The sequence below is a fragment of the Salmo salar genome, chromosome ssa20 (genome assembly GCF_905237065.1).
Source record: "Salmo salar chromosome ssa20, Ssal_v3.1, whole genome shotgun sequence".
Lineage (NCBI taxonomy): Eukaryota > Metazoa > Chordata > Actinopteri > Salmoniformes > Salmonidae > Salmo > Salmo salar.
The window spans coordinates 56,039,262-56,168,182 of NC_059461.1; the positions used below are offsets into that span (position 1 = coordinate 56,039,262).

Consider the following 128,921-nt stretch of genomic DNA (forward strand, 5'->3'; position numbering starts at 1 on the left):
TGGCTTCAACAGAAGAAAATACACCTTCTGGAGTGGCCCAGTCAGAGTCCTAACCTCAACCCGATTGAGATGCTGTGGCATGACCTCAAGAGAGCAGTTCACACCAGACATCCCAAGAATATTGCTGAACTGAAACAGTTTTGTAAAGAGGAATGGTCCAAAATTCCTCCTGACCGTTGCGCAGGTCTGATCCGCAACTACAGAAAACATTCGTTTGAGGTTAATGCTGCCAATGGAGGGTCAGCCTGTTATTAAAGGGTTCACATACTTTTTCCACCCTGCTCTGTGAATGTTTACACGGTGTGTTCAATAAAGACATGAAAACGTATATTTGTTTGTGTGTTATTAGTTTAAGCAGACTGTGTTTGTCTATTGTTGTGACCTAGATGAAGATCAGATCAATATGACCAATTTATGCAGAAATCCAGGTATTTCCAAAGGGTTCACATAATTTTTCTTGCCACTGTACATCAGTAACTGGATCATCAAGAACACCCAGAAGCTACAGGGTGAACCCACTCACTCAACCGACCCATTTCACAGCCTGCACACTTATTACAGCCCTGTGTAAGCTTTGCATGCTGCCCCAGAAACACATTTCCTCTAGAGATGCTGACAATACCTAGAAGCTTGGCTTCTAGGTATTGGTTTTCTGTGACTTCCTTTTGCAGTTTCTTTCTTGTTTTCAGATGGTTATGTTTATTGCTTTCATGCAACTGTCTATTGCAAATGTACTGTTAAGAATCTAAGATTAAAATACCACAGAATTATGTTTTTAAATGCTTTATTGAAAATTCATGCTTTTATTTCTATTTCATTTCTTGATATGTTACAATATCTGCCATCATTTGGGATCTTGATGTGAATTAGACTCAAAGGAGTGTTGTTCAGAGTTAAACTTCAGGCATTTACTGTATAATGTATGACTAATTGCCCATCCATGGATACAAAACATACATACTCTCTCCAACTTGAGACATGCAGTCACACACTCAGATATACAACTGCTCGTGCTTCTAAATGCCATTAGACATCACTGTGTACCCACTGTGCAGAGTCAAAGATACATTAGCCTACAAGTGCTGAGGGGCATTATTGCTGAGCATTTGTGAGTGAGCCTTGAGTCAACCTTTTGAGGTTGAACGTGATTAACCCTAAACTGAAATAAATTAACGAAACTGTGGAACATGGGGTCAAAGGTCAGGCGGCCTAACAGCAGAACACGAGGTTTGATCCCTCACCTCCTGCACTAGATTCTAGGAGGGGTGCTGCTGAAGAGCAGCTAGGAAGCGCCCCTTAATTTATATGACAAGTTATCTGCTATTATGTGCATGGAGTACGTGAGCGAACCTTGGGGGGGAAAAAAAACAAAGTTCTTTGGTCTTGGTGAGTTTGGTCTAAACATATAAATTCTGCCATGCCCAATGTGACTGACCGGCAGCAAATGTAGACTTGTAATTTTCAGGAATGAGGATTGGAGGGAAGGATGATCATAGATGGGTGCGAGGCAGACCACCATAACCACATATAAATTAATTAATCAATGTAAAGTGTGCAAGAATATTAGGAACATATTTAATTGATTACCCTATGAGGATTTGCATATTTGAAGTGCCCAAGGTAACCTTACATGAATTATGAATATGCAGACAAAACAGATTGCTCAACCACTTCACTGAATCACAGCACATCAACTTCTAATAGTGCGGAAGATAATCATCCTCTGGTCACATGTACACTTCTTTTCAAATCACCTACAGCGTTGCCTTGGCCTATTCATAGATTTTTTTTAACTAGTTTGGCTCGATTCAGGAAACTGTCTCACATCCTCTTGGAAGGGAACAGAGCGTTGCACAGTTCTATCATAGTGACATTGGCTGAGGTATGGCTTGGATTTGGGAACACAATTGCTAGTAATGCATACCTCTAAATGGGAGGCACACCACCAGTCCAGTCAAGAGTCTGCTCATGGAGGAATTCATGCATTGATACAATTGTAATTCATTCATGTGAACTGGATGATCTGCTAGAACAGTGCCAAAAATGGACGGAAATTAGGTTGGTTTTCCTGTTGCGTCTCCTTGTTACATAATATCCATGTGAGTCTTTGTGGAGTTGTGTAAATATATCAGTCACATCTGTGGCACTTTACATAGCGCCATAGAGGGACACCAACCTGCAGGCACCTGATCATTTGAATCCTTAAAAAAAAAAAGCAGCACATTAGCAGCTCTGATGCAATAATCTAATAACCAACGTTTCGACTGCAAGCTGTCTTCAGAGTTTCAGGCTTGTTTCGCTCTACTGACAAGCCACTCCCTTAAATACAATTTTCTTTCTCCCTCAATAACCCTTTAATTTGCTCAATATTATGTTGCAGCTGTTAGAGGAACTATATGCACAGATAGCAAGAACAAGTAATGCTTCTATATATATATATATATATATATCACACACACACAAACAAAGGACTCATTTCAAGAGTTTTATTTACCATTAGCTTACAAATAGGAGACAACAACAGTAATAAAAGGTACACAAGACAAGAAAGGTTACAGATGTATATCCTTCTCAAATAAATGAGGCTCTGCTCCACTAAACAGTTACTGGACCACCAGCCAATCCAAGTCCTTCTACCCAACACAGGCAACTGGTTATTCATTTTTCAAAATCAAAGTTGATTTCTAAAACAAGTCACCTTGAAAATGAAATACTTTGAATAAGGCTGTTTTGACAACCAACGTTATCAGTACACTTCATATGTTAGTATGCCACTCACTGACCTATAAATGCATTTTTAATGCCGAGACAATTGTTCAAACCAAGTGTGGTCCATCGCAATAAGAAGCTATGCCTATTGGTTTTAGATAGAGTAACACTTGTGATCTTTCAGATTCCTCAGGTAGGAAAAACTCTTCCCGCATTTGTCGCACATGTAAAGTTTCTCTCCTGTGTGGATTTGTTTGTGGGCTTTGAGGCTGTTGCCCTGGTTGAAGCTCCTCCCACAGAGGTCACAGGTAAAAGGCTTCTCTCCAGTGTGTATCCGCTGGTGCCTGTTGAGGTTCCCAGCGTTGCTGAAACATTTCCCACACGTTTCACAGCTGAAAGGTTTCTCCCCAGTATGGACTGCCTGGTGGGTTTTCAGGCTGCTGTGTTGAGTGAACATCCTTCCACACACGTCACAGGTGAACGGTCTCTCCCCAGTGTGAGTTTTCATGTGTATGTTCAGATAGCTGAGCGACTTGAAGCTCTTGTCGCATAGGCCACAGCTGTGCGGCTTCTCCATAGTGTGGAGTTGCTGGTGCGATGTGAGGTGAGCGAGAGAACTGAGACTACTACCGCACAATGAGCACATACAAGGCATCTCTGCTGTGTGGGTCGGAAGGTGTGTCTTGAGAGACTTGGCGCAAGCCAGGACTGTCCCGCACACCACACAGAGGAAGGCGCTCTCTCCTGCGTGGGTTCTTTGGTGCATTTTCAGAGCACTTCTTTGAATGAAACATTTCCCGCATGTCTCACAGGTAAATGGCCGCTCTCCTGTGTGGATCCGCTGGTGTCCTTTCAGAGTGTCTGCCTGGTTGAAGCTTTTCCCGCACGTATCGCAACGGAACGGTTTCTCACCAGTGTGTATACGCTGGTGCCTGTGGAGATTTCCTGGTATGCTGAAACTCTTCTTGCAGATCTCACAGCTATATTTCCTCTCTCCCGTGTGGACGATCTGGTGCATCTTGAGACCGTGAGCCCGGTTAAAGCTCTTGCCACAGTCGTCGCAGCGGAACAGTCTCAACCCTGCATGGAGTCTCTGGTGATTCTTGAGCAGCTGCTTTAGGGTGAAAGCTTTACCACAGTCGCCACAAGTGTGCGGTCTCTCTCCTGTGTGAAGCAGCTGGTGTGCATCCAAACTGCGTTTAAAGGAAAAACCTCTGCCGCACTGCTGGCAGATAAAAGGTTTCTCCGCTGCTGCATGGATTGCCAGGTGAACTTTCAGCTGGATCAGTTTGCTGAATGTCTTCCTGCAGTGCTTGCAGCTAAGATTGTTCCCCTTTTTGGGCTTTGCCCAACGAGCCCCTGTGATCTTTGGCTTTCTCAAACGCTTTGGCCCTGTGTCGCCGCCTTCGTCCTTTGGGTCCGCTGCAGGGTTCTCTGGGTCACTCACCCCCTGGGCCTGGCTCTCTAAAAAATGACTTGGGTCTGATGTGCTGCTGTACAGGTACTCTTCCAACCCTTCTTCTTTGATAATAACTGAGTTGATCGTGTCCTCCATGTTGGAGTGCTGAGACGGAGAGGGAAAGCAGTTTTAGAGTCCGATCTATGTATGATGATATCATACAACAGAAATCACCACAAAGGGATGAAATGCTTCTTCTTCTATTCACTTTAAATAATTAAATACAATTGGTACCAAATGGTGCATAATGATACTTGTGTGATACAGATGCAGACAAGTAAATAGGTTATTACTTTCTGTACCCCCTAGTAATTCCAGACAGCTTTCCAAGAACTAAACCTTTAACAGAATATTGTCAGTTACGCAAATAGACCTACCTCATTTACAGTTGAGGGAAGTCTCCCTTTCCACAGGTGGAAGATGGGGGGTGGTTTCACTTCTGCATCACCAGTGCAAAAGCCTGAAAAAGATTGCAGTCAAAAGGTTTGCATCAAACTCAAAAGAACTGGTTTTAGTAACAGTGTGTGAAAGCAATCTAAAACCAGATTGATGGCCTATCTGAAATAATGCCAAGTCTCACCTGGTTGAGTGTCTTTTAACTGGTGGATGACCTTGACTTCACCGCAGCAGCCATTGGCAGATGTGTTCTCTTGTCCTCCGCTCCCTTCTAAGACAGTCCTCAGTTCGGTCTCAACTGCGTCTAGCCTCTTCTTCAAGTCCTCATTCTCAGTTTGACTCTGAGACACTTCCAGAAGCAGAACAGCGGAGCACTCGTTGAATAGATTGTGGATTTTGTCCACAGCCTCCTTAGCCAGTATCTCCATGAAAGAGGTTAACTGGGTCAACTGTAGAAAAGAACAAAAGCAAGTTGAGGGCATACAGGTTATATTATTCACACAACAAACTTCAGTTTACTTAACTAGCTATCATTATAAAACGTAGCTGACAAGTATTTCTGGCAATTATGACTCATTCAGACAAACATTCAAACAGTGTAATTAATACATTTCATATACGCTATCGCAAAAATGATCATTTGGTTGTGTTTATGAAGGTCTTAGGTAACAGAACATGAAGACATTTTGTTTTTCCAAATAACACAAAATAATTTATTGGTTTGTTACTGTAGGATAAATAAACATATCGCAGTAATTCAAGTGTTCAATCAATTGTATTTGTGGAGTGCCTTTTGTTATAACTATGGAACAGAAAGCATGTGTGTTGGAACACGGTAAACGATTTTTTATAACAAAAGAAAAATACCCCAACCACCATAACACACGGTCAGCATCATACACGGTTAAATTATAAAAACATCAGTAGTCATCATTATAAGAAAAATACCCCAACCACCATAACACACGGTCAGCATCATACACGGTTAAATTATAAAAACATCAGTAGTCATCATTATAAGAAAAATACCCCAACCACCATAACACACGGTCAGCATCATACACGGTTAAATTATAAAAACATCAGTAGTCATCATTATAAGAAAAATACCCCAACCACCATAACACACGGTCAGCATCATACACGGTTAAATTATAAAAACATCAGTAGTCATCATTATAAGAAAAATACCCCAACCACCATAACACACGGTCAGCATCATACACGGTTAAATTATAAAAACATCAGTAGTCATCATTATAAGAAAAATACCCCAACCACCATAACACACGGTCAGCATCATACACGGTTAAATTATAAAAACATCAGTAGTCATCATTATAAGAAAAATACCCCAACCACCATAACACACGGTCAGCATCATACACGGTTAAATTATAAAAACATCAGTAGTCATCATTATAAGTGTCAGGTGTGCTTGATAGTGAAAATCATCACAAAAGAAAATTTCATTTTAATGAATATACTTTAAGTGTTGATATGATAACAGGCAAAAATAGTCAGTTATTGTCTGCCTGTGCTTACATGGTGTGCGTCTTCACGCAATGGCATCAGATAGAGCATGTCACATAAACAGCGAAAGCTGGTGAGTTTGTTGCTGATGTCTTAGGGCCTGCTCTCTCTGTGATAACATTTTCTGCTGATAATCGGCCAGTAGCATTGTCACCAGCTCTTTCTATGCAAACGGTGCCGTCCCTTCTCTGAGCATGCACCATTCTCTCTTTTTGACACTTACACCTCCGAGGCCCAAGTTCAGACTGAGGCACAGAATCAGAATAATCAGAGATGTCGTCAGGATTCATTTCTTCCCCATCAGTCGTTTTCATTCAGATTTGGTAGCAAAGCTAACGCAGCATATGCATCCATTTGTCTTGGTCTTCTTGCCATTGTAAATGATGCACGCCCTCACTGACTGTGTACTCCAAGGCCAGAGTTGACTGATAGGACTGCTTGGACTCGGACTGATTATAATTACAATAGATCAATAAAATAGAATGGCCGCCCTGTTCTTAATTCACAAGTGGTGATTACACAATTACGCGTTGTCTGCTTCCCCTCGCTCATCAACTCACGCATTTGCCCCATCCTACTTTACGTCATTTATTTGATCTGTTGTGATGTGTGAATTTAGTTTTGGTATAGTTTAGGTTCAGTTGAGGTAATCATCGGGGTGATTATCAACTGGGCATGGCACATTCAACTATTGGGAGCAGGGGCGCAGGCCCTACTGTCAGGAGGAGGGGCAACGGGGGAAAACCATTTAAAATGATACGCCCTCCTAAAACTGGTTATAATACTACTTCTGTTTGTGATATTAAGATTAACAACAACAGTGTGTTTTATAGACTTAATAAGTCAATGACAGAGGGGCATGACTTTAAAAATTAATGAGCAGTCCAAATGACTGCTTTACCGGTTCTAGTGTGGGTTTTATAGTAAAGACATGTCATTTAAACTGTAAAAATGTATTACCTTTTAATGTGGCATGAACACAACCAGTCATGCTTTCATCTGATTGTCAAACAATACACATCAAGTAAGTTACCTTCGCACGTTCGTCCAAAAATAAATTCCAGCGTCCGAACAGTGTACCCGACAACTTTCCTTCAATTCGTAAGTGGCTGAAACTACCATATCACCGGAGAAAACATCCAAGCGATTGAAAAAGCACCCCTGTCTCAGTATTTGTAGCCCAAGTATCTGATGCTGTCTGGCCAAAAGGATTATGACATGCCATACTCTTTTTGTCCAGACAGCATCACATACATGGGCTACAAATACTGATACAGAGGGGCACCGTTTCACACGCTCGGATGATTTATCTGAGATTGAGTCTTTCTGTAGGGACGTCTCGGTCAAATAAATGATCAATATTTAAATATTTGGATTTGGATTGCTGCACTGTCGGAACTAGAAGCACAAGCATTTCGCTACACCAGCAAAAACATCTGATAATCTATTATTGAGAAGAGAATTGTATTGGATTCAGCGTTTGTGTACCATGTCTCCTAAAGGTCTGAATCAAGAGTTTGAGATCAGACAATTGATTACCTGAATATGTTACTTTACTTTGATTTACTTTTGACTCTTACCGGTTACCCGCTTGGTCATTCTGTAAATATATATAATGTTATGGAACCATTACATGTACCCATCTCATTATTTAATTATTAGAGATATGCAAATGTTTTGGCACCCACCATGCGTCATGTCCGCAATGGTCATGTGAGGTGAAAGGTGTATATTTTGGGATGTGAACACTCAGTGTGTTTGACCTGACGAAGATCCGTTTCGGATAGAAACGCTGTCAAAGCGTTGAATTGGGAGCTTTAACAGTGTGGGGGCCTTCTTGTTCTATACTAGTACTCTTTATTAACCCAGCACCTATGTTTTTTAAGGATGTGTGTATGACCACAAACTTCTCTAAAACACGTATGTGACCAATAAAATGTGATTTGATGTACGATCAGAATGCTGGCCCTGGGCTAAAGGATGGCACAGATTGTATTATATTGACCAGATACTATAGTGGCCGCTGTAACAATGAAATAGGCGGGATTATGACTTTGTGGCTGTGGTAACTAATGACAACCAGGCACTGCGCAAAGTTGCCGGGATGTGACGTGTCCTACTTATATCAGTAAACATCTATTGGATCAAATAAGCCACACAGCAAATAAGCCATTCAATGTGCTTTTAACCAAATTCGATACTCATTGACCTCCATACAACAACGTTAAAAATGCCACCTGCTGAGATAAGATTTTTGTGCCCAGTTACCCCGCTGGCTTCGCCTCTTCTTTGGGGACAGGTAACTCCAGTCCTCGGGGGCCAGTTTGGTGACACACTTTTGCCCCAGCAATAATCAACTAATCATGGTCTTCAGCTTAGAATGTAGCCAGATATTTATCTGGTATTTTATGGTATCATTTTTACCATCCAAACGCATTGTATGCAGCCGGCAATACACTGGTATCCCCGTGGACCGGACCTAAAACAGTTTACATTCAACTGCAAAGGCATGCGTTATAGATCTGTCATGCTCCTTGAAAACAAGACTAAGAAGCAGTAGATCTGTTCTATGTGAGCTATTTGTTTCCAGTGCTTAAGTTTCTGCATCTTTTACTTTTGTACACCAGCTACAAACAATATTTTGGATTATGAAAAATATTTCACAGCGGTTAAGATGGTACAATTCTCTACACTATACTGTGTTGTGTCACAAACTGAAATTAGGCGAAGTATTAGAATTTTAGCAACCAGGAAATGGCGGATCGATTTCTGCATAGTGCATCGTTAAGAATCAAACATAACGAAATGGGGAGGGCTCTTCTTGAATGTATCCAATAGCAACTCTCGTTTGCGTTTTCCGTCTGGAGTAAAGGTTTTGGCGTAATGATTACGCCACAGGGTGGAGGCTGCAACCTATGTGCAATTAACTAGCGGGCTGGTTTACAAAATGCCATACTTCACACAAATCAACAGATATACCTGTTCGTTTGGGGTTTCACTCGCGTTCTCTCCTGTTGGCACTTCAGACGAGGCAGAACCCTCGATAACTTTGCTAATTTCTGTAACAGTCGCGCTGACCATTATCTCCAAAATGTATCCAATCTGTTCTTGCAAAATTGACATTTTTGTCTTACTCACAACGCACTTACAAATCTTTGTGAATATGCTCTATTGACCAAGTTGACCTAACGCTATGTAACGTTAACTACAAAATAAGTGTAGCTAGTGCTGTTAGCAGTGTTGTTGTCCGACTGACCTGAAACAACTCGAACGGCATACGTCACATGTTCTTCCGGGTCGAGGCGTGGATTTTTAGTGGTTACAGTGGCCACAAAGTCAATGTGGCTATATCGTAAAAATTCATAAAAACAAACATTTGCTTCTTGGTCTTGATTTAAGGTTAGGGACAGATCAAAATTTAGGCGGGATGGGCTGGTCCAACTCAAGGTGTCATAAAAAAAAAAGATGCACCCCTCTTCCCAACAATAAAGATAATTCACATGACCCTCCTTTTGTACTGTAAATTAAATGGAACACCCTCCCCCCTCATAATTAACTCATAATAATGTTTACGACCCAAAATAACAACTGTAGTGACCCTGTGTTTATAAACGTGGATATCGAATTTGCCACGTCAACATGCTTTTGTGGCACTGTCAATGCCATACAGAGCTAGGATCAAGAAGGTTGAGGGTTTTCCGACCACCACAGAGGAGCTCACTCCAGTGTTGCCAACTAATGTTCAGGGGAAGTTACTAGAGGCAGGTCGATTTGTTGCTAAAAGTTGCTAAATGACGTTGTGATGTCATTGGGTGAAGATGTCATTACGTAATAACGTAAAACTGCATCATTACGTAACGTTACTCAAATTGACTGGCCATCTCGGCGAAAAATATGATTTGACTTGTTAGTTTAGGTTTGTTTGTTTATTATCATATTTTTATTTGTAAAAGTAATATAAACACAACACATTTTATATGATCAGAATTTTGTTTTTAAACACAACACATTGAATTATTAAACAATTTCACATTATTGAACAATTACATTTTATTTATTTTCTTTTCAACTAGTAAACCTACACATTCTGAACAATTATAGTTTTAAGCAGTGTATTGGTAGTTAACATGCTACCTAACTGATCAACAATTATAGGTACAAGCTAATAACATGGTATATATGCTATCTTATTGAACAAGCAACTTAACTCAAATAATGATGTGTGCGCTAGCATCTCTCCAGCTCTCTCCAGGTTGTTGTGCTGCTTGGCTGGCTAGCTGCTCAATGATTTCCTCCACATATTGCCACTGTTCTCGCACACACTGCAGTACACACTGCCACCACCGCACCAGGAGTATGGAGTTGAGACATTCTATTTCTTAACTTTGACTTGACCACATTCATTTGGCTGAACAGCCGTTCAACCTCCGCATTTGAGTGTGGCAAGGAGAGGGCAGCGAGTGCAGCTTTGCACAGTTCTTCAAATGGATTTTACCCGGAAGAGTCCGTGTAGTTATTGACTTCCCTCCAAAACTCGAATGTATTTTCAGTTGAGTCCCACCTAAACAGATGGATGTTTCTCCATTGGGAAACAATTTTATCAATTGTTTGGGGCTGGTATTCCAGTAGCTCAGCTACTTTAATAATTTCAGTGGTGCCTTTATTATGCTTTAGCGTCTCCTTAACACTGAACAAGGCCATGTTTCGCAAGGCTTCAAGGTTGTCTGGGAGTCTTGCTTGCAGCTCCTTGCTTAAAGCAACAATGTAGTTGATGCACCGTCTCCGAATACCTTTTTGTCCTCTAGCGCAAGACTGAGTCGGTACACCGTGCTCTCGAAAAGGTACCCAAGGTATGGTGATGGACTGAGATGTCCATCAATGGCATCCTTCAGGAAATCAATTTTTGCCATAGAGTTGACTACTCTGCTGCAAATTGATTTTAAGAGTACCAGATTGTCCAAAAGCTTGACAGGATCTATTTGCTCTCCCTCAAATGACTTCACTGCAACTTGTACATCGGACAGCATTGATTTCAAGAATGTCAGGTAGACATAGTTGGTCTTGTCCACGTACATGGCGTGGAGCACATCCGCCATGTAGCAATGCTCACTGGCCTTGGTCACCTCAAAGTGGAGTTTCAGTTCTTCCCACTGGCTCAATATACGAGTTACCGCAGGCTCAATCGATAGCCAACGTGTGGCACACACTTCGGTGATCTGCAGGGGTTTCTGGCCACAATTAATGGTGGCATACACTGCTTTGTACGCCTCGCGCCATTTTGGGGAAATCGAAAACCAGTTGTAGGTTTCCCTGATTAAGTACTCAACACTCCTAGGGATGGTTTCTTTGGATGCTGCACTGTCAGCCAATTGTAAAGAATGGCACACACAGCGGATGAGTACCAAATTGGGCAATGCACATTCTTCCCTTAAAATCTTGTGCACCCCAGTCATCACGGACGCATTATCAGTACCAATACCCTTAAGGTTACACTTCTCAAGAAACTCAACTACCGCCTTTGCTATTGATCTGGCATCGCCCCCCTCCAATTCAACCAGCCCAAGAAATGTGGACACAACGGTTCTTTTTTTAGCACTGAAATACCGAATCACCACACCCAGGTATTTCGAGACACTGACATCAGTGGACTCATCCAAAAGGAGACTGAACTTCTCATCCCCCACATCTGATGTTAACCTTTTGATAAAATAAGGAGCCAGTACTCCATAATTATTTCTGTGCACTTGGTGCGGTGAATTTGGAAGTTTGTTGCTGCCACAGAATCTGAAAAGGCAGGTTTGCAAGCCATACCTAAATGGTCACATGCTAGCAGGGAACAATGCTCCGCAATGGCCATTGCCATAGTAGCTTCTGCGCTTTTGCAGTTATCCACTTTCTTAACCAACTGTGGTAATGTAGACTGCGTTGTGGGGTTGTACGGTTTTGATTTATTTTTATTCTTTGCTGTAGCACAATGTTTTTTGATGTCATACATTTTTGCAAGCATATCTGATTTGCAGTACGCACAGTATGCCTGACAATCTTCCCCAATTACTGGCTTCAGCCACCCTTTAAATTCAGGTACAGACTCCAACTTTCCTGTACTTCTGGCTGTACAATTTTGATTGAGACATGTTGATTGATGTAAGTTCTGTTCAAGATCAACCATTTGTGATTAACTATAGTCATTGGGTTTGTCTTGTCGAATGCATACTACTGCTGCTGTAGTCAGCCAACAATGACTTACAATTTGCGGAAATTGCTGCTGGCCTGCTGCTGCCTGTGCACGAGCTGAGCGCCTGCTGCTGACTTCACTCACAATGCACTTTTGCAGTCAGGCACGTGTGTTGTGACTGTGTGTGACAGAGAAAATCGGTTTTGTGTCATTTAGAGGGAAAATGCATTTTAGCGTTTCAGTCACTTTTCAAAAGTTGCTAAAAGTTCCAAATACATTTTTAAAAGTAGCTAAATTTGTTGCTAGGTGCTGTTTGAAAAAAAGTTACCAGGTTACTCTGAAAAGTTGCTAAGTTGGCATCACTGGCTCACTGTTTCATTACTTCCCAGCCAGAGCTGGCTGCAGACAATGATCAGCTAGGGGGAAATCAGATTTACTTCCTTTTGATGCCATATTTATAATTATATAAAGTCAATGCAACAATTTTCCACCAACAGGATTCTGTGACAATGCACCACACAACCAATAAACAAAGCATACCTGTCACGTCCTGACCAGTAAAGAGGTTATTTGTTATTATAGTTTGGTCAGGACGTGGCAGGGGGTATTTGTTTTATGTGGTTTTGAGTGTGTTTATGTAGAGGGGCGTTTGATTTATGTATTCCGGGGTTTTGATCATTGTATCTTTCTATGTCTGTTCTAGGGTGTTTAATTCTATGTTTAGGTTTTGGAATTGGGGCCTTCAATTGGAGGCAGCTGTGTATCGTTGCCTCTGATTGAAGGTCCTATAATTAGGAGTATGTTTGTTTTGGGGATTGTGGGAGGTTGTTCTATGCACTGCTGTATTAAGCCTGCAAGACTGTTAGTTAGTGGCTTGTTTTGTTTATTAAGTGTTCACAAATAAAGTTAAGATGAGCACTTGACCCGCTGCGCCTTGGTCCACTTACTACAACGAGCGTGACAGAACCTCCCACCTCCAACGGACCAAGCAGCAGAGAAAGGAGCAGCAGGTGGACTATCGGGAGTTTTTGACATGGGAGGAAATTCTGGACGGGGCTGGACCATGGCACCAGGCTGGGGAATACCGTCGCCCACCGGAGGAGATAGAGGCAGCCAAGGCAGAGCGGCGCCGGTATGAGGCTATATATGCGCCGATTAGGAAGTTTGGGGGGGGGCACACGGGTAGTTTGGCTAGGGCAGGCAGTAGACCTGAGCCAACTATCTGTGATTATTATGGGGAACAGAGGATCAGAGGAGCACCGTTCTATGCGGAACTGCGCACGATTTCGCCTATGCGCACGAACAGTCCGGTGAAAATGATTCCAGCCCCTCGCAAGTGCCATGCTCGAGTGAGCACTCAGGCCGTAGGGGTTGTATGCTCCAGACCGCCAGTAATGCTTCACGGCCCAGTGTATCCTGTTCCCGCTCCTCGCACTAGCCCTGAGGTGCGTGTCTCCAGTCTGATACCTCCAGTACCAGCACCACGCACCAGGCTTCAGGTGCGTCAGCCCAGTCCCGAGTGTCCGGCGACAGTGCCTCGGCCAGAGTGTCCGGCGACAGTGCCTCGGCCAGAACTTCCGGCGACAGTGCCCCGTAGAGAGTCGGCCCACAGTCCGGAGCACCCAGAGTACAGTCCAGGGTCTACGGTGACATGCTTCAAGCAAAGGTATTCAGTAGGGGTGGACTGGTCAGGTGGGGGACTAAGGCCTGAGCCACCTCCACTGTAGGAGGTTTGGGGAGGGGGGGGGTGTAGCACGGCAGCCACCCTCCCTTTAGTTTAGGGGTTTATTTTGTAGATATTTTTTGTTAGGTGCATCTGGGGTCTGCACCTTTTGGGGGGGGTACTGTCACGTCCTGACCAGTAAAGGGGTTATTTGTTATTATAGTTTGGTCAGGACGTGGCAGGGGGTATTTGTTTTATATGGTTTTGAGTGTGTGTTTATGTAGAGGGGCATTTGATTTATGTATTCCGGGGTTTTGGTCATTGTTCTATATTGTATCTTTCTATGTCTGTTCTAGGGTGTTTAATTCGATGTTTTGGAATTGGGGCCTTCAATTGGAGGCAGCTGTGTATCGTTGCCTCTGATTGAAGGTCCTATAATTAGGAGTATGTTTGTTTTGGGGATTGTGGGAGGTTGTCCTATGCACCGCAGCATTTAGCCTGCAAGACTGTTAGTTTGTTCGTTTCTTGTTTTGTTTAAGTGTTCACAAATAAAGTTAAGATGGACACTCGACCCGCTGCACCTTGGTCCATTCACTACGACGATCATGACAATACCGACTATTTAGGGCACTTCAATATCATGGTTTTCGTTTTCAACACCACAGTAAAAGACTATGTAAATCTCGACAAACAGAAAATGCATCCCTCCCTACCTTGTAGGCTTACCCAGTATTGAAGACTTGGCAATCTCATTTTTTGGTGTTTTGTAACGGCTGTCTCTTTCCATTCATCAATTGGCTGCTGCACAGTTTGGATTGATTGATTTTATGTCAGCTAAAATACATATACACACAAACATTTTTAAAAGTGACCGGGATTCCACAAAGTCAGGGACTCATACTATTACATAGATAGACAGAGGGGAAGTTTAAGTACAATTCTTAGAAGCTTGTTTGGCTGGTAGCTTATTCTTTAGATGTTTGGTTGCTGCTGGTAAACCATGATATGATGGCATAATCAAAGTGAAACTGGACTACAGCACTTGCCAGAGTCTTGAAGGTGTCTATAGCTAGGTTTCCATCCAATTGGCAACAGATTTTCATGCGAATATTCTAAATCCTCATAAAACCAATATGCCATTTCAGAATTTTCTTTAGGAAAATTTGGCACCGGACAACATGAGGGGGAATATTTTAATTTACCGGACATCCATATGCAGATCCGACCTGTCACAGCCGGCGCCATCAATAAACGAGCGACGTTGGCAAAATTAGCCACATTTACACGTCCTTAAACGGCTATAATAAATTACAAAAACATTTCTTTGTGTTTCGATGTGTAGCATATGCAAACCTTTAGAGCCGGTTAAATTATGAAAACATAAGTAAGTTATGTCTGGTGTGCTTGATAGTGGGCTCCGGGCAGCCGAGCGGAAATGGAGGAAAACTCGCCTCCCTGCGGACCTGGCATCCTTTCACTCCCTCCTCTCTACATTTTCCTCTTCTGTCTCTGCTGCTAAAGCCACTTTCTACCACTCTAAATTCCAAGCATCTGCCTCTAACCCTAGGAAGCTCTTTGCAACCTTCTCCTCCCTCCTGAATCCTCCTCCCCCTCCCCCCCCTCCTCCCTCTCTGCGGATGACTTCGTCAACCATTTTGAAAAGAAGGTTAACGACATCCGATCCTCGTTTGCTAAGTCAAACGACACCGCTGGTCCTGCTCACACTGCCCTACCCTGTGCTTTGACCTCTTTCTCCCCTCTCTCTCCAGATGAAATCTCGCGTCTTGTGACGGCCGGCCGCCCAACAACCTGCCCACTTGACCCTATCCCCTCTCTTCTCCAGACCATTTCCGGAGACCTTCTCCCCTACCTCACCTCGCTCATCAACTCATCCTTGACCGCTGGCTACGTCCCTTCCGTCTTCAAGAGAGCGAGAGTTGCACCCCTTCTGAAAACCTACACTCGATCCCTCCGATGTCAACAACTACAGACCAGTATCCCTTCTTTCTTTTCTCTCAAACTCTTGAACGTGCCGTCCTTGGCCAGCTCTCCTGCTATCTCTCTCAGAATGACTTTCTTGATCCTAATCAGTCAGGTTTCAAGACTGGGCATTCAACTGAGACTGCTCTTCTCTGTGTCACGGAGGCTCTCCGCACTGCTAAAGCTAACTCTCTCTCCTCTGCTCTCATCCTTCTAGACCTATCTGCTGCCATTGATACTGTGAACCATCAGATCCTCCTCTCCACCCTCTCCGAGCTGGGCATCTCCGGCACGGCCCGCACCACGTGCTCTCACCACTGGTGTCCCCCAGGGCTCTGTTCTAGGCCCTCTCCTATTCTCGCTATACACCAAGTCTCTTGGCTCTGTCATATCCTCACGGTCTCTCCTATCATTGCTATGCAGACGACACACAATTAATCTTCTCCTTTCCCCCTTCTGACAACCAGGTGGCGAATCGCATCTCTGCATGTCTGGCAGACATATCAGTGTGGATGACGGATCACCACCTCAAGCTGAACCTCGGCAAGACGGAGCTGCTCTTCCTCCCGGGGAAGGACTGCCCGTTCCATGATCTCGCCATCACGGTTGACAACTCCCTTGTGTCCTCCTCCCAGAGTGCTAAGAACCTTGGAGTGACCCTGGACAACACCCTGTCGTTCTCCACTAACATCAAGGCGGTGACCCGATCCTGTAGGTTCATGCTCTACAACATTCGCAGAGTACGACCCTGCCTCACACAGGAAGCGGCGCAGGTCCTAATCCAGGCACTTGTCATCTCCCGCCTGGATTACTGCAACTCGCTGTTGGCTGGGCTCCCTGCCTGTGCCATTAAACCCCTACAACTCATCCAGAACGCCGCAGCCCGTCTGGTGTTCAACCTTCCCAAGTTCTCTCACGTCACCCCGCTCCTCCGCTCTCTCCACTGGCTTCCAGTTGAAGCTCGCATCCGCTACAAGACCATGGTGCTTGCCTACGGAGCTGTGAGGGGAACGGCACCTCCGTACCTTCAGGCTCTGATCAGGCCCTACACCCAAACAAGGGCACTGCGTTCATCCACCTCTGGCCTGCTCGCCTCCCTACCTCTGAGGAAGCACAGTTCCCGCTCAGCCCAGTCAAAACTGTTCGCTGCTCTTGCACCCCAATGGTGGAACAAGCTCCCTCACGACGCCAGGACAGCGGAGTCAATCACCACCTTCCAGAGACACCTGAAACCCCACCTCTTCAAGGAATACCTGGGATAGGATAAAGGTCTCCTTCTAACCCCCCCCTTAAAAGATTTTGATGCACTATTGTAAGTGGTTGTTCCACTGGATATTATAAGGTGAATGCACCAATTTGTAAGTCGCTCTGGATAAGAGCGTCTGCTAAATGACGTAAATGTAAATAGTGAAAATCATCACAAAAGAAAATGTCATTTTAATGAATATACTGTAAGTGTCGATATGATGGCAGGCAAAAAGTCAGTTATTGTCTGCCTGTGCTTACATGGTGTGCGTCTTCACGCAATGGCATCAGTTAGAGCATGTCACATAAACAGCGAAAGCTGGTGAGTTTGTTGCTGATGTCTTAGGGCCTGCTCTCTCTGTGATAACATTTTGTGCTGATAATCGGACAGTAGCATTGTCACCAGCTCGTTCTATGCAAACGGTGCCGTCCCTTCTCTGAGCATAGACCATTCTCTCATTTTGACACTTACACTGAGGCCTAAGTTCAGACTGAGGCACAGAATCAGAATAATCAGAGATGTCGTCAGGATTAATTTCTTCCCCATCAGTCGTTTTCATTCAGATTTGGTAGCAAAGCTAACACAGCATATGCATCCATTTGTCTTGGTCTTCTTGCCATTGTAAATGATGCACGCCCTCACTGACTGTGTACTCCAAGGCCAGAGTTGACTGATAGGACTGCTTGGACTCGGACTGATTATAATTACAATAGATCAATAAAATAGAATGGCCGCCCTGTTCTTAATTCACAAGTGGTGATTACACAATTACGCGTTGTCTGCTTCCCCTCGCTCATCAACTCACGCATTTGCCCCATCCTACTTTACGTCATTTATTTGATCTGTTGTGATGTGTGAATTTAGTTTTGGTATAGTTTAGGTTCAGTTGAGGTAATCATCGGGGTGATTATCAACTGGGCATGGCACATTCAACTATTGGGAGCAGGGGCGCAGGCCCTACTGTCAGGAGGAGGGGCAACGGGGGAAAACCATTTAAAATGATACGCCCTCCTAAAACTGGTTATAATACTACTTCTGTTTGTGATATTAAGATTAACAACAACAGTGTGTTTTATAGACTTAATAAGTCAATGACAGAGGGGCATGACTTTAAAAATTAATGAGCAGTCCAAATGACTGCTTTACCGGTTCTAGTGTGGGTTTTATAGTAAAGACATGTCATTTAAACTGTAAAAATGTATTACCTTTTAATGTGGCATGAACACAACCAGTCATGCTTTCATCTGATTGTCAAACAATACACATCAAGTAAGTTACCTTCGCACGTTCGTCCAAAAATAAATTCCAGCATCCGAACAGTGTACCCGACAACTTTCCTTCAATTCGTAAGTGGCTGAAACTACCATATCACCGGAGAAAACATCCAAGCGATTGAAAAAGCACCCCTGTCTCAGTATTTGTAGCCCAAGTATCTGATGCTGTCTGGCCAAAAGGATTATGACATGCCATACTCTTTTTGTCCAGACAGCATCACATACATGGGCTACAAATACTGATACAGAGGGGCACCGTTTCACACGCTCGGATGATTTATCTGAGATTGAGTCTTTCTGTAGGGACGTCTCGGTCAAATAAATGATCAATATTTAAATATTTGGATTTGGATTGCTGCACTGTCGGAACTAGAAGCACAAGCATTTCGCTACACCAGCAAAAACATCTGATAATCTATTATTGAGAAGAGAATTGTATTGGATTCAGCGTTTGTGTACCATGTCTCCTAAAGGTCTGAATCAAGAGTTTGAGATCAGACAATTGATTACCTGAATATGTTACTTTACTTTGATTTACTTTTGACTCTTACCGGTTACCCGCTTGGTCATTCTGTAAATATATATAATGTTATGGAACCATTACATGTACCCATCTCATTATTTAATTATTAGAGATATGCAAATGTTTTGGCACCCACCATGCGTCATGTCCGCAATGGTCATGTGAGGTGAAAGGTGTATATTTTGGGATGTGAACACTCAGTGTGTTTGACCTGACGAAGATCCGTTTCGGATAGAAACGCTGTCAAAGCGTTGAATTGGGAGCTTTAACAGTGTGGGGGCCTTCTTGTTCTATACTAGTACTCTTTATTAACCCAGCACCTATGTTTTTTAAGGATGTGTGTATGACCACAAACTTCTCTAAAACACGTATGTGACCAATAAAATGTGATTTGATGTACGATCAGAATGCTGGCCCTGGGCTAAAGGATGGCACAGATTGTATTATATTGACCAGATACTATAGTGGCCGCTGTAACAATGAAATAGGCGGGATTATGACTTTGTGGCTGTGGTAACTAATGACAACCAGGCACTGCGCAAAGTTGCCGGGATGTGACGTGTCCTACTTATATCAGTAAACATCTATTGGATCAAATAAGCCACACAGCAAATAAGCCATTCAATGTGCTTTTAACCAAATTCGATACTCATTGACCTCCATACAACAACGTTAAAAATGCCACCTGCTGAGATAAGATTTTTGTGCCCAGTTACCCGGCTGGCTTCGCCTCTTCTTTGGGGACAGGTAACTCCAGTCCTCGGGGGCCAGTTTGGTGACACACTTTTGCCCCAGCAATAATCAACTAATCATGGTCTTCAGCTTAGAATGTAGCCAGATATTTATCTGGTATTTTATGGTATCATTTTTACCATCCAAACGCATTGTATGCAGCCGGCAATACACTGGTATCCCCGTGGACCGGACCTAAAACAGTTTACATTCAACTGCAAAGGCATGCGTTATAGATCTGTCATGCTCCTTGAAAACAAGACTAAGAAGCAGTAGATCTGTTCTATGTGAGCTATTTGTTTCCAGTGCTTAAGTTTCTGCATCTTTTACTTTTGTACACCAGCTACAAACAATATTTTGGATTATGAAAAATATTTCACAGCGGTTAAGATGGTACAATTCTCTACACTATACTGTGTTGTGTCACAAACTGAAATTAGGCGAAGTATTAGAATTTTAGCAACCAGGAAATGGCGGATCGATTTCTGCATAGTGCATCGTTAAGAATCAAACATAACGAAATGGGGAGGGCTCTTCTTGAATGTATCCAATAGCAACTCTCGTTTGCGTTTTCCGTCTGGAGTAAAGGTTTTGGCGTAATGATTACGCCACAGGGTGGAGGCTGCAACCTATGTGCAATTAACTAGCGGGCTGGTTTACAAAATGCCATACTTCACACAAATCAACAGATATACCTGTTCGTTTGGGGTTTCACTCGCGTTCTCTCCTGTTGGCACTTCAGACGAGGCAGAACCCTCGATAACTTTGCTAATTTCTGTAACAGTCGCGCTGACCATTATCTCCAAAATGTATCCAATCTGTTCTTGCAAAATTGACATTTTTGTCTTACTCACAACGCACTTACAAATCTTTGTGAATATGCTCTATTGACCAAGTTGACCTAACGCTATGTAACGTTAACTACAAAATAAGTGTAGCTAGTGCTGTTAGCAGTGTTGTTGTCCGACTGACCTGAAACAACTCGAACGGCATGTTCTTCCGGGTCGAGGCGTGGATTTTTAGTGGTTACAGTGGCCACAAAGTCAATGTGGCTATATCGTAAAAATTCATAAAAACAAACATTTGCTTCTTGGTCTTGATTTAAGGTTAGGGACAGATCAAAATTTAGGCGGGATGGGCTGGTCCAACTCAAGGTGTCATAAAAAAAAAGATGCACCCCTCTTCCCAACAATAAAGATAATTCACATGACCCTCCTTTTGTACTGTAAATTAAATGGAACACCCTCCCCCCTCATAATTAACTCATAATAATGTTTACGACCCAAAATAACAACTGTAGTGACCCTGTGTTTATAAACGTGGATATCGAATTTGCCACGTCAACATGCTTTTGTGGCACTGTCAATGCCATACAGAGCTAGGATCAAGAAGGTTGAGGGTTTTCCGACCACCACAGAGGAGCTCACTCCAGTGTTGCCAACTAATGTTCAGGGGAAGTTACTAGAGGCAGGTCGATTTGTTGCTAAAAGTTGCTAAATGACGTTGTGATGTCATTGGGTGAAGATGTCATTACGTAATAACGTAAAACTGCATCATTACGTAACGTTACTCAAATTGACTGGCCATCTCGGCGAAAAATATGATTTGACTTGTTAGTTTAGGTTTGTTTGTTTATTATCATATTTTTATTTGTAAAAGTAATATAAACACAACACATTTTATATGATCAGAATTTTGTTTTTAAACACAACACATTGAATTATTAAACAATTTCACATTATTGAACAATTACATTTTATTTATTTTCTTTTCAACTAGTAAACCTACACATTCTGAACAATTATAGTTTTAAGCAGTGTATTGGTAGTTAACATGCTACCTAACTGATCAACAATTATAGGTACAAGCTAATAACATGGTATATATGCTATCTTATTGAACAAGCAACTTAACTCAAATAATGATGTGTGCGCTAGCATCTCTCCAGCTCTCTCCAGGTTGTTGTGCTGCTTGGCTGGCTAGCTGCTCAATGATTTCCTCCACATATTGCCACTGTTCTCGCACACACTGCAGTACACACTGCCACCACCGCACCAGGAGTATGGAGTTGAGACATTCTATTTCTTAACTTTGACTTGACCACATTCATTTGGCTGAACAGCCGTTCAACCTCCGCATTTGAGTGTGGCAAGGAGAGGGCAGCGAGTGCAGCTTTGCACAGTTCTTCAAATGGATTTTACCCGGAAGAGTCCGTGTAGTTATTGACTTCCCTCCAAAACTCGAATGTATTTTCAGTTGAGTCCCACCTAAACAGATGGATGTTTCTCCATTGGGAAACAATTTTATCAATTGTTTGGGGCTGGTATTCCAGTAGCTCAGCTACTTTAATAATTTCAGTGGTGCCTTTATTATGCTTTAGCGTCTCCTTAACACTGAACAAGGCCATGTTTCGCAAGGCTTCAAGGTTGTCTGGGAGTCTTGCTTGCAGCTCCTTGCTTAAAGCAACAATGTAGTTGATGCACCGTCTCCGAATACCTTTTTGTCCTCTAGCGCAAGACTGAGTCGGGTACACCGTGCTCTCGAAAAGGTACCCAAGGTATGGTGATGGACTGAGATGTCCATCAATGGCATCCTTCAGGAAATCAATTTTTGCCATAGAGTTGACTACTCTGCTGCAAATTGATTTTAAGAGTACCAGATTGTCCAAAAGCTTGACAGGATCTATTTGCTCTCCCTCAAATGACTTCACTGCAACTTGTACATCGGACAGCATTGATTTCAAGAATGTCAGGTAGACATAGTTGGTCTTGTCCACGTACATGGCGTGGAGCACATCCGCCATGTAGCAATGCTCACTGGCCTTGGTCACCTCAAAGTGGAGTTTCAGTTCTTCCCACTGGCTCAATATACGAGTTACCGCAGGCTCAATCGATAGCCAACGTGTGGCACACACTTCGGTGATCTGCAGGGGTTTCTGGCCACAATTAATGGTGGCATACACTGCTTTGTACGCCTCGCGCCATTTTGGGGAAATCGAAAACCAGTTGTAGGTTTCCCTGATTAAGTACTCAACACTCCTAGGGATGGTTTCTTTGGATGCTGCACTGTCAGCCAATTGTAAAGAATGGCACACACAGCGGATGAGTACCAAATTGGGCAATGCACATTCTTCCCTTAAAATCTTGTGCACCCCAGTCATCACGGACGCATTATCAGTACCAATACCCTTAAGGTTACACTTCTCAAGAAACTCAACTACCGCCTTTGCTATTGATCTGGCATCGCCCCCTCCAATTCAACCAGCCCAAGAAATGTGGACACAACGGTTCTTTTTTAGCACTGAAATACCGAATCACCACACCCAGGTATTTCGAGACACTGACATCAGTGGACTCATCCAAAAGGAGACTGAACTTCTCATCCCCCACATCTGATGTTAACCTTTTGATAAAATAAGGAGCCAGTACTCCATAATTATTTCTGTGCACTTGGTGCGGTGAATTTGGAAGTTTGTTGCTGCCACAGAATCTGAAAAGGCAGGTTTGCAAGCCATACCTAAATGGTCACATGCTAGCAGGGAACAATGCTCCGCAATGGCCATTGCCATAGTAGCTTCTGCAGTTGTCCACTTTTTTAACCAACTGTGGTAACGTAGACTGCGTTGTGGGGTTGTACGGTTTTGATTTATTTATATGCTTTGCTGTAGCACAATGTTTTTTGATGTCATACATTTTTGCAAGCATATCTACGCACAGTATGCCTGACAATCTTCCCCAATTACTGGCTTCAGCCACCCTTTAAATTCAGGTACAAACTCCAACTCTTTCCTGTACTTCTGGCTGTACAATTTTGAGACATGTTGATTGATGTTGTAAGTTCTGTTCAAGATCAACCATTTTGTGATTAACTATATTCATTGGGTTTGTCTTGTCGAATGCATACTACTGCTGCTGCAGTTAGCCAACAATGATTTGCAATTTGCTGAAATTGCTGCTGGCCTGCTGCTGCCTGTGCACGAGCTGAGCGCCTGCTGCTGACTTCACTCACAATGCACTTTTGCAGTCAGGCACGTGTGTTGTGACTGTGTGTCACAGAGAAAATCGGTTTTGTGTCATTTAGAGGGAAAATGCATTTAAGCGTTTGAGTCACTTTTCAAAAGTTGCTAAAAGTTCAAAATACATTTTTAAAAGTAGCTAAATTTGTTGCTAGGTGCTGTTTGAAAAAAAGTTACCAGGGTACTCTGAAAAGTTGCTAAATCTAGCAACAAAATTGCTAAGTTGGCATCACTGGCTCACTGTTTCATTACTTCACAGCCAGAGCCGGCTGCAGACAATTATCAGCTAGGGGGAAATCAGATTTACTTCATTTTGATGCCATTTTTATAATTATACAAAGTCTATGCAACAATTTTCCACCAACAGGATTCTGTGGCAATGCACCACACAACCAATAAACAAAGCATACCGACTACTTAGGGCACTTCAATATCATGGTTTTCGTTTTCAACACCACAGTAAAAGAGACTATGTAAATCTCGACAAACAGAAAATACATCCCTCCCTACCTTGTAGGCTTACCCAGTATTGAAGACTTGGCAATCTCACTTTTTGGTGTTTTGTAACGGATGTCTCTTTCCATTCATCAATTGGCTGCTGCACAGTTTGGATTGATTGATTTTATGTCAGCTAAAATACATATACACACAAACATTTTTAAAAGTGACCGGGATTCCACAAAGTCATTGACTCATACTATTACATAGATAGACAGAGAGGGGAAGTTTAAGTACAATTCTTAGAAGCTTGTTTGGCTGGTAGCTTATTCTTTAGATGTTTGGTTGCTGCTGGTAAACCATGATATGATGGCATAATCAAAGTGAAACTGGACTACAGCACTTGCCAGAGTCTTTAAGGTGTCTATAGCTAGGTTTCCATCCAATTGGCAACAGATTTTCATGCGAATATTCTAAATCCTCATAAAACCAATATGCCATTTCAGAGTTTTCTTTAGGAAAATTTGGCACCGGACAACATGAGGGGGAATATTTTAATTTACCGGACATCCATATGCAGATCCGACCTGTCACACGCCATCAATAAACAAGCGATGTTGGCCAAATTAGCCACATTTACATGTCCTTAAAACCTCTTACATCTAGACGTTCCGCTAGCGGAACACCTGCTCCAATATCCAATGATAGGCGTGGCGCGAATTACAAATTCCTCAAAAAACCCAAAACTTCCATTTTTCAAACATATGACTATTTTACACCATTTTAAAGACAAGACTCTCCTTTATCTAACCACACTGTCCGATTTCAAAAAGGCTTTACAGCGAAAGCAAAACATTAGATTATGTCAGCAGAGTACCCAGCCAGAAATAATCAGACACCCATTTTTCAAGCTAGCATATAATGTCACATAAACCAAAACCACAGCTAAATGCAGCACTAACCTTTGATGATCTTCATCAGATGACAACCCTAGGACATTATGTTATACAATACATGCATGTTTTGTTCAATCAAGTTCATATTTATTTCCAAAAACCAGCTTTTTACATTAGCATGTGACGTTCAGAACTAGCATACCCCCCGCAAACTTACGGTGAATTTACTAAATTACTCATGATAAACGTTGACAAAATACATAACAATTATTTTAAGAATTATAGATACAGAACTCCTTTGTGCAATCGAGGTGTCCGATTTTAAAATAGCTTTTCGGTGAAAGCACATTTTGCAATATTCTGAGTAGATAGCCCAGCCATCACGGCTAGCTATTTTGACACCCACCAAGTTTAGCCCTGACCAAACTCCGATTTACTATTAGAAAAGTTTGATTACCTTTGGTGTTCTTCATCAGAATGCACTCCCAGGACTGCTACTTCAATAACAAATGTTGGTTTGGTTCAAAATAATCCATAGTTATATCCAAATAGCGGCGTTTTGTTCGTGCGTTCAAGACACTATCCAAGGGTGACGAAGGGTTACGCGCCCGACGCGTTTCGTGACAAAACATTTCTAAATATTCCATTACCGTACTTCGAAGCATGTCAACCACTGTTTAAAATCCATTTTTATGCCATTTTTCTCGTAAAAAAGCGATAATATTCCGACCGGGAAAGCGTGTTTACGTACAAAGAGAGAGAAAATAAAAACATGGGATCCCCTCGTGCACGAGCCTGAGTCTCATAGTACTGTGACCGGCCACTATCCAAACGCGCTAATGTTTTTCAGCCAGGGCCTGCAAAGCCACGATTCAGCTTTTTGCCGCCTTCTGAGAGCCCATGGGAGCCGTAGGAAGTGTCACGTAACAGCAGAGATCCCCTGTATTGGATAGAGATAATCAAGAAGGCCAAGAAATGGTCAGACAGGGTACTTCCTGTACAGAATCTTCTCAGGTTTTGGCCTGCCAAATGAGTTCTGTTATACTCACAGACACCATTCAAACAGTTTTAGAAACTTTGGAGTGTTTTCTATCCAAAGCTAATAATTATATGCATATTCTAGTTTCTGGGCAGGAGTAATAATCAGATTAAATCGGGCACGTTTTTTATCCGGCCGTGAATATACTGCCCCCTAGTCATAACAGGTTAAACAGCTATAATAAATTACAAAAACACAATTCTTTGTGTTTCGATGTGTAGCATATGCAAAACTTTATAGCCTATTTTTTTTTAGGCTACTTTCCTAAAAAACTAAAATTGTCCACTTCACAGTTAAATTGTCAGAGATTTGAGTATTAAATGTATCAGGGCAGAGCGCGCCCAATTTGACTGGAGTGCAGCGCAAGATTACCAAAGGCTGGAGTGTCAGACTTCTTGCCCGCTCCAATTTCGCTCACTTCACTAGCTCAGGGCATACCCGGCTCAGTATGCATTTGTAGTCTACTTGTGTGCTGCTATAACCCCTTACATTTGCTACTGTCATGGAATTCACTAAATATTTTCAAAAAGAAACCGATAAAACACACAGGTGCAAAAATCAAGGTGACTTACAAAGGTGAGGAGCAAGAGAGGGAGTGCGGTGATGTAGTGTCCACATTTAAAGAATCATTGTGGAATCCCGAAAGCATGATGGTGTACTTACTACGTGCACATGCTAAAAGAAAGGAACGAGATGGGTAGCTAATTAAATGTGTCTATCACGCCTGCTCCTGCACTTCCCCCCTAGCGCTCGAGGGCGCCAGGCTCCCCAGCATTACGAACTCCTGCCACCATCATTACGCACACCTGACACCATCATTACGTACACCTGACACCATCCTTACGCACACCTGCCTTCCCCCGTCACGCGCATCAGCGATTATTGGACTCACCTGGACTCAATCACTTCTGTCATTACCTCCCCTATATCTGTCTGTTCCCCCGCTTCAGCATTGATTGTCATATGTCCTTGTATACCCATGTGCTGATGCTGTTCCGATTAAATTTTTGACTCCCTGTACCTGCTTCTCTACTCCAGTGTCCGTTCTTACAGTGTCATTGTAGCAAAGTATTTATAAACTAAAAATCATATATCTTAAGTTTCCTTTATACAATAGCCATAATTGATTTTGGCCCAATAGACCTGGCATATTCCAACTTTCAAGGAGCTTTCTGTTTTGATTGGGTTATTTTGCCTAAAAACCTTTAGGCCTACATACATATATATAAAAACTCTGCATCTCTGCCCAGCCTGGCAAGAGTGGCCAAAAGGGTGTTTAGCATCTCTGCCCAGCCTGGCAAGAGTGGCCAAAAGGGTGTTTAGCATCTCCAGTGGCTCTGCAAGCGGGTATTCTCCGGTGCTGGCCTGCTCTCCAGGCACCATGCATGAGCCTGAAGCCACAGACTCTGGCCAAACTGGTGTTTCTAAAAATGAATTCAAAGTCACTGTAGACTAATAAGGCATTTTTCATTTAATTTCTATTTAACTCTAAGTCACAGCGTATATATGCGCAATTTATAAACTATAATGATTTAATACAACAAAATGTTGATTAAATGCTGAGTGCTTAACCTTTACCAGCCTAGTGTGTCACACTGGCAAATGCTTCACAATGTATTTCTTTATAGGCTATAGCGTCTGCTATACAGATATAGAGGTACAGACAGAGGCTAATTCATACATTTTCGATCAGAATATGTTTTATAAAGATAAGCATTATAATGTTAGATTATAGGAGTAACTCTGGTAGGTCTAAAACAGTCTTCCTCACCTCAACTTCAACTGTCGGAGTCAGTGCCGGTGCATACTACCTTCATATCATAGGCCTGCAGTAGCAAAAGCTTAATAATAGCCACATCATACCAAACCTTCACAAACACCATTGTTTATTTAAGTGATAATGCCAGAGAAGCCGATGTTTGGAGGATATATTGGCATGGGTGTTATTAGGTCCGAGACGAAGTCCAGTGCCAGCAAACCGTATCCTCCAAACATCAGCTTCGAGGGCATTATTACTTTTATACTGGCTGGCAACGTTCTTATCCCTTGCTTGCTAGCTAGCCAACGACAGCTAATTTACACTCACGTCAAACAGTGCAATCAGAATAACAGCAAAGTAGCTTCATTTGCATTTGTTTAAGCTGTTATCTAGTGACATTTATTTGGATGAACAATGAGGCGCGATTTCTACTGGCATAGAAAATGTGCTCACTCGTCACGACACTGTAACACAATCACTTCAAACTGAAGATGGAAAGTCTGCAAATTATCTAAGTTTCATTTTACATTTGTTCAATTGTCATTTTTTTTTTGTATATATCCATCAAAATCATGCCAGCTGATTCATGATTTCGACTGGCTGACAAACCCTGCCTGCCTGCCTGCCTGTCTCGTTTCCGACACGTTCATTACTATTGTCACGCCCTGATCAGTTTCACCTGTCCTCGTTATTGTCTCCACCCCCTCCAGGTGTCGCTTGTTTTCCCCAGTGTATTTATCCCTGTGTCGCCTGTCTCTCTGTGCTAGTTTCATCTTGCATGTTTCCCAGTCAACCAGCGGTTTTCCGTTCGCCTGCGTTTTGCATTCTCCTTTTTCTAGTCCTCCTGGTTTTGACCCTTGCCTGTTTTCTGGACTTTGTACCCGCCTGCCTGACCATTCTTCCTGCCTTGACCACGAGTCTGTCTGCCACTTTGTACCTCCTGGACTCTGATCTGGTTTTGACCTTTTTGCCTGTCCACGACCATTCTCTTGCCTACCCTTTTGGATTAACAAACATTGTAAGACTCCAAACATCTTCCTCCTGTGTCTGCATCTGGGTCTCGCCGTTATAATTATGGGACAGCAGGAGAATGTTTTTTTTAAATATTGAAATTCAATGTTGAAAATGTCAGACAGCAAGGTTTATACAAATATCTGCTGATAAACTAAATGTTAGTCTTAAAGAGATGTCTAGATGCTTTTTATCGTGGAGATCAAGTTTATAAGTTGCCTGGCTGGACTGATGACAGTGTATTGCGCAGTCAGATGGAACACAGTAAATAGGCATCTTAAAGTCATAGATTTAGCCGGCGGCAACTTATGGAATAGACACCGGCTGGAATGCAGTTTTAACCAATCAGCATTCAGAATTAGACCCACCGGTTGTATAAAAACAAAATACGAGCAGAAGAGTGAATGTAAACCAGGGGAGAGAAAAAAAATTGCACTACCCTCCCCAAAGCAAAAAAAGAAGTTTAACAACCCTCCCCTATTTTGGACCACCCCTCCCCCAGTAAATATTGATCTGTCCCTTTAAATAAAAAATAAGCTTATGAGTGCAAAAGAACAAAAGTTTTGCTACAAATAAATCACCTGGAATGATAATACTGAGACCTAGTCATTTTCCTGCTCAACAAATGCCCAGATATCAGTTTTCAGCATCATCAACCCTAAGACTAACATATTTACTTTTTAATGCCCACTCTAATAAAAGTTGATAATTACATGTCAACCATGTAGGTACCCCTAGCTATAAATGTTGTGATGCAATCCTCACAGTGCTGCAAATGGTTATCTATTGACACACTTGTGTTTGACATTATTAGCTTGGCTGAACATTTTCCCACATACTTCACAGCTAAAGGGCCTCTCTCCCGTATAAACACGCATATGCCTTTTAAGGTCATCCCACAAGTTTCACATGTGTAAGGTTTCTCACCAGTGTGAATTTGTTCATGTAGTCTAAGACTGTTTGGCAAACTGAAACCCTTCCCACACGCCGCACATGTGAGACTGCTTCTGATGTATGACACAAGTGGCTCGCTGGGTGAAGGTTTTCCCACATGTAGAGCAAACAAACGGCTTCTCACCTGTGAAGCAGCTGGTGTATTTTAAGCGTCCCAATGGAGCTGTAGCGCTTCCCACATCTCTCACAACTTTGTGGTTTCCTGTGTTTGTCCTTTTCATCATCCATGTGTGTCTGCTGGTGGTTTCTCAGAGCGTAATTCTATACAAATATTCTTCCACAAATGTCACACATAAAGGGCTTCAATTCTTTGTGTACCTGCATGTGTCCTTTGGGAGTGCTGGATTGGTTGAATTGCTTTTCGCACACCTTACAGCTGAACGGTTTAGTCCCTGTGTGAATCAGACTGTGCCTTTTAAGGTTTACCTCGTGACCAAAACTGCTAATGCATATCTCACATTTAAATGCCTTCAGCCCTGTGTGCACTACCTGGTGAGATTTCAATACCCACTCAGTCATGAAACCCTTTTGACACTGAGCACATCTAAATGGCTTGTCGAGGGAGAGTGTTCTCTTATGTGCCGTGAGGTAACTGAATTGTGCAAAACTCTTTCCAAAAAGTTTTTCACCTGTGTGAATTCCCTGGTGCACCATAAGACTGTTTTTTGTTGTGAAACCATGTCCACAAGTCAGACAGTTGAATGGTTTTGCCTCTGAATGAACAAACTTGTGGGACTTTAGTCCTCTCTCCTCACGGAATGTCTTTCTGCAAACTTTTCAGCCGTAAGTCCTCCCTTCTGAGTGACCCAAGACATGATTATTGAGAGAAGTTCAGTATAAAATCTTCTTTCCACACTGGCCACAACAGAAAAGCTTATCTCCCATGTGAACTCACTTGTGCTGTTTCAGCAAGCTGCTCAGAAGAAAACGCCTCCCACACTGGTCACAGTTAAAGGATTTCTTCCTTTTGGGAAATATCTGCTTTGTTCTGAGGCTGCTGAGCTCTGTAGTTTCTGTTAAATCAGTAGATGAAACTTCTTAATTTGTTCCATTGCCCTCTGTTTTGACCAGTGTGTCAGTGAGAGCATCATTGATGTGTTCAACGTCAGTTTCAATGTCTCTTAATGTGGGCTCTGTTTTTACTTCCTCTCTGTTTCCTGCAAGGGGGTCACTGTCTGCGGCTGAACTCTGCATGCATTGTCAACATCTGTAGGACCTAAGGACAAATGCAGTACATTCAGAAATTATTCAGACCCGTTGACTTTTTCCACATTTTGTTAAGTTACAGCCTTATTCTAAAATGGATTAAATAGAACATGTTCCTCATCAATCTACACACAATACCCCATAATGACAAAGCAAAAACAGGTTTTAGACATTTTTGCAAAATGTATTTAAAAAAAATAAAAGTATTCAGATCCTTTGCTATGAGACTCGAAACTGAGCTCAGGTGCATCCTGTTTCCATTGATCATCCTTGAAATGTTTCTACAAGTTGATTGGAGCCCACCTGTGGTAAATTCAATTGATTGGACATGATTTGGAAAGGCACAAACCTGTCTATATAAGGTCCCACCGTTGACAGTGCATGTCAGAGCAAAAAACAAGCCATGATCTTGAAGGAATTGTCCTGAGCAATCGAGGGAGAAGGGCCTTAGTCAGGGAAGTGATCAAGAACCCGATGGTCACTCTGACAGAGCTCCAGAGTTCCTCTGTGGAGATGGGAGAACCTTCCAGAAGGACAAACATCTCTGCAGCACTCCACCAATCAGGTCTTTATGGTAGAGTGGCCAGATGGAAGCCACTCCTCAGTAAAAGGTACATGACAGCCCGCTTGGAGTTTGCCAAAAGGCACCTAAAAGGACTCTGACCATGAGAAACAAGATTGTCTGGTCTGATGAAACCAAGATTGAATTCTTTGGCCTGAATGCCAAGCGTCACGTCTGGAGGAAACCTGGCACCATCCCTACGGTGAAGCATGGTGTGGGGATGTTTTTTCAGCGGCTGGGACTGGGAGACTAGTCAGGATTGAGGAAAGATGAACGGAGCAAAGTACAGAGAGATCCTTGATGAAAACCTGCTCCAGAGCACTCAAGACCTCAGACTGGGGCAAAAGTTGACCTTCCAATAGGACAACAACCCTAAGCACACAGCCAAAACAACACATGAATGGCTTCGGGACAAGTCTCTGAATGTCCTTGAGTGGCCCAGCCAGAGCCCAGACAAGAATGGGAGTAACACCCCAAATACTAGTGTGCCAAGCTTGTAGCATCATACCCATGAAGACTCGAGGGTGTAATTAATGCCAAAGGTGCTTCAACAAAGTACTGAGTAAATGGTCTGAATAATTATGAAATTAGATTTTTTATTATTTATTTATTTTATATTTTATAATTTATAAAAATGTTTACCCCAATTTCGTGACCAACATCTTGTCTCATCACTGAAACTCCCCAACGGGCTCGGGAGAGGCGAAGGTCGAGTCATGAGTCCTTCGAAACATGACCCGGCAAACCGCGCTCCTTAACACCCGCTCGCTTAACCCGGAAGCCAGCTGCACCAATGTGTCGGAGGAAACGCCGTACCACTGACGACCGAAGTCAGCCTGCAGGTGCCCGGCCCACCACAAGGAGTTGCTGGAGTGCGATGAGCCATGTAAAGCGCCCCCCCCCCCCCACATTTGCAAAAATTTCTAAAAAACAGTTTTTGCTTTGTCATTATGGGGTATTGTGTATAGATTGATGAGGGTATTCTTTTTTTAAATCCATTTTAGAATAAGGCTAAATCGTAACAAAATTTGGAAAAAGTCAAGGGGTCTGAATACTTTCTGAATGCACTGTAGATAGCAAACACAAAGAAAGCCACATGAACCTCTGGTAAAATGACCATCTAAATACAGTTGAGACATCTACAGAGCAGAATCACTGAGATAAGACAATCAAAGACTTTTACCCCCTCCACTGGTTGATGTGGCATTGATTCCTGAAATATCACACTCCTTGATGGAACAGTCAATTGAGTCATCCTCCTGCCGACAGACACAATCACACACAGTAAAAACAGACTTCCTATTACAATGATTTGTCATTTGCGATGGTTTGATGAAGAAATAGATCCACCTCACAGTCTTCCTCTGATGAGGCAGAGGTCTCCCCATCTTTCATGGCACTGGCAGGAGATACGAGAGGCTGCCTGGATCTTTAATTTAAAGACCCTTGCTCCCGTCGGTCTCAACCTAGACTTTGATCTGAAGCCATTCTTGTGATTATTGTGATTTTGCTATTGTATATGTTTGTAGGCTTATGTAGCCAAATTGTATCTATGATCGTACGCTATCCATTTATGTTTTTTGTATGTTATTTTAATATATGATAATTAACCAATGATATCAAGCCACAACTGGCCATGATTACAGACACCTGTGTGTGGGTCTTTTGACACTATATAAACTAGTCACCCCTCAGTGTTTGTCATTATACGCTGATGAAGACAGCTTGTCTGTCGAAACGTTGGACATAAATATTTTTGCATCTGAGCTCCTAGAGTGTGCGGCTCTCCTTTATTTTTTAAGGAGACACGACATAACCTAAAAGAGAAATGGAAATAAGAGTAACTATTTCAACCCTGTTTCTCTTCCATATGAAATCAGATTAATATGTTTACACAATACAGTTATCATCTAATGTTCTGCATGGTATTCTTGCTATTTAGATTTTAATGTTGTATTTGGGATTTTTACAATAGTGATATTTCCTGTGGATTGTGGCCACACTCCCAGCTAATCCAAATTATTATTGTTGGTCAACTCAGAATGACTCTTTTCGGATCTCACCCTTTTCAAAGGTGTCACCATAAATTACAGTTTATTCTTCAGGGATTCATTTTCATTTTGTAGAATTGTAGTACACTCTGTGAATAAGCTACATAACTTTCGAATGGCTTCCTTCATCAACCGGTGCATGATGGAGACAAGCTGTACCTAATGGAAATGGAAAGAAAAACGCGGCTAACCAATATTAGGCTACCTAATAACACAACCACATCATGACCCCATCTCCCACCTTTTCATCCTAATAAACAACACCCCAACTACCACAGTTTGATGTTTAGTGTGTTATCTGAGGGGTGACATCAACTAGGGGCATCTAGTAAAGCAGTGGTTCCAAAACCTGTTTTGGGCGGTTGGCCATCAAACCAGTGAGAGCCGAGTCTTCCTGAAGTTAGGACTGGGTCAATACAATTGACTAACTGAGCGTCGGAACGTCAAGATGTTAGGCTAATGAACAGCTAGATATCTTGGAAGTAATAGGCTACATAAGGTACTGTTAAGCAAACCTCATCCCAAAATGGGTCCAAACCAGGTATCTGACTATGTAAAGACAACAACCTCGGTGTTGACATTTTGAGCACCATCATCTCCAGAGCAAGATATTTCACACATGACGCCATGATTGACCCTTCATGCTCAACTCTGGAAATAGACAAAATTGACATTGTTTGTGATTTAAATAACTCGTAATTCATTGAAATTGTGCCTTCAATCTAATACTAAAATTAACAATTTTGTTGGACTTCAGCTCCAGTAAGATTGCTAGCTGAATCAAAAGTTGTTTGATGGTCCCTTTGCTCATCTCACCAGACAAAAATGGCAACCTTTGTGCATCTTCTTGTGCCATTTTCCAGTTTCAAAACAAAAATCCAACACGTGAGATAGTTGGAAATTTACATGTACATTTTAGTAATTTGATAGATGTTCTTATCCAGAGTGACTTGCAGGAGCAATTAGGGTTAAGTGCCTTGCTCAAGGGCACATCGATTGATTTGTCATCTATTCGGCTCGGGGATTCGAACCAACGTTTTGGTTAGTGGCCCAACGTTCTTAACTGTTAGGCTTTATATACCACTAACATCCGGAGATATGGTATGTTATATAACAAACAATCTCCAGATGTCAGTCAGTAAAGATTTACAACAGAATCTAAAACACACTTGATAAAATATACACCAATCAAGCATATCAGCAGAAAAAAACAACGCATCTATGTGTCATGTCTCTCAGGACTCCAGCTAAATGACCATTAAACTCATGGCAAGTTTATAGATGTTGAAGCCATTTTGAAAAACATTACATTGTTTCTATTTATAATAGCAATAAGGCACCTCACCCCCAAATATAAACATTAGATGGCGCTGATCTGCTTTCACACACAACTTTAACTTTAACCTCTTATCTTGAGTGTGGTTTAAAACCACCACTAGGAGACAGCAATCAGTTACATAAAGACTGGAAACTAATTACCCGTTTTGGTTTTTGCCCTAGCACTACACAGCTGATTCGAATAACCAACGCATCATCAAGTTTTGATTATTTGAATCAGCTGTGTAGTGTTAGGACAAAAAAAAACGTGCACCCAGGGGGGACCCCAGGACCGTGTTTGGGAAACGCTGAAGTAGGATTCAAGGAGAGCCCACCTAACATCAGAACAAGTTATCTGAAGGGTCAATCTTGGATCAAAAGTTAAGATGTTGAAGTCCATTGCTGTGCCTATTCTGCCTATTTACATAACCTCAACACAATTTTTCAATTATATTTCCTCAGGAAATTCTTCAATACAGGTCCATATCTGTCTCTGTCCTAAAACTGAATAGAACTGCAGGTAGCCAGCCTAACATTACGAGCAAAAGTATTGGTTGCTCCTGTCTATTCATAACCAATAAGCGCAGTGTTGCTATGCCTTATCGCTGTATTGGTTGGCGGACACGGCTGTCAATTTGTCTCCAGCCGAAGTACAATGTGGTTCTGTGTAATTACGTCAAACTCGGCCTGGGAACTGCGCGCTTAAAAACATTGCGTCTGAACGATTGCCAGGGCTGGAGAGGGAATTTACCTCGAAAGAAATGCAAAGAAGGATTTAGGTTTGGCTTTGCTACGAGGAAAACGAGGAGGCGCGATTTTTTTTAGTGATCAACATATTTTTCATATATTCAAAGGTAAATCCTTGCATATGGTTGAATATTCTGTTTTAATTGAATTGCCCATTGTAGTTCAGAATGTTGCCAGTTGGTTGTTGATGTTGCGGGCATGGATGGGATGGCGAGGTCTGCAGTAGAGCTGGTTGTTATTATTATTACACGTTACGCATGGCCTGATCCTGCGCCACCAGCAGCCGCAGGCAGAAATACGATGTGAGAACATCGAGTGCGTGAAAATAATCCTGCCTGCTGACAATATCATCATATACATTGGTGTAGCGCAAGGTATATTTGCAGTTTTATAGCTAATCTCATGCTATTTTACACATTTTGGCATGAGGCTGAGAAAATTGTGCTGTTTTAGAGCTGATTTCCAGCTAGTCTATACATTTTCCCATGAGGCTGAGTGACAATGTTGAACTTTTTTAACTAATTTCATGTCATTCAAAAACAAAATCATGCTATCTGGGGGAGGATCCCAACCTTGGGTCTGCGGCGGTGTGTGTTATGCCAGTGAACATTTCTACGTCATGTTTATTATGGCTTCTGTGTTGGGTGTTGAATCGCCTGTCGCCTAATCCTCTAGTTGACCGTTGTCAAATGATTTATTTGCATGTTTCTTATAGACAACTGGCGCTAATAGACACGTGTTGCCTTAACATAGACTTCAACTCCTCTATAGGACTGTTCAGTGTGACGCTAAAAGGCAATGCTGAGTAAATCGTTTTTCTGCATCATAATGTAAAGACATATGTTTTCTCAAGTAATGACATGTTACTGTACGCACAAGACATACTTTTGGATCATGTAACACATCATGAACAAGGTGTTTATGTGTGCATACACGGGTGTGTGTGTATGTTGAATCAACTTCCTTGCATTGCCAAACCGAGACATCCCCACCAACTGTGGTGGCTAAAAGTCTGCCCTACATACAGTGATCCAGGCAGCCACTGTCTCTGACCAGATTCATATGTGCAAATACACAAGTCCCCCAATCTCTCTCTCTCTCTCACACACACGTGACACCTGAACACATGATCAGATAAGGGGATTTGAGATTTGGTCTGTTGTTGTCAGTGATGTAACGCATCACTATGCTGTCTGTTGTCACTGAATGAGAGCGAGAGAGAGGAAACTACATAAAGCCTCCTATTGGAGCTGTGTGCTATGAAGGACAGCTAGGGCCCCAAACACAAGGACGCATGCTCCCCAGTCCGTCCATCCGTCTCGCTCTCTTTCTCTCTCTGTCCCCTGGCTACTATCACTATCATCGTCCCTCTCTGTTCGACCGAGCGACCGCAGCAGCAGCTCCTCTCCGGTTACATAAGCAAGGTTGTTGTTTTTATACCAGCGAGGACCTTTTGGCTGGTAAGTGATGTGGCATGTAGTGTGGCACCCAGACTATACCAATACCAGTCAGCTCAGCACATCAGCCTTCAGGGGCGAGGCAGACAGAAACAGGAGAAGAAGGTGATGATGATGTGTCAGAAAAACACGGCAGCAGTTTTTGCAAGCTCAGACAGCATTGGTGGATCCCATCCCTGTTATCTTTGGAGAATTATTTGACCGGGACAGAATTTGTCTTGGTTAGTCTTTGGACTTATTCTTAGCTGTCTTTAGATTTTCTTCTGTGCCATGAAACAAAGAGGCTTTGGTGCAAAGCAGGGTAGAGCCTCCGCTTGCTGTGTTGTTGTTGTAGTGGATGCATTTAGTCTACAAACAAATGCTGGGTCTTGAAAGAGATCCTTTTCTAGATGAGTGCATCAAAAGATGATCTGGTTTATGAAAAGGAGTGGAGGATTCTTCAAAGTGTCAGTCAGCCTCTCACCTAAGAAACGAACGGTGCAGCACATATTGCGTTGAACTATAAAATGTTACATACAAGTGACTATATTCACATGCTATTTCTATATCTGTTACAGTCTTTCTGTGCCTATGTCACATGGAGACGTAATTAAGCAATAAGGCCAGAGGAGGTGTGGTATATGGCCAATAGACCACGGCTAAGGGCTGGATCCAGCCACTCCGCATTGCATCATGCATAAGAACAGCCCTTAGCCGTGGTATATTGGCCATATATCACAAACCCCTGAGGTGCCTTATTGCTACTATAAACTGGTTACCAATGTAATTAGAGTAGTAAAATTAAATGTTTTGTCATACCCGTGGTATACGGTGTGGTATACCATGGCTGTCAGCCAATCAGCATTCAGGGCTTGAATCACCCCGTTTATAATATCTCTTATAACTGAGAGACCTGGACAAATAATTTTCCATATCTGAGTCGAGGGTGGAAAATCATTACTAAATGGAGGTGATTTGGAAGGCTAATGTGATTTGCGCAGACAAGGCGGTCTCTCCGTTTTGTAATGCACATGAAACTCAGCTCTCATTTCATCTCTCAAGTAACTGACATGCTTTGGAAAAGCGGAATGGATCCTTTGGAAGGAAAGAGTCAGAAGGCAGTGACATAAGGCATCTCTTTCACAATACTTGATTTCCCCAAATCAACACATATCAACTCTGCTGTGTGTGTATCTATGTGGGTGAGGCGTGCTTGTGTGATATCCCCATGAGACAGAAATAGACCTAGGTAATCTAACCACCCGTTACGCAGTGTGGTTGCCTCGTCGTCCATTAGCGACAGAACATATTGGATTCATAGAGTACATCATTGCTTTGACAGTTAACTGTAACTAAATACATTGGAGCTGTATTTAGCTCCATATTTCAAGATTATGTCAGGACAGGCCTTGAACCTGCCAGATATACATGTCTCTAACCAAGGCTGTTTGACTAGATGAACCTCATTGCCCCCTCATTGCAACCTCATTTACTGCAAGGTTGGGGTCAAGTTCCCATTCCAATATTCCTTAATGCGTTTCAAGGAGGTAAATGTGGAATTGGAATCAAGTTTACTTCCTCAATTGTCTGAATTGAAAGGGAATTGACCACAACCCTGGTTTAGAGTAACAACCTGTTCCTAATTGGAGTCTATGGAGACTGTGGCAATTACTTAGATATGTGCTAAACTCTGCTTTAGTCTTATCCTCACATGTTTGTCCTAAAATGACAGGGAGAAAGGAAAGACTTTGGGGTTAAAGTGTGTGTGTGCAAGACCTTTTGAGTGGTCTCTTTATGCCCCGGTCCCACACTGTTGGCTCAGAGGCAGAAGCCTACAGAGAAAACAAGGGCATGTCTTAAAGGCTTATAGCACACAGCCTTTCCCTTTCAAGCCTCTTTCTGTTAACAGTCTAAAGTTCAATTATTTTTAGGCTACTGTGTCTCAGTATAATGATCATGAGATCAGTCTATGCTTAACTCAGTATAGAATACCTGACATTTTTCATCTATCATAGGCTACATACTGTACACATTCATTGCAAAGTAATTTGCCTACTAAACATTAATTCATATGCAGAGAACAAATGGAGACTAACAGATTTTCGGGTCTTACAGTGTGTAAAGATGGACAATTATTTATTTATATATATATATATATATATATAGCACTCAAGTTAAAATCTCTTTATATCCACACACAGATTATCCTGGACCCAGATCTGTTTGTGGTGCATTGCCAACAACCTACACAGCGATTAGGTTAAAAAAAAACAAGGTTTCGACTATAGACCACCTTCATCAGTGTGTATCTCCTGTGCTGCGCTTCACCAGGTGTGTGCCTCCCGCCCCGCCCCCCACCACGGCCCTTACCTGTGTGTTGCGGTGCTTCCCCTGCGAGCCTAGCTGGGCCGGCAGCCCTTTCCTGCACCGCCCCCCACCCCGCCCCACCCGATGGTCAGGATGACGCGCTCCAAGACCTTCCAGGCCTACCTGCCCAGCTGCCACCGAACCTACAGCTGCATCCACTGCAGAGCGCACCTGGCCAACCACGACGAGCTCATCTCCAAGGTGAACACTGACTGTTTAACATACTGACCACAGCCGTCCATCCTCTAATAACGCTGCTTGCTCTAATAGTATTTCCCTCAATCTATTCCACATTTCCTTTAAAGAGCCACAGAACACCCCTAAAGGTGCATATGTTTTTCTGTTGCTCATTAGAAAAACTAGATTTCAGTCTTGGTGTTCCTGACCGATTCCACGTTTTGGTTAATGATGTTTGTCCCTCATCAGACACTAGACACAGAAGCATATTTCGCATTCCTCAAAATGAATCTAAGATACTCAAGAAATCTGTAATTAAGCTTGTTTTTGCAGAGGATGTTTTAGTTACGTAATTTTACATTTTAGTCATTTAGCAGACGCTCTTATCCAGAGCGACTTACAGTAGTGAATGCATACATTTCATACATTTTTCCCCCCCGTACTGGTCCCCCTTCGGAATCGAACCCACAACCCTGGCGTTGCAAACACCATGCTCTACCAACTGAGCCACACGGGACCAATTTTACATCTGCCTATGGTGTTTGGTGCAGTATTTCTCAAGTAAAAAAAATGCGCAACCTGCTGTCTTATGTAAACAGTCGGAGCTGCTGGGCAGGTCTGTCTTACTGTCTATGCTGCTATTGGATTAAGAGCAATCACCGCAGCTGTTCACCCCATGATAGTGGGCAAAAGGACATCGTCATTTACCCATTGTGACTCACGGATGTTCTAAACTCCTTTAGACGAGACTTCCTTTATAACCAAAATCATCCTGGTTCCACTTTGTAGTCGATTTGGACACTAGAATAACTGTTTCTGACTCCTATTGATGCCACATAGGCCATTTTCAAGGAGGTTTGTTGCTTTTTAAAGGCTGTCACTGTTTGAAGCCCAGCACCTGGGTGGCGCTCATTAGGGCATACAACTGAAAGCGTTTTCAAATGTTTTAAAACAGAACATTTGTGTTTCTTGCTTGACAAGTCCAGGTAGACACTCTGTTTTCTTCTGTTTTGTGCCTAATGAACTTGACCCTGATTCTACTAAGCAAGGGTTTGGTGATCAGCTGAATCAGGTATGTAAGGGAAACACTGCCCTAATGTGCAAGTTATTCCCAAGAGAGCACATGGGAGAACACGCTACTGTTGGGCTCCAGGGCTTACTTGAAAGAGATGTCCATCTCAACATGACTTTCCTGGTTAAATAAAGGATGACCTGTATAAATACTGTAGTTTTTAGATTCATTTGAACTTTCAGTGCATCGCACTGCAATAACTAGAAAGGTATTGAGTGCTTGCTGCAGCTGTCTTAAAGCGCTGCTGGCAGACTCCTTCACACTTAGACCTAGTATTACAGCTGATGCTGCACTTTCAGACTGAAAACGAGCGTACTGCGCCTCTGTCGCTCATTTCACCGCCATCTTACTTCTACAGCTTGTGTGTTTGAATATTACTTTTTCCATGTGCTACACTATGTAAAGTAAACCCTCACCTGTACAAAAGCACATGTCTGTCAGTCAGTCTTAATTTAAAGGCAAAATCTGGGATATTTCCTGCTGCTCAAGCATCATGTCAATGAAGTGGCGGGGCTAAAACAAACTCCAGATTGTGGCTTTAATGCTGAGGATACTCCTCCTCCTTTTTAACCTACTTATCTTCTCTTCCTGTAGTCTTTCCAGGGGAGCCAAGGCAGAGCTTATCTGTTCAACTCGGTGTGAGTATCAGCGTGTCTGCATGTAGTAACAGTACAGACATGATCCAGTCCTCAGCCCACGAGCACAATCACAATGAAGATGCCCATTTGTACTGTATGAGCATGGTCCCTATCTAGCTCAGTATGAAGTGCCTTTTGGGTAATATCTAGTGTGGGAGTGGGTGTGTTATGACTCAGTATAGACAGGCAACCTTTACGAATCAAACAGCTTATGCGCTTGCTTTCTCTCTCTCCCTCGCTCTCAGGGTGAACGTGGGGTGCGGGCCGGCGGAAGAGAGGGTGTTGCTCACGGGGCTGCATGCTGTGGCAGATATCTACTGTGAGAACTGCAAGACAACTCTGGGTTGGAAATATGTGAGTGTAAGAGTGTTTACGTGTCAGGGGAGGTTAGAACTGTATCTAGAGTTAGAGAGAATAGGCACATTATTTACCGTCATTAGTAATACCTTTATTAGCATATTAGATCGTTGTAGGATTGAAACGCTGTGAACTAATAAAGGTTTTGGAACAATTGCGTGTACATGTTATCGTATTGACATGGATGAGCTCTGGTCTTCATTTTTTGACTATTTTGGGCCCGTTATTCCTACCTTAAGTGTAACATTACAGTACATAGGCTGACTCAGTAAAGGGATTCCTTGCAGTTTCAATCTTGATCTGAGGGGCATATTTCTCATGATGTAGGCCTATATATTTTCCAAGTACTCAACCAACTTGACCTCCTTCTCCTAGTTCAGAGATGGTGGCCATTCATGTTGGACCAGAGCTGGGCTGTCCACACTGAGAACTGTAGTGATTCAAGACCAGTTTGACCAGCAACAAGAACAACTGCTTATCCAATCACAAATTAGACAAAGGGTTAGAATCCATTCAAAAATAAAAATCTGTTTTTATGTATCAAGAATAAGTAGGCCCTATATCATGTTGCCTATATACTGGATAATTAAGCAATAAGGCACCTCAGGGTTTTGTGGTATATGGCCAATATACCACGGTTGAGGACTGTTCTTAGGGTCAACGCAAAGCGGAGTGCCTGGACACAGCCGTGTAATATTGTCCATATACCACAAACCCCCGAGGTGCCTTATTGCTATTATAAACTGGTTACCAATGTAATTAGAGCAGGAAAAACAAATGTTGTCATACGGTCTGATATACCACGGCTGTCAGCCAATCAGCAGTCAGGGTTCAAACCACCCAGTTTATAATATACACTGCTCAAAAAAATAAAGGGAACACTTAAACAACACAATGTAACTCCAAGTCAATCACACTTCTGTGAAATCAAACTGTCCACTTAGGAAGCAACACTGATTGACAATAAATTTCACATGCTGTTGTGCAAATGGAATAGACAACAGGTGGAAATTATAGGCAATTAGCAAGACACCCCCAATAAAGGAGTGGTTGTGCAGGTGGAGACCACAGACCACTTCTCAGTTCCTATGCTTCCTGGCTGATGTTTTGGTCACTTTTGAATGCTGGCGGTGCTTTCACTTTAGTGGTAGCATGAGACGGAGTCTACAACCCACACAAGTGGCTCAGGTAGTGCAGCTCATCCAGGATGGCACATCAATGCGAGCTGTGGCAAGAAGGTTTGCTGTGTCTGTCAGCGTAGTGTCCAGAGCATGGAGGCGCTACCAGGAGACAGGCCAGTACATCAGGAGACGTGGAGGAGGCCGTAGGAGGGCAACAACCCAGCAGCAGGACCGCTACCTCCGCCTTTGTGCATTGAGGAGCAGGAGGAGCACTGCCAGAGCCCTGCAAAATGACCTCCAGCAGGCCACAAATGTGCATGTGTCTGCTCAAACGGTCAGAAACAGACTCCATGAGCGTGGTATGAGGGCCCGACGTCCCCAGGTGGGGGTTGTGCTTACAGCCCAACACCGTGCAGGACGTTTGGCATTTGCCAGACAACACCAAGATTTGCAAATTCGCCACTGGCGCCCTGTGCTCTTCACAGATGAAAGCAGCTTCACACTGAGCACGTGACAGAGTCTGGAGATGCCGTGGAGAACGTTCTGCTGCCTGCAACATCCTCCAGCATAACCGGTTTGGCGGTGGGTCAGTCATGGTGTGGGGTGGCATTTCTTTGGGGGGCCGCACAGCCCTCCATGTGCTCGCCAGAGGTAGCCTGACTGCCATTAGGTACCGAGATGAGATCCTCAGACCCCTTGTGAGACCGTATGCTGGTGCGGTTGGCCCTGGGTTCCTCCTAATGCAAGACAATGCTAGACCTCATGTGGCTGGAGTGTGTCAGCAGTTCCTGCAAGAGGAAGGCATTGATGCTATGGACTGGCCCGCCCGTTCCCCAGACCTGAATCCAATTAAGCACATCTGGGACATCATGTCTCGCTCCATCCACCAACACCACGTTGCACCACAGACTGTCCAGGAGTTGGCGGATGCTTTAGTCCAGGTCTGGGAGGAGATCCCTCAGGAGACCATCCGCCACCTCATCAGGAGCATGCCCAGGCGTTGTAGGGAGGTCATACAGGCACGTGGAGGCCACACACACTACTGAGCCTCATTTTGACTTGTTTTAAGGACATTACATCAAAGTTGGATCAGCCTGTTATGTGGTTTTCCACTTTAATTTTGAGTGTGACTCCAAATCCAGACCTCCATGGGTTGATAAATTGGATTTACATTGATTATTTTTGTGTGATTTTGTTGTCAGCACATTAAACTATGTAAAGAAAAGTATTTAATAAGATTATTTCTTTCATTCAGCTCTAGGATGTGTTGTTTAAGTGTTCCCTTTATTTTTTGAGCAGTGTATATACATATACACCTTTACTTTTCCCACATTTTGTTACATTACAGCCTTATTCTAAAATTGATAATCAATGTTTTTCCTCATCAATCTACACACAAAACCCATTAAATCGCAAAGCGAACAGATTTTTAGAAATGTTTGAAAATGTATTACAAATAAAACATACCTTATTTACATAGGTATTCAGACCCTTTGCTATGAGAATTGAAATTGAGCTCAGGTGCATCCTGTTTCCATTGATCATGCTTGCGAGGTTTCTACAGCTTGATTGAAGTCCACCTGTGGTAAATTCAATTGATTGGACATGATTTGGAAAGGCACACAACTGTCTATATAAGGTCCCACAGTTGACAATGCATGTCAGAGCAAAGACCAAGCCATGAGGTTGAAGGAATTGTTCATAGAGCTCCGAGACAGCATTGTGTCAAGGCACAGATCTGGGGAAGGGTACCAAAACATGTCTGGAGCATTGAAGGTCCCCAAGAACACAGTGGCCTCCATCATTCTTAAATGTAAGAAGTTTGGAACCGCCAAGACTCTTCCTAGAGCTGGCCGCCCAGCCAAACTGAGCAATCGGGGAGAAGGGCCTTGGTCAGAGAAGTGACCAAGAACCCAAAGGTCACTCTGAAAGAGCTCTGGAGTTATTCTGTGGAGATGGGAGAACCTAACAGAAGGACAACCATCTCTGTAGCACTGGTGGTGGCCAGACGGAAGCCACTCCTTAGTAAAAGAAACATGACCGCCTGCTTGGAGTTGGCCAAAAGGCCACTAAAGGACTCTGACCATGAGAAACAAGATTCTCTGGTCTGATGAAACCAAGATTGAACTCTTTGGCCTGAATGCCAAGCTTCACGTCTGGAGGAAACCTGGAACCATCATGCTGTGGGGATGTTTTCCAGCGGCAGGGACTGGGAGACTAGTCAGGATCGAGTGAAGGATGAATGGAGCAAAGTACAGAGAGATCATTGATGAAAACATGCTCAGGATCTCAGACTGGTTTGAAGGTTCACCTTCCAACAGGACAATGACCATAAGCACACAGCCAAGACAACGTAGGAGTGGCTTCTCCCATTCTTCTCTGCAGATCCTCTCAAGCTCTGTCAGTTTGGATGGGGAGCGTTGCTGCATAGCTATTTTCAGGTCTCTCCAGAAATGCTCGATCAGGTTCAAGTCCGGGCACTGGCTGGGCCACTCAAGGACATTCAGACGTATTCCGAAGCCACTCCTGCATTGTTTTGGTTGTGTGCTTAGGGTCTCTTTCTTGTTGGAAGGTAAACCTTTGCCCCAGTCTGAGGTTGTGGAGTGGGTTTTCATCAAGGATCTTTCTGTACTTTGCTCCGTTCATCTTTCCTCGATCCTGACTAGTCTCCCAGTCCCTGCCGCTGAAAAACATCCCCACAGCATGATGCTGCCACCACAATGCTACACTGTAAGGATGGTGCCAGGTTCCCTCCAGACTTGAATCTTGCTTCTCATGGTCTGAGAGTCTTTAGGTGCCTTTTGGCATTCTCCAAGCGGGCTGTCATGTGCCTTTTACTGATGAGGGTATTCCATCTAGCCAGTCTACCATTAAAGTCCTTATTTGTGGAGTGTTGTAGAGATATTTGTCTTTCTGGAAGGTTCTCCCATTTCCACAGAGGAACTCTAGAGCTCGGTTTCTTGGTCACCTCCCTGACCAAGGCCCTTCTCTCTCGATTGCTCAGTTTGGCCGGGTGGCCAGCTCTAGGAAGAGTCTTGGTGGTTCCAAACTACAATGCTGCAGACATTTCTTGGTACCCTTCCTTAGATCTGTGCCTCGACACAATCGTGTCTCGGATCTCTACGGAAAATTCCTTCGACATCATGACTTGGTTTTTGCTCTGACATGCACTGTCAACTGTGGGACCTTTTACATAGGCAGGTGTGTGCCTTTCCAAATCATGTCCAATCAATTGAATTTACCACAGGTGGACTCCAATCAAGTTGTAGGAACAGCTCAAGGATGATCAATGGAAACAGGATGGATCTGAGCTCAATTTCCTGTCTCATATAGCAAAGGGTATGAATTTTTAAGTAAAAAAATGTATTTTTAATTTTTTTTATAAATTTGCAATAAAAATCTAAACCTGTTTTCACTTTGTCATTATGGGGTATTGTGTGTAGATTGCTGAGTATTTCATACATTGAAGAATAAGGCTGGAACGTAGCAATGTGGAAAAAGTCAAGGGGTCTGAATACTTTCCGAAGGCACTGTGTATATATACATTACCAGGCAAACTTTTGGACACACCTACTCATTCTTTTTGTACCTTTTTCTATATTGTAGAATAATAGTGAAGACATCAAAACTATGAAATACACATATGGAATAATGTAGTCAAAAGTGTTAAACAAATCAAAATATATTTTAGATTCTTCAAAGTAGCCGCCCTTTGCCTTGACAGCTTTGCACACTCTTAGCATTCTCTCAACCTGCTTCATGAGGAATACTTTTCCAACAGTCTTGAAGGAGTTTCTTCATATGCTGAGCACTTGTTGGCTGCTTTTCCTTCACTCTGCGGTGCAACTCATCCCAAACCATCCCAATTGGGTTGAGGTCATGGGATTGCGGAGGCCAGGTCATCTGATGCAGCACTGCATCACTCTCCTTCTTTGTCAAATAGCCCTTACACAGCCTGGAGGTGTGTTGGATAATTGTCCTGTTGAAAAACAAATGATAGTCCCACAAAGCGCAAACCAGATGGGATGGCGTATCGCTGCAGAATGCCGTGGTAGCCATGGTGGTTAGGTGTGCCTTGAATTCTGAATGAATCAGACAGTGTCATGAGCAAAGCACACCCTCACCATCACACCACCTCCATGCTTCACAGTGGGAACCACACATGCCGAGATCATCTGTTCACCTACTCTGCGTCTCACAAAGACACAGAGGTTGGAACCAAAATTTGGACTCATCAGTCCAAAGGACAGATTTCCACCGGTCTAATGTCCATTGCTCGTGTTTCTTGGCCCAAGCAAGTCTCTTCTTGTTATTGGTGTCCATTAGTAGTGGTTTCTTTGCAAAAATTTGACCATGAAGGCCTTGATTCATGCAGTCTCGTCTCAACTGTTGATGTATCTGTTACTTGAACTCGGTGAAGCATTTATTTGGGCTGCAATCTGAGGTGCAGTTAACTCTAAGGAACTTATCCTCTGCCGCAGAGGTAACTCTGGATCTTCCTTTCCTGTGGCGGTCCTCATGAGAGCCAGTTTCAACATAACGCTTGATGGTATTTGCGACTGCACTTGAAGAAGCTTTCAAAGTTTTTGAATTTTTCCGGATTGACTGACCTTCATGTCTTAGTAATGAGGAACTGTTGTTTCTCTTTGCTTATTTGAGCTGTTCTTGCCATAATATGGACTTGGTCTTTTACCAAATAGGGCTATCTTCTGTATACCACCCCTATCTTGTTACAACACAACTGATTGGCTCAAACGCATTAAGAAGGAAAGAAATTCCACAAATTAACTTTTAACATGGCACACCTGTTAATTGAAATGCATTCCAGGTGACTACCTCATGAAGCTGGTTGATAGAAGGCCAAGAATGTGCAAAGCTGTCAAAGGCAAAGGGTGGCTACTTTGAAGAATCTAAAATATATTTTGATTTGTTTAACACTTTTGACTACATTTTTCCATATGTCTAAAATCTAAAATATGTTTTGATTTGTTTAACACTTTTTTTGGTTACTACATGAATACATGTGTTATTTCATAGTTTGTCTTCTGTTATTCTACAATGTAGAAAATAGTAAAAATAAAGAAAAACCCTTGAAAGAGTATGTGTCTAAACTTTTGACTGTGTGTGTATGTGTTATTTATATATATATTTATATATATATATACATACATACATACACACACACACACACACACACACACACACACACACACACACACACACACACACACACACACACACACACACACACACACACACAGTGAGGGAAAACATAATTTGATCCCCTGCTGATTTTGTACGTTTGCCCATGGACAAAGAAATGATCAGTCTATAATTTTAATGGTGAGAGACAGAATAACAACAAAATCCAGAAAAATGCATGTCAAAAATGTTATAAATTGATTTGCATTTTAATGAGGGAAATAAGTATTTAACCCCCTCTCAATCAGAAAGATTTCTGGCTCCCAGGTGTCTTTTATACAGGTAACGAGCTGAGATTAGGAGCACACTCTTAAAGGGAGTGCTCCTAATCTCAGTTTGTTACCTGTATAAAAGACACCTGTCCACAGAAGCAATCAATCAATCAGATTCCAAACTCTCCACCATGGCCAAGACCAAAGAGCTCTCCAAGGCTGTCAGTGACAAGATTGTAGACCTACACAAGGCTGGAATGGGCTACAAGACCATCACCAAGCAGCTTGGTGAGAAGGTGACAACAGTTGGTGCGATTATTCGCAAATGGAAGAAACACAAAAGAACTGTCAATCTCCCTCGGCCTGGGGCTCCATGCAAGATCTCACCTCGTGGAGTTGCAATGATCATGAGAACGGTGAGTAATCAGCCCAGAACTACACGAGAGGATCTTGTCAATGATGTCAAGGCAGCTGGGACCATAGTCACCAAGAAAACAATTGGTAACACACTACGCTGTGAAGGACTGAAATCCTGCATCGCCCGCAAGGTCCCCCTGCTCAAGAAAGCACATATACATGCCCGTCTGAAGTTTGCCAATGAACATCTGAATGATTCAGAGGACAACTGGGTGAAAGTGTTGTGGTCAGATGAGACCAAAATGGAGCTCATTGGCATCAACTCAACTCGCCGTGTTTGGAGGAGGAGGAATGCTGCCTATGACCCCAAGAACACCATCCCCACCGTCAAACACGGAGGTGGAAACATTATGCTTTGGGGGTGTTTTTCTGCTAAGGGGACAGGACAACTTCACCGCATCAAAGGGACGATGGATGGGGCCATGTACCGTCAAATCTTTGGTGAGAACCTCCTTCCCTCAGCCAGGGCATTGAAAATGGGTCGTGGATGGGTATTCCAACATGACAATGACCCAAAACACACGGCCAAGGCAACAAAGGAGTGGCTCAAGAAGAAGCACATTAAGGTCCTGGAGTGGCCTAGCCTGTCTCCAGACCTTAATCCCATAGAAAATCTGTGGAGGGAGCTGAAGGTTCGAGTTGCCAAACGTCAGCCTCGAAACCTTAATGACTTGGAGAAGATCTGCAAAGAGGAGTGGGACAAAATCCCTCCTGAGATGTGTGCAAACCTGGTGGCCAACTACAATAAATGTCTGACCTCTGTGATTGCCAACAAGGGTTTTGCCACCAAGTACTAAGTCATGTTTTGCAGAAGGGTCAGATACTTATTTCCCTCATTAAAATGCTAATCAATTTATAACATTTTTGACATGCGTTTTTATGGATTGGTTTGTTATTCTGTCTCTCACTGTTCAAATAAAGCTACCATTAAAATTATAGACTGATCATTTCTTTGTCAGTGGGCAAACGTACAAAATCAGCAGGGGATCAAATACTTTTTTCCCTCACTGTATATGTATAACTCAGCAAAAAACGAAACGGCCCTTTTTCAGGACCCTGTCTTTCAAAGATAATTCATAAAAATCCAAATAACTTCACAGATTGTCATTGTTAAGGGTTTAAACACTGTTTCCTATGCTTGTTCAATGAACCATAAACAATTAATGAACATGCACCTGTGTAACGGTCGTTAAGACACTAATAGCTTACAGACGGTAGGAAATTAAGGTCACAGGTATGAAAATTTAGGACACTGAAGAGGCCTTTCTACTGACTCTGAAAAACACCAAAAGAAAGATGCCCAGGGTGCCTGCTCATCTGAGTGAACGTGCCTTAGGCATGCTGCAAGGAGGCATGAGGACTGCAGATGTGGCCAGGGCAATATATTGCAATGTCCGAACTGTGAGACGCCTAAAACAGCACTACAGGGAGACAGGTCAGACAGCTGATCGTCCTCACAGTGACAGACCACGTGTAACAACACCGGCACAGGATCGGTACATCCGAACATCACACCTGCGGCACAGGTACAGGATGGCAACAACAACTGCCCGAGTTACACCAGGAACGTACAATCCCTCCATCAGTGCTCAGACTGTCTGCAATAGGTGGAGAGAGGCTGGACTGCGGACTTGTAGGCCTGTTGTAAGGCAGGTCCTCACCAGACATCACCGGCAACAACGTCGCCTATGGGCACAGCAACATCGTCAGAGGAATGAGCGTTACACCGAGGCCTGTACTCTGGAGCAGGATCGATTTGGAGGTGGAGGGTCCGTCATGGTCTAGGGCGGTGTGTCACAGCATCATCGGACTGAGCTTGTTGTCATTGCAGGCAATCTCAACGCTGTGCGTTACAGGGAAGACTTCCTCCTCCCTCATGTGGTACACTTCCTGCAGGCTCATCCTGACATGACCCTCCAGCATGACAATGCCACCAGCCATACTGCTCGTTCTGCGCGTGATTTCCTGCAAGACAGGAATGTCAGTGTTCTGCCATGGCCAGCGAAGAGCCCGGATCTCAATCCCATTAGGGACATCTGGGACCTGTTGGATCGGAGGGTGAGGGCTAGGGCCATTCCCCACAGAAATGCCCGGGAACTTGTTCTGTTTATGCCTCAGTTGTTGAGTCTTGTTATGTTCATACAAATATTTACACATGTTAAGTTTGCTGAAATTAAAGCAGTTAACAGTGAGAGGACATTTTTTTTGCTGAGTAGATATATATATATATATATATATTATACATACACACACACATACATACATACATACATACATACATACATACAGTTGAAGTCGGAAGTTTACATACACTTTAGCCAAATACATTTAAACTCAGTTTTTCACAATTCCTGACTTTTAATCCTAGTTAAAATTCCCTGTCTTAGGTCAGTTAGGATCACCATTTTATTTTAAGTATGTGAAATGTCAGAATAATAGTAGAGGGAATGATTTATTTCAGCTTTTATTTCTTTCATCACATTCCCAGTGGGTCAGAAGTTTACATACACTCAATTAGTATTTGGTAGCATTACCTTATATAGTTTAACTTGGGGCAAATGTTTCGGTTAGCCTTCCACAAGCTTCCCACAATAAGTTTGGTGAATTTTGGCCCATTCCTCCTGACAGAGCTGGTGTAACTGAGTCAGGTTTGTAGGCCTCCTTGCTCGCACACGCTTTTTCAGTTCTGCCCACAAATTTTCTATAGGATTGAGGTCAGGACTTTGTGATGGCCACTCCAATACCTTGACTTTCTTGTCCTTAAGCCGCTTTGCCACAACTTTGGAAGTATGCTTGGGGTCATTGCCCATTTGGAAGACCCATTTGCGACCAAGCTTTAACTTCCTGACTGATGTCTTGAGATGTTGCTTCAATATATCCACATAATTTTCCTTCCTCGTAAAGCCATCTATTTTGTGAAGTGCACCAGCCCCTCCTGCAGCAAAACACCCCCACAACATGATGCTGCCACCCCCGTGCTTCACGGGATGGTGTTCTTCGGCTTGCAAGCCTCCCCCTTTTTCCTGCAAACATAACGATGGTCATTATGTCCAAACAGTTCTATTTTTGTTTCATCAGACCAGAGGACATTTCTCAAAAAAAATTGATATTTGTCCCCATGTGCAGTTGCAAACCGTAGTCTGGCTTTTTATGGCGGTTTTGGAGCCGTGGCTTCTTTCTTGCTGAGCGGCCTTTCAGGTTATGTCGATATAGGACTGGTTTTCCTGTGGATATAGATACTTTTGTTCCCGTTTCCTCCAGCATCTTCACAAGGTCCTTTGCTGTTCTGGGATTGATTTGCACTTTTTGCACCAAAGTACGTTAATCTGTAAGAGACAAAACGCGTCTCCTTTCTGAGCGGTATGATGGCTGCGTGGTCCCGTGGTGTTTATACTTGCCTGCTATTGTTTGTACAGATGAATGTGGTGTCTTCAGGCATTTGGAAATTGCTCCCAAGGATGAACCAGACATGTGGAGGTCTACAATTTTTTTTCTGAGGTCTTGGCTGATTTCTTTTGATTTTCCCACGATGTCAAGCAAAGATGCACTGAGTTTGAAGGTAGGCCTTGAAGTACATCCACAGGTATATTTCCAATTGACTCAAATTATGTCAATTAGCCTATCAGAAGCTTCTAAAGCCATGACATCTTTTTCTGGAATTTTCCAAGCTGTTTAAAGGCACAGTCAACTTAGTGTATGTAAACTTCTGACCCACTGGAATTGTGATACAGTGAATTATAAGTGAAATAATCTGTCTTTAAACAATTGATGGAAAAATGACTTGTGTTATGCACAAAGTAGATGTCCTAACCGACTTGTCACAACTATAGTTTGTTATCAAGAAATTTGTGGAGTAGTTGAAAAACAAGTTTGAATGACTCCAACCTAAGTGTATGTAAACTTCCAACTTCAACACACACACACACATATATATATGTGTGTGTGTGTGTGTTGAAGTTGGAAGTTTACATACACTTAGGTTGGAGTCATTCAAACTTGTTATATATATATATAGAGAGAGAGAGACATCCATCCGCATGGTCCTAAAGCACACCATTGCCTCGTTTTGTATCACATTACAATGATAAAACTTTCATTCAGAAATTGCAATTTGGTCCATCCCCAGTTTTATCATTGTAATGTGATACAAAACAAGGCAATGGTGTGCTTTAGGACCATGAGAATGTCTCTGAGCAATCGGGTGTGTTGTTTGGAGTGTTTATCCGACTGGATAAAAAAAAGTTCTGTCCCCCCACTTCTAAAACCAGTTGCTCCCCTGTGTATATATATATATTAGTAATAGATGTGGACAGCTTTATATTTGCTCTGAAATATAATTGTGCCTCCATGTTCAGTGTTTAGTAAAGGTGGTATTTCTAGCAGCAGGTCAATGTGGAACACACAGCCGCTCCACATACCAGCTGTCCCGTTTATCAGCATGGCTTTATGCCTGGTAGTCACTGCCACTTCCCCCCTCAGACCCCTGTGTGTGTGTGTGTGTGTGTGTGTGTGTGTGTGTGTGTGTGTGTGTGTGTGTGTGTGTGTGTGTGTGTGTGTGTGTGTGTGTGGGGGGGGGGGTTGTTATGACTCTCACACACACACACCTCACACGTCTGTCCAGATATAACGAAACGTGGGGCCTGGCCATTAATATCCCTGACACGGTTGTTTCTACACCGTCGTCGAGTTCCACAGACGCTTGACCGAGTGGACTTCCAGATCGTGAAACCTGATGTCTCTCTGCTTGAATAGAAAAGACTAAACAGGATATTGAGATGTACAGTAAAAACATTTTATTACATTTGTAATCATTTGTAATCTGCAGTGGCCTACAGCACTCCTTGCAATGCTCCATTATATAACGTGGTTCAGTAAGGAAGGGAGGTGAAATCAGAGGACAGTGTTTGCAGTGGCAATGAGTGTGAAGTTTCTCATCCTGGAAAAGCCTAATCTTCTCTCCCCCCTTCCCTCTCTCCCCTTTCCCTCCATCTCTCCCCCCTTTCCCTCACCCTGTCTCTTCCCCCACCTTGACACTCCCCTACAGGAGCATGCCTTTGAGAGCAGTCAGAAGTACAAGGAGGGCAAGTTCATCATCGAGCTGGCCCACATGATCAAGGACAACGGCTGGGACTGAAAAACAAAGCGCTGTCCGTGACTCGGTTCGGGGTTGAATGGGGTGGATGGGAGGGAAGGGGGTGAGTGTGCGACTTTGATTTACCATGGACCTCTGTCCTCCCCTCCTGATGACACACCAGCAGCCTCCAGGGTGGAAGTAGTAGGGGAGTGTGTGTGTGGCTGTAGTAGCAGCCTGACCTGCCCCGCTGGGTTCTGTGTGTGTCTGGACTGGAGGAGGATGTCATTGGAGATGGATGGACACCACCAGACACATGCACAATGGCAAGCAAACACACATGTGCACACACACACACACACACACACACACACACACACACACACAAACAAACAAACAAACAAACAAACATGCATGTCCCAGACCAACATCCCAGCCTGATGGGTAGCTCTTCAGATGGAGAGCCAGGCCAAGGCCAGTGTTGTTGTGTTACTATATATATGTTAGGGCTGGCTGGCCTGCAGTGTGAGGAGGGACCAGGCCCTGGCAGGGTCAGTAGACTTGGGTTAAAGAGCTGATGTGAGCTCTCGTATGTATGGGAATGAGATGGCCTAAAATGATTATCCCCAAATCCAGCTGATCTAATCCACCCAATGCCGTGCCAGCTAGGACAGTGATGAGGCCTCTGGGGGCTGGGTGAGGGAAGGGTTAAGGGGAGGAGAGTCAGGGAAAGGGTAGGTCCTGATTCTGGATTCTAATCCACCCTGGTTGTGAGGTTGGAGTAGCAGCTGGTTGCACAGCTGTGTGATCCACTCTAGGTTTCAGCGGCAGCAGTTGTTGTTGTGAGAGTCAGGATGATAGGGAGTGTGAAGGATTTAAGTCTTAACTGAGAAGAGTCTGTTCAGTCAGTGTTTTGGCTTTCTCCATCATCCGTAGATGCCTGAAATCATGTCTTGTGATGTTTGGATCCTTCATGTGTTGTGTCTGATGTAAGTCAGGATACATCTACCATCACCACTTTGGATTAAATTGAGCAGCTTTGAATTTTGAAGCTCTGACTTGAACAGGCTTGGAGATTGGTTCTAGTGTTTTGGCCACTGAAGCAGTTAGGATGTGGAGGCCTTTAGGAGATGCTCTTATGACATTCTGAAAGGTTGATGTTCTGAAGCTTTCTTTCAGTCTGGGATGACCATAGCAGTTCATAGATTGTTACACACACTACCTTACTACCTGGCCCTCACTTAAAACACTGAACCGCAAAGCTGTACAGTAGACCTGTGGATTTTCTGAACAGAAGCCAACTAAGCAACACAACTAATCAAACTAATCTCCTTGGTATCCACGGCAACTGACTGGCAGTCGAGACTTCCAATCAGAGGCTGTAGACGTCCCTAGCACAACCAAAGAACCCACCCATCTACCATAAATTGACCAAACACAAATATATATATATAAAAACATTTTTTTTGGCTTGGGTCAAAATGTTGCCAAACGTGAGGTTGAGAATTGTTGTTAAAAGCCAAGGTTATGGATAGCCTTTTTCTTTTTGTGATATAATGCATTATGATTTTTGTAAATGACAGATCTTAATATACAGTGCCTTCGGGAAAGTATTCAGACCTCTTGACTTTTTCCACATTTTGTTAGTTTCCAGCCTTATTTTAAAATGGATTACATTGTTTCTCCCCCCCCCATCTACACACAATATACCATAATGACAAAGCAAAAACAGGTTTAGACATTTTTGCTAATTTATTGAAAATAAAAAAATGAAATTTTACATAAGTATTCAGACCCTTTAGTCAGTACTTTGTTGAAGCACCTTTTGGCAGGGATTACAGCCTCGAGTCTCCTTGGGTATGACGCTAAAAGCTTGGCACACCTGTATTTGGGGAGTTAATCCCATTATTCTCTGCAGATCTTTCAAGCTCTGTCAGGTTAGATGGGGAGCGTTGCTGCACAGCTATTTCCAGGTCTCTCCAGAGATGTTCGATCAGGTTTAAGTCCGGGCTCTGGCTGGGCCACTCAAGGACATTCAGAGACTTGTCCCGAAGCCACTCCTGCGTTGTCTTGGCTGTGTGCTTAGGGTCATTGTCCTGTTGGAAGGTGAACCTTTGCCCCAGTCTGAGGTCCTGAGCACTCTGGAGCAGGTTTTCATCAAGGATCTCTCTGTACTTTGCTCCGTTCAGCTTTGCCTCAACCCTTACTAGTCTCCCAGTCCCTGCCGCTGAAAACATGCCCACAGCATGATTCTGCCACCACCATGCTTAACCGTAGGGATGGTGCCAGGTTTCATCAGACCAGAGAATCTTGTTTCTCATGGTCTGAGAATCTTTAGGTGCCTTTTGGCAAACTCCAAGCGGACTGTCATGTGCCTTTTACTGAGGAGTGGGTCTGTCTGGCCACTCTACCATAAAGGCCTGATTGGTGGAGTGCTGCAAAGATGGTTGTCCTTTTGGAAAGTTTTCCCATCTCCACAGAAGAACTCTAGAGCTCTGTCTGTGACTATCGGGTTCTTGGTCACCTCCCTGACCAAGGCCCTTCTCCCCCGATTGCTCAGTTCGTCCGGGCAGCCAGCTCTAGGAAGAGTCTCGGTGGTTCCAAACTTCTTCCGTTTAAGAATGATGGAGGCCACTGTGTTCTTGGGGACCTTCAATGCTGCAGAAATGTTTTGGTACCCTTCCCAGATCTGTGCCTTGACACATTCCTGTCTCTGCGCTCTACGGACAATTCCTTCAACCTCATGGCTTGTTTTTTTTTCTGACATGCACTGTCAACTGTGGGACCTTATATATAGACAGGTGTGTGCATTTCCAAATCATGTCCAATCAACTGAATTTACCACAGGTGGACGCCAATCAAGTTGTAGAAACATCTCAAGGATGATCAATGGAAACATGAGCTCAATTTCAAGTCTCATAGCAAAGGGTCTGAATACTTATATAAATAAGGTATTTCTGTTTTGTATTATTTTATAAATTAGCAAAACTCGAACCTTTTTTCGCTTTGTCATTATTAGGTTTTGTGTGTAGATTGCTGAGGATTTTTACAAATGTAATTTGTAAAAATGTAATTGTAGAATAAGGCTGTAATGTAACAAAATGTGGGAAAAGTCAAGGGGTCTGAATACTTTCCGAAGGCACTGTATACATAAATTATAATATATGTAAATCTGACTGTGTTACTAAATGTAAATAGTAATATGTAATGTCTCTTATCTATGATCGTCATATGATTTGGATTCTTGCCATGCTTTCTCTGGTATAGCCCTCGTCGGTTGAACGATATTTACTACTTTTTTACTCTTTAAAAATGTTTCAATTTTAGTGTCTTTTGTAAAGTAGGAGTTAGGAGTGACAATATCATTGGAACTTGGTCAATTAAAGCATCACCTTGATACCTGTATTGGATGTGTTCTGCGTGCTATGTTGGTCTTGGATATACAGTGAGGGAAAAAGTATTTGATCCCCTGCTGATTTTGTACGTTTGCCCACTGACAAAGAAATGATCAGTCTATAATTTTAATGGTAGCTTTATTTGAACAGTGAGAGACAGAATAACAACAAAAAAAACCATAAAAACGCATGTCAAAAATGTTATAAATTGATTTGCATTTTAATGAGGGAAATAAGTATTTAACCCCTCTGCAAAACATGACTTAGTACTTGGTGGCAAAACCATTGTTGGCAATCACAGAGGTCAGACGTTTCTTGTAGTTGGCCACCAGGTTTGCACACATCTCAGGAGGGATTTTGTCCCACTCCTCTTTGCAGATCTTCTCCAAGTCATTAAAGTTTTGAGGCTGACGTTTGGCAACTCGAACCTTCAACTCCCTCCACAGATTTTCTATGGGATTAAGGTCTGGAGACAGGCTAGGCCACTCCAGGACCTTAATGTGCTTCTTCTTGAGCCACTCCTTTGTTGCCTTGGCCGTGTGTTTTGGGTCATTGTCATGCTGGAATACCCATCCACGACCCATTTTCAATGCCCTGGCTGAGGGAAGGAGGTTCTCACCCAAGATTTGACGCTACATGGCCCCATCCATCGTCCCTTTGATGCGGTGAAGTTGTCCTGTCCCCTTAGCAGAAAAACACCCCCAAAGCATAATGTTTCCACCTCCATGTTTGACGGTGGGGATGGTGTTCTTGGGGTCATAGGCAGCATTCCTCCTTCTCCAAACACGGCGAGTTGAGTTGATGCCAATGAGCTCCATTTTGGTCTCATCTGACCACAACACTTTCACCCAGTTGTCCTCTGAATCATTCAGATGTTCATTGGCAAACTTCAGACGGGCATGTATATGTGCTTTCTTGAGCAGGGGGACCTTGCGGGCGATGCAGGATTTCAGTCCTTCACGGCGTAGTGTGTTACCAATTGTTTTCTTGGTGACTATGGTCCCAGCTGCCTTGAGATCATTGACAAGATCCTCCCGTGTAGTTCTGGGCTGATTCCTCACCGTTCTCATGATCATTGCAACTCCACGAAGTGAGATCTTGCATGGAGCCCCAGGCCGAGGGAGATTGACAGGTATTTTGTGTTTCTTCCATTTGCGAATAATCGCACCAACTGTTGTCACCTTCTCACCAAGCTGCTTGGTGATGGTCTTGTAGCCCATTCCAGCCTTGTGTAGGTCTACAATCTTGTCCCTGACATCCTTGGAGAGCTCTTTGGTCTTGGCCATGGTGGAGAGTTTGGAATCTGATTGATTGATTGCTTCTGTGGACAGGTGTCTTTTATACAGGTAACAAACTGAGATTAGGAGCACTCCCTTTAAGAGTGTGCTCCTAATCTCAGCTCGTTACCTGTATAAAAGACACCTGGGAGCCAGAAATCTTTCTGATTGAGAGGGGGTCAAATACTTATTTCCCTCATTAAAATGCAAATCAATTTAGAACATTTTTGATATGCATTTTCTGGATGTTTTTGTTGTTATTCTGTCTCTCACTGTTCAAATAAACCTACCATTAAAATTATAGACTGATCATTTCTTTGTCAGTGGACAAACGTACAAAATCAGCAGGGGATCAAATACTTTTTTCCCTCACTGTACTTCCATATGGGATCAAGTATCAGGGTCCATGTTCCTTCTGTATAGAACAGAATATGGTAGTGACATAAAATATGATGGTGAAATAGGCTAAGGACAGACCAGACCATATATATACACTGCTCAAAAAAATAAAGGGAACACTAAAATAACACTTCCTAGATCTGAATGAATGAAATAATCTTATTAAATACTTTTTTCTTTACATAGTTGAATGTGCTGACAACAAAATCACACAAAAATAATCAAGTTAAATCCAATTTATCAACCCATGGAGGTCTGGATTTGGAGTCACACTCAAAATTAAAGTGGAAAACCACACTACAGGCTGATCCAACTTTGATGTAATATCCTTAAAACAAGTCAAAATGAGGCTCAGTAGTGTGTGTGGCCTCCACGTGCCTGTATGACCTCCCTACAATGCCTGGGCATGCTCCTGATGAGGATGGCGGATGGTCTCCTGAGGGATCTCCTCCCAGACCTGGACTAAAGCATCCGCCAACTCCTGGACAGTCTGTGGTGCAACGTGGCGTTGGTGGATGGAGCGAGACATGATGTCCCAGATGTGCTCAATTGGATTCAGGTCTGGGGAACGGGCGGGCAAGTCCATAGCATCAATGCCTTCCTCTTGCAGGAACTGCTGACACACTCCAGCCACATGAGGTCTAGCATTGTCTTGCATTAGGAGGAACCCAGGACCAACCGCACCAGCATATGGTCTCACAAGGGGTCTGAGGATCTCATCTCGGTACCTAATGGCAGACAGGCTACCTCTGGCGAGCACATGGAGGGCTGTGCGGCCCCCCAAAGAAATGCCACCCCACACCATGACTGACCCACCGCCAAACCGGTCATGCTGGAGGATGTTGCAGGCAGCAGAACGTTCTCCACGGCGTCTCCAGACTCTGTCACATGTGCTCAGTGTGAAGCTGCTTTCATCTGTGAAGAGCACAGGGCGCCAGTGGCGAATTTGCCAATCTTGGTGTTCTCTGGCAAATGCCAAACGTCCTGCACGGTGTTGGGCTGTAAGCACAACCCCCAGCTGTGGACGTCGGGCCCTCATACCACCCTCATGGAGTCTGTTTCTGACCGATTGAGCAGACATGCACATTTGTGGCCTGCTGGAGGTCCTTTTGCAGGGCTCTGGCAGTGCTCCTCCTGCTCCTCCTTCCACAAAGGCGGAGGTAGCAGTCCTGCTGCTGGGTTGTTGCCCTCCTACGGCCTCCTCCACGTCTCCTGATGTACTGGCCTGTCTCCTGGTAGCGCCTCCACGCTCTGGACACTACGCTGACAGACACAGAAAACCTTCTTGCCACAGCTCGCATTGATGTGCCATCCTGGATGAGCTGCACTACCTGAGCCACTTGTGTGGGTTGTAGACTCCATCTCATGCTACCACTAGAGTGAAAGCACCGTCAGCATTCAAAAGTGACCAAAACATCAGCCAGGAAGCATAGGAACTGAGAAGTGGTCTGTGGTCACCACCTGCAGAACCACTCCTTTATTGGGGGTGTCTTGCTAATTGCCTTTAATTTCCACCTGTTGTCTATTCCATTTGCACAACAGCATGTGAAATGTATTGTCAATCAGTGTTGCTTCCTAAGTGGACAGTTTGATTTCACAGAAGTGTGATTGACTTGGAGTTACATTGTGTTGTTTAAGTGTTCCCTTTATTTTTTTGAGCAGTGTATATATATATATATAGCTCTGGTCTGTCATATTCTATGTTGATACACTGAACATATACAGTACCAGTCAAAGGTTTGGACATACCGCCTCATTTTAGGGTCTTTCTTTATTTTGACTATTTTCTACATTGTAGAATAATCGTGAAGACATCAAAACTATGAAGTAACACATGGAATCATGTAGTAACCAAAAAAGTGTTAAACAAATCAAAATATATTTTATATTTGAGATTCGTCAAAGTAGCCACCCTTCTTCGCCTTGATAACAGCTTTGCACACTCTTGGCATTATGTCTTCACTATTATTCTACATGTAGAACATAGTAAAAATAAAGAAAAACCCTTGAATAAGTAGCTGTGTCCAAACTTTTGACTGGTATTGTATAAATGTATATATTTTTTATCCAGTCGGATAAACACTCCAAACAGCCTAACCAACTGCTCGGAGGTGGCCGCATGGTCCTAAAGCACACCGTTTCCTCGTTTTGTATCACATTCCAATGATAAAACTCCAGGGGATAAAAATGTAATTTCAGAATGTGGGGGGGGGGGACGGACGGACATGTCGCCCCGTCCCCAGTGAAAGTTGCACCCCTGGTAGTAGGCAACACAGTACCTTCACGAAGGCTGTGTGAGTGATACAGTATGGCTCACATAGTTTCATAACTGTTCTTGGCCAATAGCTGATGGGTGCAATTGCTGCCACAGGTTAAACTAAAGCAGCACTTTGGTGAAGCAAATGCCTTGTGCTTCCTTTCTTACTTTATTCATAGTACAGAATAACTCTATCCGTTTGTTTCACAACGCCATATTTATGGCCCATTGGTCTGAGGGTGTAAAGGCCGAGTCCAGACAGACAGACAGTGCACAACACCAGCTCCTACCACTGTGCCACAGCTCCACAAAATAGAGCCTGTGTGGTTGCTAAGAGATCGGGCCCAATGCAAACATAGCAACATCTGCTGCAATGATCTAAGAGAGAGGCGGACCGGCCGGGCAGCGGAGCCCCTTCTCAGCCTGGCACCAAGCCTCCCCTGGAAACCCCTCCACCAGGGGAGACAAGTTGGAAGGGGAAGGAGAGAGAGAGAGAGAGAGAGAGAGAGAGAGAGAGAGAGAGAGAGAGAGAGAGAGAGAGAGAGAGAGAGAGAGAGAGAGAGAGAGAAGTGAGAAGATAGTGAAAGGAGAGGGACAGCAAGGGAGAAGGGAGGGAGGAAAAGCATAGGAGAGGGAGAGTGAGAAAGGAGGGGATAGGTAAGAAATATACAGAAACTATTTGTAGGTGTGACATCAGCTCACACACACTCTCCCCTAAAATCTGTTCCCGTTCCAACTAAAACAGCATGGGTTGAGATAAAATAATCACATTTGCTTTTGATGAGGCTAGAATTGGTGATGTAGTCAGTCCTCAAGATCTGCTATAGATAAGGTAAAGCTGCCATTGTTTTCTGCTATTTATATGTATGTACATTTTGGTTCCAGCCACCATGTCATTCATATATATATATATATATTATATCCCTCCCACTTCTAAAACCAAAGTTGTACCCCTGCCTACTACATATACTGTACAACCTGATTACAGAAAGAGGATGCACATATCTGAAGAGGTTGAATGAATGATTGGACTTGTTCATTCATATCATTGTGTGATCATCACTTCCCCCGATCATCCCGTCAATCAGCCAGTCTTCTCCGTACAGACCCACAGCCGACGCAGAGGGCGAGTTAGGACTCGCTTCCTGACATTTCACTGCTCCTACTGTTTCCCTGCCCCGGCCCGAGGACAGAAACCAACCCACACAGACTGGCTGTCTATAGCAGGGAAAGAAAACACAATGAATGTAGTTTACCCTCCTACTTAATTCATTGCCTTGCTCGTTTGCGGCTCCTTTTAGCCGTACAAGGCTTCACGACAAACCCACAAGCGTCAAATCATCTTTCTGTGAACAGATTGAGAAACAACACTCAAAACGGTCCTATGCCTGTGAACTGTGACTAGAGCTGGTAACATTCCCTCTGTTCTTCTTAAAGATGTATGGTTTTCATTGGGAGTTTCTAAAAGCGAACCGCAACACTGCCTCCCTACTTGTTAAAGAGTATATTGGTGTGATATCTCACCATAAGGAACTCACCGGGGACTCGGCTAACCTCTAAAAGCTGTCCAGTGAACAGGAGGCACTCCGTCTCAGTATGTGTTGGTGAAACATCATCGCCCCTGAGAAAGCAGCATCATTTGCTGTTTTGTTTGTTTGCTTTCAAGAACAACAGCCCTTAGAGGAGAGACAGCTCTTTATTTTATTGTCCAGTGACCTCATGTCACTGGACAGTTACTGAACAGTCTGTTAAAGAGATACTTCGGGATTTTGGAAATTCATCTACGTCCCCAGTCAGATGAACTTGTGGATACAATTTCTGTGTCTACGTCTGTGTCCAGTATGAAGGAAGTTAGAGGCAGTTTCGCGAGCCAATGCTAACTATGCACAATGACTTTTGTTCAATGTGCAAGGCAAGCGAAAACAATGTAATCAAAAGGCCTCCAGTGAGGCAGGCTGGGTTTGATCATAGTTTATTGTTCCTATGGCTGACACCCTTATTCACACAAACATTGAACAGTGATTACATTCACATGGCCTGGCTTCACAATAAGGGCTCCTTTTTTAGGGCTTTAACCCTGTAAAAGACTACAGCACCTGGTTCCAAGTAGAGGAAAAGGTCAACTCTACAACAAAGTCTTGTGACGCAGCTAGGCAAAAATGATTTTACCTGGTCAGGTCATGTGGTCAGGAAAAATCTCCTTGCCCTACTGATAACACACATCCTACAAATGAGCTAGCATGTAACGGTTAGTTAGACTCCATCTGATATTGGGATTCTGCATGTGCTGTTACGGGCATTGTTCTACTATCATTGTCCAGTTTTCCTCAGTGGGATATATTGTTTTTCTCATATACCCAAAGCACTACACAACAGAACCAGAGTCACTATCCGATAAATAAAACCTGATCAAATGACCCAGACCTTATTTTCTTCAGATGACAATTATTTTTTTTTTAAACCTGTCAAGATCAACATCTGTGATGACAGCAACTAGAGGGCTGTAGTGTCTGAATGGATGTGTTGTTTGGGACATGGGGTCCATCCAGGCATCATGACGAGAACCTCAGTCGTCGGAGTATAGCGGGAGAGCTCTCTCGATTTTATATAGCCTAGTGCCTGCTCAGCTCCCAACCAACCGCAGGGAACTAAAAATAGCTCAGCCTCTTGGAGCCATGCATCACACCTCCCTGTCCACCTCCCCCTCCCTGCTTGTAATGGATTAGAGAGGACACAACACTGCATAAGTCTACAACACAAATCAGCCAAACAACAGCTGAGCAAACAGCATCCGCCACAGTGTTGTACAGAACATTGATAATGAACAATTGAAAATAAATGTATACATTGGGTAAACTCTGGTTAATATTTTAAAAAAGGAATACAGACACTGGTGTGTGCGTGTGGTCAGATTTCTTCGCAGGGTGCTCGGGTCTGGTCTCAGGCAGGAAGGAGACACAGATCAGCCATAGCTGAGGCCTACAGTACAGCACCAGTACAGTACAGTACACAGAGAAAGAACATGTAGAGCCTGACGCCTGTTCACAATGAAGAATGGTACTGCACTGCTGTCTGTGTATGCAGTATAGAAGTGTGTGGGAGATTGAAAAAAAAACTGATTCAGGACTTAATGCAGGTTCAAATCCAATCTAATTGTATTTGTCACATGCGCCAAATACAACAGTGAAACACTTACCTACAAGCCCTTAAAATCAACAATGCAGTTTAGAAAAATACCTAAAAAAAGAAATAAAAGTAACAAATCATTAAAGAGCAGCAGTAAAATAACAAGAGCGGGGCTATATACAGGGGGTACCGGTACAGAGTCAATGTGCGGGGCCACCAGGTAGTCGAGGTAATATGTACATGTGTACATGTAGGTAGAGTTATTAAAGTGACTATGCATAGATAAGAGAGTACCAGCAGAGTAAGGGGGGGGGGGGGCAATGCAAATAGTCTGGGTAGCCATTTGATTATATGTTCAGGAGTCTTATAGCTTGGGGGTAGAAGCTGTTTAGAAGCCTCTTGGACCTAGACTTGGCGCTCCGGTACCGCTTGCCGTGCGGTAGCAAAGAGAACAGTCTATGACTAGGGTGGCTGGAGTCTGACAATTTTTAGGGTCTTCCTCTGACACCGCCTGGTATAGAGGTCCTGTATGGGTGGAAGGTTGGCCCCAGTGATGTACTGGGCGGTACGCACTACCCTCTGTAGTTCATACTTTCCCTCTAGATTAGAGATTGTTGTAATCTCCACATTTGTCTCAGATTATATACTTTCATTCATACTCATTTTCCACTTTGAAATGTATATTTTTAGATTGTCGCTCACGCACACACTCACACACGCAAAACCAGATCTTCCCTCCAGGACTGATGAGCGCTGAGGGTTTTATGGAATTGCAGTGATACCCCAGATTGAGATACTGTAGGTCTTCCTTGCCATGCAGTCTAGCTGGCAGATATAATGAAGGGCGATCAGATTAGGATTGACTAATTATTAGGCTGGATACTGTGGTCTATTCCATGAGGTGAAATGTTCAGAATGTTCCAGACAGAAATATAATGAATAGAGCAGACAGACACGATTCCCTGATCTACATGACAGGCAACCTCACAGAAGCCTTGTGTTACAATAAGGAGCGGTGTTCAAAGAATGAAGAAGACAAATGCTAAACGGCTGTACATAACTTTAACCAACAGTGTACTTTCTTGGGCATTGATGTTGGCAGCAATGTCTTAGTAAATACAGATGTCCGGAATTGACTTGAAATCAGGTACGTTTCTTGGTATTTGTAAACAGGCCTTTAATGAGTGGAAAAGAAATCGGGATATTGGTGCATTAGTCTACTCTCAGATCAATGGGAGACAGTTAAAAAGGACCACAACTTTGTTTTTCCATGCAAGAAATCAAATCAATACTTTCCACAAAGGCTCTAGCTGAACATTGAAAGAGGATATGTTCTTTCTCCAGTCCATCTTACTGTATACTATAGCAGTAACAATGGATGTTAATACTGTGTAAATACTATACCCCTACTATTCAAAACTGTGCTGAATAGATTGAGTGATATGAAAGGTATGGTTTGACCCCCCCCACCTACCTTTAGTTCCATTGTCTTGACATTAAACAACAGTGTTCCGTCCACAACTAATCTCACTTATATAACAGTATTACTGTACAACTCACAGAAGGAACTTAGTTCATCTTGCTACATTAAACAATTATTAAATGTTAGACAATCCACTCTTGACCGTTCCTGACAGTACACAGCCAGACATCCATCCTACAGCTCCTGTATCAATCACTATGATTCAAACGTTTCATAATAATTCTCCCCAAGTGCATTACATCCCGTAGAATCCTTAGAAAGAGTACATGAGATAACGTCCTAAAAGAGGAATGGGATGGGCTATCTGGAAATAACCCACGAGTCACTCAATCATTTGAATGATACATTTTCCTAATCACTTAAGGGTTTTAAACATTAAATATTCATGAACATTTTAAGTACTTAAAAAAAAAAAAAATGGTGACAGCTTGCCGAGGTCAGTCTGCATTGAAGTGAGCAAAAAACAAAAAAAAAAAACAGGTTTGTCATATTAATGAGTTGAAATATTTAATTTTAAAAACTGAAAAAATTATACGCACATACATAGTTTTTAGCATATCATACAAAGACATTATTTAAATGTTATTTTGAGTACTGTTTGTTTCTCATCGACTACAGTGAGCGGCAGTTTGAAAGGCTGGCTGAGCTGGTTGGACTACAGACTCAAACCAAAGGGTGAGAGGACAATAACCAGGAAGTACACCGTTAAATCATTATTAAATACCCAGTGTCACAACTTTTTATATAAAACAACCAAAAGCAGAGCAGAATAATAAGACCTCAAAAGGGGCATTAAGACACACAGGAAGACAAACTCAAAGAGCATCACACACAGAGAAAGTATACTGTGATTAAACCAGATCAGGGTCCAAATAGGATTCATACATTTTTTTGAATACTTTTTGAATTGCATTGCGTTTCATTGAGCCTGACTGGAGTGCCACATGGGCGTGTTTTGAAGTACATTTGGGACTATTTCATTGGTTCCATGGCGCCAGGCAAGCTCAATCAAGCGCAGCTAAAGTATTTGAAAGGAAAACAAATACTGGATGAAACCCTACTAATCTAACTCATGGTGTACTCGACAACATACAATATTCCCAATACTTTTCATAAAGCCAGATTGAAGAGCAGTAGTGACTACTGGCAAGAGAGGCGAGGAGAATTCATGAGTCTCTAATGTGGTAGCTCTGCTGTGCAACACTGCCCTCGTGTGACAATTTAACATATTACACAGGTCCAGGTATACCCTTCCTGTTTCAGTCCGTTTTCTTCCATTTGGTGCCTAATGAACACAGCCCAGGTGTTATTGCTAGTGTAGACAGATGATGGAAGTTGTTGGTTTCCCTTCCTAGGCTTTACAGCTACGTCGTCTGGGGAAGCTGATAAGAACCCAGCAGTGTGGGTGTGTAGGGCGACGTTCCAATTCCCTACCTTTCTGCTTATTACTTGCTCACTCCACCAGATTTCTTACACAAGTCCATTCCTTTCAAATCAATGAGGGGGGAGTGCAGTGGAGAAGGGTAAATGATCAGACACCAGCTTAAGGAAGTCCTTTTTCCGGCGACGTTAGACACCATGAAGCTCAGAGCCACAGCCATTCAACGGTCCAGCATGATCAGTGTCCTGTTCAATAGGACACGGCGTAGCATACCGTTTAGAAAGCGGAAACAAGCGTTTCATATTGGACACGTTCAGGTACTACCTTTTCTTCCGTGTTGTGCCTAATGAACACAACCAGGGGTTCAAAGCAGCCCCAGACCGTCTCACACACACACACACACACACACACACCACTTCATCTCTAGCTTCAACTCCAGCAACAGTCCTCTGGCTGCTCAGACATGCTACACTTGTGCCTTTAGCAAACCTAAACCCCCATTAAATATTCCTGGGCTTTTTTGTATCCACAGGGTAGCTGGGCGTCTAAACAGTCAACTCTAATAATAATAATAATAACAACAACAGTCATCATGGTCTTTAAAACAGGAGGTGAAAAGGCATAAGTCCGTATCCCGGTGGGCGTATAGCTTAGATGGGGTTTGTGTTAGAGATGTAAAAGCTCACAGTGAGTAGAAAAAGAGGATCAAAGAGAAAAGAAAAGTGGGGAGGCAGTGAGGGTGGGAAGGGGTTAGCTCTCTAACACAGGGTACAAGTTAACAACCCCTACCACTTAGAATAACAACGCAACACAACCATTGAGTGGGAGAAAAACACGCCCGTTTTCGTTGCACTGATGAGACATGGGCAGGCAGGGGGAGGGCAGGGGGTGGGGTCTATGTGGAAATCAGTCAAGTCTCCCTCTGATGAGGGATTGTCCCTTGTGCAATGCATTGTAGGATGTCTGGTTGTGAAGAACTTGTGCTCGTGGTGGGTCGCTCCACAGTCACACTGGTGGTGCTCCGACTGGGACAAAGTGAACCGTTGGAGAACTGAAATAAATACTTGGTAGAAGACAGAGGAACCATCAGCTGGTGTGGTATTTCTCAACAGTCGAGGGGGACGGGCCAGGCAGGTAGTCAATCCATCCCGCCACTTTCCCTCCTCATCAATGTCCAATTAGAAGCCGCTGGGAACAAGATCATTTTTAAAAAGCACCTTTTTTATTTGGCTTTCATAAAAGATTAAAAAATAAAGAGAAAGACCAAAGAGAGTATAAATGGGGCAAGAGGCAGAGCGAGAGAGAAGTTAGTCTTGTCGTTGGAGGAGAGGTGGGGAGCAGACCTCAACCTGTACCTGTGAGGAGAATAGAGGGATATTAGACTGGGCTTCAACACAACCAATTACACACAATCGCTATTTCTGCCATAGTACCTCTGCGTAATCACGCTGAGACACACATACGCACCTTCGTCCTCCTCCCCCCAGCCCTCGGCCACCCCGGCCAGCTCGTAGTGCTTCTTCCTTAGCTCTCCAAGACGCTCTCGCTCCTTCTGCAGCTTTGTCTCCAGCTCTAGAACAGAAACCTGACAACACACACAAAAACACAGTTTACTTAGACCTGTAACACACACTCAGCCACCCCACATTGCTCTTACCTGTGAGTCCATCTCCTGCCTCTTGATCTGAGTGAGGGTCATACTGGAGAAATCCATGGTGTCTGAAGCACACAGTCATAGGAGGGAGAGAGATGGAGAGAGAGAGAAAAGGGAGGGACATATGAAGAGAAAGGAGGGGGAGATGAAGATAAGAGAAAGAAATTCAGCATTCGCTCACAAAACATTCAGTCACAATACATGTCATGTTGATCTCTCACTGTGTAAATCCATGGGCACGCTACTGTTAATCCACTCACCTTTCTCCTCGATCTGGGACTTCCCGGACTTGGTGGAGGCTACAACCCCGGCGGTGGCCTGTGTGACCCCTTTGGATGCCAGCTTCAGGCGGCCCAGGTTGGCGTTATCTTTGTCTGCCTTCACCTGCCCAACAGACCAGAGAGTGGATGGGTTACCAATGGGAATGGGTCATGGGTGTGTCTTAAACACATGTAGAGATATGGTTGACATACTGAGTGATGAGAGAGATCTAACTTGGCATGTGTAGATCCGGTTGTGAGTGAGTGTCTCACGCACACACGCACGCACAAGCACACAGTTTGAGTTACCACAAATCATTACATACAAGAAGTACCGTCTCACCTTGGATGCGGCCACCAGTTGTGCAGTGCTGGCTGCGATCTCATGCGAACACACCATCAGCTCCTCGTACTTGCCCTTGCCCTGCACCACCAGGTCTGCTGCATCTCTATGGGATATATTACGCAAAGCATTATGGGTACTGTAGTACATCATGCTACTAGTTCAACGGTTATAGGCTATACAGTATGGGGTGGAGTTTTTTTCTGGTCAGGTCATGTAGTCAGGAAAATCTTCTGGCCTAAATGAGTGTATTCCAGAATACGATGGTGTTGTGGAAAAGTGACAACACTGCTGTAATACAAGGTTAAGTTAGAAGAGAAAGGGTGATACTACTTACACCATGACTGTGGCGCCCCAGCCCACGGCTTTGGAGGCTGAGATCAGGCCTTCCGTCCAGCGAGAGTTCTTGACATAGAACTCCTTCATGGATGCTGCCCCCTGACGGGAAAAAAATATTATATTGGAATATACACTGAGTGCACAAAGCAATAGGAACACCTGCTCTTTCCACGACAGACTGACAAGGTGAAAGCTATGATCCCTTATCGATGTCACTTGTTAAATCCACTTCAAATCAGTGTAGATGAAGGGGAGGTGACAGGTTAAAGAAGGATTGTGAAGCCTTGAGACATGGATTGTGTATGTGTGCCATTCAGAGGGTGAATGGGAAAGACAAAAGATGTAAGTGCCTTTGAAGGGGGTATGGAAGTAGGGGCCAGGTGCACCGGTTTGAGCCATAACACCTTGGAGGAAAAAAAAAGCTTGAGGCATGGAATGCATAGTTGGAACATGTCGGCCATATCTTTAGTGTACAATATGACATTTCCCCCTCCATGTCAAGTGGGAGTGGGAGCACTGAGCAGAAGCTACATAGGCAGCAGAGAGGGCAGCATCTAAATAAAACAAAATACAGCACATGCGCATAAATCTCCATATCAATAGCCCCGGCAAGTCAGGTTCCAGAAAATCCGGAACCGCAGCCACTCCGTATATTATATTATTATGCACATATGATAGGTTTCTGTTTCTCACTCTGCCACTCTCCACAATGTCCCTTTGCAGATCTTTGGAAGACAGCACGAGCACTTTGATGGCCTGCATCAGGTCTGTACAGGAGGCCAGGATCCTATGGGGGGTGATAGAGGACACATTCGATCGGCAGCTCCACATCTTGATATGAAACGTTTCACTCATTTGAAAGTTATGTGATTCTCAAAGCCAGGGTTGTGTTCATTAGGGCACGCGATGAAAACGATGTAAAAGGGTATGAAAAAAAATGAGCGTTTCTTACTGGACACGTCCAGGTAGTCCCTCCCTGTTTCAGTCCGTTTTCTTCCATTCGGTGCCTAATGAACACAACCCAGGAGTGGGAGACTCACCTCTCGTTGACCTCCATCTTAACCCCTGTGTCGACAGCACGCGACTTGTTAAGCATGTCCTGTCAATAGGATACAATAGAGGAAATTAGACACCTTTTGGTTGGTACTATGTAAAATGAAACCAGAGGATTCTTTTCACACACACACACACACACACACACACACACACACACACACACACACACTTCTGTTTTATTCTGGTTCTTCCTTGGTGATGGTGGTGACACACACACACCCACGTTGAGCTGGTTACCTCTATCCTGGCAGCTGCTGACTCTACAGCGGCCGATGTGGCAGCCATTTCCTGCTCCACCAGATCTCCCAGCTCCCCCTGCTGCAGCTCCAGACCCCGAGGACGCAGTTTCTACAGACCAGAGAGAGGGAGATAAGAGAAAAAGAGAGGTGGCATTGGATTTGTTGTTTTTAGTGGTGCCCCTAGATGCTGTCAGTTTGACATTTCGACAAAATGTTTTTAAAGATAAGGACATGGGTCAGTTCCCCCTCCCCCTCCCCGTGAGGAAGTTGAGGTTCTCAGAATGATTGCAGGGTGTGGACTTTCGGTAAATTTAGTAGACCTACAATACCAGTCAAAAGTTTGGACACACCTACTCATTCAAGGGTTTTATTTTTACTATTTTCTACATTGTAGAATAATAGTTAAGACATAAAAACTAGGAAATAACACCTATGGAATCATGTAGTAACCAAAAACGTGTTAACTTTTTAGTGACAGGGGGCAGTATTCGGAAATTCAGATGAATGACGTGTCCAAATTAAACTGCCTGCTACTCGGGGCCCAGAAGGTAGGATATGCATATTATTAGTAGATTTGGATAGAACACACTCTGAAGTTTCTAAAACTGTTTGAATGATGTCTGTGAGTATAACAGAACTCATATAGCAGGCAGGCAGGCAAAAACCTGAGAAAAATCCAATCAGGAAGTGTGGAAATCTGAGGTTTGTAGTTTTTCAAGTGATTCCCTATCCAGTATACAGTGTCTGTGGGGCCATTTTGCACTTCCTAAGGCTTCCACTAGATGTCAACAGTCTTTAGAATGTTGTTTCATGCTTCTACTGTGAATGGGGAGAGAATAAGAGGTCCTGGAGTCAGATGAATGAGAAAATGACATGAGCTCAGTGGCGCGCACTCCCGTGAGAGTTAGCTGTGTTCCTTTTCCTTTTTGAAGACAAAGGAATCGTCCGGTTGGAATATTATGGAAGATTTATGATAAAAACATCCTAAAGATTGATTCTATACATCGTTTGACATGTTTCTACGAACTGTAATATAACTTTTTAGACTTTTCGTCTGAACTTAACTGCGCGAGCACAGTGCATTTGGAGTACTCTACCGAACGCGCCAACAAAAAGGAGGTATTTGGACATATATATGGACTTTATCGGAACAAATGAACATTTATTGGGGAACTGGGATTCCTGGGAGTGCATTCCGATGAAGACCATCAAAGGTAAGTGAATATTTAATGTTATTTCTGAGTTTTGTTGACTCCACAAAATGGCGGGTTTGGTTTCGTCTCTGAGCGCTGTACTCAGATTATTGCAAAGTGTGCTTTCGCTGTAAAGTTTTTTTGAAATCTGACACAGCGGTTGCATTAAGGAGAAGTGTATCTATAATTCTTTGAATAACAGTTTAATATTTTATCAACGTTTATGATGAGTATTTCTGTAAATTGATGTGCTCATTCACTGGAAGTTTTGGGAGGCAAAACATTTCTGAACATTACACGCCAATGTAAAAATGGGGTTTTTGGATATAAATATGAACTTTATCGAGCAAAACATACATGTATTGTGTAACATGAAGTCCTATGAGTGCCATCTGATGAAGATCATCAAAGGTTAGTGATTCATTTTAGCTGTATCTGTTTTTTGTGACGCCTCTCCTTGCTTGGAAATGGCTGTGTGGTTTTTCTTGTCTCGGCGCTGTCCTAACATAATCTAATGTTATGCTTTCGCCGTAAAGCCTTTTTGAAGTCGGACAATGTGGTTGGATTAACGAGAAGTGTATCTTTAAAATGGGATATAATAGTTGAATGTTTGAGAAATTTCAATTATGACATTTTTGTTGTTTTGAATTTGCCGCCCTGCTATTTCACTGGTTGTTGAATAGTGTCCCACATTTCCCAGAGAGATTAAACAAATCAAAATATTTTATATTGGAGATTCTTCAAAATAGCCATCCTTTGCTTTGATGTCTGCTTTACACACTCTTGGCATTCTCTCAACCAGCTTCATGAGGTAATCACCTGGAATGCATTTCAATTGACAGGTGTGCCTTCTTAAAAGTTCATTTGTAGAATTTCTTTCCTTCTTAATGCGTTTGAACCCATTTCTGTGTTGTGACAAGGTAGGGGTGGTATACAGAAGATAGCCCTATTTGGTAAAAGACCAAGTCCATATTATGGCAAGAACAGCTCAAATAAGCAAAGAGAAACGACTTTAAGACATGAAGGTCAGTCAATCCGGAAAATTTCAAGAACTCTGAAAGTGTAGTCACAAAAACCGTCAAGCGCTCTCCTGAGGACAGCCACAGGAAAGGAAGACCCAGAGTTACCTCTGCTGCAGAGGATGAATTCATTAGAGTTACCAGCCTCAGAAATTGCAGCCCAAATAAATGCTTCACAGAGTTCAAGTAACAGACACATTGCAACATCAACTGTTCAGAGGAGATTGCAACAATTCAACCATGAAGGCCTGATTCATGCATAGAAACCACTACTAAAGCACACCAATAAGAAGAAGAGACTTGCTTGGGCCAAGAAACACGAGCAGTAGACCGGTGGAAATCTGTCCTTTGGTCTGATGAGTCCAAATTTTTGGTTCCAAACGCCGTGTCTTTGTGAGACGCAGAGTAGGTGAACAGATGATCTCCGCATGTGTGGTTCCCACCGTGAAGCTTGGAGGAGGTGGTGTGATGGTGCTTTGCTGGTGACACTGTCTGATTTATTTAGAATTCAAGGCACACTTAACCAGCATGGCTACCACAGCATTCTGCAGCGATACACCATCCCATCTGGTTTGCACTTAGTGGGACTATCATTTGTTTTCAACAGGACAATGAACCAACACAGCTCCAGGCTGTGTAAGGACTATTTGACAAAGAAGAGTGATGGAGTGCTGCATCAGATGACCTGGCCTCCACAATCACCTGACCTCAACCCAATTGAGATGGCTTTGGATGAGTTAGCTGCTTTTCCTTCACTCTGCGGTCTAACAAATGCTCAGCATATGTGGGAACTCCTTCAAGACTGTTGGAAAAACATTCCAGGTGAAACTGGTTGAAAGAATGCCAAGAGTGTACAAAGCTGTCATCAAGGCAAAAGGTGGCTACTTTGAAGAATCTCAAATATAAAATATATTTGGATGAACACTTTTTTGGTTAATACATGATTCCATAGTTTTGATGTCTTCGCTACTATTCTACAATGTAGAAAATAGTACATATAAAGAGAAACCCTTGAATGAGTATCTGTGTCCAAATTTTTGACTGGTACTGTAGGTAACAGGAGCTTGCAGGTGAGGTATGTCACAACCGTGTCAGAGAATTTCACAACCATGGCAGGCCAGAGAGTGGACAGCAGCACTAATTCTTCACATAAAGCTTTATATATCATAAAACTTCCAAGTGACATGGCAAACAAGAGCCCATGTCTAAGGCATAAAACAAACACCGGTGGACACTAGTCCCCAACAAATGCTGGGACCTAACCAGTGGTGTACTGACATTTTTTTAGGTGCCAGATCGCAAAATAAATGCGTTACATCATCGTTTCTCAATCAAAGTTTGTACTGTATTAGACCATTGAATAATACCATTTTAAAATATGCATAAATGCATCCTCCATGAAACATCTGCCTATGCCTACACATATTGGCTCAAATAAATATTCACAAATACCAAATTAGGCCAACCACTTGATCTCAATCAGTTTCATGGGAATATGCATTTAGATCTACTTGAATGATGTAACCAATTACTGTTTGAGCAAATTTAACATGCCCCCCATTATTACCAAGACAATAAACATGGGAGTTTGCTCCTCATCCCCATAACAGTCACTGATTGAGTAAGTACTGTTGTGACATACCCAAATTCTTCCATAAAATGGTGAGTTGGGGACCAGATCTGCACTCCTAATCATCCAGATTCCAGCTAAGATTTTAGCTACACCAACGTTCACCATGGACAGAAAAGGCCTGGTCTGCTCGGTCCTCCAGTTGCTGTCCCTGGTCAAAGTCTCTTCAGCCGTCAGATAACTCCAATCAATTAATGACCTGAGAACCATAGAGTTCGGCCACAGCTATACACGTCACGGCCTCAAGCTGCTCTACGGCGTCGCTCAACAGCTGACCATCAACGGCCGCACATGTCTGTTGGTTGACGCCATGTCTGAAGTGCTTAGAAAGGCTGGTCATGGCTCACATCAACACCATTATCCCAGAAACCCTAGACCCACTCCAATTTGTATACCGCCCTAACAGATCCACAGATGACACAATCTCTATTGCACTCCACACTGCCCTTTCACACCGGGACAAAAGAAACACCTATGTGAGAATGCTGTTCATTGACTACAGCGTTCAACACCATAGTCCCACGAAGCTCATCACTAAGCTAAGGAACCTGGGACTAAACACCTCCCTCGGCAACTGGATCCTGGACTTCCTAACGGGCCGCCCCAGGTGGTAAGGGTAGGTAACAACACATCCGCCACGCTGATCCTCAACACAGAGGCACGTGCTCAGTCCCCTTCTGTATTCCCTGTTCAATCATGACTGCACGGCCAGGGACGTCTCCAACGCCATCATTAAGTTTGCCGATGACACAACAGTGGTAGCCCTGATCACCGACAATGACGAGACCTCCCTATAGGCTGAGGTCAGAGACCTGGTCGTGTGGTGCCATGACAACAACCTCTCCCTCAATGTGATCAAGACTAAGGAGATGATTGTGGACTACAGGAAAAGGAGGACCGAGCACGCCCCCATTCTCATCGACAGGGCTGTAGTGGAGCAGACTGAGAGCTTCAAGTTCCTTGGTGTCCACATCACCAACAAACTAACGTGAAGAGGGCATGGCAAAACCTATTCCCCCCTCAGGAGACTGAAAAGATTTGGCATGGGTCCTCAGATCCTCAAAAGGTTCTACAGCTGCACCATCGAGAGCATCCTGACTGGTTGCATCACTGCCTGGTATGGCAACTGCTCGGCCTCCGACCGCAAGGCACTACAGAGGGTAGTGTGTACGTCCCAGTACATCACTGGGGCCAAGCTTCCACCCATCCAGGACCTCTATACCAGGCGGTGTCAGAGGAAGGCCCTAAACATTGTCAAAGACTCAAGCCACCCTAGTCAGACTGTTCTGCTACCGTACAGCAAGCGGTACCAGAGCGCCAAGTCTAGGTCCAAGAGGCTTCTAAACAGCTTCTACCCCCAAGCCGTAAGACTCCTGAACATATAATCAAATGGCTACCCAGACTATTGCCCCCTCCACCCCCTCTTTTACACCACTGCTACTCTCTGTTATTATCTATGCATAGTTACTTTAATAACTCTACATGTACATAGTACCTCAATTACCTCGACTAACCAGTGCCCCCGCATATAGTCTCGCTATTGTTATTTTACTGCGGCTCTTTAAATACCTGTTCCTTTTATTTCTTATTCATATTTTTTCAACTGCATTGTTGGTTAGGGGCTTGTAAGTAAGCGTTTCACTGTAAGTTCTACACCTGTTGTATTCGGCGCATGTGACTAATAAAATGTTATATGATTTAACGCACGCGCACTGCATTATGGCTTCCGTTACTTTGGGATCACCGAGGGGCTACTCCCAGCAATTGATCGGCCACACGACTCTACTTTGCAGTGGGCAGCCTCAATCCAGATATCAACCCCGATGCTAGAAGCCTGCCAAATGATGCCATTTGTGATAACACACAACCCTTTACTGCAGAGAAGAACATGGATCGGATCATTGTTACGATCGCCTATGACCCGCGTCATGTAGACGTCTATGTTGTGGAAGACGTGTACATAACGCAGCACCAACCGCCAGGGAGACCTACAAGATCAGTGTCGGCATCTTGAGAGAGATACGCAGTAAGAGAGATATAGCAGCTTTTAAGCAAGAGGTAGGTTGTTGTAGATTGACTGAAAGTAGATTGACAGTTTGCCAGTAGGCATAGTACAGAATCTTTTGAACATGTAGTCAACTTGTGATTGTTCTTTTTCGATTGTGATTCTTCTTCTGATGAGATGCCAAGTGTTTAATAACAGCCTTATTGTTTTCTTTTTCTAGTTCACTTTGAGATAAAATGGACATGTAGCCTATTCAAGTTTATACATGAATCCCTTCATCCCTGCAGCCTGACAGGTTTTTCAATGGTTCTGTATCGTTAGTATCAACGTCAGTAACCTGGGAACTGCAAAGTATAAAAATAATGTTTTTCTCCTCCTCCTTTTAATTTGCTAGTAATTGTATAATAATCTAATGTTATCATGAGATCAAATTACTGTAATTTGCACCTAAACTGTACTATGTACTCATATTTACTCTTAAGAATAAAGCAGCAACAATAACAACAAAACTTGTATGACCATAAAGACTGGACTGACCTCTGCGGTGGCCAGGATGCCATCCAGTGCTGCCCTCAGCATGGCGCCATCTGCCGTTGCCAGGCTTGCCTGCTCCTTCATCTGAGCCAGCAGGGCCAGGGCCTCGGCCCCACACACCTTCACACTGTCTGACAACGCTGTGTGTGTGGGGGGAATACAGACACAGTATGGAGATTTAGAGGAAGTGGGTGGCTAACCGCTAGCCTGGTCCCTGATCGGTTTGTGCAGTCTCCCAACGCCGATGGTCATTGTCACCCAGTGACGGACAGCACAAACAGATCGGTGACCAGGCTAGGTTATCGTTGCCTGTCTGTGCATTATCAGTACTTCTCTAACAGATGTATATAGGGATGTAGAGTTTTTTTTTTGTAAGACATGGATAAAATCAAACTTTATTTAAAATGATGGAGCATTCCTGTCCTGGATGTGTGAGTACACATTTCAGTTGAAAAGACACAGGGACAGCTCACACTCACCGTCCGCTTGCTCCACTGGCACCATGTGAGAGGTGGCACTGCCCTGAACAATGGTGTCACCCACCAGGTGGGCAAGATGGGTCACTGCCCGCACCAGCTCCGACACACCTGGAGAACCAAGGGTCAAAGGTCAAACTACTATAAAGCCTAAACACAATCAACAGGCTATGCTACTTTTATTTTCAAGTACCTGAAGGCTGGAATGCTGAAAAACCCTGTATTTTAGCTATAAAGAAGCACTTTACTATCAACCTCCACAGTCCACAAAGTGGCTGAATAATGAATACCTACAACATATTTAATTATATTCAAGTAGACAATAGAAATCTAGATCTTTCATGTGGGCAAGAAACTGAAAAAAAGAACTTTTCTTCAAGTAATATATGTGTACCAGTCAAAGCTTGGACACACCCACTCATTCAAGGATTTTTCTTTATTTTCACTGCACAGCGGCCGTCGGTGAAAGTAACGTTTTTTGTCTGCCTTTTGACCTTGTCTGCTACACAAGAACAACAACAGCTTCGATAGGTGCCTGAAAGTAGATTGTGATGACACAAAGCTGACTAGGGGAGTAAGTTCTGAGTCTGACCTGTGTTGTCTGCCAGGTAGCTGTCTCTGGCAGAGTGAAGTCTGGCCATACAGTCCAGAGAGGCCTGACACCTGGACGCCAGGTAGTCTACACACAACGAGGGTACACAGTGAGGGGGGAGGCATCTTCCACCATACAAACAAACATACATACACACTCTTATGAGGGGGACATCATCCTACATCACACCTGGAACACATGTACAAGTAGATTGAGGCGTTACACACACATCCAGCATGGGTTTCACAATGTGGCATCATTTCAGACGGACAGACAGGAACAAAGCTGGAGTCAGGTGTGCATAAGACAGAGGTTGGAGAAGGTTAGGGGGCTGACCTGCAGAGCTGGTGCAGCTGATGTGTGCTGGGTCATCAAGCTGGGCCAGTGAGTCCTGGACTATCCTCTCTGCCTCCTCCACAGCCCCCTGTAGGGCGGACCAGCGGGCTGCCACCAGCTGGCTCTCCAGGGCCTGCTCCCTGGTCTCCTATCCACACAGGGTCAGTGAGAGAATCAGATATCACACACGCTCACCGAGAGGCTGACACACAGGCGCACACGCACACAAACACACGCAGCTGCCTCCCTTAAAACACACCTTCTCATTGAGTTGGTTCTGTAGGGCCTCGGCGGTCTTCACGCCGCTCTCCCTCTCACTGGCCAGGCTGCTCTGAACACGCTCAAGCTCCTCCCCCAGGCCTGCAAGCTCCTCCTCTTTCTTCGACAAGGATTCCGCTAGCTCCACCTTCTCCGATTCCATTGTCGAGAACTGAGAACTGAGCTCCTCACTCGACTGAGAGAGAGAAAGTGAGTGAGGGGGGGAGAGAAGTAGAGAGAGAAAGTGAGTGAGGGGGGGAGAGAAGTAGAGAGAGAAAGTGAGTGAGGGGGGGAGAGAAGTAGAGAGAGAAAGTGAGTGAGGGGGGGAGAGAAGTAGAGAGAGAAAGTGAGTGGGGGGGAAGAAAATGAGTGAGAGGGGGGAGAGAGAAGAGAAAGGAGAAAGAGTGTGACATACATACACAGTATTTTAGGATCGTACATATCCCTGTGTTTCCCTGCTGAACTGAACGAAAAGGCTCACACACTATACACTCCTAATAGAGACAACGCCCTAAGTGCTATGAGATGTGGATATGACAACTGCCATTCTTCTACTCTCCCTCGCCTGTACGTGGGCACCCTCCTGAGCATGCGAACAAGAACGTGAACGAGAGACGGGAAGAAAGAGTTTGTAAGTGAAATGTGTGACAAAGTGACAGAGCATGTGTGTGAGGACAGGAGGGAGTGGTCGTGTAAGAGAGAAGGAGAAGGGGGTGGGGCGAGAGAGAAGTTGATTCAGAAATAGGGGTTGACAGGAGTGGGAGAGTGGAGAGAGGGATGGGCGATGGAGAGGAGGAATGGTAATTGGACATTCATGGCCTGGTAGGACTACACAGCGTCGGGATCACGCAGAGATCGAGGTTTGCACCGACGCTCCACACAACCTTCTCCACACACACTGGCACCATACACAGACAGAGATGGGTCGAAGAGTAACATGGAGTTGTGGAATGTAAAGATAGAAAACAGAGTAAAGACAATTTGAAGGTGTCAGGGTGAGGTAAAGTGGGGTAGAGTGGAGAGGAGGAATGTACTGTTGGGTGAGTGTTCAGGGTGGAGAGGAGATAAGGAGTGTACGGTTGGGTAGAGGACACAAGGGAGTTTTAGGTTAGAGAGTTTGGCTACCTGTTGGGAAGAGGCCATGGTGCTTTTCAGGGTGTCTAGCTCCGCCCTGCTGGAGATCAGCTCTCTCTGCAACTCCTGCAGCTGATCCACCTGTTCCTGCTCCTGAAGGGGGACAGAGGCGGGAGAGACAGAGAGTGGAGAGAGAGAGAGAGAGACAGATAGATAGAGAGGGGAGGACAAAAGAGAGAAGAGAGAGATAGAAACAAAGACGCATGTTATTTGCTAGGACTCCATCTCTCTACCTCCGTCTATTCTACCTCTCTAACTCCCACATGTACAGCAAGGCATCTCAGTTACACAATTAAATGATCAGAGACAGATGGAGAAAAAGTTGAAAATGTACTGTAGTATGAAGAAGTGAAGTATATTACATTTGAAGTCCTCTGTGTCCAAGAAAGCGAGAGAGGGAGAGAGAGAGAGGGGGAAAAAGGGGAGAGAGTAAACAGAAAGAGGTGATACATAGTGTACACACAGTATTTCAGGAGGGTGTGCATCCCTGTGGGAGTGTGTGCCTCGCCCTCACCCGTCTCTCCGCGGCCTCCTTGGCAGCCTTGACCTTCTCCTGCATCTCTCTCCTCACGCTGTCCACCTCGTCCTCAGCCGCCCGCGCCACCGTCATCTGACGAGTCACCTCCGCATTCTGAAGCCACGAACAGAAAAACACAGACGGTTTTAGGTGAGGGAAGAGTTTTTAGAATTGCAAACAAGAAATGTGGAGGAAATGTGTGAGCATTGCTGCTAGAAGTGTATTCTCCAAAGAAATGTTACAGTACAGAATGTATAGGGGTCCCTGATCACACGCTACTCCCCCTCCCTCGGCCCAAACCCTCTGATTGGTGGAAGCAATATGGTGAAAGCTCTACCACTACACTTTATACTTATCCAGACCCTTCAGATCTGCAAACATGGACGGATTTGGGCCAATGAGAAGGGAGCTAAATGGGACTGGCTGAGAGGGGTAGGAGTCAGCCTGCACCATGAGTCTGAGGTTTTTCGATCATAAGGGGTCTGAATGGGCCTACCTTCCTCAGCAGATAAGCGTGACTCTGCACCAGCTCTGTGTACTTCTCCTTCAGCTTGACGTAGCGCTGCTCGTTGGCCACCGCTTTCCCTGAGACACACGGACAGACAGCGCTGTTATTGACACAACAGTCAGATGGCTGAATCCCAACCTGAGATATGCACACATTGATATCAGCTGAAGGTACAGTAAGAAGATATTTGAGTGACTCATGTAAATCTTGTGGCCTGGGGTTGTCTGGCGGGCCGTCTCTGGACTCACTCTCGATCTCAGTGAGGCTTCGCTGCTCTTTCTCCGTGTCCTCTTTGACCCGACGCAGGTCGTCAAGCTCCGCCCGCAGGAACTCGCCCTCTCCCAACGCCTGCATCCTCAGGTGGCTCTGCTCTGCTAGCTCCGCCTCCAGCTCATCGACACGCCCCCGCAGCGCCTGGCACAGACGCCCACTCTGAGAGAGAGAGAGAACAGAAAGAGAGAGAGAGAGAGAGAGAGAGAGAGAGAGAGAGAGAGAACGGAAAGAGAGAGAACGGAAAGAGAGAGGACGGAGAAAGAGAGAGAGGACAGAAAGAGAGAGAACAGAAAGAGCGAATGGAAAGAGAGAGAGAGAGAACGGAAAGAGAGAGAGAGAGAACGGAAAGAGAGAGAGAGAGAACGGAAAGAGAGAGAGGAGGGAGAGAGTGTTATGTTTCAATAGTGTGTAAACACACTGCCTCAGAAGTTCAGGCATTATAGAGAACTGCCTCTGTAGTGGCTCAAGTGCCTCATTAAACCTCCTCCCCCCTCCTCACCTCCAATCTGAAGGACTCCAGTTCCTCCCTGAGGGCCTGGATCTCCCGTGTCAGCTGCTCGATCAGGCGGTCCCTAATGGAAACAGGACAGGACAAGGTCGTGTTCATTAGACACCAAATGGAGGAAAACAGTCCGAAACAGGGAAAGAAATAGCTGGATGTGGCCAATGATAAAAGCGTATTTTCGGTTCTCCATTGCAAAACGTTCTGGGACGGAAAGCTGCAGGGCTTTCAATGCCTCTATTAGAGGTCAGTGTGGTCTGAATTGTGTGACAATCTATACAGACCAAGGATATCCTACAAATGTCAAATTTGGTCATCCAGAGTGTAGCAGTTTGGTTCTGGTGTCTTACTTGTCGTCCTTGAGCATCCCGTTCTGACTGTTGAAATTGAAGGGGTCCGTGGCGGCGGACGTGCCAAAGAGGTCGTCGAACCTGGGCTCTACCACAGCAGCCTAGTCGGAACCAACACAGCAAGACAGAGACAGACAGTCGTTCTATAGGCTTTAGGTTTCATTAGGTTAAGTTGACAGATACACAACTCCTAAGACAGAACACAGGAAGGGCACCGTCTGTAACATGGCATATTTTGTGAGAGAAAAAATGCATTCCGTGTGTGAGTCAGCTAGTGCAAGAAATTCATATTTCACACGCAATATGGCACGTTACAAACGGCGCCCCATAAGAAAGCAGTAATGGGGCTACCGGCTGGGCGGGGATGTCGGTATCCACCAGGTCCTCTGTCACCAAGTCCGCCATGTGTTCCATCTCGGGGGAGGACGACTCAGCTGGGATGACTACCACGGGACTGATGTGCTCCGACAACGCCGACGCCCGCAGGAAGTTAGGTGGGTTCTGACAGCAGAGAGAGAGAGAGCGAGCATAATTAATCAAATTGTATAGCACTTAACCCAAGTAGCTGAACAGCAACCTGGGCCCAAATTCCCCAAGAGTAAGCAAGGGCAACAGAGAAATTTGGAGACTTTGTACATGCGTGACAGTATTTACTTGATAATACACAGCAGAGATCCTGTCTGATCTACAGGCTAGTTCAGGAGGACTCTTACCTCAGGTAACTGTGGGATCTGAATGAGCCTCTTGAAGTACTGCAGGTTACTGGAGCGGTAAAACAGACTCTTCAGCCTAGCAGAGACAACACACACACACACACCGATGAAACACTCCACCTTCATCATCACACCTGAGTTAGGTCAGGTGGCGGAGCACTAGGGGCTCTGGTCAAAACTAGTGCACTACATAGGGAATAGGGCGCCATTTGGGACGCGGTCCGTGACTTGTGTGTGAACTGACTTGTTGAACTGCTCCTGGAAGCGGTCTCTGTGGCCCTGGAGTGTGTCAGCAGGAAGGCCTGGAACAGACAGACAGATCAGAGTTTTGGAATGTGTGTGTATGTGAAACTACTGAGAATGTGGATGTACTACAGTGTGTGTGTGTGTGTGTGTGTGTATTAAGGTTTTAGGCATTTCCTAACCCTATGATATGACCAAGAAAATGATGTGAATTATGTGCCCTTGGAATAGCCATAGTTTTTCTGGGAAGGTCACAGGAAAAACTGTTGGCCTTAGATTAGTAGCCAAGTATGAGGTATTCAGGCTGTCACTCTGCTATTTGTCCAGCGGGGGGCGTGTGTTGGACTCACAGGAGTGCAGCTTGAAAAGCAGCTTGACGGTGTAGTCGTACAGGTGGCTGCTGTCCAGGATGACCTGGATCAGGGGAGCCAGGCGACACTGGCCCGCAGCCGTCACCGACACAGACCGCGACATGTCCAAGGAGCTGAACACTGCAAGGGAGGACACACACACATCAGTGATCATCTCTCTCTCTCTCTCTCTCACACACACACACACACACACAGTGTGTGCGTGCGTATGTGCACAGGCAATCAACCAATGAGTGTACTCCAACAGTCTCTCTTCCTCTCTCATACCAGCTCTCTTTCAGTCCCTCCATCGCCTTTGCACTCCCTCCCTCCCATTCTGATGCCAGTCCCTACAGACCCAGTCGTTCCCTCCACACAGAGGTGTGGTTTCCTGTGCAGCCAAACCCTGACACACACAGTCAGGGCTCTCAGCTCTTGGGTGACGTGATGCTTTAGCCTGCAAAACATCTCTCCTGATGGGAGGCAAAGAGTCTGTGTGTGTGTGTGTGTGTGTGTGTGTGTGTGTGTGTGTGTATGAGATGAAGAGACAGGGTAGAAATGAGTCCTACTGAGACTGTTCAAATGGATGCAGAAGGGCAATCATGTTGAGACAAATGGAAGATGAAATATGTGTTTTACTTTGTGAAGAGCTTATAGAGGCCGGGAGACAGGAGAGTACTGTATAGCTCTGTTTTAATGTCCATGCCAGTACACTACTTTCAATTAAGCAATATATTGGGCACACATTCTAAGTGGTATGCTAGTGCGGCTATTGGGACATAGCCTATGACGCCAAAACCAGGGTCCTGTTCATTTTGCCCCAAACGAAAGAGAATGGAAAAAAACAAAAAAAGGGGAAAACCTGGACTTAAGAAATGCTCATTTTTGTTTTCGGTTGCAAAATGTTTTCCGTTGTGTGCACAGATGAACATGACCTTGACACACACACACACACACACACACACACACATAAAAAGAAAGCGCGAGAGAAAGAGAGAGAGAAATAGCTTACCACCTAGGAAGAGGTTGAGCTCACACTCCAGGTAGTCCAACATCTCCACTGTCAACTGGAAGCTGTAGTGAGAGGACACACACACACACACACACACCAAACACACACACACACACCAAACATACACACAAAGGTGTTGGATTGGAGGGTTCCCAGCATGTAAAGTGGAGGCATAGCCTACACATCACACATACAGAGGCTGTAAGACCCATGTAGCAATGACCCTGAGTTGGTTTGTATACATATAACAAGAGTCATGTGCTCTATATGGAGTCTAATAGAAGGCAATAACAAAAATAATTCTGCATTTTCAACATCTGTAATCATAATCAAAGGGAACATTGGAGATATATTACAATATGTATCATTTTAGATCCAGCCCTCTGTGGTTCGGCAGGAACAACTAAGGCAAGCGACACTCACAAGTTGTTGACGTCGTTTTCTCCCGCCTCGTCAAGCTGCCTGTTTGACATCTGAAGGTTGCCGGGGAAACGGGGATTCTGGTGGAGAGGGAAGAACGAGTCATATCAGAAATGGGTCTGAATCTCAATTGTATTTCCATGATTCCTCGTCTCATCTTGCCTTCCCTCCTCAAAACGCATCGGACGGAGAAGATTCAAGGTCTTCTGTTACAATGTTCTTTGAGAAGGAGATGAGGAGATAGGACGTGAGGAATCAAGGAAATACAATTGAGATTTACCCTCGGTTTTTCCCAATTCAATAGGCATCTCCATTTAAAAAACAAAAATCAGGAACAATAACTAAAACCTCCAGAGCAACACCAAGTCTGCTGCCTGCAGTATTTCACTGAGCTTAGCTGCCTATGAACTACTGATTCCTAAAAAGGCCATTTGTTTTAGAGAAGTGTGTCTGTGTGAGGAATATCCCTCGAGAAGGGTATATGAGAGAGAGACGGGAGACTGGTCTGTCTGTCAGTCATACAGGCTGGGGCATTACTCACTTTGACGTGGAACTCCATCTTGGTGATAAGCAGTTTGAGGTAGATGCTGCACAACTTCCCATAGCCTTCACTCAGGTGACCCTGAGGGCAGAGGGGAACAGATGGAGTGAGACACCGGAGAGAGAGAGACCAGGTGAAAGTGAGAGACATGATCTTCTCCAGAGGCTTGGGAGAGTTCCTAAAGGGATCGCTAGTTGCTGACATTGCAGAAGGAATTTTTATCATTAAATAAAATGGATCTGCTTCTGCAAAGTCCTACACTGTATGCGTGTGTCAATAGTATGTGTGTTTGTGTGTCAGTGGTGCGCGGGTCAGCTCTTTGTTCACCTGCACCCTCTCGTGATTGCTAACCCATCAGCAGAGCCCGACTATGTGATAAAGTGAAAATCTGAGGCCCACACCCGACCCTAACCCGCTAATATAGAAAATGCATTGTAGGCTACAGTCAAAGCGGCGGAACAATTTTTTGACAGGGGGTGCAAGATTAGTTTTGCCTGATTTTAGATATGTTTCTGCTTATAATTTTATAATCTATAACTAGATACGTGCAGCTTCTCTGTCATTATATGTTGCCCTAGAAGACAAAAAATGCTCACCAGAATAATGTCATAAATCGATAGAATGAATGTTTAAATCTAGTTGACGTCAGTAAAGATCCATTTGTCATCTCTGCTTCTTCGCAGAGCAAAGATGTTTAGGGACCGGGGAGAAAATGCAATAACTAAAAATAAAAAAAGACTGCATCAGTTTGACCGCTTGCAAGGAAATTGAAAGCTGTGAAAACAACCCAACATGTTTCTGATAAGATCTGAGTTTGGCTCGGATGCATATTTTATGTGGTTGAAATACTTATCAGCTTTTATGATGCTGATCAGAATCACCTTTATTTGCCAAGTATATTTACACACTCAGAATATTACTTGGTGATATGGTGCTGCTATTGAAAGACAACATTAAGAGTCAGACAGCTGGTTGAGAGAATGCCAAGAGTGTGCAAAGCTGTCATCAAGGCAAAGGTCGGCTACTTTGAAGAATCTAAAATATTTTGATTTGTTTAACACTTTTTTTGCTAACTACATGATTCCATATGTGTTATTTCATAGTTTATGTCTTCACTATTATTCTAAAATGTATGAAATAGTTTAAAAAATTAAGAAAAACCCTGGAATGAGTAGGTGTGTCCAAACTTTTGACTGGTACTGTACATATATAAAGATATATATCTGTAGAGGTGCTGACTGAACATTTGCATTCTTTCAAGATACTGAAATAAAATATTGTTCCGGATAAATAAAATAAAATATTGTTGCCTACATTTGGTGTATAATTTCACTGTAAGTAATGCTTAATTCTGCAGGAGTTAATATTAAGGCTGTGAGATGTTATTAACCTCCAGTCAGTGTCCAGATTTCAGTTTCTATTGAACCCATCTGAACAGCAGGCTACAGTTCCCTTGACATGCCAGAGGCCTATTTGAAGGCCTAAGGCGCGCGTACAGTTAGGCCCTAAAGCTTAGGCTTGCTTACGCACGAATGACAGATAGCCTAAAATAATGAAAGAAAAATGTATAATTCTTGTGCAATTTAAGTTTATGTATAATTCTTGTGTAATTTATAAGTATTCTTTTCTCTTTATTCAACCTGACCCCCAACCACCCACCCTTCATTCACACCATTTTTAAATGACCTTAAACCCGCCCGCCCACAGATGTAACCACAAGAACTGTGGGTTATGAGTCAACCCACACATCATGTAGTATGGGTGTGTGTGTGTCAAAAACTGAATAGCCATTCAATTGCTTCTTCTCACTTCCCTTTCTTTCGGCCCTCAGTGTGATGTCACAACAGGAAGGAAGCAGTACTGGACATCAATGTCACTATCCCAGAGTCCTAGTATATTTTGTACCATTAGCAAATACCACGAGAGACCCAACTAAGTGTACTTCCAGGAAAAGGTGACGAGACCCTACTACCCCCCTTCCTACTCACTGAATGCCTGAGCAGTAATCGTTTTTTCCACTTCACTGCTGCAACCCAGAGGCAACTCTTTTGTTGAAAGGTGGTTATTTCATGTAAAAATAACAGTCCTGAATCAATCATTCACCTGGATGGAAACAGCCCCCCCCCCAAAAAGAGTGTAAAGCAATAGTTTATACACAGTAGCACCATTAGGATACCATAACAGCAGCGTGTGTGTTATTTAGTCTGACTCCGGTTTAGCAGAACCACATTGCTGTGACGGTCACCTATTAGAATGTCGGTCCCTCCGATGGCAACACTAACTGACAGCAGACTGGCATGGACACACCACGCTGATAATAATGATGACATGGTGGTGATGATGATTTTACTCCCTCAGTCACTGTACATGACATATGTGCTCTAAATCACATCGTATTCCCTATGGAATGCCAATTTACCTGCGTGCCAGTTATGGTTTTCATATGCACATTTTTGTGGAACACTCATTTAATTTATTATAACGTCTTCATATCTCAAAATGGCTAATCAAAATTTGATCCAAATTTACATGAAAATGATACTTTTTAGGGTTGTAACTTCTATTGCCAACTACAATAAAAATAGCCTACATATAAAGCCAACAAATAACAACACTGCGGCCTGCAGGTAGAAAATATCCAGAGAAAAAGAAATAAGACTATAAATCACATTGGCGACATATGGTCTGCAACGCACTAGAAACATCGTATCAACCATTAACTTGGTCAGGCCTGAAGTTCATGCTAGAAAACTTGCAACATAGTATAAAATATTCTGGGCCCTCAGTTTCCTGAACCAGTGAGCTCAGGACAGACACAGCTGTAGTCTATTTACACCGGGGAAAAGCAGTAGGACTAGTAGTAGGACTATTTTCCACTGGATCAGAGCATGCCATTATCCCCTTTCACGCTGGGAGAGAAAAGGAGAGCTGGAAATATTTTTTTAATACATTGAGGAACTATTGTCATTCTCAATGAATGTTGAAACAGACTTTGTTTGCTTGCTGTTTGAGGTGAAGAAAACATTACTTTTAGAAGATCCACAGGTCATTAGTGGAGGTGAATTAAGCCAATCAATACTATCAGATCCCCAAATGGGCACATTTATATGCCTACATGTACATGCAGGCCAGGTAGCCTATAGGCCTACTTCTACGGGTAATCAGGTCCGTGTCCTTACTCAACATTGACAGGAGCACTCCAAACAAAAGACAATGACTAAATTAACAAAACTCGTAAATGGAATTAAACAAAAACTACTTTCTCACAAGTGCAGCATAGGTTGTGCACTCTGCAAACAACGTGTCCACTCTGACAATGAGAACAGGAAATAATAATAATAATAATAATAATAATAATAATAATAATATATTGAATGCATTAACAGAAATTACCATAACCAAACAAACATTGTAGATTTGAAATTCTAGGAATTAACTATAAATGTACTACTGGTGATATACAGTATGTAATGAGGAATTGATATACACTAACAATCAAATGCAAACAATTCACACAACAATGAATGTGCACAAATTGGCGGGAGAGCGTGCATTCTAGAGACGTGCATCTTAGCCACACTCCCCTTCTTGGACTGTGCCATCCCCGCGGCCTCCACAATGGATTAGTTCACCGAGATGGGCGCGAATAAGACATGTGTCTCATGTGCCATAAACATTTTTTTTAAAGAATTTGCTACTGCTCGACCCCCCCCAAAAATTGCGTTTGACCAACATATCGTCCAAACGACTAATTGGGGTCAGCCCTACCCTATATAGTGCACTACTTCTGAACAGGGCCCGCAGAGGGCTCTTGTCAAACTTAGTGCACTATATAGGGAATAGGGTGCCATTTCCGACACAGCCAATGTGTCTCTGCCAGCCTGCCGGTTAAGAGACATGATGACTGGGGCTGAGAGTTTTTCCTGGCCTTAGGGCCCTAATGGAAACCGTCGGTGCTGTGTTCTGGTCCTTACCCACATTCTGCTCATGTCACTGAGGTCCGCCTTGTTCCTAATCGAGTCCTTTATCACCTGAACACACAGAAAGAGAATTTAGACATGGCTGAAGCCACAAGCCAAACGTTCAGAATGTTGCTGATTCAACAGAGAGCGCTACGTGAAGTTGTACTGTATGCATTGTGTGGGTGTGTTCAAGGCCAGTGTGTTGTGCAATCGCCAGGGTGCTCAGAAGTGAATGAATGTGTATGGGGGTGTGGGAACAGCACTATGCTGATAATTTGCATGGTGCGTGATGCTAGTCCTTGGAGGTTGTAGCTAATTTGGCTAAACTGGTGGTTGTCATCTCACTGTACAGTAGGATATATTTCCTTAAACGTAGACGCTATGTAGCCTGGCCCCAGATCTGTTTGCGTTTGGCATGACAATGCAATATGACTTGGCAAGGCAGCAGATCCCAAATCTTGGACCAGACTAACAGCTATTCTGAATTAAGTGCAAATCTCAAATGATATTCCCTATGGGCCGGTTTGTTGGACACAGACTAAGTCTAGTCCTGGACTAAAAGCAACGGAGAATCTCCATTTAAGTAGCTTTTTTGTCCAGAACTAAGCTTGATCTGTTTCCGGGAAACCGCCCCTATATTTAGTTGACTTTAACCTTCTTTTACCAGGTAAGTTAACGGAAAACACACACTCATTTACAGTAATGACCTGGGGAAGAGTTGCAGGGGAGAGGACAAGAGAGGGGTTGAAATTAGCCAATTGGAAGCTGGGGATGAGGAGAGCCAGAATAGGAATTAAGACAGGGCGACCAGGGTTAACACCCCTAGTCTTGGTATAGGTGTTGTGGAGACCGTCAGTCCCCATTCAAGCCCAACCCTGGCCCTATCCTGCTTGGCTTCGAACCAAAGCCAGCTGAGTAATAAACAGGGAATATTGTATTTGTTGTATCAAGTCTACGGAGAGATGGGCATGTCCCTGGCATGCAGCATGCTCAGGATCGTGTTCATTAGTCACCAAACGAAAGAAAACAGAGTGAAACTGGGAAGGACTACAGAGTCTTGTCCAATAACAAATGCTCATTTCCATTTTCCGTTGCAAAATGTTCTCTATTGCACGCCTTAAAGATGGCGACCCAGGTGTGTGTCCCATCAGGGCTGTGTTGGTGGGTTCAGACTTACGTTGGGATGGCCGTCTCGCAGCAGCTTGTGGAAGACGTGGCAGAACTTCCAGCAGAGCACCGCATTGCTGGAGAGCGGCAGCCGGTTGACCGCCGCCCAGAAGGTGTGGGCGCCCTTCTCATGGTGTGTCCCCAGGATACAGGGTGAGACAGACCAGTCAAGGAGAAACACACAGGAGATGGCAGAGAGAGAACACATACTCTGACGAAGGCTGATATGACAAAATGTGCCGGGGGAGTTAACATCGAGGTGTTTTGCTTGCCTATTCAACATCCATTGTTCTCTCAAGAGGGGCTGAAAACCTCTCACACATCTCTGAACATATCTCACAGAAAGACCGTACAGAGCAGTCTGTCTCTTGGTCTCTTTCTCAGACACGGCTAAATGAATGGCCTGGTCCCGGCAGACAACCACGGTCACGTTACAATATTGTTTTGCACAAACATAACCCTGAGTCATGAAGGAACACTCAAGAGCGTCCACAAACATAACCCTGAGTCATGAAGGAACACTCAAGAGCTTCCACAAACATAACCCTGAGTCATGAAGGAACACTCAAGAGCTTCCACAAACATAACCCTGAGTCATGAAGGAACACTCAAGAGCTTCCACAAACATAACCCTGAGTCATGAAGGAACACTCAAGAGCTTCCACAAACCCATGGGAATCAACATAAACACAGCTCTCATTTCTCTATAGTCAGAGGAAAACAGATTCTATCCAACACACACACACTACGCACACAACTAACAGACACTGCACACACAGCGACACACCCGGCACCACAAGGAGGATATTCCTGGCATGCTTCTCTTTGACGGCGACTTCCTGCGTGTTGATGGCCTTGTTGATGCTCACAGCCTGTGCAGAGGAAGTGGAGGGAAAGAGGAAAGAGACAGAAAATACCAAATCAGGGAGATGCTTTTCACTCCTCACTCTGAGGAACACAGAACACACAAATAATTATGTTTAGATGATTTAGTGAATTACTGTTACCATAGTGAATTACTGTTAACACATTCAGTAGACTACAGGTCTATGATGTGGCAATCAAAGCCTAACCCTAATGTTTCAAACACCATACTTTAACTGAACCATTAGAACACACACACACACACACACACACACACACCCACCCTGACAGCAACTAAACTCAGCAACAACAAAAAAAGAAACGTCCCTTATTCAGGACCCTGTCTTTCAAGGATAATTTGTAAAAATCCAAATAACTTCACAGATCTTCATTGTAAAGGGTTTCCAATGCTTGTTCAATGAACCATAAACAATTAATGAACATGCACCTCTGGAACGGTCGTTAAGACACTAACAGCTTACAGACGGTAGGCAATTAAGGTCACAGTTATGAAAACTTAGGACACTAAAGAGGCCTTTCTACTGACTGAAAAACACCAAAAGAAAGATGCCCAGGGTCCCTGCTCATCTGCATGAACGTGCCTTAGGCATGCTGCAAGGAGACATGAAGACTGCAATTTATTGCCCTGGCCACATCTGCAATGTCCGTACTGTGAGACACCTAAGACAGCACTACAGGGAGACTGGACAGACAACCCACCGTCGCTGGACCAGACAGGACTGGCAAAAAGTGTGCTTCACTGATGAGTTGCGGTTTTGTCTCACCAGGGGTGATGGTCGGATTCGCGTTTATCGTCGAAGGAATGAGCGTTACACCGAGGCCTGTACTCTGGAGCGGGATCGATTTGGAGGTGGAGGGTCCGTCATGGTCTGGGGCGGTGTGTCACAGCATCATCGGACTGAGCTTGTTGTCATTGCAGGCGTGATTTCCTGTAAGACAGGAATGTCAGTGTTCTGCCATGGCCAGCGAAGAGCCCGGATCTCAATCCAGTTGAGCACGTCTGGGACCTGTTGGATCGGAGGGCTAGGGTCATTCTCCACAGAAATGTCCGGGAACTTGCAGGTGCCTTGGTGGGAGAGTGGGGTAACGTCTCACAGCTGGTAAATCTGGCGCAGTCCATGAAGAGGAGATGCACTGCAGTACTTAATGCAGCTGGTGGCCACACCAGATACTGACTGTTCATTTTGATTTTGACCCCCCCTTTGTTCAGGGATACATTATTCCATTTCTGTTAGTCACATGTCTGTGGAACTTGTTCAGTTTATGTCTCAGTTGTTGAATCTTGTTATGTTCATACAAATATTTACACGTTAAGTTTGCTGAAAATAAACACAGTTGACGTTTCTTTTTTTGCCGAGTTTATATAATAAAAGAATTGTCAGTAACAAAAGGGAATACTTGTACCCTACAAGTAGCCTACTTGTTCTGAATATTCAAGAAAGCAATCCTCAGCAAACTGGCCCCGTGTGGGCTTCACTTGTCCAGTTGCAGTGTGTGTGTGTGTGTGTGTGTACAGTTTTGAAACACACACACACTAGGGGCGCAACAGTCCTGACGAGAGCAGACAAAATAGCCTACGTTTCTGTGTGTCTTTTTCTCTCAGCCTCATTACAAATGGCATATCCCAGCTCAAGGTGACAAAGACGGGCTTTGTATTGACAAGATCGACTCACAGGGTGACTGTCATTAAGTCACAGCTGTGACTTCTGAAGAGGAGGAAGAGAAGAATGCAGAGCTGGCCAACAGCTCTCAACACACTGCTCCCTGGTTTAAATTCCACTCCAGCCGTGTGTCTTTGCTTAGCTTGTAGCCCTGCAGAGGACAAACCATGCTCAAATCTACTAGCCGTGCCTTCGATCATGAAAACATACATGCAGGGTTGATATGGACACTGGTGCTACTGGTAGAACTCCTGTTGTTACATAATCAAGCACAAGCCAAGAGATGTGTGTGTCATCATATCAACACAGAGCCATATATCTGACCAAAGTCTCCTGTGGTTTCCTCTGTGTTTACTGAAGATCTGACCACAGGCAAGCTAATGTTTGACCTTTTCAAGTGTCACCATTGTTTGTCTGTGAGAATCCACTGCAGGATGGATGAGACTTATTGAAAACCGCTTAGGAGGAGACTGGACAAAATCTCATATCTAGATTCCACTTGGATATAAATACTGCAAATACAGTCTACAGCATCTTCTATACTGAACAAAAATATAAACACAACAATTTCTACAATTTTACTGAGTTACAGTTCATATAAGGAAATCAGTCAATTGAAATAAATTAGGGCCCTAATCTATGGATTTCCCCTGACTGGGAATACAGATATGCATCTGTTGGTCACAGATATATATTTTTTAATTTTTATATGGGCATGGATCAGAAAACCAGTCAATATCTGGTGTGACCACCATCTGCCTTATGCAGAGCGGGATCTCCTTTGCCTAGAGTTGATCAGGCTGTTGATTGTGGCCTGTGGAATGTTGTCCCATTCGTTTTCAATGGCTGTGCGAAGTTGCTGGATATTGGCGGGAACACGCTGTCGTACACGTCGATGGGACATTTTCATCTTTCAGGAATTGTGGACAGATCCTTGTGACATGGGGCTGTACATTATGATGCTGAAACATGGGGTGATGGCGGCAGATGAATGGCACAACAATGGGCTTCAGGATCTTGCCACGGTATCTTTGTGCATTCAAATTGCCATCGATAAAACGCAATTGTGTTCGTAACTTATACCTGCCCATACCATAATCCCACCGCCACCATGGGGCGCTCTGTTCATAACGTTGACATCAGCAAACTGCTCGCCCACACAACGCCATACACGTAGTCTGAGGTTGAGAAGCCGGTTGGACGTACTGTCAAATTCTATAAAACGACGTTGGAGGCATCTTATGGTAGAGAAATTAACATTCAATTCTCTGGCAACAACTCTGGAGGACATTCCTGCAGTCAACATGCATATTGTGTTGTGTGACAAAACTGCACATTTTAGAGTGACCTTTTATTGTCCCCAGCACAAGGTTCACCTGTGTAATGATCATGCTGTTTAAATCTGCTTCTTGATATGCCACACCTGTCAGGTGGATGGATTATCTTGGCATAGGAGAAATGCTCACTAACAGGGATGTAAACAAATTTGTGCATATGAAACATTTCTGGGATCTTTATTTCCAGCTCATGAAACATGGGACCAACACTTTACATGTTGCATTTATATTTTTGTTCAGTGTAAAAATAGCACTCGTATCTACCCTTACATTTCACTCAAAACACCACACCAATTTTCCCCCTAAAAAAAATTAATAAAAAGTTTCTGAAAACCAAGGAACGATGAAAGGCTCCCAGCACTTGTGCAAGCGGTTCCCACACAGGAACGACCCAATTAGTCCACAGAGCGACTTTGTCGTCCATCTGAAAGAGAGCGTCAGCTGCCCAGGACTCCTGGCAAGCCAATGGGACTGGAAGCTGGAGCGGCTAGCTGGCATTGACAGGCCTATTAACTCATCTCATCGCAGTATGGGCAGCCGATGCAGTGAGATGATGACTGCTATAAAATTAAATTAGGAAGTGAGAAACAGACTGGTGGTGAGTGTGTTGGGGGATGAGGCTTGCCTCACAGACAGCCTAGTCTGGACTGGGCACACCTACGTCGTGCACAGAGAACTCTGGAGGCCTCTCCCGTCACCATTGATATGCTAGTCCTCGCCTGGCTGTGTGGCAGCGGCACTGTCAAGAAACAAACGTTATCAACGAATGCGTAGGCCGTTCTTAAAGGATAGGCGTGAGCAATATGGTTTAAACTCCACCCAGCCTATCAGAAGGCAAGGTGAAGGAATTACCATACTGCTTAAAGCTATCTGATCCTTTGAGATCTACAGGAGTGCCCAGGCCTTAAGGGTGGATTGGGATTCAGCATGAGCCTGTGTTGTCTAGTACTGCGCAGGACCTAGCCGGTGCCTTAAAAGCAGCCCAGTCAGGGCCCATTTAATAATGCAGCGATCTCACATTGATGAGTTATTTGCCCAAAGAAAACATTTGAATAATGGTTTTGAATGCTTCACATGAACATGACTAACGGCCCATCCCATGGCATAATAGGGAATGTCTCATGCAGACGTATCGGCACTAGGACACTACATGATTATGACGGCAGCAAAGTATAATTTTTATCACTGCTCCAGGAAACTTGTTGAAGAGCAGAATAAACTTAATGATGGTCCAAAAACATCTGTATTTAGAGATAGCACCCTCTACTCCTGTGCAACAACAATTATGATCAATTGAATCAATCAATTAACACAATCAGTCTAATAAAAATAAGCCTGAGTTCTAACGAGTTTTGGGAGCTGCCATCGTTACATTACAATTTTTATTTAACTAGGCAAGTCAGTTAAGAACAACTTCTTATTTACAATGACGGCCTACTCCCAGCCAAACCCTAATCCGGTGAACGCTGGGCCAATCATGCGCCGTCCTATGGAAGAAGCTACATGGAAGAGGGGTGCTTTTCCGGTGGTGGTCTCTATAGTGTTTTAGATGATCTGCTGTTCACACAGTGCTGAAACCACACCAAATCACAAGCAGGGGCCAAGCAGCACACACTATTCCCTGTTCCCACAGTAGTGCTTTTATCTGGCCACATCTCTTCGTAGATTCCTCACATTCCTTTTTCTGAAGAAAATAATGAGTAAAAACACATAAATAAAAAATCAGGATCTCACAGATTTTTCACAGCCAACCTTGGGACATTCATATGATCGAACGGTACGATGAACTCACCGATTATGGGGTGGGAGAAACAAGGGGAGAGTTTGTGTTATCTTATACCATGCATTCGGAAAGTATTCAGACCCACTGACTTTTTCCCACATTGTTATGTTACAGCCTTATTCTAAAATTGATTCAATTGTTTACTTCCCCCTCAATCTACACACACACACACACACACACACACACACACACACACACACACACACACCCCATAATGACAAAGCAAAAACAGGTTTACATTTTTTTGCAAATGTATAAAAAAAGTTCAGACCCTTTACTCAGTACTTTGTTGAAGCACCTTTGGCAGCAATTACAAGCTTGAGTCTTCTTGGGTATGACACGACAAGCTTGGCACACCTGTATTTGGGGAGTTTCTCCCATTCTTCTCTGCAGATCTTCTCAAGCTCTGTCAGGTTAGATGGGGAGCATCACCGCACAGCTATTTTCAGGTATCTCCAGAGATGTTAGATCAGGTTCAAGTCCGTTCTCTGGCTGGGCCACTCAAGGACATTCAAAGACTTGTCCCGAAGCCACTCCTGCGTTGTCTTGGTTGTGTGCTTAGGGTCGTTGTCCTGTTGGAAGGTGAACCTTTGGCCCAGTCTGAGGTCCTGAGTACTCTGGAGCAGGTTTTCATCAAGGATCTCTCTGTAGTTTGCGCCGTTCATCTTTCACTCGATCCTGACTAGTCCCCCAGTCCCTGCTGCTGGAAAACATCCCCACAGCATGATGCTGCCACCACCATGCTTCACCGTAGGAATGGTGCCAGGTCTCCTTCCCATTGACACTTAGCATTCAGGCCAAAGAGTTCAATCTTGATTTCATCAGACCAGAGAATCTTTTTTCTCATGGTGTAAGAGTCCTTTAGGTGCCTTTTGGCAAACTCCAAACAGGCTGTCATGTGCCTTTTAAATGAGGAGTGGCTTTCATCTGGCCACTCTACCATAAAGGCCTGATTGGTGGAGTGCTGCAGAGATGGTTGTTCTTCTGGAAGGCTTTCCCCATCTCCACAGAGGAACTTTGGAGCTCTGTCAGAGTGACCAACAGGTTCTTGGTCACCTCCATCACCAAGGCCCTTCTTCCCCGATCGCTCAGTTTGTGGGGGCGGCCAGATCTAAGAAAAGTATTGGTTGTTCCAAACTTCTTCCATTTAAGAATAATGGAGGCCACTGTGTTCTTGGGGACCTTCAATGCTGCATACATTTTTTGGTATTTGTGCCTTGACACAATCCTGTCAATTTTAGAAAAGCTGTAACGTAACAAACTATGGAAAAATAGAAGGGGTCTGAATACTTTTTGAATGCACTGTATGGGGAGATTCAGGCACCGTGGACAGAAGGTGCATGGTGGGCTGCTGCGCTGGTACTGTGAAGACTTGTCCACCACTTCAAGAGGAATGGGTAAGCAGAGAATGAAAACAGGAAACATGGGTCGCTGTCTGTACACGGAGGTGCTGTGGTGGAGAGAGGGTCAGTAGGTCTGGGGTGTGGTAGAGAGACGGGGGGGGGTGCTCAAATCAGGCTTCCTGTCTTGGCACATTTTTTCCTGCCCATTTCCTTTCTGCTGAAAAATGCACCCAGCTCCTCCCCTCTTCCTCCACCTCAGGCCTAGTACCCGGTGCCAACCCAAACAGACCTCACAGCTCCATGTTTCCTTTGCCAGCCTCTTCCAAGTTGCCCCAATAGGTCAATTGGACATACTTTTTACATTTTGCAGAGACAGACACACAACATTTGTAGCTGTTTGACACTAATAATGTTCTCCTATTGACAACGACTGCTTTAGATGGATATCTTGAACTAAGAATAGCTACTAGCCACTTCCTGAAAAGTTACTCACTTCACATTACGTCACACTAGACAGACTGTGTGAAAAACACAAACTAATTCCTGAAGAAGAGCTGACGTCATAAAAGCACTGTAAAAGGGCAAGCACATCTGCAGCTGAATTAGTTTGTGGTTTCTCTATGCACATTCGCACTAATTAACCTTGATAAAGATGCTATGACACTGTAGAAATGTAATATCGTCTTACAAGACTAGGTTTTAGTTTACCTTAACAATAGTGGGGCCTATACCCAAGATGTAAACGGCAAGGCTGTTCTCTGGGCCCTCTTTGAGAACGATTTGATATCTGTTTTTGATTCTTGCATCTGCCAAGAGCGTTGATGTTTTCATACCGTTGTCTCTCAGTTCATGACATAAATGACCAAAGCAGAGGACACTGACAGGCAGGCCTTTATCCTCCTCTGGCTGAGATAGAGAGGAATTCGTCTCGGAGAGCAGCCTTGAGGCTTCGTCTGTTTGATCCAGAGCAGTGAACAGCGCTCCAATAACATATTTATAACATGACTTTGAGCAACCGGTGTTGCTTCCAAGAACAACTGAGAAACTTTTTCCACATCACAACCAGTGTCTGTCACAAACAAACTGTTGTGTGTCCTCAGCAGCTACCTCCATGCCAATGAGCTTTCAGGGAGGAGCACAAAGCCCCTGGAGATGCTTTCGTATCAGCCCCCTTCCCCCACTCCTCTATACAGAGCCAGAGTAGCCTACACTGTGTTGGCACTGAAAGGGCAGTTTTGGTGCTTTGGCCCTGCTAGTACACCTGCTCCGGAACTCACACCAAGTCCTGCCAGTGTTGAACTGACCCTGAGGGGATTTCTCAAGCGGGGATTCCCCTATTCACAAATTACTAATCAACGTTCTCCATCGGCTGTTGAAGGCCATTCATGATAAATCATTCACAACAGCATACATAGCCTCTGTCACTATAACCCATGATATTTGCAATAACACTCATGCTGTAATAAAAATGTGATGGTTGTGTATCAATAAGAGTGATTATTCGTCCGAACTAAATCATGCATGGTTTGTTTTTATAATGCTGTATCTTATGTCCCTGGTTGTTCGTATTTTAAATTTTTTTTACATTTATGGATTGTGCAATTCAACCTATTACTAAATAAACTGCTGTCTCTAGTAGCCTTATATAAAGTATTTATCTGACCATGACACACATTGTAAAGCAGCTGGGCTACCATAAATGTATGTCTGACATCGCTATCGTCCAACAAAACAACACAGTCAGATAGCTCGTTGACATTCTAGTCACCGCGAAAAACGTACGCGTGCTTACGTTATCTAAAGACTATAGAGAACGGGCTACTGTGAACAAATAAAAGGGGGAAACATCCGATCCGTCCAGGGAAATTCGTTAGCAAACTATAGCCCAATACACTAGTTATAGCCTACACTAAAACATGCATCTGACTGGAGTCTGGACTATCCTATAACAAACCATATCCTACACGGCCAACTTAAAAACACCACCTCGATATAGTTTAATGATAAGCAAATGATTTAGAGCGAACATGAACATATGCAGTATCTTACATGTCCTGAAGAAACAATCCTGGTATCAAATTAGTTCCCTCTCGCCATAAACATGCATATCTGTTGCGCCTTTAACGCAATAATGCTCAATGGAAAAACAAATCGATATCTGGAAACCTACCATTTTACTAAGATCCATAGTCTCAGAAAAATGCAGGGTGGCTGTGAGATCAAAGACAAAGCGGGTCGCTGGCAATACTTCCGACACAATACTCTACAACTGGGAAATGAGAAATCTAGAAACGCTTTTGAAGGAAAGGGTGGTGGAGTGGGCCCGTTAACTCAACATGTGTCCCGATTTGGTATCAAATGCTCTCCTTCCGTGTCCATTCTACTCTCCCCGGTCTTACGTGCTCAGTTAACGGTGGGGGCTCCCAAACACAGCATCCGACTGTCAAGAAGCGGAACCGAACTCTCCAGAAAAGTACAGTCTACACACGGGAACGTGTACGGTACGCTGCTTCTCTGCATTTTCCGCATATGTTTCATACCATTTTAGATTGCTGTATTTAAAACGACATGACAGTTTCTAAGCATCGAGTATTTAATATCTGTCCGGGGCTTTTGTGTAAACAACAGCGTGCTCTCACTGAGACAATAGGTGCAGACCGGGGATGGCACAAACCCCCGCCCAAACTAACCTCGTTCCTCACCATGTAACAAATTATACAATCCTGATGAGAAAAAAAACGATCAAAGAAAAGATGAGAAGGCAAGACACCAGAGCAGCGTGGCTCGGACACACTACAAATAATCATGATGGTAAACAATGTAACTTTCCATCACCAGTATAACAAATCATCAGTGATTGGGTGACTGCTTACATGTGGCCATAACGTTACTCTCTGATGTAGGCCTATGTCAATGGGCCATATTGAAATATGACGTGCTATACGAAAAGTGTAGCCTACAGTAGCATAATTAAAGTAAGTCACTGTCAACATCAAAGATATGCTGTGACTCTACTGCAAAAAGGAGCCGTTTTCAGTCTTCAGCTATGCTGAGGCAATGTGGCTATAAACTTTAGCCGACAGAGTAATTGTAGGTAAATAGTGCCCCCCTCTGGATACTCTGAGACAGGTTTATATCAGAATCATGAAATGATTGCACTGTGGAACCTTCACAAAAGAAATCGAACAGCTCAGATAATTTCAGATAGCTATTCAAAGAGTAGGCTCCTTAATTATAGAAAAAGCACAAACAAGTCAATATTAGACCAAGCATATCATTCTTTAGCCTCATTTCGAATTGTTTGCACGTCATGCACGAAAAGCACATGAACAAATAAAGTTACTATTATTATAACTACTAGGGCCAACTGAAGAGCATAGTCCACAGTAATCATTATGTGACCCATTCTCCTGCTGGCAGACTGGCCGCTCCACAGAAACAGTCACTCTTCAGACAAAGCCTGCTCTCCACCACAGTCTCTTCACTTCCTGGTACTGTGTGGGTGGACCCACCGAGCACAGCTTTATGGAGAGGCTGCAATTCTCACATACACTACTCTAGGCCTCTGAGTATCATGTTTAAATTGTAGTCAGTTGTAGAATATTGATTGTTTACAAAACTTGAGTTTCTCTTTTCATCTGGGTCCCCATACATTGATTCCGCCTTGGTGATGGTGATGCCGAGCACACACACACACCAAGTTTCAAGGGTGAAAGTCCCCTCTGTCTCAATTCTGTGGGCAAAGTTCATATAATGGCCTTGAACACAGCTGAGACAAAACAGTTCCTGACCAAAAATCAACTTACTGGTAGGTCACGCCGGCATTTCATTGCGGAGTAGGCCCTTCTAGCCAATTGGCCAGACTCAGGGCATATCGCTACTGTGTGTGAGAACAGTATCCACTAAGCAATACTGGTTTTACTCAATAATAATATCAAGTCTGATAGAAATTAGATCTAAAATCACAAGTATTATTGTAATGATGAACTCAATAATACAAATGTAGGTCCTTGTGATGATGTAACCTAAGCATCCAATGTCCAATTAACTTTTTTCAGCTTGTAAAATATCTAATCCACTCCAAATTAAATGCCAGAGTTAATGCCATTGTGATCTCATCTCAGCACTTTGTTCCAATGGCTGACCTGCCACTCATGTCCAGGACTTTTTAATTTACAGCCGGTGCAATGAGGCCACAGGCCAGTGCCTGCTGTTTTTGCTGCCTCAGTGGTTTTAGTGGGCCAGGGCCGCTTTCGCTCTCCCTGTGCGTGTGTGTATGTAACTACCTCTCTCTGGTTATAATGACAGGGTACAAGCACAGGGTGGGTGTAACAACAAAGGCAGGAAGAGAAAAAAGGAAGAGCAAGAGTATTTGTAACAGACAGAGAGATTAGAGAGTCCACCCTGCTGTGCTGCTTGTGCCTAAGGGACATTCCACAGCTGCCAGGGCACCACAGTGCCCTGCTAAAGTGGGCAAAGGCGTTCTTAGTCAAACCAAGGTACATGATCTAAGAACTAAAAACTGTTAACATCATCCAAAAGTGTCAGAATGACTCTTACTCTCAAAAAGCAGAGGATTTCAACACCCACCATCTCAGATTGTTATGAAATTGTTTATGTTGTTAGAAACATAAGATTAGCATTCCTGCAACATCATTTAGTTCAAATTTAATTTATAGGATTCCTATAATATTCAATAAATATAGTACCTAACATCCAATTTGGACTAAACGGTTTTCTAACAATGAGTAAGACATGAGGAATCCAAAGAAATTGTCACCCACGGACCCCCAATCCCACCCCAACAACGAGTATATAGTATCAGTTCTCTATGTCTGACAAGCAGTATGGAACTGCAGATCAGAGTATTGTTTCTTCATTCCCAGTGAATTTGGTGATGTTTTTCTCCACTGTTCAGTGAAAGTCATTGAAGTTGTTAGGTTTGTGTCCCATCCTACATCCTGATATTACCAGGTTCTGGCCACTAGATGGTACTGATCCAGGTGATTACTCTTTTATTTTAAAGGCAGCTTTTGACAATTTCTTTGGATTCTTCATTGAATCGCTATGAATCCTATAAATTAAAAATGGCCAATTTGGGTGCAATCAATTAGCTTATTTTCTCAGAGATCTAATTATATTTCAACCAAATAATGTTGCAGGAATGCTAATCTTATCTGTTTGTAACAGAAACAATTTAAGATAGCGGGTGTTATGGCTTGCTGAAATGACATGGAACGACCCATACTGAATATCCAGAGGCAGCCTGCCTTGGAGAGCTGTGGGATGCAGGAGGCAGGCAGGAAGGATCTGGATCTAAATGTATGGCCTTAATTATGTAAGCCACACTGCTGTGTGGTGGAGTCGATCTCAGGATGTATCCCACAATAGAAAGCCCAGTCTGGGAGACCCAGGAGAGGTTCTAAAGTGGGGTGCCGGGCTGAACGGAAGTAGCCTTCCCACAGACGCAGCCATGTTTCTCTCATTTCAGACGACTATCCAGACAGACACTCTGTCATTGTAGCAGGCAGTACTTAGCTATGGTTTCTGACCACAACAGTGGTGTTCATCACCATAGTGCATTCCAGGGAAGATGGATGGAAAAACATCAACATGTAGTCTCGGCCTTCTAGCCTATTTCAGGAATAAATAGAAACTAATTAAACCAGGACTCTTTTATTGTTTCAAGACAAATAGTTTCTCAAGATGGTCACTGAGCTCATTTTTAACAACTGTGCCATTATGTTTCATGACCGATGAGAAACTGTTACGTAGCAGTACAACTGTGACTCCAGAGAGAGGCATGGTGTAACCGATGTGAAATGGCTAGTTAGTTAGCGGTGGCGCGCGCTAATAGTGATTCAATCGGGTGACGTCACTCGCTCTGCGACCTTAAGTAGTTGTTCCCCTTGCTCTGCAAGGGCCGCGGCTTTTGTGGCGTGATGGGTAACAATGCTTCGTGGGGTGTCAGTTGTTGATGTGCGCAGAGGGTCCCTGGTTCAAGCCCAGGTTGGGGCGAGGAGAGAGACGGAAGCTATACTGTTACAATGGCAGTCCTTCATAAACAACTACACCATAGATTAATTCCATCCACAAATAGAGAGAGCATTACTAATTTCAGGTCTCTAAACATGTCATTATATGTATGCTGTATGTGTTACCTGGTCTGGGTGAGGTATTTTTTATAACTCTGCAGACAAAATGATGGAGCGAGGACTCGGAGTCTGAACACACCCTTGTTGTTTACCCGACTCTCAGGCTTTAAGCCTCGCTGAGATAGGAGCCCTGGGACCCATAACTTCACCCGTACCACTATCAGTCTACTCTAGAGACTTGTTCTGTGTCAATGCATTTCTATACACCATAAAAAGACTGCATTTTGCCAACTCCTATGGTCATTTGTGTAACAGCACAAACAGATCTGGGACCAGGCCAGATTGTATTAGAGTGCTTGTGCCTGAACAGAGGAGCTGGAAGGAGGTCTTATAGCAGAGTCAAACTGGTGGTTTTGGGACAGTGGTGAAAGCCAGCAGATTCAGGCAGATCCAAGCCACAACAGATCAGATTAACTCGGGATGATCCCTGTATTAAAGCACAAACAAGATTTCACTGATTCCTCCCTGCGCAGCGGAACAGCTTTAGGACTGCTGTCAAAAATCTACCATAACAAAAACAACTGCCATAACCAGATTAGGAATCATATCCAATTTGAGCAATTTTGAGAGGAATGTGGTGTGATTGATTTTAGGTGAAAGCCTAAACTTGTCTATGTCACAGTCACAGCACACTACGACTACAAGAGACAGCAAAACTTTGCTCTCTGGATGAATCTTCAGTCCCACAAATGAGTGCTCAAAAGCTTACTGATTAATTTAGCAGTGGTCGTAGTAGAAGATGGGAAAAGCGGGTTGCAGCCACCGCTGAAAAATAAATCCAGCAGAGCATGGTAATTTAGAGGCTTGATTCATCTGACCTACTTTTTTGACTGGTCTGTGAAGAGGGGGGAGTGACCGCCAAGGAGAAAGTGTCTTGTCCACACAGCTCAGTAGCTTGCATGAAAAATGAGCATGCGTTTTTCTGGACTTCAGCTCTTGAGTAACAGCCTATCAGCTACATGGGATGGATAATTCATAGAACATCCAAACCATTAAAAAAGGGGAATCTGCAGTTGCTACATCCATTTTTGGATGTATACCCGTTGATTCTTGAAGAATATAACTTAGAAATGCCTCATGAGCTTAATTCAACTGTCCTACCCCATCAGAACCTAGAATATAAGCTTGTTTTACTCCAATGTTTGTAAACAAACACTATATAGCCTCAAAATATGAATTCTCCAGCCCCATCCCTCAGTTTCTTACAGAAACACTTTGTTTGAACTGCGGATTGCCCCTTTAATCCGCATCAACAAACAGTGCTGCTCAGTTCCACCATTTCTTCCTTCCTTACAATTTATTTCCCTGTATCAAAGCAACAATGATAGTCCCACCCAACTCTCTCACACACCCCAGTATGTAGGCTGATTGCACTTTCCAGAACCCATCACAATATCCCAGGTCAATAGTTCTAGTGCTGTGTCCAGGAGTCACTAATAGGCTTTTACTGCAGTTCGATACATGGTAGTGGTATTTATGGATAGTTCAGGCAGACACACAAAGCATTTTTGCCTACCTCTCTGAATAGTCCAGGCAAACACATACAGAATTTAGCCTCTCTCTCACCACAGTTGTGGGCGTCACCTCTCCTGAGATATGGTAAATCAGACCTGTTCTTATCAGGCGGAATTCCTCAAAAGGACTACATCTGTGCTCTTAGGACTGACCCATTTCAACAGATTTGTATCTTGCACTGAAGACCCAACACTGATGTCATGTCTCTATAATCTTTGCAATGTCAATTTTATGTGATGGCATATTTTCTCTCTGCTCCTACGTGTGCTAGGCTATTTGAGGCAGAGCCATCAAAAACTCATATCAGAGATGTTACCCCCTGCTAAGAATAGGGATGATGTTGGCTTGCTATTGTGTGGTGGTACTGTAGTACTGCATTGTACTACAAACATCGTAAACAATGCATTCATGTAAACACTCGCCGATTTAGGTCAAGTTGGCGCGCATGGATCATGAGCAATGTTCACAAAAAAATCCATGGATATTCGAACGTGCGAGGCAGCACAAATCAGTCAAGCAGATGAATCATGACATGTCCGCACGTTCACGCTGAAAGGATCATTGCCAATTTCAACGCAACGGACGGTTCCAACTCGAAGCTTTACCAGAACTATTATAATATCTTCACATTTTAGTCCCTTCTAATTCTGTAAACGAAATCCCGAATTCACCCAAGTTCCCACTAAACAAGTGTTTTACCTGACCGCGTTCAAAGTTCTCCTTTTCAAGTTCGAAACTGTTGGCACCACCGGTCCGACGAATCAGCGCTTTGTGAATTGGGTTCGGTACTTGCTGCATGGAACTCTTCACTCGGTCCATTGTGTCTCTTTAGAATTTCCACAGAAAAATAATATTTCTACAAAGTCATCGTCAAATTATTTCTACAATTTGACAATAATAGTCCATGCAGTCGACCAATTCAGGAGGTCATTTCGCCTGTCCACCGTGTCTCCCTCTGTAGGCGATGTCATGTTTTTAAGCTGGGTCCGTAACCAAGTAGGAGGTGGGATTTTACTAGTTGCGAAGTGGTCAATACCAGTTGGATGCGTTCATGTGCTTTGAATTCGTTGACAAACGCAGAGTGGCTTATGCCCAACAAGCTGTGTAGACCATAAACTAAAAGTATAGCTATCATGCTTGTAAACAAATGATAGGGTTCAGAAAATATATTAATAAATTGCTTTTCTTAAATAATGCATTGTTTTGCATTTAACTGCCAAAATGCTGTTATCAAGATAATTTTCTTAGTAGGTGGTAAGCTTGTGAGAGAAATGGGAGCTAATGATGATATAAGAGTTTCCCACTAGTAATTACCATTTGGAAGGCCATTCAAGTGGTTTTTTCCCAGTCCTATGTGGTAAATTCCCACTCCCCACTTGGTTATGAACACAGCATTAAGCCTGATGTACAGTGGGGTTGCTGGTTGTCAGCTGGAGGAGAATAGTTGGGTCAGGTTAAGTTTAAGTTTTTTCTTCTTCTGGTTATCTAGATCTCTAGCACCCTCTTGAGGCATGAAGCTTAAAGCATCAGACAAGCTCGATGCATATATTGATTTTATTAAAACATGTATGTATGGAAAAATACATATTTAAACATTTCAAGCAATGATTAGTCGAAAGAACAGATGACATTCAGTTGACCAAGATTTTTTTTAGACAGCCCTATCCTGGTGCCCTATTATTTGAAAATGATTGATTTTGATATTATGCTCAATTACGCATGGTTGAAGGCACATGATAGCGTTTGGGTTGTTAGTACAGACTTTATCACGATAATGTAAATATAGACAAGCCTGTAGGAAAAGTCCATGTTTATGACTGTAGGCCTACATTCAGTGTCTAATTGAGTTTTTGCTGCAATAGCCTACATAATAGACACAGAATGCCAGTGGCCTATTCATTTTTTATTCAGAGTAAACAATGAACTAAGGAACTAAATGAAAAATATGGTGGTTATAGTATAGTCTAATAATATGTGTGTAATATATGTTTTTATGGATATGGTTATAATATGTTATTATATACAATACCAGTCAAAAGTTTGGACACCTACTCATTCAGGGTTTTTTCTTTATTTTACTATTTCTACATTGTATGATATGAAATATGAAATAACACATATGGAGTCATGTAGTAACCAAAAAAGTGTTAAATAATTCCTTATATATTTTATATTTTATATTCTTCAAAGGAGCCACCCTTTGCCTTGATGACAGCTTTGCACACTCTTGGCATTCTCTCAATCAGCTTCACCTGGAATGCTTTTCCAACAGTCATGAAGGAGTTTCCACATATGCTGAGCACTTGTTGGCTGCTTTTCCTTCACTCTGCGGTCCAACTCATCCCAAACCATCTCAATTGGGTTGACATCAGGTGATTGTGGAGGCCAGGTCATCTGATGCAGCACTCCATCACTCTCCTTCTTGGTCAAATAGCCCTTACACAGACTGGAGGTGTGTTGGATCATTGTCCTGTTGAAAAAAAAATGATAGTCCCACTAAGCGCAAACCAGATGGGATGGCATATCGCTGCAGAATGCTGTCGTAGCCATGCTGGTTAAGTGTGCCTTGAATTCTAAATAAATCACAGAAACTGTCACCAGCAAAGCCCCCCCACACCATCACACCTCCTCCATGCTTCACGGTGGGAACCACACATGCGGAGATCATCCATTCACCTACTCTGCATGTCACAAAGACACGGCGGTTGGAACCACAAATCTCAAATTTGGAATCATCAGACCAAAGGACAGATGTCCACCAGTCTAATGTCCATTGCTCATGTTTCTTGGCCCAAGCAAGTCACTTCTTATTATTGGTGTCCTTTAGTAGTAGTTTCTTTGCAACAATTTGACCATGAAGGCCTGATTCAAGCAATCTCCTCTGAACTGTTGATGTTGAGATGTCTCTGTTACTTGAGCTCTGTGAAGCATTTATTTGGGCTGCAATTTCTGAGGTTGGTAACTCTAATGAACTTATACTCTGCAGCAGAGCTAACTCTGGGTCTTCCTTTCCTGTGTCGGTCCTCATGAGAGCCAGTTTCATCATAGCGCTTGATGGTTTTTGCGACTGCACTTGAAGAAACTTGAAGCTAAGTAGTAACATTAACATGATGCCTTCTAATTGTAGTTGCTGTACTCATAATATACAGGAGAATAATCGCCTTACGGCGCAATCGTTAGGCAAGGGTAATTTCAGTGTAGGAAAGGATGAAACAGTGTCTGTGCCACCAGTAAGTACAGATGGTAGTATAAATCCCCTCGCACAGTTCCCGCAGCCGGATAACTTTCTCATGGCTTCTGGAGGGAAATGCTGTAGCAATGCTCAAACGGTGTCACTCATTCAGCCGACAGAAACTTTCAACCAGTTCTCCCCATTAAACAGCGAGTCGGAGTCAGAGGCCGAGACTTCTCTGGTCTCTACTCCTCCCGTTACGGGGTCTGAGATGCCGAAGCCTCCCACCATTAGCTCTGACAAATTGAAAACCCTAGTCATTGGCGACTCCATTACCTGCAGTATTAGACTTAAAACGAATCATCCAGCGATCATACACTGTTTACCAGGGGGCAGGGCTACCGACGTTAAGGCTAATCTGAAGATGGTGCTGGCTAAAGCTAAAACTGGCGAGTGTAGAGAGTATAGGGATATTGTTATCCACGTCTGCACCAACGATGTTAGGATGAAACAGTCAGAGGTCACCAAGCGCAACATACCTTCAGCGTGTAAATCAGCTAGAAAGATGTGTCGGCATCGAGTAATTGTCTCTGGCCCCCTCCCAGTTAGGGGGAGTGATGAGCTATACAGCAGAGTCTCACAACTCAATTACTGGTTGAAAACTGTTTTCTGCCCCTCCCAAAAGATAGAATTTGTAGATTTCTTGGACTCACCCACAAACAGGACCAAGCCTGGCCTGTTGAGGAGTGACAGACTCCATCTTAGCTGTTAGCCAGCCTGCCAGCTTAGTGGAGTCTGCCACTAGCACAGTCAGGGTAGTCAGCTTAGCTATCCCCATTGAGACCGTGTCTGTGCCTCGACCTAAATTGGGCAAAACTAAACATGGCGGTGTTCGCCTTAGCAATCTCACTGGAATAAAGACCTCCTCCATTCCTGCCATAATTGAAAGAGATTGTGATACCTCACATCTCAAAATAGGGCAACTTAATGTTAGATCCCTCACTTCCAAGGCAGTTATAGTCAATGAACTAATCACTGATCATAATCTTGATGTGATTGGCCTGACTGAAACATGGCTTAAGCCTGATGAATTTACTGTGTTAAATGAGGCCTCACCTCCTGGTTACACTAGTGACCATATCCCCCGTGCATCCCGCAAAGGCGGAGGTGTTGCTAACATTTATGAAAGCAAATTTCAATTTGAGCTTCTAGTCATGAAATCTATGCAGCCTACTCAATCACTTTTTATAGCTACTGTTTACAGGCCTCCTGGGCCATATACAACGTTCCTCACTGAGTTCCCTGAATTCCTATCAGACCTTGTAGTCATGGCAGATAATATTCACATTTTTGGTGACTTTAATATTCACATGGAAAAGTCCACAGACCCTCTCCAAAAGGCTTTCGGAGCCATCATCAACTCAGTGGGTTTTGTCCAACATGTCTCCGGACCTACTCACTGCCACAGTCATACTCTGGACCTAGTTTTGTCCCGTGGAATAAATGTTGTGTATTTTAATGTTTTTTCTCATAATCCTGGACTATCGTACCACCATTTTATTACATTTGCAATCACAACAAATAATCTGCTTAGACCCCAACCTAGGATCATCAAAAGCTGTGCTATAAATTCTCGGACAACCCAAAGATTCCTAGATGCCCTTCCTGACTCCCTCCGCCTACCCAAGGAAGTGAGAGTACAAAAATTAGTTAACCACCTAACTGAGGAACTCATTTTAACCTTGAGTAATACCCTAGATGAAGTCGCACCCCTAAAAACAAAAAAACATTTGTCATAAGAAACTAGCTCCCTGGTATACAGAAAATACCCGAGCTCTGAAGCAAGCTTCCAGAAAATTGGAACGGAAATGGCTCCACACCAAACTGTAAGTCTTCCGACTAGCTTGGAAAGACAGTACCGTGCAGTATCGAAGAGCCCTCACTGCTGCTCGATCATCCTATTTTTCTAACTTAATTGAGAAAAATAAGAACAATCCAACATTTATTTTTGATACTGTCGCAAAGCTAACTAAAAAGCAGCATTCCCCAAGGATGGCTTTCACTTCAGCAGTGATAAATTCATGAACTTCTTTGAGGAAAAGATCATGATGATTAGAAAGCAAATTACGGACTCCTCTTTAAATCTCCGTATTCCTCCAAAGCTCAGTTGTCCTGAGTCTGCACAACTCTGCCAGGACCTAGGATCAAGGGAGACACTCAAGTGTTTTAGTACTATATCTCTTGACACAATGATATCTCTTTCTCTCTTTCTTTCTTTCTTTCTCTCTCGGAGGACCTGAGCCCTAGGACCATGCCTCAGGACTACCTGGCCTGATGACTCCTTGCTGTCCCCAGTCCACCTGGCCGTGCTGCTGCTCCAGTTTCAATTGTTCTGCCTGACCTGTTCACCGGATGTGCTATCTGTCCCAGACCTGCTGTTTTCAACTCTCTAGAGACAGCAGGAGCGGTAGAGATACTCTGAATGAACGGCTATGAAAAGCCAACTGACATTTACTCCTGAGGTGCTCACCTGTTGCACCCTCGACATCCACTGTGATTATTATTATTTACCCTGCTGGTCATCTATGAACATTTGAACATCTTGGCCATGTTCTGTTATAATCTCCACCCGGCACAGCCAGAAGAGGACTGGCCATCACTCATAGCCTGGTTTCTCTCTAGGTTTCTTCCTAGGTTCTGGCCTTTCTAGAGAGTTTTTCCTAGTCACTGTGCTTCTACACCTGCATTGCTTGCTGTTTGGGGTTTTAGGCTGGGTTTCTGTACAGCACTTTGAGATATCAGCTGATGTTTTTATTAGGGCTTTATAAATAAATTTGATTTCATTCAAAGTTCTTGAAATTTTGCGTATTGACTGACCTTCATGTCTTAAGTAATGATGGACTGTTGTTTTTCTTTGCTTATTTGAGCTATTCTTGCCATAATATGGACTTGGTCTTTTTCCAAATAGGTCTATCTTCTGTATACCACCCATACCTTGTCACAACATAACTGATTCGCTCAAACGCATTAAGAAGGAAAGAAATTCCACAAATTAACTTTTAACGGGGCACACCTGCATTCCAGGTGACTACCTCATGAAGGTGGTTGAGAGAATGCCAAGAGTGTACAAAGCTGTCATCAAGGCAAAGGGTGGCTTCTTTGAAGAATCTAAAATCTAAAATATATTTTGATTTGTTTAACACATCTTTGGTTAATACTTGATTCCATAAGTGTTATTTCATAGTTTTGATGTCTTCACTATTATTCTACAATGTAGAAAATAGTACAAATAAAGAAAAACCCTTGAATGAGTATCTGTGTCCAAAGGTTTGACTGGTACTGTAGGTAACAGGAGCTTGCATGTCACCAGTCCACTCCTGTGGGCATTGAATTAGATCATTTCCATGGTTTCTGCTGGCCCTCTCATATTTGATAGCTGGCAACAGGCTGGTTTTCTGTACAGTACTTTGACAGTAGTGCTGACAGGCAGTGCCTATCTTACTGTCTTGTTTGTCAACTGGGATTGAATCTCCAGGAATGTGCTGTATGTTTACTTATTCTCTCATGTGAAGAAATCTCATATCCTCTTATTGAGGGAAGATGGGTTGTGACCTGACCAGAAAAAACTCTGGCCAATAGTAAGGCTAGGCTATATCTATGACCTGACAAGAGCAAACTCCTGGCCCTAGGCCACCTCCATCTGATATGCATCTTCATTATCAGGCAGAGCCATGTTGATGCATTAGGTAATATGCCATGATGTAGAATAAAATAGTGTGTGTGTGTGTGTGTGTGTGTGTGTGTGTGTGTGTGTGTGTGTGTGTGTGTGTGTAACAGTGGGTGTGTCCATAATCTTAAAAATACCTAACAGAAATCGAATCGCAAGATTTAATGGACATTGATCTGGGTTTGCAAACATTCAAGGAGTGGGACACAAACCCGGACGCTTAAAATAAATCCCGCTACGCCCTCCGACGAACTATCAAACAGGCAAAGCTTTAACACAGGACTAAGATTGAATCCTACTTCACCAGTTCTGACGCTCATCGGATGTGGCAGGGCTTGCAAACTATCACGGATTACAAAGGGAAACCCAGCCGCAAGCTTCCCAGTGACGCAAGCCTGCCACAGGAGCTAAATGCCTTTTATGCTAGATTCGAAGCAAGCAACACTGAACCATGCGTGAGAGCATCAGCTGTTCCGGACGACAGTGTGATTATGCTCTTCATAGCCAATGTGAGTAAGACCTTTAAACAGGTTAACATTCACAGGACGCATACTCAGAGCATGCGCTGACCAGCTGGCAAGTGTCAACCTCTCCCTGACCCAGTCTGTAGTACCTACATATTTTAAGTAGGCCACCAAAGGGACTACCCTTTGGTGGCCTATAACCTGTCTAAATTACTATTTACACTCACATCCGTAGCCATGCAATGCTTTGAAAGTCTGGTCATGACTCACATCAACACCATCATCCCAGACACCCTGGACCCACTTCAATTCGCATACCACCCCAAAAAGTTAACAGATAACGCAATCTCTATTGCACTCCACACTGGCCTTTACCACTTGGACAAAATTAACACCTATGTGAGAATGCTGTTCATTGACTACAGCTCAGCATTCAACAGCATAGTGCCCTCCATGCTCATCTCTAAGCTAAGGACCCTGGGACTGAACACCTCCCTTTGCAACTGGATCCTGGACTTCCTGATGGGCCGCACCCAGGTGGTGAGGGTAGGCAACAACACATCCGCCACGCTAGTGCCCTTCTGCACAACTCCAACACCATCATTAAGTTTGCAGAAAACATGATGGTGGTAGGCCTGATCATTGACGATGATGAGAAAGTGTATAGGGATGAAGTCAGTGTGGTGCCAGGACAACAACCTCTCCCTCAACATCAGCAGGACAAAGGTGCTGATCGTTGACTACAGGAAACAGAGGGCCAAGCACACCCCATTCAGATCGACAGGGCTGTAGTAGAGCGGGTTGAGAGCTTCAAGTTTGCCGGTGTCCACCTCACTAAGGATCTATCATGGTCCAAACACACCAACACATGACAATGCCTCTTCCCCCTGAGGAGGCTGAAAAGATTTGGCATGGGCCCTCAGATCTTCAAAAAGTTCTACAGCTGCACCACTGAGAGCATCTTGACTGGCTGCATCACTGCTTGGTATGGCAACTGCTTGGCATCCGACTGCAAGGCGCTACAGAGGGTTCTGTGTACGCCCCAATACATCACTGGGGCCAAGCTCCCAGCCATTCAGGACCTCTATACAGGCAGTGTCAGAGGAAGGCCCTAAAAATGGTCAAAGACTCCAGCCACCCAAGTCATAGTGTTCTCTCTGCTACCACATGGCAAGCGGTACCGATGCACCAAGTCTGGAACCAACAGGACCCTAAACAGCTTCTATCCCCAAGCCATAAGACTTCTAAATAGTTAGATAAATAGTTAACCAAATAGCTACCCGGACTATCAGCATTGACCCTTTTGCACAATCTTTTTTGACTCATCACATACGCTGCTGCTACTGTTTACTATCTGTCCCTTTATTCCTAGTTATATGTACTGTGCATTTGGAAAGTATTCAGACCCCTTCCCTTTTTCCACATTTTGTTATGTTACAGCCTTACTCTAAAATTGTTGAAATTCACTTTTTCCCTCATCAATCTACACACAATACTAAATAATGCCAAATCGAAAACAGGTTTTTAGAAATTTTAGCAAATGTATTTTATTGAACCTTTATTTAACTAGGCAAGTCAGTTAAGAACAAATTCTTATTTACAATGACGGCCTACACCGGCCAAACCCGGACGATGCTAGGCCAATTGTGCGCCGCCCTATGGGACTCCCAATCACGGCCAGTTGTGATACAGCCTGGATTCGAACCAGGGTGTCTTTAGTGACGCCTTTAGCACTGAGATGCAGTGCCTTGGACCGCTGCGCCACTAATTAAGGTAGTTAGCCACAGCTATAAGATCAGAATAGATAAAGGTTACACAAAATATCTCACCCTGCTGATTGAGCCTGCCAACCAATATTTGTTTTCTCCAGTGCTTGACTTGGGCAGGAGCTCACCGGAACTGAGTACCAGTACCTAAAATGTTTTACTGGTTCAGTTCCTGCACCTCCGATAAAATATTGGTTTAAAACTATTGCAGAGTTCCTGCACCTAAATATAAACAGTACCGGCACACAAAATGAGTACCGGCACCAATTTCAGTCCACGTCAAGCACTGGTTTGCTCAATAGAACCAAGCTTACAAATGCATGCTATATCAGTGTTTATTGGTCAGTGTAACCCTCTGCAAGACTAAAAAGATAGGCCCATAATAACACATACTGTATATAATTGGATCACTCCCTCTCTATTGTAGTTTCTTCATCCCCCTCACTTCCTCTCATACCCAAGGATTATCATCTCATATCCAATTTGATATAATGAACCATGTAAATCATTATGTTTATGTCATTTATGAGGTTAAAATATCCAGATATTCATCATTCGCATAATAACTACCATTGACAGTAAAATAATAGGTTATGTGATGACGTCGGTTCAAAGATGATGGGGAGGATGGAGAAAACAGACAGACCAACCACTAGGAAAAGAGAATGGGTGTTAAAACCTCGCGAGAATATTAGTATATTGGAAGAGTAGGCACACTGCAAGTTTGGAGTTGCAAGAAAAGACATATCCAAAAAGTAACAACAACTAAAGATGTCCGGACGGTCAGGTCGCGCGGAGACACGAAGTCGTGCTAAAGATGATATTAAAAAGGTGCTGGCAGCAATTGAAAAAGTGCGTAAATGGTAAGTAAAACCGCGGGGATTATGTAAATGAAATGTAAACATCTGCAACGCCACACATCAAACTTCACTCGTAAAATATTAGAAGGGTTGGTGAGTGATTGAAACAACAACCAATAGAGAGACTGGGCTGCCGAAGCCCGGTATTGCTATGGGCGGGACTAACGGAATTTTTCACAATCTGTCAAAATGGCTACACTTGTCCATATGTTGTTACAATATTACGCATTCTGATATAACTGTGACCCACATTGAAAATATCCATCGTCCATCTGAGCAGTTTCCCTCGGCGACTTTCAGGAATATTTGTCAGAAATGCACGTATAAATAAAATAGTATCACACAGGCTATTTACATAGCCTAGCACTATGCATAGCCACCAGTAAATGAGCCAACGCCAGCAGAATCTTTGGTTCATGCTTTTTATTACTGAATGTAGTAAATCTATTCTCTGTTCTGTTACATTTCATTTTCAGGGAGAAGAAGTGGGTAACAGTGGGAGACACATCCCTACGAATATTCAAGTGGGTGCCTGTGACAGACACTAAACAGGTATGTTATCTTATAATACTGTGTCTGGCCATTATATGGTTCATGAATTTAATGAGTTTGTGTATGGAACTACGCTGGCTCTATTTTTCTCTCTCTCCTCTCTTTCAGATATACCGGAGCAAATCCATAACTGGAGAGGTTCGAGGTCTAAAAGATGTGGTGTTGGAAAACACCAGCTCTACCTTGGATTTCCAAGGTGAGGCACTGACTGACTATGAGCAGCACAAGCAGCACTGTATTTGGAGCAGGTTTTAGAGCGCCGCAATACTCTATATAACAGGGTTTGGGGCAAGTCCGTGGAAATGTTTAAATGTAATTTCAATTTACCTGCTGAATTGAAAATGATATTGATCTGAAACCGTTCAAGACCGCTCCTGTTCTCTTCAACGCAGATGAATGCAGCAACCAGAGTTTCCTGTCTGATATCTACCAGCCCAAAATGGACAGCAGCAGCTCCAGCTCCCAGCATGCCAGTGAGGCAGTCAGTCCTCTTCCCCACACCACAACCCTCCGCACGACCGAAGACGCTCAACCACCCATGCTGGGCCAGGAGAGTGTGGACGGTACAGTTGGCCTAGCATACTACACCATCACACAGCACCCATGTAGGGCGAGGAGCTTTTCCAGACCGTGTAACCTGACTAGGAAAAACTCTGGGCCCAAGCTATTATGTCACTCATGTAACTGAGGTATACTCTATTGGCTAAATTACAGTTTATATCTCAATGCCTTTTAAGTGTTTCACTCAGTCTATCACTCTATATGCAGAACCGTCCCAGCCAGCACATGAAGTTGCTGATGAGCCTCCAACATTGATCAAAGAGGACCTGGTTTTGCCCCTTGGTGTCCGAGTAAAAGATCCATGCACAGAGGTAAGTCGTTTTCTATATTAATAAAGGATATTAAATGTTATTGATAACAGCTCTTAATAATAACATGAAAGAAATCACCATAGTCAATTTATTTAAATACCAATATTTCTAACAGGAAGAAGAGGGATCAGGAGCCCCTCCACTGAAGAAAGTTTGCACTGAAAAAAAGGCTGTACTGAGATAACTAGTTGATTGGATGGACATACATGCAACCCATGCACTAGCTTTATTGAAGGCTTCAAATGGGACATAAGAATAACTGCCAAAATAATAGAAACACTTGAGTAAATGAGGGATACAAAGTATATTGAAAGCAGGTGCTTCCATACAGGTGTGGTTCCTGAGTTAATTAAGCAATTAACATCCCATCATGCTTAGGGTCATGTATAAGAATGCTGGGGCAGGCCATTATTATGGCTACCATGGAAATGCCCCCTTAGTACTGTATGAGAACACCAAATGATGCAATTTCTTGTGGCAGAATGGTGTTGCCGCCCTCCAATAGAGTTCCAGACACTTGTGGAATCTGTGCCAAGGTGCATTGAAGCTGTTCTGGCTCGTGGTGGCCCAACGCCCTATTAAGACACTTTATGTTGGTGTTTACTTCATTTTGGCAGTTATTTGTAAATAGATTATTATAAAATATGCCTTTCTGTTGATCAAGTTATTACAAATGGAATACATTTAAAAAGAACGTTGAAGTTATTGTTTTTTTAAAATACTAATTTACTTTCTCAGCTTTGAAAAGGAATCTTAAGCCGTTTAATGCGTTACACTGTACATAAAGTCGTGCTCACAGAAAGTGCCTATCGCTCTGAAATATACACTATTTATTTTCTGTCAGGCAAGTGTCTCATATTATGCTATTTGTATAAATTGCACAGATATAAATAATTATGGCCCCTATTCAATCAAATCAGTTTGTTAATCCTGAGGGATGAAGTGGAGCACATCTTAATTCATGTTCGGTTGAGTTTCTTTTGTTTCACACTGTTAGCGCTGTTTTGTTAAATACATTTATCCAAGCAGCACAAGAAGTATGAGGGGAAACTTATTCCGGTCACTGGATTTGATTGAATATTGGCTGAAGTTTTTTTAAATCATTTTTTACATTTGTACTTTGCTTTGCAAATCAGATTAGAAAACTGTTTGTCATGTCTATCATTTTTGATATACTGTATCTTGCTTGTTCAATTTTCATAGGGCATTGAAAGTGAATGGTGAACGAGGTTGAAAGGTAGTTCAAGACCTTGGTGTAAATACACTTGTATTGTAATTCAGAGAATGTTTCTTATGGTCAGGTGGGTCATGCTCTCAAGTGCTTATTTTTGTGCTGTAAAAGTGATGCACATGCTGGAATATACGCTGCTCCATAGCAAAATCCGGTTGTAGATATTGTGTTTTCTGTTTGCAGTGTTTTGCATCTTTTGACTCCCATACTCTCAAATAATTGGGCAAAATATTTTTCACTATATTGGATGACCACTTGACCTGGTTGCATGTTATCAACACTGTTTCATGGAAATTATTGGATTGCAAATCCATGGCCTTGAGCCCTCAATCTATACATAGAAGGCTTGGGCTGTGACTGACCATAAGTCTCCAGACTTAGCACTGTGGGTTTTTAACAAGTCCATGAAATAAACTCCTGGCACCTGATAGACATGATATAATTATTCTTGGTTGAATGTTAAAATCCATGGGAAGTAAGTAACTCCTATCACTGTAGGAAATTTAATTTCATTATAAATTCTTGTGAAAATGTGATTTTAGTGTTTTCGTTATTTGTAAAGAATACTATTTTCCTGTCGTACTAAACATTTTCATGAGAAATATTTAATTGCTTGTTATTGAATGTAAGGGATAGTTCACTCAAAATAAAACTAAGTGGATTATAGGGGAATAAGGTGACTTTTCAAAATTGTAATGCATACAATGTCCTCAGACAGGGACACTGAATCTAAATGCAACGGGACATTATGTAAAAATAAATTTACTTTTCTCTTTCTAGAAGGGGCCCAACAATGTCAATATATTTGACAGTTATGGAGGTGCCCAGCCCACCCAAGCAATAGAGCAGTGGTTCCCAACCTTTTCGGTTACTGTACCACCAAATGAATTTTGCTCTGCCAGGAGTATCCCTGAAGTACCCCCATATGTGCATTTTACCAGTAGGCCTATGGTCTCATGAGTCTTCTCAAGTACCCCCTGTGGAAAGGCCAAGTACCCCCAGGGGTCCTAGTCTCCTGGTTGGGAACCACTGCAATAGAGCCCCACAGCGGATGCATCATAAAACCTAGCGGTCAAACAGGGAAATATTTCCCCAACTTTTTTTTCACAATTTTTTCCATAGGGCATTTTAGAACCACTTCAAACAAGGTCTGTGTCTCATGTAGGCTTTCCCTGGCGTGACGTTTTGATAACCATGTAAACTCTGTCAGACAAGGTGACTTTTAACAATATATTTGGCTCTATTTTCTCTCCGATTCAAAAATGCTAATTAGCATCAAAGTAGACATGCAAGACTACAAGCTCCTGCACTTCATTTCTTGCTGACACCTTTGCTGTCAGCTAGCTAGCTACTAGCAACCTTGATCCAAAACAAAATATATATTGAACATTTTAATTTACTGTTCCATATTTTATATAACTAATATTTGTTGTCTTATTTATGCATCTGGTCTTGTGTCGTGTACAGAATACTATTCTAGTAGCAGTCAGATATTTACAATGTGCCATGAATACTAGGCAATTTTTTTGCAAAGAAGCTAGCTAGCCAGCTACGTAAATGAATACTAGCAACATACCCTTATTTTACAAGATCCTCTTCTCCTTCAGCCAGTGGAGGTCTATATTTAATCCCTTAACATTTCTGCCAACTATATGAACGAGGAGAAATCTATTTCAATTCATGGTGTCAGAATGCACTGCTGTATTAAAGCAATTCAGAACTAACAGCGAGATTAATTAATTGCAGAATGTATACATAATCATGAATGAATAAGCAAATTTGTTTGACAAGAATGCACCTAGTCACCCATCAATCACGTCAAACAACTGAACAACAATTACATTGTTTTAAAGAAATGAACAATGCATACATAAGCCTTTTATACATAACATATAAACATCTTACTTAAAGTAAACATTAAACAATTTATTAATCAATGCCACAACCCTGGGACATCGAAGATCACCATATGAATGAGTATTACTATCAGAGAGCACACAGATTCTTCTGCTTTTCCATTTTAGAAATTAGACCAGCAAAAATAACACAACGTTAAAGAGCGTATTGGGATTTTTGGTGGGTGAGAAACAACTGGATGCGTAAGGTAGGTTTATTATAAAATACTAGGTCAACTCCGGCAGAATGAGAAACAAAACAAGGAATCCATGCCTAAACACAGCTATATCAACATCCTTCTTGTCAATGGAATGTTGCTGCTGTCAATTGTGAGCAGAATATTCACCACTGCATTCAGTCTGAACCCCTGAATTAGCAGGACAGAATTACACAGGTGAAAAAAGGTAACAAAAACAGTACACAACACTTTTAAACCTTTTTTTTTTTATAAATAGTTTTTTTTTATTGAATATTTAAAACATACAATATACTTCAAGGGAAGCAGCTCAACAACTACATAACATTAGTCATCTAACAGACTCCCATCCAGAACGACACACAGAAGCAACCAGGGTCAATGGCCAGCTCAAGGGCACGTCGACAGATCTTCCACAAAGTCAAAAACGGGGACCCGAACCAACGATCCATCAGCCACCGGCCCAAGTTCTCAACCGCCGTCCAAGATCCCCCTCCCCACAGTTACCCAAGAGCTGCCCCGCAACCATCCGAGACCCCCCCCTCCTCCGAGAAAATACAATTTTAAAATAATAATAATTCCATCCCCCCTCCCCAATAACCAGGAAAAAGAACAAAAGAGAAATAAGAGAAAGACAAAGGAAAAACAGAAAACAATGCAAAAAGAAAAGACATCAAGGACAACAAAAAATCATAACAGCAAGGCAAACTGAATATGTTTGAGTGCATGTATGGCACTATTCACATGTGTGTGTGTCCATGTATGTGCACATGTGTGCATTTGAATGAGAGTGTGTATATGCATGTGTACAAACACCTGCACGGCATCAGCTTCAGGCAAACGGGCATTAGCTGTAAAAACCCTGCCCCTCAGTGTCATTCAAACTTACTTTTTGTTATGTTTTATTTGGACTTTTTACACTTCTATCTTTGACCGCCATTCTATCCCCCGCCCAGCAACTCCACTCCCACTTGTTTCCAATTCCACATCCTAACCCTCAGCTTCCCTCAGCCCATCCCACCTATCTCTGCTGGCCACTTTTAAACATGTTACTTTGTCTAGATTTTATCAAATCAGGAGAAGAACAAGTTAAGGAAGCAGCATAGGGAAAATGGGTGAAGGTAGGGTGGGTTTATAGAGATAAGATGGAGAGTTCCAAAATGTTCAAAGTTGAGGGACCACGGGGCATAAAAGGCAGTGTGGAATAAGGGGTAGCTAGAGGAATGGTTGGCCATGGAATAAACATTTAACTTGCTTGTCATGGTGCTGGTGTGTTTCTGCACCCCTTCTAAGTCATTGTCACAAATATCCGGCCCATGTCCGGTCATACTCGGGGTTTCAGCGTGTCCCTCAACGTCATTCAAATTGTGAACATCGAGTGTCTGTGAATCATAACATTAAAGTTATCGGGATTTGACTTTAACATTAATCTGAAGACTGTTATTTATCTAATTAACTAACTATGCTTAATTGTTACCCAATTCAATGAATCATGTAACAATTAACTCATTAGGATCTGGGGCACCACGAGAGCAGTTCTTTAAAGAGTTACCATCTCCCGACTTAAACTCTAAAAGGTCTTTACCAATCACATCTGTAAACAGTCAAGTTATTAATCATAACCTCGTATCATATCATCATTCTGAACAGTCGTAACCTCCTTGAATCTGCAAAAACCAGAACCTTATGATTCAGTACTACACAAATTGGTTAAATTATTGATTTACTAGCTAATTAAATGGGAACACAGGATAAACACATACACTCTGCACCGGTTATTGACTGGAGACTTATTACTCTGAAAACAGGTCCCTAGCGGAATGACAACAACATGGATGGTTGTTAAAGAAGAGATGGAGAGAGAGGGACAGAGACACTTAACATTGCCACATTCAGAAGCTTCTCTCACCTACAGTAACCATTGTCGTGACTTTACTTTCATTAATCTGATGACTGTTATTTATTTAATCAACTAACTACGTTTAATTGTTACCCAATTAAATTAATCATGCAACAATTAACTCATTAGGATTTGTGGCACCACGGAAGAGGTTGTTTAAAGAGTTACCATCTCCTGAATTAAACTCTAAAGGTCTTTACCTATCACATCCATTAAACAGTCTACGTATTAATCATTACCTCTTATCATATCATCATTCTGAACAGTCGTAACCTCATGCATCTGGAAAAAAAACAGCCTCACTCATGATTCAATACTACACAAATTGGTTTAATTATTTATTTACTAGCTAACTAAATAATAACACAGACTAAAAATACACCCTTTACATGAGACAAAGGTCCCTAGTGGACTGACAAAATATGGCGGCTTATACACAACAAACGAAGAAGGGTGGGGAGGAGAGAGAGAGAGAAAAAGGGACACTTATCATGGATACATTTTACAACTATTCTCACATTAATCATATATTTTGCACACGAACCACTACCTGTTTGGAATATGAAATCTGTCACGACTCCCGCCAAAGTTGGTCCCTCTCCTTATACGGGCGGTGTTCGGCGGTCGACGTCACCGGTCTTCTAGCCATCGCCGCTCCACCTTTTGTTTTCCATTTGTTTTGTCTTGTTTTCCCGCACACCTGGTTCACATTCCCTCATCAGACTGAATGTATATTACCCTCTGTTTCCCCCATGTCTGTGTGTGGAAATGTTTGTTGTTACGTGTATGTGCACGTCAGACTGGTTTGTGCCGGGTTATGTCAACCCATATTTTTTTTGTGTTCTTAGTGCTGTGTGTGTTTGTTCGCCATAATAAAGGGCTCCGTTTGCTACCCAATTCTGCTCTCCTGCGCCTGACTTCCCTGCAGCCAGTTATGCATACGTTACAAAATCATTAATGTATTTACATGTGAGTGCCTTTGTTCGCCATTTATCTCTGTCGGAACCAGGCCTTCTTAGGAAGGATGTGGGTTGGCCTTTCAGCAGCACGCTTGCAAGGCTCTGATTGTCCGAAATGGTCCGGATCCGTCTCTTCTACTGTTCTTCACTCTGGAAGATAGCTTTGGTGATGAGCAAGATTCCCATTGGTGATGAGCATAGTAGGATAGTCTCACTTAGATTCGCTTTTCTCGATATATGACTTAGGACAGCTAATCAGTTGTACCAGTGATTGTCTGAGGTGAGCATCTCGCCTCTTCCTAATCGTGTTGATAGTCAGGATTTAAACCACTTTAGACGTGGGTTGCAACTCCCCGTCTTTCCTGGTCTAATGTTAATTTCGTTATCAGGCCTTTTTATGCACTCTGACCGAAGGGGACGGCTCCTTCTGACTGACACACTCTCCAACCTCACTCGGGGCATGGCTACCTACTTATGCACAGTTTATAGGAGATAGATTCTCTTATACCTCCTAAAATCACATTCAAATTTTAACAAAAATACTTTCATCATTTATCATATTATATGCACTGTAAGGGTGTTTAACTGGCGGCAGAGAAGTCAGACGCAGGAGAGAAATAACTGTTTCCAACGGCGCATTTTATTTACAAAAACCCACCGGAAAACATAATAATAAAAATCAATGGGTAACATAACCCGACGCACACCAGTACAGACATACACTTACAATAAACAATCACCGACAAGGACATGAGGGGAAACAGGGTTAAATACACAACATGTAATTGATGGGATTGGAACCAGGTGTGATGGAAGACAAGACAAAACCAATGGAAAATGAAAAATGGATCAGTGATGGCTAGAAGGTCGGTGACGTCAACCGCCGAACACCGCCCGAACAAGGAGGGAACAACTTCGGCGGAAGTTGTGACATGCACAATGTATTGGATGGAAACTTGACAGATGAAGGGGATATGCTTTCCAAGTTACAGGATTCCGTCCATACAGTTTTTAATGACATCACAAAATGAAAAACAATATTACATTTCTTTTCCATAGCTCCCCACTGAGCATTCCCCACATTGTTATGTTAGAAATATTGTTCCTGTATTCAATTTTGACCATGTGAGAGTTTAGGCGGGAAAACTGTCTGTGAAGATGCTTCTTTGAAGATAGGCTAGCCAGCCGTATCTATGGTTCCCCAGTGAGGTGATGAGAGTAGCGTAATATGATGGTTTGAGCAGAGTAACAGGTTGGTCCTACTTAAATTCGCTTTTGAAGATACTTAACTTAGGACAGCTAATCAGCCGGTCCAGTGATTTTCCGGGAGGTGAGTTTATTGTCTCCACCTCGACTTGATATTCAAAGTTAAAACCATTTTGAACACGCAGCTGCAGCTTCACGCTTTTCTGGTCCCATGTGTTAATTCATAACCCATCATTTATACCTTTTGCATGAAACTGGCGGTTCTGGCATGCTGGCATGCTCCGTGACCTCACTCCGGGACGGTGTGCAAAGTTATGGAAACAATTCTCTATTATAATTTTTTCTAATCACATCCCTCTCTTAACAAAAACACTTTCATAATTTTCCATATTACATGCACAACCCATAGTATGGAAACTTCATCCATGTAGTGGGCATACTTTCCAAGTTACAGTATTTCCTTTATAACATTTTTAATGACATCACAAAATAACAAACCAAATGACATTAGTGTTCTATAGATCGCCTCTGACCATTCCTCACATTCTACGTTAGAAATATTGTCCAGTATTTTCCTTCCCCCTTCCTTCCCCTTATTCATTGCAAACCTGATCTGACCGATTTAGATTCTCATGGTCAGTCATGACAAAGACGATGAGTGATCACATGATTTCCACCAATTGAGCCATGCACAATACAACTTAAGTATTGAGGACATAATTTTGTTGACAACCTGGTGGTTTATACTATGTCTACTGTGTGTGAATGATGGAAGAGTCTTACCCCGGATGTAGTTCTATTTCAGTGTGTGTGGTCACTTAGGCCTGCACATCCACCAGTACTGGGACCATTGGAGACTTGAGATGCTTGCTCTCAGAGTGCTGCTTGAACGTCTTCGGGTTTGTATTGTGGCAAACCTCTTCAAAGTTAGGAGCGTTTGTCACAAATTAAGTGGGAAACTGTCACCAAAGTCAGCCCAGAATGAAAGTTCTTTCGAACATGACAGTACCTGTGTGTTTGTTTCGCTGTCCTGGTCCACCCAGGCCGCAGGTAAGGTCAAGGATAGCAGGGTTCGGTACACAAATCTGGTTCTCGGTAGGTCCAGGTCTAAACGCCAACAGGTAAGTCCAAAACAGTCCAGCTCGTACACGGTAAATCCAGCCAATGTAGATTGTCTCTTTCTCTATGGTTCATAGATCCTTCCCGCCCTCTCTCTCTCTTCCTGGTTTTTCTTGACCTTTTATCTGTGGGTTGGCTCCACCTTCTGAGTGTTCCCCTTGCTTCTGGGAATTGTAGTTTTGGCAGTCGGCCATTTTGTGATCTGTAGTTCTGATCGGGGTGGCCATTTTAGTGATCGGGCAGAGCCGTTTATTAGTTCTGCCCTCACATATCTGCCATTTATCACTCTACCCCCTTCTTTGCCACAGTATTTACTCTATAAAGGTCAAGTACAAAATGGAGGAAGTTAACAATCTGTGGCTTAGATTGAATTCAGTTGACACAAATGATAAACTAAGCAATATGATGCAACAAACTACTACACATATAAAAGACTGTCCCACACAGGCCAGTACAATAGCCTACACATAGAGAGTAACCTAAAAGCACATACAGTACCAACCAATACTACTCACCCAACTGACAAGGCAGGTGTGGACCAGTGCTGCCTTGGCTGCAGTCTTCTGGTCCATAGCTACTCCGTGCTTCTTAGCAGCGGCTGCATTGCTATCAGTAAACAAGTTCAACTGTACCCATAGTACAGAATATTGACTTAAATGGGTGGACAGCTCCAGATACAAATGGCAGGAGTGTGTATAAGTTTCTTGTATAAGCTTTTTATAAGCATTATTTTTGATTATTTAAGTCAGGTGTTAGAGCTGGGCTGGGACAAAACCCTTCACACACTCCTGCTCTTCAGGACTTCCTGCAATGACTGAAACAGACCAAAGCAGGAGCACAGTGTTCCAGGTTGAAACAGCTTACCTAGTTGAGAGGTAATAAGACTCAGGCACACCCATTGGTTCTGGAATAGAAAAGGTGCAAATAAGGTTTGCAATTTGGTATCAATAACATGACAGTAGTTCTATCTAAAGAAACTAACATGAATACCAATTAATTTAAAACCCACCATAGCAGGCAGGACTAAATAATGTTACATAACCTTGCCTACTAGCTATACTAATGATCTGCTTTCCAGAGGGTAACAGCAAACATATCAATTCCTTCCTGTAGTAAAGTAAGCACACTGTTGACTCAAGAGCGCATGATAATAAGTCCATCTCTGAAACCTCTCAAAAAGCCAGACCAAAATCAGTGATGTAAAGTACTTAAGTAAAAATACTTGAAAGGGGTATCTGTACTTTCCTTTACTATTTAACATTTTGACTACTTTTACTTCACTACATTCCTAAATAAAATAATATACTTTTTACTCCATATATTTTCCCTGACACCCAAAATGACTTGATACGTACATTTTGAATGCTCATCAAGAGAACATATCTGGTCATCCCTTCTTCCTCTGATCTAGAGGACTCACTAAACACATGCTTCATTTGTAAATTATGTTTGAGTGTTGAAGTGTGCCCCTGGCTATCCATAAATGTTTTTTTTTTATTAATATAAGGAATTTGAAACTATTTATACTTTTATAAGTATATTTAAGTAATTACATTTACTTTTGATACTTAAGTATATTTAAAACCAAATACTTTTACTGGGTGACTTTCACTTTTACTTGAGTCATTTTCTATTAAGGTATATTTACTTTTACTCAAGTATGACATTTTGGTACTTTTCCACCACTGACCAAAATAATACAGCAAGCTAGGGCAGCTACAAGTCAAGTAGTAATGAAGTAGGTTACCCACCCCTCACCCACAGACACAAAAACATACTCTCAAGAACGCCTAGTGTCACCATCTAAGTTATATTGATAAAAGCAAAGAGTATGGATATACTGACAAAATACACGTCTCTCCACCCTGACAATGGGAGTCATTGTCCACAAAGCGGCACAATGGGCTGTCTCAGCTCCCGCCTATCCTTTCTTTGGATTGGTGGATACATCTCATTATTGTAATGTTTTTTTTAATTTTTGATGAGGGTTGTTGACGTCTACCGCCAGTATTCAATGGAGAGAAATGCTATGCTACTAGCCTCATGACATGAAAATGCATAGTCATCTCGAGACAACTCTGATATAAAGTATTTTGTCTCACAAAGTACACTATCAGTACACTCGTAACATCTTAAGCATTACAAAACTTATATCAGATCAAATAAACCTCACGTAGAAAATAAGCCATTCATTTTTTTGTTGAGCAAATTTGACACTCTGTCATTGACCTCCATACAAAAACTTTGTGCTTAGTGGTCAAAACAAAAAAACAAAAACAACTCTCTCTTCCTCTTCCTCTCTGATAAAAGTCGCCTTGTCTGAGAGAGATTTACACAGTTATCAAAACGTCACGTCAGTGTAAGCCTACACGAAACACAGCCCTTATTTGAAGTGTTTCTAAAATCGATTGGAACCATTTCCGTGTTTGACCGCTAGGTTTTATGAGTATTATGACATACTTGGGTTCTCTATTCAAATCCTGATTATGGTACTTACACTGTAGATACAACATTATTACATTATTTACAGTGGTTGATGGAATTTTATAGTATGGTAGCAGCTGCTATCTACATTCTGCTACAGTACAATATATTTTTTAATTTGATGACATTTAAAAAATATTCAAAGTGTCTGGGTCTTAAATAGTACTAGAGTGCCATCTGCATACACCATCGACATTGGCTGTGTTCGAGAGCATCAAGACCATGATGTAGCATAGGTAAATTGTAACTGACCGACTGATCTACAAATAATACTAAGCAGTTATTTAGGATGCAAGCCAGGTGATTTGTAGATCAGGCAATCTCGACTTGACTTTAAAGTCGGCTGTAATAGAGCTCGCCAGCTTGTAGTCCTAAAACCCGGAAATGAGCTACCTCTGGTTCATTCAGCCATCCCTACAGGAAAAATGAATGGGAAAATAATATGGTTTTGGAATAAATGTCAGAAAATAAGATTGGAAGTTAACATAGGGTCAAGAGACATTACACATTTTGTTCTATGACATAATAGCAGTCAGTTGAAATGACCTTTATGAATTATGAAGCCTTTATATTTTTTAAATTACAGAAATTCTTCAAAATTCACAAAAAGTGACGTTAGCTGATGAAGATGATCTCATAGATCAAAATATATAAGATCTCCTAAGCCTGTGTTTACCACAGACCTTACAGAGAGAAATAGTAATGGCTTCTTTTCGTACGCACTAACTCCGCCATGGTTCGTTGGACAAAGCCTATGAGGAAAACAAATGGCGTTTTTGTAGGATTTTTGTATTAACGCTGAAAATAAGGTATGTGGTAAACACAGGCTTAGAAGATCTCATACATTTTGTCCTATGGGATAATCTTCATCAGCTAATGTCACTTTCTGTGAATTCTGAAGAAATTATGTAATAATAAAAATCACATAAAGTCTTTACAATTCATGTTAACTGAATGCTATTATCTCACAGAACAAAACATATAAGATCTCAAGACAAAGGAGATGATTGTGGACTACAGGAAAAAGAGGATCGAGCATGCCCCCATTCTCATCGACGGGGCTGCAGTGGAGCAGGTTGAGAGCTTCAAGTTCCTTGGTGTCCACATCACCAACAAACTAACATGGTCCAAGCACACCA

General features: G+C 43.2%; 4 protein-coding genes and 1 non-coding gene across 14 annotated transcripts; 2 read left to right on the forward strand and 3 right to left on the reverse strand.

The window, feature by feature from the left end:
• Positions 1-2,472: 2,472 nt before the first annotated feature.
• Positions 2,473-12,894, reverse strand: LOC106580876 (oocyte zinc finger protein XlCOF6). Of its 2 annotated transcripts, none has more exons than XM_014162400.2 (4): positions 9,354-12,894; positions 4,749-5,013; positions 4,546-4,628; positions 2,473-4,273 (listed from the first exon to the last, which is right to left on the reverse strand). In XM_014162400.2, exons 1-4 carry the CDS (start codon positions 9,372-9,374, stop codon positions 2,864-2,866), a joined length of 1,779 nt encoding a protein of 592 aa, XP_014017875.1. In that variant the 5' UTR covers positions 9,375-12,894; the 3' UTR covers positions 2,473-2,863. The 2 variants fall into 2 exon arrangements, with proteins under 2 accessions (XP_014017875.1, XP_014017872.1); XM_014162397.2 differs by having other exon boundaries at positions 9,077-10,025.
• A 22,692-nt stretch (positions 12,895-35,586) lies between these two features.
• On the forward strand, positions 35,587-55,194 carry LOC106580881 (protein yippee-like 2). 2 transcript variants are annotated; one of them, XM_014162409.2, is made up of 5 exons: positions 35,587-35,792; positions 39,453-39,689; positions 41,332-41,375; positions 41,621-41,729; positions 53,729-55,194. In XM_014162409.2, exons 2-5 carry the CDS (start codon positions 39,573-39,575, stop codon positions 53,816-53,818), a joined length of 360 nt encoding a protein of 119 aa, XP_014017884.1. In that variant the 5' UTR covers positions 35,587-35,792; positions 39,453-39,572; the 3' UTR covers positions 53,819-55,194. The 2 variants fall into 2 exon arrangements, with proteins under 2 accessions (XP_014017884.1, XP_014017883.1); XM_014162408.2 differs by lacking the exon at positions 53,729-55,194 and adding an exon at positions 42,108-42,471.
• Positions 55,195-66,182: 10,988 nt separating this feature from the next.
• LOC106580873 (huntingtin-interacting protein 1) lies at positions 66,183-106,382 on the reverse strand. Of its 6 annotated transcripts, none has more exons than XM_014162391.2 (32): positions 106,078-106,382; positions 91,508-91,571; positions 90,710-90,852; positions 89,545-89,601; positions 85,571-85,651; positions 85,033-85,109; positions 84,610-84,671; positions 83,598-83,738; positions 83,249-83,306; positions 83,005-83,080; positions 82,643-82,792; positions 82,292-82,392; positions 81,939-82,011; positions 81,415-81,598; positions 81,155-81,243; positions 80,656-80,772; positions 80,504-80,515; positions 80,133-80,234; positions 79,009-79,203; positions 78,750-78,897; positions 78,414-78,500; positions 77,825-77,932; positions 77,349-77,485; positions 70,963-71,073; positions 70,710-70,768; positions 70,363-70,456; positions 69,668-69,768; positions 69,331-69,436; positions 68,988-69,111; positions 68,731-68,792; positions 68,541-68,658; positions 66,183-68,428 (listed from the first exon to the last, which is right to left on the reverse strand). In XM_014162391.2, the coding sequence occupies exons 1-32, from the start codon at positions 106,195-106,197 to the stop codon at positions 68,418-68,420; spliced, it is 3,168 nt and encodes a 1,055-aa protein (XP_014017866.1). In that variant the 5' UTR covers positions 106,198-106,382; the 3' UTR covers positions 66,183-68,417. The 6 variants fall into 6 exon arrangements, with proteins under 6 accessions (XP_014017866.1, XP_014017868.1, XP_014017865.1 ...); XM_014162393.2 differs by lacking the exon at positions 106,078-106,382 and adding an exon at positions 99,879-100,156; XM_014162390.2 differs by lacking the exon at positions 106,078-106,382 and adding an exon at positions 98,417-99,664.
• On the reverse strand, positions 78,254-78,360 carry LOC123729356 (small nucleolar RNA SNORA16B/SNORA16A family). The gene has a single exon (XR_006761142.1). It is a non-coding gene; the product is annotated as a small nucleolar RNA SNORA16B/SNORA16A family (small nucleolar RNA).
• On the forward strand, positions 99,933-118,626 carry LOC106580880 (B-cell CLL/lymphoma 7 protein family member B-B). Of its 3 annotated transcripts, none has more exons than XR_006760979.1 (6): positions 99,933-100,209; positions 115,844-115,919; positions 116,028-116,115; positions 116,312-116,608; positions 116,688-116,791; positions 116,907-118,626. XR_006760979.1 is itself a non-coding variant. In XM_014162404.2 (6 exons), the coding sequence occupies exons 1-6, from the start codon at positions 100,067-100,069 to the stop codon at positions 116,973-116,975; spliced, it is 651 nt and encodes a 216-aa protein (XP_014017879.1). In that variant the 5' UTR covers positions 99,933-100,066; the 3' UTR covers positions 116,976-118,558. The 3 variants fall into 3 exon arrangements, 2 of the variants coding, with proteins under 2 accessions (XP_014017879.1, XP_014017880.1); XM_014162404.2 differs by having other exon boundaries at positions 116,312-116,482; positions 116,907-118,558; XM_014162405.2 differs by lacking the exon at positions 99,933-100,209 and adding an exon at positions 115,120-115,370 and having other exon boundaries at positions 116,312-116,482; positions 116,907-118,558.
• The last annotated feature ends 10,295 nt before the right edge of the window (positions 118,627-128,921 follow it).

Coding starts and splice junctions, on each gene's coding strand:
- LOC106580876 (XM_014162397.2), bottom strand. CDS start 9,220: ATGTCAATTTTGCAAGAACAGATTGGATACATTTTGGAGATAATGGTC. Junction 5,014..9,076: donor GTGAAACCCCAAACGAACAG/GTATATCTGTTG, acceptor TCTTTTCTACAG/TTGACCCAGTTAACCTCTTT. Junction 4,629..4,748: donor GTTAAAAGACACTCAACCAG/GTGAGACTTGGC, acceptor AATCTTTTTCAG/GCTTTTGCACTGGTGATGCA.
- LOC106580881 (XM_014162408.2), top strand. CDS start 39,573: ATGGTCAGGATGACGCGCTCCAAGACCTTCCAGGCCTACCTGCCCAGC. Junction 41,376..41,620: donor GCTTATCTGTTCAACTCGGT/GTGAGTATCAGC, acceptor CCTCGCTCTCAG/GGTGAACGTGGGGTGCGGGC. Junction 41,730..42,107: donor CAACTCTGGGTTGGAAATAT/GTGAGTGTAAGA, acceptor TCCTTCTCCTAG/TTCAGAGATGGTGGCCATTC.
- LOC106580873 (XM_014162390.2), bottom strand. CDS start 98,539: ATGAAAACATCAACGCTCTTGGCAGATGCAAGAATCAAAAACAGATAT. Junction 82,793..83,004: donor AGATCCCACAGTTACCTGAG/GTAAGAGTCCTC, acceptor CTCTGCTGTCAG/AACCCACCTAACTTCCTGCG. Junction 71,074..77,348: donor GCATCCTGGCCACCGCAGAG/GTCAGTCCAGTC, acceptor TCTGGTCTGTAG/AAACTGCGTCCTCGGGGTCT.
- LOC106580880 (XM_014162404.2), top strand. CDS start 100,067: ATGCTCTCCTTCCGTGTCCATTCTACTCTCCCCGGTCTTACGTGCTCA. Junction 115,920..116,027: donor CTGTGACAGACACTAAACAG/GTATGTTATCTT, acceptor CCTCTCTTTCAG/ATATACCGGAGCAAATCCAT. Junction 116,483..116,687: donor GGGCCAGGAGAGTGTGGACG/GTACAGTTGGCC, acceptor CTCTATATGCAG/AACCGTCCCAGCCAGCACAT.